This window comes from Anabrus simplex, chromosome 1 (assembly GCF_040414725.1).
Source record: "Anabrus simplex isolate iqAnaSimp1 chromosome 1, ASM4041472v1, whole genome shotgun sequence".
NCBI lineage: Eukaryota > Metazoa > Arthropoda > Insecta > Orthoptera > Tettigoniidae > Anabrus > Anabrus simplex.
Genome location: NC_090265.1, coordinates 1,458,412,089 through 1,458,556,267, shown reverse-complemented (window position 1 = coordinate 1,458,556,267; position 144,179 = coordinate 1,458,412,089). Strand labels below are relative to the sequence as shown.

At 38.7% G+C, this 144,179-nt stretch overlaps 1 protein-coding gene across 1 annotated transcript; it reads right to left on the bottom strand.

The window, feature by feature from the left end:
- Window positions 1-39,874: 39,874 nt before the first annotated feature.
- LOC136858419 (uncharacterized) lies at window positions 39,875-142,830 on the bottom strand. Its single transcript, XM_067137946.2, has 5 exons — window positions 142,680-142,830; window positions 142,418-142,569; window positions 118,521-118,728; window positions 61,680-62,769; window positions 39,875-40,156 (listed from the first exon to the last, which is right to left on the bottom strand). The coding sequence occupies exons 1-5, from the start codon at window positions 142,729-142,731 to the stop codon at window positions 40,048-40,050; spliced, it is 1,611 nt and encodes a 536-aa protein (XP_066994047.1). The 5' UTR covers window positions 142,732-142,830; the 3' UTR covers window positions 39,875-40,047.
- Between the last annotated feature and the right edge of the window lie 1,349 nt (window positions 142,831-144,179).

The window sequence follows — 144,179 nt, the reverse complement described above, 5'->3', positions numbered from 1 at the left end:
CAAAATGTGGAAAGAAAGAATCAACCATCTTTCCAACTGGATAGAGTTGAAGGAATGTCTTCCATGTGGACACCAGGAGAAGTGGACAATCTGGAAAGCCCTTAACGGGCTCCGTACAGAAGTCGGCAGAACAAAAGTAAATTTGCAGAAGTGGGGTTTCTCAAGCAATTCATCACTTTGTAATTGGGGACAGCAGCAGACGATCCAACACCTATGTCAGTGTGTTTTATATCTTTCAATGTGCACTATGAAAGACTTGATTGCAGCCTACCCCAATGCTATTGACGTCGCCCAATACTGGGCAAGACTCATCTAGCTCTTGAATTGTTGCTTTATCTGTCATTGTATAATAGACCTGTTTATTTGTATAGTAGGAATGTAGACATCATGTTTATTTTAAATATCTGTATGTAAAGTTGGTACTTCCGACACGAATAAAGAAAGCTTTGTAATGGCACCAGGCTGCAAGTGAAGTCTTTGCAAAGTAACATGACTGAAGCAACCATCTTCATGAGATGTAGTGTAGAAGAAATAGTTTTCATCCCCCGCATTCCTTTGATTCCCTCCGACTACTACTTCCTCTTCAAACGACTTCAATTTCCCATTAAAGTATGCTTGGCAATGACAAGAAACAAAGCTCAGGGGAAGTCTTTAAAAGTTGCTGGTGCGGTTTTAAGGAATGATTGTTTTTTCCCACGGCCAGATATATGTAGCCTGTTCATGTTTAAACTCTGCTGACAGCCTTGTGATTCTGCAGCCACAGGGGCAAACAAAAAATGTAGTTAACAAGGAAGTTTTATAAAACAACCTGACTTTAACAACAACCTTCAACAACATAATTTGAATGGCAGTACAATTCAACTGAAGGGCTTATTTCCAAAGAGATACAACTCCACTTTTTTCGGATTGCAAACCGAACGTGCAAATGTATTTCCACAATAGTATTTTATCATGTGGAAACATATTTATTTCTAAAGTGGGGTATATCATGGTTAGAATGGCATTCAAGTTCTATTTATTTCCAACGTGATGCAACTCCTGGCTGCTTTTATTTCCAAAGTGCTGCAAATCCACACGATCAATAGTCTGGTGCGCGCACATCACATGACTGCCTACTGGTTGTGGCGGGATCCTGCTCTTTCGCTCATGGTTTTGTCCTTTCTCTGCTGAAATGTGGTACGAAATTGTCATTTCTTGAAGTGCAACAAGCACCACTAAGCAATGTATTGCAAGAACACAAAGTCAAGGATATTAAAATTGCTATACGTGAAGGGCATCTCGCCATGCTTTCTTCTACTTCAAACGCTACATATTGAAAACAAAAAAACAAAAAAAAAGGAAAAACAGTGTCCTTCAACTTAAATGTAATAATTATTTTTATTTTATTTCATTCTGTGAGTTGAACATGTAAAGTGCATGCACCAATAGGTCTTTCCAAACATCCCCCCTCTACACCACTAAAAATATGTGTGTTCAAAAATATGTGATATAACTCAAGACAATCAACTTTAGGTTTGTTTCCTGTCATACATTAGGTTTTGCTCAATTAAATTTATGTTCTTTTGCATTGTAGTCATTTTTATTTTCTAGTAATTTATTATGGATTTTGAAATTCTTAAATTGTGAATAAATTCAGCATTTGTGAAGTAACCTAGCCAATACTATTTTGCATAATTAGCATTAGAACCCCTCTTTATTTCCAAAGTGACATAAATCCAAGATCCTCCCCCATTTTGATAGTATTCTTTGCACTAGGATTTTAGCCACCATGACAAGCAGATTTTCTTTCAAGTAATTTGGCTATATAGGAATTTTTTTTTTCAAGTTTGCTTTACGTCGCACCGACACAGACAGGTCTTATGGCGATGATGGGACAGGAAGGAGGTAGGAGTGGGAAGTGGGAAGGAAGCGGCTGTTGCCTTAATTAGGTACAGCTCCAGAATTTGCCTGGTGTGAAAATGGGAAACCACGGAAAACCATCTTCAGGACTGCGACAGTGGGGTTCGAATCCACTATCTCCCACATACTGGATACTGGCTGCAATTAAGCGACTGCAGCTATCGAGCTCGGTTACATAGGAAAACTGAAGTCTCTAATCCATTTACTGAAAAATGGCATTCCTGAAAAATTTTACTTCTTCGAGATGTGTGTGTCACTTTGGAAATAAGTCCTTCAATTGTGACTGGCTGTAGGTAAGGGAGCTTGCCATTATTATAATGGAAACTTCCCAACTTGATCTTGACTTCAACAACAATCTTGGATAACATATTTTTATTTTTGACAATTTGCTTTAAGCCACACCGACACAGATAGGTTTTATGGTAACAATGCGATAGGAAAGCGCTGGGAGTGGGAAGGAAGTGGCTGTGGCTTTATTTAAGGTAGAGCCTCAGCATTGCCTGGTGTGAAAATGGGAAACCATCTTCATGACTGACGACAGTGGGGTTCGAATCTACTGTCTCCCAAATGCAAGCTGATACCTATGTGATCCAAGCACTGCAGTCACTTGCTCAGTGGATAATATAATCTGAACGGCAGTAGACAAGTGGGTCTACCTTTATAATGACAAATGTCAATTTAATTGCGACTGGCTGTAGGCAATGTACTCTGCCACTATAATGAGAACTACCAAAGTCAAGTGTAACTGGCAGTAAGCAAAGGGGCCATCATTATGATGAAAACACCCCAACTTGATTGTGGCTGGCAGTAGGCAAGGAGGCCTGCCATTATAATAGGAACTACCCAACTCCATTGTGACTGGCAGTAGAAAATAGGGGGCCTGTCATTATAATGAAAACTCAACAACTCGAATGTGACTGGAAGTAGGAAATGGATCTGCCATTATAATGAAAACTCCTCAATTTGGACTTTACATGAAAAACGGCGTATGGCGACCTCCCCGTGGTGTTTCTCGAAAACGCTAAGAGCGATGCAATGTAATAAAATCTTACAATGTGTATAGTATTTTACCTAGAATTCTGTATACAATGCAGAATTCCGCAGCGAAGCATAAGTACATGAGCTAGTTATAATATAAAATTAGTGCCCGGTTTCTGGAACGCGAGATATCGAACCTATAGCGGTATTGAATGGCTAACTTGTGTTTTGGCGTTGCACGAACGTAAGATACATCTATCGGTTCGACAAATCGCTTGCTAACTTAGAGGGCTCTGAGCAGGAGATATCTATTTGTTATCTTGGTGGGCGCGTGCGCAGTACTTCAGTATCAGCAGCTAACATTGTGTTTGTTAAAATTTTCTATGGCTTTCTCATCTTCTTCCACATTCTAGAACGGCCACGATTATATCATCGTCGGCATAATGTTCTAATGAAGTATACAGTAGTGAAAATGAATTCAAAGACAGACTGAGGATAAACAAATATACTGTCGTAGGTTTGGTAGAGGGTACAGGCGACAATTTGTGTCCTGTGACAAATAATTTTCCATTGTCCCCTGTTGATCGATTATTAGTTACGATACCCTTTAAGATTCAGTACTACTGAGTCTTATCATATTTGTATCTGTGACTGCATTCCTGTCCATAAAAGCACTGGTACCAGTAACTGAGTATAACAGATAATTACACATTTATCTTAGTAGGCCTACTGCAGGCCTACTTGCATTGACGGTGAGCATATATTCTTATCGTGGGATTGTTTTTAATTAACGATATTACATTACAAGGAACTAACAGCTTATACAATTATGTAAATTACCCAATATATATCGTTATACTGTGATCAAACAATGTTCATATTTTGTAATAACAGGGAAGAGATACAGTATACTTATAAGGCTCAGTGTAAACTGGATTGCGCGTGTCATGTGCCACTCATGTGCATATTTCATTAGAAATCCTCAAACAATGTCAAATTCTTCTGACAGTCCTTAAACATCATGAAACTGACACCCACGCCTGCAAGAACTAGTCGAATACCCATTTCTTGCTGCATGGCAAAGAGGGGATAATAGGAGCTGCACAGAAAGCTCAAATACGATGCATTACTTGTGCGCATGCGCCTGAGATCTAGGGAACACACCTAATGCACAAAAACAAAGCAGTACGAGGGGTGGCATCTAGTGTGTATTTATGAAACTTGATCAACGAGCCAATAGTTGACAGTTCGATAAGTTAGCTGCTGTTCCGCTGTGCAACGCTGCGAAGATTTATCGAGTCGACAGCTGTAACAAAGCAATAGCTATCGGAAAGGTGTCACACCATTCCAGAAACTGGGCATAAGGCTGTTTGGAGAAATAAAGAAATTCACAAACAGGTAAAAATGCAGAACAGACGTCAATGTATAAACACACATATATATGATGAAGTATCCAATATTATTAACGATATTATGTTGTCCATTAGAGGGAAAGATAGTAAAGATTTTCTTCATGATCTATGCTGGAACATATTATAGCAGTATCAACAGCAGACAGTTAAATCACACTATTGTTAATTTACTGCTGGGGCTACTGAGCGAGTTGGGCATATGGTTAGGGGTGCGCAGCTGTGTGCTTGCATTTGGGAGATAGTGGGTTCGAACTACATTGTCGGCAGCTCTGAAGATGGTTTTCCATGGTTTCCCATTTTCACACCAGACAAATGCTGGGGCTGTACTTTAATTAAGGAAATGGCTGCTTCCTACCAGCTCCTAGCCCTTTCTTAACCCACCATCGCCATAAGACATCTGTGTTGGTGCGACGTAAAACAACTTGTATATATGTGTATATGTATATATATATATATAATTATTATTATTATTATTATTATTATTATTATTATTATTATTATGCGTGAATGGTCCCTTTCGGAACACACAAAGCTTTATTTATGATTTCGTTTGCGGAGGATCCAGGATGCTTTCATCTGTTGACTAAAGATCCTCTTCCTTTCTTCCGTCCACTTGGTACCTGCTCTTTTTGGTACTTCATTCTCTGGAGTAACTTCCCACTTGTCAATTTTCTTTCTATATATTTCGATTAAAAATGTCTTCGGGTTGAATTTGTGCGTTCATATATATATATAAAAGCTTCTGGGGCTAGAAACATCTGGTCATTGCTATCACCTATTAGTGTGTGAAACCTGCTTGATGGTATATATTATTGTGGTGTCTGCAGTGATGATAATGTTATTGGCTTTTTGTCTCTTAAACTACTTTTATAAATTTCAGAGATAATAAGGAGCTGGAAGTTTGACACACAGAAGTTCTTTAACATACCAGAATCCAGCAATCTGCAGATGATGTATTGAAACACAAAGCCACAAAGCTCAGCTGGAATTGATTCTGCTATATTGGGAACAGAAGGGCAAATGTATCACTGAGCTTCAATATCTTGGTCATATTATGAGGAACAGAAGTAGAGATTAGCTACTATACCAGTAAAGAGGGTTGAGAGGAGAAAGATCTCCTGACTAAAAAAAAATATCTAAGAACCATGAAATGGGATCAACATGAAAACACAGCTACGATTGATGACATCATCTGGAAAACTAGAAGAAGAAGAAGACAACGACTTCTTCTCTTGTATATCATCACTAGCGGACAGATATTTTGGCACTAACAGATTAGTTTCCAATCTTCTTGAACAAATTTACAGGACTTTTTTAGACTACACTACTGCTTGAAATTCTTGATAAATGACGAGCACTTTAAATGAAGTTACTCTTGTTATTTGTTGCAAAATTTCAACAGAAATATAGGTGAGAGACACAGAAGCTTCTTCAAGAAAATGGAAATCTACTCTTTCAGCATCTGAAAGCTTAAGATCACACATTAACATAGTACAATAAGTGAGTAACAAAAAATCACTCCAGTATTTACCTAGACATACGATCATGAGGTGAATATACACACCATATTCATCACAAGCATACAGTGAACAATAACATTGTAGTATTATGAAATGATAGAAATAACATTTTAGACAAATACATGAAATTACTACAGAATTCTTCAGAAATTCTAGAGTAATATATCAAACTGAACTGAAAGATTAAAAATGTTAGAATCCTGTATTTTCATTACATACATAACATACCTTGATCAATTTCCTTTTCGCTATGACTGTACATCCCATTCACTTCCTGTATGTTACAAAAAACTGTCACATAAATACGAATTCATGAACACAACATACATGTCATAATATAATACATAGAATTAGAAAAAAAGAGTATGAATATTAAAATACATTCAATTATTTTTACAGTAATACTTCAGACATTTGGCATGTATGTTAAAAGAGAAGAAACATTACACTGTATATAAATTACAATTGGCACATGTCTATTACTGTCAATAACATTAAAATGAATATAAAAAAATAAATTTAACTGGAAGCCATAAATTAAGACAACACACATAGATGAAACACACGAATGTTATGCAAGAAGGTAGATTATAATAGTTGGCAGTGGTTCTGATAATACTTTCCTGAGGTAAATGTGACCCAACAAGAACAAGATCCCTATTACTGGTACATAAAAGTGGTATGTGAATAAAGATGCCAAATGCATCAATATGAGCTACCTTGTACATTCCACTTTCTCATTGTACTTTCTCCCTATGAATCCATAAAATAACTTAATTAAAGAACACAGAATGGCTAATTTACTTTAAGTCAACAAGAAATATTGTGACTTCACGTAAACTGAAAGAAATCACACTTTTAAAAGTGCAGTTTATATCCTCAACCTAAACTGTTTCAATCATTGGTTCAGATTGGCAGTTTAGTTTACAAGGCACCAATGCCATGGCAGAAGATGAAAGGAATCATTTGATCTTTCTAAGGTGAGAACGAAGTGCCTTTAGGTCACATACACATAGCAAAAAAAGCAAGGAGTCTTGCACAGATACGTGGAGGCAATGTCAGGAAACTGAACTTATGACTGTGTAGGGGCGGAATCATGCTTGTATGTACCAATCTGTTTGGATTAAAGACTGCCAAAACACATTTCCCATTGAATTTATATATTATTACTGTATACATGCAGTTTACCTCTCAAGTTATTTTAAATGAATACCTTCAAGTGTGATGCACATAGAAATGGGAGTTCTGATCAAGACAAGAGCAAACATCCTTCCTAAGCTTTCTGTAGGTGATTTAGCCAGGGCAGAAATAATCTCTTTGGGAATGTCACTATGAGGAGGAAAACCAGAGACTTCAACTAAATTTATATTTTGTTATATATTTAGTACAGAACTTAAAAGAAAAGGTTATCAAACAAAATAGTGCCTGCACACACTTAGTAAAGGACCGTGAGTGGGAAGGAATCAGCTGTGGCCTTAATTAAGGTAGAGCCTCAGCACTTGTTTGGTTGAAAATGGGAAACCATGGAAAACCATTTAAACTGATTGGCTCTGTTGAATTTAGAAGTATGGAATACTGACAAGTAAGTAAGTGAACAATACTGGTTTTAATCAACTTGGATTGTTTATGTGGTAATCTCTATATGACTGATCATGGTTGAGGATGAATCATCTCCAGAATGCAGACTGAGAGAACTTCCTTGGTTTGCAGTCTATGAAGTGAAGCAAACCTACCTAGACAACAGGGAGGATAACAATATCAGCAGTTGTAGCAGTTTAAGAGACCTTGTATGACTGGCGTGGGTGATTTCACATTTTTGGTCAACAAGAATATTTAGCGGAATGTGTATAGCCGCAATAGTCAAACATAAGCACATATGCATGGAGACCTGACAAAGGATTGTGCAAACGGACAACAGTGCAGAGGGATCAACATATCGTTTGGATGGCCCTTAAAGACCGCCAAAAATCTTCACTGCATATTTGAACAACCACAGCATCCTATGTTACCCAAGAAAAGGTAATTATTATTGTTGTATGCAGCTAGCCTATGATTGTGTCCCAACAGTATATGATTCACTGAGTTCAGAACACTTCTATGCAAGGCTGCCATAGTGGGTGAAAGTTCCTGTGTGAACCATGTGACCTTGCCGTGGAGGGGAGCCTTTCACGTCCCAATGAGCCAAATCGTAGGTGCAACCATATCGGAGGGGTAACTGTCAAGAGACCAGGCTAATGAACGGTTGATCGAAGTGGGGCAGCAGCCTTTTGGAAACTGCAAGGGGAGGAACAGTCTAGATGATTGACTGACATGGCTTTGTAATAATATTTAACATAGCTTAGCTGGGTTGATACTGCTACATGGCTGAAAGCAATGGGAAACCATAGCTGTAGTTAACTCCCGAGGACATGAAGCTCTCTGCATGACTGAATGATGTATTGATGATGGCTTCCCCCAGAATAAAATATTCCGGAGGTAAAATAGTTCCCCATTCAGATCTCCGGGTGGGGACTACACGGGAGGGAGCAATCATCAAGAAGATGAATGCCGACATGCTGTAAGTCGGATCATGGAATGTTAGAAGTTTGAATTGTTGTGATAAGTTGGAGAATCTGAAGAGAGAAATGGATGGACTAAAATCAGATATTGGTATAAGTGAAGTACGTTGGCATGAAGAACAGGATTTTTGGTCAGGCATCTACAGAATTATCAACACAAAATCAAACACAAGAAATGCAAGAGTTAGTTTAATAATGAAAAAGAGCAGTGGGTAAAGCACTATGACCAGCATTGTGAATGAATTATTGTAAAAATACACCACAAACCAAAGCCCACCACAGTAGTGCAGGTTACTAGTTCTGCTGATGAAGATATCAAAAGAATATATGAAATAGAAAATTTAATAAAATATGTAAAAGGAGACTAGAATCTAATTCTGATGGGAGGCTGGAACGCAGCATAAGGCAAGGAAGAGAAGGTAATGCTGAAGGAGAATTGGAACTTGGACAAAGGAATGAAAGAGGAAGTTGGCTACTTGAATTCATCACTAATCATAATTTAGTCCTTGCTAATACTTGGTTCAAACACCACAAACAATGGCTGTACATGTGAACAAGACCTGGAGACACAGAAAGGTATTAAACAGACTTCATTATAATCAGACAGATATTCAGAAACCAGGTGTTGGATTGCAAGATGTTGATGGTTATGAATTTCATGTTTTTGGTCCGTATTGAACAATATATAAGTAATAATAATAATAACTTAAATGTTTCCACCTTTTCAATACAATATATTCACAAAATTACAAAATTATACGGTACTAGTTTCGACCCATCTAGGGGTCATCATCAGCCGTATTGGAGCAAAGATCATTTGTGGCGAAATCCTAAGACAAAGGATTTCGCCACAAATGATCTTTGCTCCAATACGGCTGATGATGACCCCTAGATGGGTCGAAACTAGTACCGTATAATTTTGTAATTTTGTGAATATATTGTATTGAAAAGGTGGAAACATTTAAGTTATTATTATTATTACTTGCAAGATGTTTCCAAGAGCAGACGTGGATTCTAACCACAACTTGGATATGAAATGTCATCTGTTGAAGAAATTAATGAAAGGAATGCAAGAAGATGGGATCTACATAAGTTGAAAGTAAATAGCATGACGGATTATTTCAAGGAACATGTTGCACAAGGACTAAATGAAAAGGCTGAAGGAAGCTCAATAGATGAAGAGTGGACAGTCATGAAGAATTAGATCAGTAGGGTTGCTGAAAACAAGTTAGGAAGAAAGGTAAGATCAAGGAAGAATCAGTGGATAAGTCGGGAGATACTAGACCTGACTAATGAATGGCGAAAATACAAGAAAGCAAAAAGAAAAAAGAAGAGTGGGAGAAGAATACAGGCGATTAAAGAATGAAGTAGAGAGTAAGTGCAGGTCAGCTAAGGGAGAATGGCTGAAAGAGAAGTGCAATGGTGATGTATGATTCAGGAGAAGTGCCATCCAACTTTACACAGAATGTTGTTATAGCTATTCCCATGAAATCAGGTGCTGACAAGCGTGAAAACTACCACACTATTAGTTTAGTATCTCATGTTTGTTAAATTTTGACACGTATTATTTACAAAGGAATGGAAAGACAAGTTGAAGCTGAGTTTGGAGAAGATCAGTTTGGCTTCAGAAGAAATGTAGGAACATGTCAAGCAATCCTGACTTTATGACTGATCTTAAAGGATCGAATTAAGAAAGACAAGCCTATGTACATGGCACATGTAGATCTAGAAAAGGCATTTGATAATGTTGAATGGGCCAAGTTATTTAAGATTTTGAAGGTGATTGGGATCCGATACCAAGAAAGCCGGACTATCTACAATTTGTACAAAAATCAATCTGCAGTGATAGAAATCGAAGGCTATACAAAAGCAGCAGCAATCTAGAAAGGAGTGAGGCAAGGATGCAATTTGTACCTTCTCCTTTTCAGTGTTTACAAGGAACAGGTAGCAAAGGAAACCAAAGAGGAATCTGGAAAAGGAATCACAATCCAAGAAGAGGAAATTAAATTCTGAGATTTGACAATGATACTGTTACTTTATCCGAGTCTGGAGAAATTGCTGAATGGTACAGATACAGTGTTGGAGAAGGAGTACAAGTTCAAAATAAATAAATCTAAAACAAAAATAATGGAGTGCAGTCAAATGAAATCAGGTGATGCAGGAAATATTAGATTATGAAATGAAGTCTTAAAGGAAGTATATGAATATTGTTACTTGGGTAGTAGAATAACTAATGATGGCAGAAGAGGACATAAAATGCAGACTAGCGCAAGTAAGGAAGGCCTTTCTTAAGAAAAGAAATTTGTTCACTTCGAACACTGATATGGAAATTAGAAAGACGATTTTGAAGACTTTCATCTGGAGCTGGTATTGTATGGAAGTGAAACATGGATGAAAAACTAGCTCAAAAAGAAAGAGAATAGAAGCTTTTAAAATGTGGTGTTACAGAAGAATGCTGAAGGCGAGATGGGTACATCGAATCACGATTGAAGAGATACTGAACTGAATTGGTGAGAGAACGATTTGGCAAAATTTGCCCAGAAAAAGAGTTAAAATGATAGGACACATCTTCAGACACTCAGGACTTGTCAAGTTAGTTTTTGTGGGAAGTGTAAGTGGTAAAAACGGCAGGCAAAAACCAAGGTATGAATATGACAAACAGATTAGATGTAGGATGTAGTAGTCAAGTACAAATGAAAAGATTAGCATATAATAGGGTGGCATGGAGGGCTATATCAAAGTAGTCTATGGACTGATGACCCAAACAACACAACAAAAACAACAATGGTGGAAGAATGGTATAGTGTAATTTGATGAGATAAATTAGGCATTTGTTTAAAACAACTACTGTATCATCACTCATCTCTGATAACATGCCAAGGAGAGGGGTTTAGAAGGTTGAAGGGTACACAGGTCCATCACTATGTATTGTGGTTGGCGAGCTAACTAGCGTAGTAAAGTGCACCATGAAAGTTGAGCACTTTTTCCCACAAAGCATAGTAACATGCTTGGTAGGTTTTTAACATCACATTTTTGTACAATCTATGGACAAACAAAGTTAGTTAATTTTTTACTTCCATGTATACTTCCTAGAAACCACTACTGCTGGTTTACTTCCTGAAGGAGTTATGAAGGCATAACAAAATATGAATTGTAGAAGGCAGTGACATGTGGGAACTTGACATAAAAAAGACATGTCGTCTAACTTGTATAGAAATATTTTGCGTGATAACAAGATTGAATGAATGGCAAATGAAAATTCAGGTTGTGAAACTGTAAGCAGTACATGAAGTTTACTCAATGAAGTGGAAGTGAAAATGACAATGATGACAGAACAAACCATAACGTTATTCCTAACTTTCATACACGTGATGACACTAGTTCCAAGTCTAATTTTCAGCAGACAGATAAACCCTCTTACATAGAGCATGAATCATTATTAGGATTTATTAGTTTTTATTTGATAAAAGTCTGCATTTTTAATCAGCTGGTTGAAATAAATACAATGAATTTTGGGAGAACATCTATTTCATTACAGACAGGAGAGGGTTAATGTAAAATACATAACTGGCAATTGCTGAGGGCACTATGGCTAGAGCCCTGCGCGGATATACAAAATAATATCCCCATCCACACCTGCGAATGGTTATCCACATCCGCGAATTGTTATCTGCGGATATTGTTAAATATTTAACTAGTGTATTACACCCAAAGTATTGAAACTGATAGATATGTTTACATAATACAATAGGCCTGACACCTGGCACCAGAACCCCTACAGTCACAGGTTTATGAGGGATTTTCTCTTGCAACAACTACCGACGTATTGACCTTTGTTCCTTCCTTCCATTAATTGCAGGCAGGAGCCAAGTGGGCTCAGGTCAGGCTTACGGCTTTATGGTCTCAAGGCTATATGTCACCATTCCCCCAATCACCTAATCACCAGGAAAAATAAGAGTATACCTGAGTGAAAATCAATAAACGTCATTATTTAGAAATGATCGGCAAAATTATCTGCACTGCCATACGCTTTTTTTACGCCAAGACACAAAATTTGCGGATATCCGCATCCGTGCAGGGCTCTAACCATGGCCACTCAGCAGTACGTTGATAGACATGATCAATTTAGCAGTTGTTCTGATGGTGAACAATGCAAATAGGATGTCAGCTGCACAATAGCTTTGGTCATTCTGCATGCATCTCTAGTAAAATTCTCCTAGATAACTACAACTCCAAAATGGCCCAGTAGGTTCTCATACCTAGGAGCAATTAAGCATGAGTCGATGTCTGAATAACTCCCCTTGGTAAAGCTATACTGAGGAACAAATGATTCTTATAGTTTAGCAGATACGGGATACAATTCCACAGGAATCAACTCAGGACCTTGGGCTTTATGACTTGAAGAATTCAGCAATGAACTGTATAACTGTTCTTTTGATGGCCATGCTTTGTACTGTCACTGACATTTGTCAAATTAAGGCCCCTTGGGAAATTTGTCACTGTCCAATCCACTTTCTAAAATTTCAATTGCAGTTCTGCATCCCATCTTTCATGGTATTTCCATTTAGTAATGTAATGTATACAAGGTACCTGGAGCATAAGAAAACCAATGTCTTTTAAAGGTAATATGAAGACAGTACAAGTCTATAAGAGAAATCCTCCAAAAAGTACTGAGCGAGATACTAGCTTATAAGTTAAATTCCAGAAGCCTATATTTTAAAGTATCAAGCATTCATAAATGACTTCACAACTTAACTTGATGGGCCACATTGAGATGATAAATTACAAACAGAAGTAAAATATTATATAATAACTGAGAGTTTTTGTAAAGAAGTATACATTACTATTAAGCACATATCTAATAAATAAAGATTCTCTGTCCAGAATGAACCATGCAAGTACACTAAGTGCATTCTGGTGATATTACAAATACACTGCAGCAATATCACATACCTGATTAATGTTACTTAGTTCACAGTGATTCCAGAGAATCTATATTTAGTAGCACAGACCATGCAGTTTTAACATGAAGATAGTTCTAACAAGTTTCAAACAGCTGAAGAAAGCATAATAATAACAGTTGAGCTTGTATGCCATGTCACAAATTTTGTGGTGTGAAATACAGAATTTTACAATTTACTTAACATATACAGTACAAGTTGTATATCTAAATCTAAATGAAGTAACTGAGACAGTCTAAGTTTCAAACAATAAGTCCCATGTAATACAACTTCAAGAGAATATCAAATAAAATACACATAGGCCATTGAAATTCTTAATACTTCACAGAAATGAATCATTACATGATGTTTACTTGTAATGACCCATATAAAGAACAAAATAACAAATGATGAAGAAGATGAGAATATTGAGGAGATATATCAATAATATTTATAAACTGAGAGTAATGGCCACGCAGTTAATGCGCTAAGCTTTGCATTCAGGAAATGCATGGGTTTGAACCCCACTGTTGGCTGTCCTGAGAATGGTTTTCTGTGATTTCTCATTTTCAATTCCAGACAAATGTTGGGACAGTTCCTATTCATAGGCCACAGCAGATTCCTTCCACCTCCTTAACCACTTTCATTCAGCATCATTTATTTTGTCTCCATTAGCTCCTCAACTGAAGTTGGCATCAGGAAGGGCACCTGGCCGTAAAAGAAACGTCATATAAATTCATCTCACGTCATCCCCGACTCTGTATGAAGAAACAGGACTATGGGATTGTTATACTATGTATAAATAATTTATAAATGAAAAATATGCCATTTGATAGCTCTACTCATCACGTGTATTTTAGAAATAAAAATGGAATAGAGTACTGGTATGTGACATTTTTTCATTTACATCAAACACAGCCCAGAACATCAATCACATAACTTAGTTTCAAGTACGTTACACAATACAGTAACAGAAGTTACAAAAGTGTTACTTTCAATTTTAGCAAGAACAGTACCCAGAAATGATACAGCAGGTATACAACCAAGCAAGGTTTAATTTATTCAGTTAGCCTACAGTACAAATAGTCTGGGAGACACTATAACTGACATTAACATTACTATTTACATGAATTCATAAATAGTACTTCACAAGTAAATATTTCAATCGTCTTCATGCTTCCCAGAAATTCTTTCAAGACATCCAGGGATAGAGAAAATGATAACTGTTTCATACTTTATCAAAAGTATACATTCTGGACATATAATGATGAACCACTGATATGAAGTAGGAGCTTCAGTCTATTAAAATATAAGAACTGGACGGTTAACAGCCGGTCTCCACTGATTAACATTTAACAACATCAACATGTTAAATGTTAAATACTGTTTCATTTAACATTGTGTCCACACTTAATTAACATGTTAAACTTGAATTCCTTTGTTTATATACAGGTAGTTCATCTTATCAATTTGTGGTAATACATTTAGGTGGTGTCTAGTATATTCAAACAAGGACAATGGACTCAGATGAAGAGGATTTGACCTTTGTTATTGCCACTGTTTAGAAATGCAGTTTTATTAGGCACATTTCCTCCCGTCATCCTGCTCACTGCTTCAAAAGTAAACCACTTTGAAGTATAAATTTCGTCCGCTCCCGCCCTCGACTTTTCTGATCGTTTTGCAATTCTTGACTGTACTAGGAGCGGAGGGATGCTATTTTTTTTTCGATGGACTCATGGGAACAATTATAGATAATTTTGAGTTTCTGGAAACAGTCGGCTTTCTTCGCTTTATCTCTGTATTCGTTCGATGAGACATCTCACAAAAAAGGCCTTTCAATTATATCATTAATTAAGTCCAGAGTAATCTCCCTGCTCCACTCCATTTCTGACTATAAATTTTAGTATAGTGCAGAGAGAACGATACATGTGCAAGTAGTGTATTTGTAGCTTATAACAAAGAGAATGATTGTTGCGGAGTGTTGTAACTATAATCCTACTTCACAAGAAGCACTTCGTTTGCGTCATTTCTATCTGTTGGCATGGAAAGAGCACGGAAGTTGCCAAAGCTGTGCTGACATCTCCGAACAACGAAATGACTTGACATGTGAAAACATGGAGTGGAAAACATGCCAACATGTTAAAAGTGTTAATCTCAACATTCTGAGTTAACATGCAAAAAATTTAAAGTTAAAAACTTCATAATTGTTCCGTATTGAACTGAGAATCACAATACAACTTAATAACAGTGTATTGAAAAGGTGTAACCTCTATACTTTGTTTTTAGTATTGTGTTAACATGTTAAATTTAACAAGTTGGTGTTAAATGTTAATCAGTGAAGACCAGCCTTAATAGAAACTAAGATATTACAACATATATGATCAGAATGGCTAGAATATGAGGAGCACACTGGCTATACAGAGTTATGAATTCAATACAGAAGGATGACAGGATGTTGGAAAGTCATTTACAGTTCACCACCATTTAAAAATTGGATCTCTAAGAAGTGCTGAAACTAAAGAAAAATAATCTTACTCTGTCATGGGATGGAAATATTGGAAAATATGATTGATAATATATTAACACAAAATAAATAAAACAGAACAGTAATTACAAGAACAGTATGAATACAAAGCACACAAATCTAAATCTGGTATTTGTCATGAGAATGCAGTTAGAAAAACATTGAATAAGAGCAAAATGATAATACCAATATAGCTGGTTCGTTATTGACATTATAAATTTTCCAGCTAATTTATTTCTGCTTGTCAGCATTTCGCCCCGATGTGCTAATCTGGGCTCAACAGTTGGTAAATAGCACGCCTACCAAGACGCATGGTTAGTGCATACCGCGGAGGCCACTGCGTAGGCTCCTCGGAGCCACCGGCAGTGTCAATGCACTATGTGAGACGTCTCATTTTCAAAAATTGATGCCTGCCTGGCCATCAAATGATATAGATGTTGATTATCATAGAGAACCTGAAATATTTAACCCGAATGAGTAAATTAACAATACCAATATAGTTGGCCCATTATTGGACATTATAAATTTTCCAGCTTACTCATTCCTGGATATTTAGGTTCCTTATGGGAATCAACATCTATATCATAAGGGAAAAATGTCTGAGGAGTACCAAGAAAAATGATGATAGTGCTTGTTTTAATCATCAGCATCATATGCAGTTTCCAGCTGTTGGCCAGGTCTGCCTGCTTGTTTTAATATCCTTTCAAATGATTTTTCAATCTAAGCTCAGATGGTAAGCACCTAATAAACTTGATTACTTTATAATAAAACTATATGGGATTGTTCCTCCTCTGCGAACCATGTGACCTTGCCGCGGTGGGGAGGCTTGCGTGTCCCAATGATGCAGATAGCCGAGCCGCAGGTGCAACCATATCGGATGGGTATCTGTTGAGAGACCAGACTAACGAATGGTTCATCGAAAGGGGGGTAGCAGCCTTTCGGTAGTTGCAAGGGCGGCAGTCTAGATGACTGACTGATACGGCCTTGTAATAATACTCAACATGGCTTAGCTGTGTTGATACTGCTACACGGCTGAAAGCAACGGAAAACTACAGCCGTAACTACCTCCTGAGGACATGCAGCTCTCTCTGTATGAATGATGTACTGATGATGGCTTCCTCCCGGGTAAAATATTGCGGAGGTAAACTAGTCTCCCATCCGGATCTCCGGGTGGGGACTACATGAGAGGGGGCGATCATCAGGAAGATGGATACTGACATTCTGCGAGTCGGAGCGTGGAATGTTAGAAGTTTGAATCGTTGTGGTAGGTTAGAGAATCTGAAAAGGGAGATGGATAGGCTAAAGTTAGATGTAGTTGGTATAAGTGAAGTACGTTGGCAGGAAGAACAGGATTTTTGGTCAGGCGACTACCGAATTATCAACACGAAATCAAACAGAGGAAATGCAGGAGTTGGTTTAATAATGAATAAGAAAATAGGGCAGCGGGTAAGCTACTACGACCAGCATAGTGAAAGAATTATTGTCGTCAAGATAGACACCAAACCAATGCCCACCACAATAGTGCAGGTCTATATGTCTACTAGTTCAGCAGATGATGAAGAAATTGAAAGAATATATGAGGAGATAGAAGATTTAAAACAATATGTAAAAGGTGATGAGAATCTAATTGTGATGGGAGACTGGAATGCAGTGGTAGAGGAAGAGAAGGTAGTACAGTAGGAGAATTTGGATTGGGACAAAGGAATGAAAGAGGAAGTCGGCTGGTTGAATTCTGCACTGATCATAATTTAGTCCTTGCCAATACTTGGTTCAAACACCACAAACAATGGCTGTATACGTGGACGAGACCTCGAGACACTGGAAGGTATCAAATAGACTTCATTATGATTAGACAGAGATTCAGAAAGCAGGTGTTGGATTGCAAAACTTTCCCAGGAGCAGACGTGGACTCTGACCACAACTTGTTGGTCATGAAATGCCATCTGAAGTTGAAGAAATTGAAGAAAGGAAAGAATGCAAAAAGATGGGATCTAGACAAGTTGAAAGAAAAGAGTGTGAGGGATTGTTTCAAGGAACATGTTGCACAAGGACTAAATGAAAAGGCTGAAGGAAACACTATAGAGGAAGAGTGGAGAGTCATGAAAAATGAAGTCAGTAGGGCAGCTGAAGAAATGTTAGGAAGGAAGAAAAGATCAACTAAGAATCAGTGGATAACTCAGGAGATACTAGACCTGATTGATGAACGACGAAAATACAAGAATGCTAGAAATGAAGAGGGCAGAAAAGAATACAGGTGATTAAAGAATCAAGTGGATAGAATGTGCAAGGTAGCTAAGGAAGACTGGCTGAAGGAGAAGTGCAAGGATGTCGAAGGCTGTATGGTCCTGGGAAAGGTACATGCTGCATACAGGAAAATCAAGGAAACCTTTGGAGAAAGGAAATCTAGGTGCATGAATATTAAGAGCTCAGATGGAAAGCCACTTCTAGGGAAAGATGGCAGGAGCATATCCAACAGTTGTATCAAGGTAAAGATGTAGAAAATTTGGTTCTGGAACATGAAGAGGCTGTTGATGCTGATGAAATGGGAGACCCAATTTTGAGGTCAGAGTTTGACAGAGCTGTGAGTGACGTAAATAGGAACAAGGCACCTGGAATTGATGATATTCCCTCTGAATTACTGACTGCCTTAGGAGAAACCAGCATGGCAAGGTTATTTCATTTAGTGTACAAGATGTATGAGACAGGAGAAGTCCCATCCGATTTTCAGCAGAATGTTGTTATACCTATTCCCAAGAAAGCCGGTGCTGACAGGTGTGAAAACTACCGCACTATTAGTTTAGTATGTCATGCCTGCAAAATTTTAACCCGTATTATTTACAGAAGAATGGAAAAACAAGTTGAAGCTGAGTTGGGAGAAGATCAATTTGGCTTCAGAAGAAATGTAGGAACACGTGAAGCAATCCTGACTTTACGATCTTAGAGGATCGAATCAAGAAGGACAAGCCCACGTACATGGCATTCGCAGATCTAGAAAAGGCATTCGATAATGTTGATTGGACCAAGCTATTTATGATTCTGAAGATGATAGGGATCAGATACCGAGAACGAAGAATCATCTACAATCTGTATAAAAATCAGTCTGCAGTGAAAAGAATCGAGGGCTTTGAAAAAGAAGCAGCAATCCAGAAAGGAGTGAGGCAAGGCTGCAGTTTGTCCCCTCTCCTTTTCAATGTTTACATAGAACAGGCAGTAAAGGAAATCAAAGAGAAATTTGGAAAGGGAATCACAGTCCAAGGAGAGGAAATCAAAACCTTGAGATTTGCCGAAGATATTGTTATTTTATCTGAGACTTCAGAAGATCTCGAGAAGTTGCTGAATGGTATGGATGAAGTCTTGGGTAAGGAGTACAGGATGAAAATAAATAAGTCCAAAACAAAAGTAATGGAGTGCAGTCGAACGAAAGCAGGTGATGTAGGAAATATTAAATTAGGAAACGAAGTCTTAAAGGAAGTAGATGAATATTGTTACTTGGGTAGTAAAATAACTAACGATGGCAGAAGTAAGGAGGACATAAAATGCAGACTAGCACAAGCAAGGAAGAGCTTTCTTAAGAAAAGAAATTTGTTCACTTCAAACATTGATATCGGAATTAGAAAGATGTTTTTGGAGACTTTCGTGTGGAGCGTGGCATTGTATGGAAGTGAAACATGCACGATAACTAGCTCAGAGAGAAAGAGAATAGAAGCTTTTGAAATGTGGTGTTACAGAAGAATGCTGAAGGTGAGATGGATAGATCGAATCACGAATGAAGAGATACTGAATCGAATTGGTGAGAGGAGATCGATTTGGCAAAATTTGACGAGAAGAAGAGATAGAATGATAGGACACATCTTAAGACACCCAGGACTTGTTCAGTTGGTTTTTGAAGGAAGTGTAGGTGGTAAGAACGGTAGGAGTAGACCAAGGTATGAATATGACAAGCAGATTAGAGCAGATGTAGGATGCAATAGTTACGTAGAAATGAAAAGGTTAGCACAGGATAGGGTGGCATGGAGAGCTGCATCAAACCAGTGTATGGACTGATGACTCAAACAACAACATGGGATTGTTTAAGAAAGACATTCCATCTAGGGCAATAGACAAGGTAATAATGCAGTATCAGTACTGCTGGAGTTGTCTGAAACTGCAAATGGAAATTCTAATTGGTTCCTGTATGGGCATGTAACAGAAGAGTGCTTTTCCTTTTTTCATCACCATCACAATCCTTGTATATTTCTATCCTTACTCCAAGCTCAATTTTATGCATCATTTGTTTCTGCCTTTTTGCTTACTTTTATTAACTGTTAGCCTCATTTCCTCTCTCCAGTCTTATATACTGCTTGAATAAATGTATTCTCTCTCCCCTTTTACTGTGCCTACTTACTCCCCCTGCCCCCTCTTGTCCTATAATTTCCATATTAAGTCCAAAGATCTGATAAACATGGCCCCTCAATAAATGTGGATGACTATCACCAGTGACGAGCGGTGGTTTTGAAAAGTGGGTATGCTGTCCAAAATAGGTCGTAAGAATTACTGGACGTATAAAGTACAATTTAACGTACATCATTATGTAAAAGAATGTAATCAAGCTGCATCCATATAGACTTAACTGTAATCTCATGAAAATTGAAGGACTTCTAACCAGAGCATACGGTATCATGTCAAATCATTGGCTTTTCAAGAAACACAAAACAACTAGTGACATCACATCTGTAGATTTAAAAAATCGATATCAACTTATTGAGATGTATAGAAATAGTTCATTTATTCCCAATGACAGTGCATAATCCACAAAAAATGAAAACAAGCGTGTCATTGTTGCAGTTTTTGTCTGAAAATTGTTATTTTATTCAGTTTCCCACATCAAAGTGCATAGATTAGTAGAAATCACGTCTATTTCATGTATTGCCTGTCACTATTCTGTTAAAAATCTCCTTGATCTCTTACGTATGTATCAGAAATATCTCTGTCCTGTTACACTTTTCACCCTTCAGCCTGGAAGCAGACTTGAAATACCTCTGACACTGATGCAACAGCGTCATTCATATTACATTGTACACAAGGGCTATCTCAAAACTGATAGTAACTTATTTGCTACGTTTTTGTCAGAAGTTCTTCTACTGTCCACTGTATACTCCACTACTAAGAAAACTATGCATTAAGTTCCTCCGCAAGATTTTTGTTACTTTGAGTATACTTGAAGGTGAAATCTAGTCATCTCTCTTGTTTTGAGAATGTTGTGATGACATTATCATAAAATGTGTCTGTGCTTTTCAGTTGATGCAGAACATCCCTTTCTATAGACAGAACTGCCAAGCCTGAAAGTCGATCTTGACTCTGTGCTGACCTCTGATGAGTCTTAATCCTCCTGAGAGCTGAAAACGATCTTTCAACTGACGCTGTTGTGCTTGGAACAGTTATTATAAGTACACCCAACTTGTAAATTTCAGGCAGGGCTGTATCTAATTGTTTGTTTTTCAGGGAACACATTAACTGATGAGGGTGTTGACCATATAATTCGTCAAACAAACATAATGTCCAATAATGGACCATTTATATTGGTATTATAAAACAAATATAGCACGTTAAGTTCATTCTTCAATTGGATAAAATCAAACAAGTCTTTATATGACAGTTTAAGATTTTCAAAAGCAGAATGAGGAAAAGTAGCTTTGTATGCTTCATACTTCACAGGATCCAACAAGGATGTAAACTGTAATTGGTTTAATGACCCAAATCGTTGGTCTAATTTACAATAATGTTGTCAAAAATACAGTGGTAAAGGCATTTCCTTGAAATTATTGGATCTTCTCCCCGACATTTTCGTTCAGTTGTTGGAGATTCTTCCACACCATGATAGACCAGTCTAGGCCCACGTTACGTAGCACTTATTCCTGAGGTTTACTATATCTCTTCTGATTTCCTGAACTTTCTGGGAGCAATATAGGACGTCTAAAATCTTGGACTGAAGGACACTGAAAAGGATATCAGTGAAGGTAAAAATGTTGCTAAAAATCAGTAACAAAAAGGAAGTTTCAATACTAGTTAGAAATTTCATGAGACCTTGAGCCGCTACTACTGTTTACTGCCCCAGTTCGAGCTTTCATCTGAAACACTCCAAAATAATTCAAGGAATGAAGTGCAATGTTCTTTCACTATGTGATCAAGGCGAGATGAAAAATTCCACCATGTTGGAGTATTTCTAGGCATCCTCTTTGCTGTAAATTCTTTCAGTTTATGAGATTGTTTAGAGGACTTGTGAAAAATTTATCCTAATCTGGTTAAGGTCTGAAAAAATATTTTACATTTCTTGACACAGGAAACTGACTGTGACAAAATCAGGTTAAGCTTGTGACTAAAGCAAAGGATAAATATGGCATTCGGGAAGAGTTCTTGTACTTTGGTTCTTAATCCACTTGTGTGGCTGACCATCACAGTCGCTCTGTCAAACATTTGTGCAACCAACCTGTAGTTTAAATCAAACTCAGTAACAATGTTTTTCACATGTTCAAGCAAACCACCGGCTGTTCGATCTGTGCTGACATCAGTGAAAGAAATGAACCTTTCATGAACTTCACCACTTTCAGAATCAACGTATCTCAGAGTGGTTGACAGTTGAGACAGATTCATAATGTCTGAAGTCTCGTGAAACAGAAGGGCAACAAAAATAGCATGTTTTATTTCTGACTTTACTTTTTCCAAAACTACATCACTAACAGCCCTTATTAAGTAATTTTGTATTCTCTAAGTTCTGCGAAACACGGTTGATGTTTCTAGGTGTGTACTTAATGTTGCATCGTAAGTGGCGAGTAAGTTCAATGCACCCAAATAAGCACCCCTGTTCAAAGAATCTTCACCCCCAGAATGTCCTCGGAATGGTCATTCGTGAGTAGCTAAAAAACCACAACATCAATCAATCGTTTAATAATAATAATGTTATTTGCTTTACGTCCCACTAACTACTTTTACGGTCTTCGGAGACGCCGAGGTGCCGGAATTTAGTCCCGCAGGAGTTCTTTTATGTGCCAGTAAATCTACCAACACGAGGCTGTCATATTTGAGCACCTTCAAATACCACTGGACTGAGCCAGGATCGAACCTGCCAAGTTGGGGTTAGAAGGCCAGCGCCTTAACCGTCTGAGCCACTCAGCCTGGCCAATCAATCATTTAAGCACCTCTCTGTTTTTCCAAGTGGTTTCACTATATTGTACAGTGCTTGTATGCAACTGAGCATCAAGCTGATTATCAATTCTAGATTTTAAAAACGTTCTATACTGTAACAGTGCAGAAATGTGTGACTGCGATTTCTCATGCTTTTGAATGGCACTGTGCAAATTACCCAGACTATCATAAACAGTGTCGAACCACACTGTTCTGTCTCTTGCAAAGCGTAAACTTGGCCAGCAAAACAGTTTATTAAATTTGGAACTTCCAGCAATCCATTCTGTTTTACTGTACTGTGAAGTTTGGAAATGACGAACGTACTCTTGATTTTTGTTTTTATGTGTTTTTTAAGGTTGGGTATATCTGGAGAAGGTTTTCTAGATTGAACAATTTCTAGTTTCTCACATAAGCTCCTAAGATGTTCGCGTACCCTCGCTACTGTTTGTCCAACAGTTGTTCAATCACACAAACTGAGTCAGCCATTGCAAATATTATGACATGGTAGTTGAAAGTAAGAAAAAAATTATATTTCACTAAATACATCTACATAAATACACAAGTACGCACTCACGACACAACACTGTCCACAATGCATGTTATTATTATGAAAATGATTAGAACATACGCTCCTACAAACACACCACAAGGTCCTCTACAACGCTGGTACCTATTAGTAGGCAAGTTTTTCTCACACTGTTACATTTAAGAAAAAACTAATTTTCAATTCTAAAAGGCATTGGATACTCGTACTTTTATGCAGTTCTTCACTGCTGTCAGTTGTCACTTGCAGGAACTGTTTCAACAATAAGCCAAATCACAGTAAATAATACACTGCTGCACCATGCGATCAAGCCAGGCAGGATTGAGTTGTCGGCTTACCAAACTCGATTACTGGCACAGTTACTACGTATGCAACACCTCGAACTCAACGTTGGGCGAGCCAAGCGGTAGGTGTGTCGCATACCCTCGCTACTGCAGAATTTCCTTACTACATACTGCAGAAAACCATACTGCAATATTGCAGCAATTGTGTTATTTAAAAAATAGTATCGGCAACTGACAAGGTAAAATTAATTGTTGCACTTACAGTTGCATTAGTGCTTACTTCGCTTCTCAAATCCAACGGGTAAGCCCGGCTTAGCCTGCATACCTATAATGCACGCTATTGATTATCACCTTCATGAAGCTATGAAGCTGAGGAGCAGAAACAAGCTTGTAGAGGACTGAGAAGAAATGATGATGAACCGGGACTGATGAGGACAGGAGTTGATCTAACTAAAGATAGCAGTATATGAAGGTAAGGAGTTTGCCCTTATTCTGTTTTTCCATGCCTGACCTGCGTCTTCTTTTCTGCTTTTCTCTCTTCCCACTCTGACCGGTTATAGCGTTTATTTCTGTTTATGTCCCTATCCTTGTTTTTAATTATATCTATACATTAAAAAAGTTATCTAAAAATGGCTTTGCCCAGTCTGTCCGTCCTTTCTACTGGACTGATTTGCTTTCTATTTTTTAATCTCTCTGGAATTACCTGCTGGTGAACCATCAGACATTGATAGGTCTCTAAGTTCAGTCAACTTTATCCTAAAATCAAATCACTAAATGACCACTCCCATAATACTGCACGTGAAGGCTTGCCCTTGCCCGGAATACATTCTGTTCTTATGTGTTGCTAAGCGATTAACACTTTCATTAATACTCCGATGTATGCATTATTACTCTGATATATGTTATTTTAATCCTTAGTAATGAGAATGCAGGCAGCTATATTTGATTAACTAGTTGTCAAGCCAGAGAGTATACACTTCCCCTGATCATTGTAGAATACTATTCTCTGCTAGATACTCTTTGATTCTCTGACCTTTCCCAGCTTCTAAATATACTCAAAATGGCAAAACGTTCCTAATAACTTACATGCTGCTAAGAGGAAACAGTTGATGTACGCACAGACGGGACGGTATCAAGTCCACTAGCCTTATGTATAACCATTAATAAAGCACAGGGACAAACTCTTGAAAAAGTGGGTGTCTACTAACCTGAACCAGTATTTAGTCACGGCCAATTGTATGCTATACTATTTCAGGCATGATTGTTTGAAAATGATAAGATCCAGGTATGCCTGAATAGTCAAAGTACAGTGAATATTGTATGGAAAGAAGTGTTATAAACTACATTAAAAATGAATCACTTAGTACTGGTATTAAATGTTCATAAAACTATTGAAAAGGGCAAGCAAAACAATATGACTGCGGCAGACATATCAAGGAGAGTTTTCTGACCTAGTTTGATTTAACGGAAACTTAAACTGGTTCAAATACATAGTAAACCCTTTCCTTCCTCCGATGTATGATTCAACTATGAATGACAGACTACGAACAATTACAATATTACTGTATTTTGGAATACTTGCTCACAACCGAGAATTTTTTTGTATGTTTGTATGCTGAAAATGAATTTTTTTTTCCATTTGCTTGAAGTCACACATACTCAGAGATGTCTTATGGCAACAATTGGATAGAACACAGCTGGGACTACGAAGGAAAATGGGGAAACCAGGAAAAACTATCTTCAGGGCTGCCAATGGTAGGTTTCAAAATCACTTATCTCCCAAATGCAAGCTAACAGCCACATAAAAATGAACTTGGGAAGCATGAAAGACAGAGAAGGGACTCTGACACAGAAATCCTGAATTTTACAATAAAGGATTAAACTTCACTTCAAAATAGAAAATCAGACTATGCATGGTCTTCGCACCAATTCTTGAGCAAGAGAGCCATTGCCAGTGGCCACTCACTATGAGCAAATATTAACAACTCATTAAACATTCATATGCCATTGTTTAAAATTTGAAAAGATGAATGAATGGTTTTAATATATTTGTTACAAGAGCAATTTTACAAATAATGATAAGGAGTTAAGGGTGCAATTAATGTTCTAAAATACCAAATGTTTTAGCAGTGGAAATCTACATGTATCAATTACTGATGATCCATAACCAATCTCTCAGTTGCTGAAAGAAGTTTCACTTACTGCAATAGCGCAATATTTCAGTGTAGAAAAATATGAATCGGATTAGTATAGTAAGAAGGAAACAGAGTGTGAAATGCCCACCCAAAACCAGGATAAAGCAATTTTCAATGCCACTAACTTGGGTTTAACATGGCAGATTTTTTTAAGTTGTGCTGTATAAATCAAGTTCACACAACACTTATTGTAGTAATACTTTAATAATATGTAATTGAAAAGCATATACAATTTAATGATGTTTTTACCAGTATTAATATTATTGATATTAACCATCTAAAACAATATTAAACTGAATCCTAAATTTCTTGTACAGCTATGGGATTCTATCGGTCTCAGCTGGACACGACTTCACGACATTGCTATCGCCGCAATACAAGGTTCAGTGACCATACTCCGCAATCATCTATATAACATTTGAAGAACCATATTGCAAATTTATTCCTGAGCCTTGTGGTGATTATTTCTACCTGGCACACTAGCAAACTCAACAGTAATTTAGAAGACAAAATACTGTGTACTGTGTAGTCAACATACTTTGTCCTTGTGGCAGCCTCCGCACGGGGTAAGTTGTTGTTGTAATAATAATAATAATAATAATAATAATAATAATAATAATAATAATAATAATAATAATAATAATAATAATAAGCTAATCACTGTAGAATATCAATTATTAGAACATTTGGTCATATAGTATATGTCAGCAGAGAGACAGGTTGTTAGGATCTTCTATAACAAATACAGGGTCAATAATCATTGAATTAACTTACAGAACATACAGGTGTTCAAGCAATCGATTTAAAATAGTCTGAGACCCTTTAAATAAATTACATTACTTCTGGATATAGAATACCATGTATTTTGAATAAACTCCATAACATATATATTTCATGAATGATCACATGCTCGAAACCTCAGTCTATAGAACAGACACAATAATCAAAGTTTAAATCAAAGTATTTCTAAAGGCCTCTTTTTTCTTCTTCAAAAACAATCTACCATCAAATGTACAAGCTAAATAAAACAATAATTTTAAAAATGCAGAGAATGCACTTAACAACTTTCATCTGTTAAAAATGTTTGATATTAGACATAAAAGGAATGCAATATTATTACTACAGTACTTCAACTTCCCACGAAGTTAACTATGAACATCTTTTTCACAGAGTACTGTACTTCCATTTCTAACCTCACTTACGAGCAATTTAATACACAAATTCATATTAGTAAATTATATTCAAGATAGACACACAACTAACATACAAGTATTGCTCTAGGGAATAAGTCTGATGTGATGATTGAAGTGATCATCATTATGTATTAAAATCTCTTGTCACCTGACAGATACACATTAAGTTCAACATCAGCTATGCTTGACTACAAAGTTGTAGGCCCAACAAATCACACACAAAAGTAGTTCACAAATGAACTAAATGAATTATTTCACTTGGCAATTAACTTGCTGATGCCAAATGAAGAAAGGGTACAGTTAAATTGAAAGTAATTCTCTCACACATTATTCTTCAAAGAACATACCAATCAATATTTAGCCACTAACAAGTAGTGGTAACCTACATTCTTATTTTTGTCACGCTATGTTATTTCCTTAGATTATGGTATACATATTAGAAAGGAGGCAAACCAACACTGGTGCTGCCTCGCCTCCTATCTACATATTAAAGCTAATGAATGAGTGAATTGCAACATATGCCATTTAGAAATGGATTTATGGACAGAAACTAATTAGCTAACATAGGATGCTACTTCTTAAACTCATGCCGGTGAACACTTGTGTACAGAGCTTTCCGATGGACAGATGCAAGGATTATATGAGAGATTATGAAAGTCCATGAAGAATTGGTTTATTTTTAGAATTTATTCAAATAATTAACTATATAACATAGGGGCATTCAATAAAATTATGAGTGATTTAAAAAATGAAACTTTCTGATTAATGGGATGAATTGGGTGATATTTGACTTTCCATCACTGTTAAGAGATGCTGGTGGGAACAACGATTGTTGTTGTTTAAAGGGGCCAAACTTTAAACTTATATATATATATATATATATACTGTTCAAAACTCAAACTTGTCAGGGTTCTGATGACATTGCTTGGCAACAAGGCGATAAATATGTTTACAGAAGCAGATCCATAATAATTATAACAGTTGAATGAATACACATAAAGCAAAATGAGTATGTTTGAACCCTATACTAGTTGAATTGAGAAAGAAGTCTGCTGCCGACATTTTGCCTCTGACAGATCTTTGAACCTTGACTTGTTATAAATATCACAACTGCCAATAAAGGATTTTATCAGATCAAAATTTCAATCTCTGAAACATTATGTCACAAAAAAATACTTCAAATAATAGTACTGGATTATTAGGAAGCATTAGAAAAATATAGGGCAGATATTTCATAATTTGTTAGTAACAGCAACCACTAGGCTTAGAATTTAACGGTATATATTTCTAATTATTATTCAACAAACAGCCACAAAATTTGGCACATATTAAGAGTATTTTAATAATATTAATGTTATTGGTTTTACAGCCCACTAACTAGTCTTACCGTTTTTGGATATGCCAAGGTACTGGAATTTTGTCCCACAGGAGTTCTTTTACGTGCCCATAAATCTACTTACAGGAGGCCGACATATTTGAGCACCTTCAAATACCACCAGACTGAGCTGGAATCGAAACTGCCAATTTAAGCTCAGAAGGCCAGACTATCTGAGCTACTCGGCTTGGCAATATTTTAAGAATTTAAGAGTGAAAAGTTATGGGTTAATAGTATATAAATTGTTGAGTTTGGATGCCTTTCTCACTGCCATGGAAATCAATCACTCAGTCAATGTCTAGACCTGCGTCAGTTGTGAAATGTTATATCAACCAGTTGTCTAATAGCAAGGTGAGGAGTGCTTTTTTTTTCATTACGTCAAAACAACACAGATAGATCTTACGGCAACAATCGGATAGGAATGGGTTAGGAGTGGGAAGGAAGTGACTGGGGACTTAAAGGTACAGCACCAGCATTTGCCCGGTGTGAAAATGGGAAACCACAGAAAACCATCTGCAGGGTTGCCGACAGTGGGGTTCAAACCCACAATCTCCCAAATGCAAGCTGATAGTTATGTAACCCAAACCGTACAGCCACTTGCTTGGTAATATGTGTTCAAGTTTGAAAGAGGCATAAACATGAATGTCCGACAGATGAGATGCTCATTTATGATACAGTACAATGAATATTAAAATATTTTCACAATCCAGTGTTGAGTATTGGGAATATCTCTTAGAAGGCATTTATACCCATTGTGAACAGTCCAGTGACCTGTTTCGGGTACTTAATAATTGTGATTAGTAGCATCTGGTCAGTACTGTTCATGATAACAAAAGTGACAGATGAAACTTCACAAGACAGGAGCAAGTCACAGTAGCATCTCTCAATAAGTAATAAGACACCATGTAAGCTCTGGATAGTTCTGTATTGGTGTGAAGTTATTCATGTGGCACCAGCTGGTGATTACTATACTGCACTGCTCTTCGTATACTTCATAATAGGATACTCCAAGGGAAGAAACTGCTTGTTTAATGTCTCACTAACACATCAAAGGTTTTTGGTGATGGAAGGATGGGAAAGCGCTACAACTGAGAAGGTAATGGCCGTGGCTGTAATGAACGTACAGCCCCTGTATTTGCCTTGTGTGAAAATGGGAAACCAGGGAAAACCACCTTCAGGGCTGCTGACAGCGAGATTCAAACCCACTATCTCCTGAATGCATGCTCATTGCTGCATGATATTCATATGAATTATGTGGCTATGATACTGGCAGACATGAACTCAACTGAGCATTTACAGGACGTAGTGGAGACGTTCTTTCAAACCCAAGATCTTGCATCTACAAATACCATGGGAGCAGTGGGTGGCTAAGTAGATGGCATGGCTCACTTCTTTCCAGTTCCATCCATTTGTGAATCGCAATGTCGAGTTACTACATTTAGCAGCGACCTAACTTTTGATTTTTGGCATTAGGCAGTTAAGCACATCAGAAAAATGTACCACGACCAAGGCAGCAGTGTATCCAGTGTTTTGCGCCAAGGCAACCAAGTCACTAAAACATACTAAGATAATAGGTTTCTACACTAGTAATACACAGGGTTTGGATGAGCAAAGAGGGACTGACTCTCCTGAAAGTGCAGCCTGTGGGCTGCTATTAAGGATGTCATGTTCTTGCTGGATACAGGAATCAGCCTGTAGCAAGTTTACCAATAACAATTTTTCTTCTGTCATTTTTCCTTTAGCCTGGTGAGGTCATGGCTGCAAACTGTGTTGGATAAGGATGTCATGTTCTTGCTGGATACAGGAATCAGCCTGTAGCAAGTTTACCAATAACAATTCTTCTTCTGTCATTTTTCCTTTAGCCTGGTGAGGTCATGGCTGCAAACTGTGTTGGATAAGGATGTCATGTTCTTGCTGGATACAGGAATCAGCCTGTAGCAAGTTTACCAATAACAATTCTTCTTCGGTCATTTTTCCTTTAGCCTGGTGAGGTCATAGCTGCAAACTGTGTTGGATAAGTGGATTGGCCCTGTTTTATAGTTGGATACCCTTCCTGATGCAAACCCTACAGTGAGGGATCTAATCACTGTTGAGTGTTTCTGTGGTGGTTTGTGGTGTGTGTATACAGTATGAAGAGGTATGTACTGTGACGCCTAGTACCCAAGCCAAAGGAATTAACCTGACATGGCTAAAAATTCCTGCCCCTGCCAGGAACTGATCAGGAAACTTCTCAACTGAAGGTCGCGACAATGATCATTCAGTCAAGGAGCTGGACAGTTCAACGTTAAAATATGGAAATATGCATAGGGTATAATTCAAAAGTACTAAATATCTAGTTAACACTAGAAAGATGGAAGGACCATTTTTAACCCTTTTATGAATTTAGGGCTATACTTCTGCTGTAATTTATTGCAGATTTGGGTTATGTATCATTTTGGTTTTATTCACTATACTATCACTGAAATAAGGATGCCTCAGCTCTATCAACTAAGTATGGGCCAGCTCAAGGCAAAATTTTCAGCCAAGCACTTGACGGGTGTCTGTTTGGGTTACCAAACTAGTATCTGGGACGAAGCATGCAGTACCCAACACCTGGCCTTCACTGTCACTGAAATCCACACAGCCAGCCTACCATAACCATCGAAAAATGGTGTTGTGGAGGTCTTTCTGATCAAACCACGAGAGACCTAACTGTCAGGGTACTGGTGAGATCATGAGTGGACGAAGGGCAAGCTGCCCCCATCCATGGAATAGGCAACAAACTGCTTCAAGTATAAAGGGAAAGCCTTGGCGCGGTGTAGTCCCACGCAATAGTACACCTCAACCAAGATTCATACTTGGGGATGAATCATTCCCCCACCTAGGCCAACCAACATGTAGTCACTGGATGTGTCCACGGTGTGGTGTCAATCTCTCGGTGCAGTCTGCCGCAGCACAATCAACATCTTCAGCACTGTGATCAGATCACACCTGATGAGGATAGCAGACACCGCTGTAGCTAGTCCTCTTGTAGCCATGACTACGAAACGTATGCCAGTCTTAGGTAGCATTTGAAGAAGGCACACCCTGGTTTATATAACCAGGAAAATTACAAACTTGCCCAGAAGTGCCAAATAACAGCTCGAGGACAGTCTTAGGGAAGAATTTGAGCAGATAGCAGAACTTGAACTGGAATTCCCAATCAGTACCATTCAGTCCATCAATGAAGCACTTTTGCGCGAAATGGGACGGCCCACCAAGGGGAATAAGAAACAGTGCAAAACAAAGCGGTACCATGACATTATGGACAAGAAAGTGGAAGAGGCAGTAGCAAGAAGAGAAACATCCACAGTCGGCCACGATGCACCACACCCATCATCATCCCTACCTGAAGATTTTCCACAGGTACACATAAGTTGATCTGAGATATGCAAATTCCTTGAGGATCGGTGGCCCAAGTTAACCCCTGCTATGAAGGAAATCATTGATTTCACCTTGGAAAATGGAGATGACAGCTTAACAGAGAGGAAGATGAATGTCTTCATAGCTAGCATTAAGTCAGGATCATCTCAGCCCCAGAGGAGCCAAAGGAAGCAAAAGAAGTGGAAGCAAGGAAAAGAAAAAATCAAGAGAAGACGGAGTCACCAGGAGAAAAGGGCTGCAGAATACAAAAGAAACCAGACCCTCTACTGGAAATCTTCCTGTGCAGTAGCCTCCAAAATACTAGAAGACCAATTGGAGGTTACCGATGACATGGTGTCATCAATCAAGAATCATGATCAGCAGCTTGTCCCCTCGATATGCGCATGAGTCAACAATAAGTTGTAATAGTCAGATAGCCAATCTTCATGCTTGCCAAGCTCTGGGGTAAAAGGAATGTTGGGTTTTCTCATTATTTTCTATGATCTCATCAGATTTGTATCTTCATTCCTGCTGTTCAATTTGCCTAAGACAATTTGGCACTTCTTCATATTACTGTAGATTTCAGAATGTGTGTGTAAAGCTTTTGCTGTCCTTTATGATTATATCATCCATCCTTGAACTGAGAATAAATTACTTAATTTGGAAGGCATGTATTAGGCACCTCAGTGATGTAGCCAACCCATCCAAGTTAATGTATATTAATCATTACTTCTTGGAGTATTAGCCACTTCAATTATGAACACAGTTTCTACACAATATTTCTACAGGTGGCATACAGAGTTTGGAAATCATAATCAGTAAAATACTGCATGTTATAATTCTAGGCCAAACTGTCAGTGTCTGATTATGCTTTATTGTTTATAAAATAATCCCTGTACACTGCACTGTACAGAACAAGCAATTTCATGAATGATGTACTACACCAATAATTAATCTCTTCCACTAAAGACTATATCAGACTACTACTACTTCTCTCCAACCCTGAGGTTGGCGGGAAACATGCATGTCTTCCAAGTATTTCCTTTCTTTGGCCAACAGCTTCAAGTGGCAATAGGTGTGCTTGCCTTTAATGCAGTCTATAAATTGTAGTGTTGATCATCCTTTACTCCTTCTACCTTTCAGTTTCCCTTCAAACAGGGTGGTGCATCAGTCAGAATGGCTAAGCAAGTGGCCAACAAAGCTATTTCAACCAAGGTGCGTGCCTCATTTGCTTTTTTGAGAATGTTCTCATGTATGACTACCAGTTCACGGTATACTTAGGAGTCGATGCTCGCACCAGATCTCAAATGAATCAATTTTTTTAAAGGGTCCATGTTTCTGGCCCATAGCTTATAACACTCCATATAAAACTTTTCACAAACAATTAAAATCAATTATAAGAATTTTACTGGGTGCCATTTGCAGAAATACTGTGTAGAAACTGTGTTGATGATAATTGAAAGAATTAATTTCTCTAACAGTTGTGAATATCATTTGTCTTTGTCAATGTGGCAAACATCATGTTCATTTACAAATAGTACCATTACTAGGCAGAGTGGCTGCGCATGTTAACCGGAAGATACTGGGTACAAATACCACTGTCGGCACCCCTGAAAATGGTTTTCAGTTTCCCATTTTCACACCAGGCAAATGGTGGGGTACCTTAATTAAGGCTAAGCTCCTAGCTCTTTTCTATCCCCTCATTGCTATAAGACCTATCTGTGTTGGTGCGACATAAAGCAAAATTGTAAAAAGAAAAACTGTCCGTCTCCGTAGCATAACAGTTAGCGTTACTTGCTGCCGTCCTTGGGGGACCTGGGCTCAATTGCCAGTAATGCCAGAGATTTAAGAATGGCAGGAGGGCTGTTATATGCAGCTCACCACCTTCATTGGGGGTGTGCATGAAAAAAGTTGCACCACCTCGGGACAAGGAAGCGAGCTTACTATTCCTTATGAGAAAAGTTGATGGGAAATGTTTTTCATTACCTCATAATGCCATTCGCTTCAATGCTGATTCCAGGTAATTATCAAATACCGGAGGAACGTTTTAAGCATACGGCGAAGCAAATGCCACTGTGCATGCAAGTGCAAGTGTAATCAGTAGACTCAACTTCCAGTGTGTCGTGGTGCCTGGCACTATTGCGGCAACGTCGCAGGGTCTTCCCAGCACAAGCCAGCTTCGCATCCATTTAATTCTACCAAATACAAATACAAACTGATATAAAAAATGTGAAATCATTTACACATTTCACAGTCATACAGCATAACTATTGGATACGTAAAGATTACAACGCGACCAAGAACAGGATTTTCCAACCACCCTGAGCCGAGAAAAAGTTACCTGAGAAAATTCATAACTTTTTCCCTTGGAAACGTAAAATTCTGAAATTTATAAATTACCTATATTTAAACCATCCCAATGTATATTGTGTTAAAATTTGGATTCGATCAGATGAGGGATTTTGGAGAAATAATGTCTTAAAGTGACGCTTGGTTGAAACACGCTAAAAAACTGGCACCTTTTGTGTTCCACCTGTGATAAAAATATTAAAATATAAATAAAAAATTTGAAACCTACATGGCCTAACATGAAATGAAGCGAAGAAAAGGTGTTAATGGATTTTCTGTAGGCCTATTGGTTATTGCATAAACAACCTCCAAACTCAAGTGCACATAATATTTTGGTTGACAGTAGTTTGGTGAATCAGTCCCTTAACGAAACATATGGGGACCCCGACGTGATAACACACAAATTAAGAAAAGTTGCGATGGGATACGGTATGTAATATTTCTTTTGTCAGTGAAAAATACCGGCACACAACCACGGAAAGGTTAGTGAAACAACGTAAGCCAATTTGGGCGTTGTTTACAAAGGTGTATAACGAACTAATGCAAAGTTTAACCAGTGAAGGGGTTGATCTGGAATCGTCACAGAAGATGATGAAATTGGAGAGGTTAAGTGCTGACCTTTCCCCACTAGATGAACAAATATTAGAACTAACACTGGAACAAGAGGACGATGTTTATAACTGTGAGTATACAGCAACTGAAGCATACAGAGACAATCTGGAAGAAATTAAGTTAAAGACGATGAATTTATGTACTGAAAATGTTGGCATGGTTAGAGATCACAGATTGGATATTTCATCTACAGCTAGAAAGAATTTAAAACTATCTAAACTGGAACTAGCCAAGATTGAGGGGGGCAGGGGGTAAAGGATTGGCTAGGATTCTAGAGCATGTTAAAAAGAACCATGACGATTGTGATATAGAATATGTAGATAAATTTCAGTACCTGATTCAGTGCACCAAACCTGACTGTCGAGCCAGAGAACTGGTAAATAGTTTCCCTGCCACTGCCGAAAACTATCCAAAGGTTACAGAGTGCATGAAGGAATGGTTTGGACGTGAAGATCTTTTGACTGAGTAGTAGAACTTATTGGGTTAGTCATCCAGAATGTGTCCCATAAGAATGATAAATAAGGGATAGCCACCTTGTATGATAGACTAGACAGCAAGTTAAGAGCTTCAAAATCCATAGGTGTAACCAAGGATACATATGGGTCAATGTTGTTCCCCCTCATAGAATTGTGCTTACCTGAAGATGTTTTAAGGGTATGGCTCAGAAAGCAATCATCAGCGAATGAAGATTTTATCAGTCCACATAAAGATAAACTGGAGGGAGAAGAAAGGATTACCTTTGCGCAGGCAGGTTTTGGTTTAGCCTATGGGATAAAACAAGAGAAGGGGAGAGGGAAAATTTCTGAAGACACATCGCTACCAACTGCGAGTTCATTGTTCTCTGCAAAATTTGACGGCAAGAAGCAAAAGCGTGTGTTTTGCAGCAAACCACATGAGAGTAAGGAATGTCACCTCGCTCAACAAATGAGCTTGGAAGAAAAGCATAACAAGCTAGCCAAAGGAAACTGTTGGTTTGCATGTCTGAAGTTAGGACGCAGAGCCAAAAATTGCAAGGAACACATTTGCTGCCCCTTGTGCACTAATCCTCATGTTGTTATGTGCCATAAACTGAATGTACAAAGGGCTGAACCTAGAACTCGGGAAGGCAGGGAAAACCAGAGCAATATCTCCATGAACATTCAGAATGCCACAAAAGAGGTGTTTCTTCAAACATTGTGCAACAAGCTGACACATAAGAGGAAGCAGAAGGAGGTTCGAGCATTGATAGGCAGTGGATGCCAGAGATCCTACATCTTACAGAAGACAGCTGAGGAAATGGGGTACAAACCTTTGAAAACAGAGATGATGATTCGTAAGTTGCTTGGAGGCACTGAGACCTGTGAAGTATACCACTATTTGTACAATGTAGATGTGAGCAGCTGTGATGGTTCATATAGTACAACGTTGCATTGATTGACCAGAAGGTAATTTGTGGGAAATTTTCCAAAGTCTGGACCCTGGAAGAAAGAGATGAGGGAGAGAAAGATATGGCTCTCAGATGTGGTAACTGACCCGGCTGACATAGAAGTTCTTCTAGGAGCTGATGTTGCTAGAAGTATTTTGATTGATGAAATGTATGAGCTTGAATCAGGATTGGTAGCTGATAGGACAGCGCTTGGCTGGACTGTGACTGGCAGACTGAAGGAAGGGGAGAGTGACACTCTAGCTCTATATACAACCTCACTGTTCATTCAATCTGCCTCGATAGCTGACTTTTGGAACTTGGATACCATAGGCATATTGGATCCAGTGGAAAACAAGTCAAGAGAAGAAATGGAAGAAGCCACACATAACTACTTTCAAATTACAGTAAAAGTTAAAGGAGATGACTGATGTGAAGTTGCGTTACCTTGGTTGGAGAGCAGTCCAACAGTCCAGTGTCGACCATAGTCTGTGAAGGCCCTTTTTTCTCTGCTCAGCACTTGCTCAATATCTCTATCAAGTAATAATCAATATAAAATCAACAGATAAGCATACATTTTTGTAAATACTGATTTTCAAAACTAATTATGGAGTTCATAATGAAGTTAAGTAGGCCCTACAACTTCAAATTTGCAGTTCTGAGAAACCCATTCTACATTCAATTGATAAAATTTTATGCAATGACAATTTAAGTTCGTAAGTTTGAAAACTTGTTAAGAACATTTATGGCTATAACAATTAAGAGTTTATTATGATAGGATAATGCATTTTATTTTTTCTGAGTTTTAAACTTGAGAATTGTTTGCAGAAAGCTGAAAAAAAAAGGATTAATTTTAATTGTGGATTAAAATAGTTAAAGCAATGAACACATAAAAAAGCTGTATATTAAACACAGAAAGAATGCAGTTAAAATTTGGTGTGGTGTGGTCTGGCCAGGTGACCCTGCTATGGTAATGGAATAGACTACACAGCCAGCGACTCAATGTCAAGTGCTGGGTAGCCAAAAATAACCGACACCCTGAGAGGGGCAATGGCTTCGAGCAGAAGAACACTTTTAGAAGGGTGATGATCCCTCGGAGGAGAAAATGCCTCTGAAAACTTAGGTAGCGTCTGTACTCCAGGTTAAGGGCGGCTACAAGGGCATCTGTTCTCCAGGTTAGGAGCAGCCTTTCAGATCCCGTGGAGGGTTGGCATCAGTGAGATCATGCGCTCGTAAAACTTTGCCTCAGAATCGACAAGCCAAAGGCTGAAAACTGTTCATGATGATGACTGCTCGTTTTCTGTCAACGTTTAAACTCAAGTATCCATACTTCTGAATTTGACAGTAACTACATACTACTCAGTTAAAGAGCAGACAGAACAATTTGTAATTGAACAAGTGAAACAGTAATTACAAAGATTTTACAACTACAATGTTCCCAAAAATTCAACTGATTTCATTATTATGGTTTGTTCCAAATTTTATGTTAGTTTCTGTGACAAAATGTCAGGATTGTGTTTTGTGGATGTTATGTTAAGTTGCATTATGATAATTACACTTTACAGAAATGTCATGTTTTAATACTAATAACTAGGCCCATGTGAACATAACATGTGTTTCCTACTGAAAATAAAAAGCTACATACTATTTTAAAATAAAGTTAGCCCAACAAAAGTTAGGTGCATCAAACCCAGGTTTTAGTATGCACTGGTCTGATCTACGTTAAGCATGGAGCATAATGTGGGACCCTTGCTGGCTTCCTTCTTGTGACTAGCTGGGAGAAAGTAAAGAGTGCATGCACTATCAGGCTTTGCCCTCTCCTGAATGCCATCATGCGCAACCTTACTCTACAGATTGCGTTAACAGTCCTTAAGGGGGTCTATCGATGTGATTGTAGTTATGCATGATTGACTTAGATGGAGCATTTTTTGGCTGTCAGTTTTTTTTATTGTAAATAAGCATAGCCGAGTGAGATGAATATTACTGAATACAAAATTCTCAGAGATGACTGGATTATGAACTTACTGAATGTTTTTTTTTTTTAAAGTGGAAGCCATTTTATTTTCAAATTTCAACCTAGTGGCATGTCAAGTCATTCTATTATTATTAATTAAATGTTTTATTTTTCTGGTTTTACCTAGTAATTAGTAATCTTGCATTAGTTTCAACAGACTGGAAAACTTAATGGCTATATATTAAGTTAGAATGCAACAAAGTTTGCAGGCTCCATGATGAGAAAAAACTTTGTCGGATCTGATGACAGTGAAGATGAGAAGGAAGGCAATATCAAAAGTGAAAGCAAGTGTGATCTCTCAATGCTCCCTGCTTCTCTGTACTAACTCTATTGAATGCCTATGTTCTTCTTCAAATGCAAATTCGGCAATGGGATTGTTAATATGCAGATACCTCAACAATACTAAACAACTTGATATAAAATATAAGGTGGAATACATTTTCCACATGATTTAAGACATAATTTTCCCATTCCTATTCTGAAGACAAAGAAAGAGAGCTATATAAAAAGTATTTTTGTGTTCCAATGTTAGCAAAAGCCTTAAGCTGAGGAACAAACCATGTTACATACACATTCAATGTGACAAAGCACGTTGAGTTCATCTCTTCTTTGAGGAATTTCATATTTCATATTCATGATAGCACAGAAAGGATCACATATTCATGTGGAACAATGGTTTCGATCTCCTTCCATTATCTTAAATTGTACCATTGTGATAGCTTTGAAAAGAGATCTAATATACATACACACGCACTCTCCCAAAGTCACTTGAACAAAGTTCCATGAGAAGAATAGAGCAAAATCCCTGGAAAGTATAATTTTCAACTTCATGAAATCAAAACCACATAGGGACAACAGCATTATCAAAAGGCTATCTGGACAAGTATGATGGCTACTTAATAATTGTGGGAAGTTTACAGAAAGTGATACTTAAGAACACCTGACACTGAATTTTGGTATGCTGGAAGGTTTTCTTAGTGTGAAAAAGAAACAAGTTTTTTGTTTGGCAAAACTGTAAACTGAATATAGTTTCAACATTTAAATTTGCAATTCTGGAAAGAAGAGTGAAGTATTATTATTAATCAAACTGTACCATCTATCCTGAGGATTAAGTTTGGTGAGAACCTTCTAAGTCCATAATGGCAGGTTTGAAATTGGCACAGGCCAACAGCATTTTAGGAGTGTTTTACTATGGTAGCCTTGAGACCACATATTTATAAGCATGCAATAGGATCCCACTCATGGGTCAAATCTGCAAGGTCACAAACTGTTACTACACACTGAGTGGATAAGATGGCAAACATGCTTAAGCAAATTCTCACTAAAATTGTCTGACGAGCAGTAGTATGAATAATGCTCAATTGCTGCAGAATTTAGATGTTTACACTGGAAGGAAAATCATAAAGCAATACCAAAGATAGTGAATCACTGGCACTTGACCTTACCACAGAATGACATGATATATTCATGTAACATGGTATACCATCTCCTAAGTTTCTTCCTAGAGTTATTGAGGGGATGTTCATGTTCTCTTGTACATTAATATTTTATTAGTATTATTAAAAAATGACTTTGAACAGATTTTACCAGGTGGGCTTATCAATGCTCTACACCCTCAGAATCCTGTTAAAATTACAACAAAAGAAAAAACATTTAATTAAAAAACAGTAAATCACTGGTTCAAAACTGTCACTTTCAAAATGGTGTTATTCTTCTTCAGACGAAGTAGAAGTGGATGACGCTGGCATACTACTGAACCAATTGTCTCTAGCACCATGGAGAGGGGTTGCCGACTGTCCGTGTAGTGTTGCTGTGCTGCAAAAGAAAATTTAAAAAAAAAAGACTTCATATGATTTATATTCAGACTATATATAGCATCAAAACTCCTAGTAAATTACTCTGGCGCTTATGTGACAACACTGAGAATTGATGACATTAAAACTGTTTCCCAACTCCAGATACCAAACTGGAACATCTATTTGAAAAGTTGCCAAAATATCACAGATTTATTTCAATTGAAAGTTCAAAAGCAGTAAGCAAAAAAGCAAGCAAGCAAGCAAGCAGTTTAACATGAGCGTTGATATCGTGATCAAAGTCACAGGACATCTATCTGAACATGGAATATGAACCACAAGGACAACCCTATGTTGAGACACGCATTCTCTATTGTGTGTTTCCGTGGTGGTTAGTGGTTTGGTGTGTTGTTTGTAAATGAAGAGAAGTATATTAAGATGAAAGCAAATATCCAGTTTTAAACCATACACAGTTAAAATCCTCGGCCCAGCTCGGAATAAAACCCAGTGCCCTCTGAACCAAAATTCAGTATGCGGTGCGGACCATTCAGCTAAGGAGCCAGACAAAGCATACACATCACTAACAGTATTCTGCAGAATTGAATCAATATTACAGATCTGGTATAAATGGTACCATCTCTTGAAGTTATATACTGACTGAAAGCTCTTTCCTCAGTAAATGACAAAGGTTTGAGAGTAAAATACTAGCACATTAGCTGGGCTGAATGACTCAGACGGTTGAGGAGCTGGCCTTCTGACCCCAACTTGGAAGGTTCGATCCTGGCTCAGTCCGGCGGTATTTGATGGTGCTCAAATTCGCCAGCCTCGTGTCGGTAGATTTACTGGCACGTAAAAGAACTGCTGTGGGACTAAATTCCAACACCTCGGCATCTCCGAAAACCGTAAAAGTAGTTACTGTACTGGGATGTATAGCAAATAACATTATTATTATACTAGCACATTACAGTGAAATATTTGGAGAATAGTGTCGTACAGTTCCACAGCTGAATTGTCAGCATGCTGGCCTTCGGTGCACAGGGCACCCGGTTTTGATTCTTGGCTGGGCTGAGTATTTTTACTAGGGTTGAGTATTTTTACTATGAATTGTTATTTAGTCTGGCTTGGGGACTGGATGTTTGGGTTTGTTTTAAAATACTTCTCTTCATCTACATGCAACACACCACACTATCAAACACCACAAAAAAGCACAATAGTAAACATGTATTTCCACACGCAGTTGGAGTCTGAAAATTCTGGTAAAACTGGGCAAAATCCACATCTATTACTGACCCTAATAAATTGGGAAAAAGGACATGAAGTAGTAGTAGTTTGGGGAATAGTGTCGTAAGGTATTGTGTATTAAATCATAACAATGAACAGTGAACACTGTACCATACAATGTGTAATTACGAATAAAAAATACTTTAATTATTTAATGTCAGTGGTATGACTGAAAACAACTCAAGATCTGCTATATGTCCTATGTGATTTTCTGTGGATGAGCTCTGGAGAATACTAGTACTTTTAGTGATGTATAAAATGACAATGTGGAAGAAACCAGACTTTGCTGAGCTGAAAGCTTTTATCCTTCCTGAAATAATGATGTTCCTGAATTTGAAATACTTCCCTTCTGTTCGAATTAAGTGCTCAACGGGTGATGCATTACCCTTGAGCCAATGGAGATGATATAGCCAAGGACAAGTGTATGGTCCTAAAGAGTTGTTACATATTTAATCCGACAGGACATTTATGCTTAGACAGCACTCAATCGACTGACTAGTCTGCTCAATACGGATTTCTCTGTAAGAGCTGGAGATCCTATACAAACAACATTAATTAAGTGAGGTCTCTACAAGATCAGTGAAGCTGTCTTATCCTTTTATGGATACAATAAATCTTGGTAGGTTTATAAGAAAACCATCCTAGTCAGTTAGTTGTTTCCTTGATGCAGGGGAGGTAAGCACTGATAGTGCAACATCATCACGGAAGTGCTGTGTTTACAAGGGTCTTGGCCTAATTCATTCATTCATTCATTCATTCAGTCAGCCCTCAGTTGTATCTCAGTTCTCAGTCTGTACAAATCAAACGATAATCGTCGCAGCATCTTAAGCCTGGCAGTAACACGTCTATAAATATTGCTTTAATTACACCACACGCCTCGAAGACGTGCCACTCAAAGCCTATTATTTAAAGTTATGTTAAAATTACAAGACGGAATGAACAAGGAATAGAGGTGGTGGAGGGGATAACTCTCCCCTCCTTATGAGGACTAGATGGCCTTCATTCGCACGACACGTCAGAAAATCGCATGGTGTAATTGTCAGGGTTAAACTACTGCTACAGCAGCCATCATATTCTTGGAGGACGACTGAGTACACTGTCTGTAAAACTTACCAGATATATATACAACTGTGTGACATCATACATACACTAGCTCTGTGGCCTCATTTCTTCAAATCATTAGAAACTGAGTTTAACCATAGTTGTCTTGGTCTCCCTATGCTTCTCTTACTCTCCACGACCGAGTCCATTGTTCTCCTAGGTTACCTATCCTCCTCCATTTGCCTCACACGTCCCCACTACCTAAACCGGTTTATGCGTACAGCTTCATCAATCGAGTTCACCCATAACTTAGTCTTATTCTCCTCATTCTGAGTACCATCCAGCCATTGTTCCCAATGGTAATATCATTGCTACTTTCATGTCTGTTACTTGTAACTTATGAATAACATATCCTGAGTCCACCCAGCTTTCACTCCCATACAGTAAAGTTGGTCTAAAAACAGACCGGAGTAAAGATAGTTTTGTCCGGGAGACAGCTTCTTTCTTACAGAATACTTTTGATTGCAACTACAAGCTCACTGCATTAGCTTTGCAGTACCTTGATTCCATCTTTCCTACTATACGAGGGCTGGTTTTTTTTTCCTTTTTCTTTTCAAGTTCCGTTTGTTTCTATAAGTAAATTGCGCAGTGGCAGGAAGCGGGTCTGCGCGTTGTACAATTATGCTGCTCTCTCGCTACAACTGCCGCCAGTGCTGGCTCCAATCCCTCAGTCGTCGCCGAGCTACGGGCGAGTAACGATGGCCGCTACGATCGATGCTCCCGCCAATTGTGAGTTGCAAAATGTGATTCCTTTCCTTCAAGCTGAAGGATGCACTGCTGCTAAAATTCATTGCAGGATGAGTGAAGTGTACGGTGAACACTGTATGAGTGACAGCGCTGTGAGAAAATGGTGTAGGAAATTTGCCAAAGGTCGAACAGACGTCCATGACAAAGGTGGTCAAGGATGCAAGTCGGTTGCTACTGCAAGTTTGGTTGACCGAGTTAACCAAGTGACTGCTTTTAATAATCTACCCATTATGCCATAATTCCCCAGAATGGCCAACATCTTTCCCCCCGGCACTCTTCTCTAAATCTATGACAGTCTCTTGTAATAACCAAGTGATCCACGAGACACGGAGGTTTACGATTAGTGAACTTTCCACAAAATTTCCAGATATTTTATGGTCTTCCCTGTACAAAACTGTGACCACCGAGCTAGGATACCAAAAACCGCGTGCCCGCTGGGTCCGAAAAATGTTGAGCAAGAGCCACAAAATGAAGCGAATGGCATCCAAAAGTTCAAGTGGGAAGTCTTTGACCACCCACCTTACAGTCCTGACCTAGCACCCAGTGACTATCACCTCTTTCGAGAAACAAAGGTGTGGACAACGCTTTGCTACCAACGAAGAGCTTCAAGACACTGTAAGGACCTACCTGAGCTCACTGGCGGCAGACTTCTTTGCAGAGGGTATAGGAAAGTTGGTCTCTCGTTATGACAAATGCCTCACCCTTCATGGTGACTATGTAGAAAAATAGGTAAGAATATACAAATCTTTTGGTAATAAAATCATCTTATTATCTCAATACGTCTATTGTTTATGGCCTATTAAAATAAAAAAACAGCCTTCGTATTACCATCCTGGGAGAATACACATCCTAAACATTTGATAATAATACTATTGATTTTACACCCCACTAACTAGTTTTACAGTTAACGGAGACACAGACGTGCCAGAATTTTGTTCTGTAGGAGTTCTTTAACGTCCCAATGAATCTACCGACACGAGGCTGACGTATTTGAGCACCTTCAAATAACACCGGGGTGAGCCCAGATCAAACTTGCCAAGTTGAGCTCAGAAGGCCAGCACTCTACTGCCTGATCTACTCAGCCTGGCTAAACACATGAAATGATCCACCTGTTCCAGTTTTATATTCCCAACCTGACATTCAATTCTCTTAGGTTTCTTCCTTACTGATGCCAATTTATTCTTATAAGAGCTAATTTTCATATCATACTCATTGTATCTAATTTCAAGTTCGAATATATTAGATTGTAGGCATTCAGCACAGTCTGCCACTCAGACCAAGTCATCAGCACAGGTCAAACTACTTACTAAATTTCCATGTGAATCCCTTCCTGCCACTTTATACCTTTCAGCAGATACTCCAAGTAAACTATGAACGACAAATGTGAAGGATTAAGGCCTCATCTAATCCCTGTAAGTACCTTGAACCAAGAACTCATTATACCATCAATTCTTTTTGTAGCCCAGTAGTCAATATCAATGCCTTTGATTGCTTTTAATAATCAAATCAATCAAAATCAATCAATACTGATCTGCATTTAGGGCAGTCGCCCAGGTGGCAGATTCCCTATCTGTTGCTTTCCTAACCTTTTCCGAAATGATTTCAAAGAAATTGGAAATTTATTGAACATCTCCCTTGGTAAGTTATTCCAATCCCTAATTCCCCTTCCTATAAATGAATATTTGCCCCAGTTTGTCCTCTTGAATTCCAACTTTATCTTCATATCGTGATCTTTCCTACTTTTATAAACGCCATTCAAACCTATTCGTCTACTAATGTCATTCCACGCCATCTCTCCGCTGACAGCTCGGAACATACCACTTAGTCGAGCAGCTCCTCTTCTTTCTCTCAATTCTTCCCAACCCAAACATTGCAACATTTTTGTAACGCTACTCTTTTGTCGGAAATCACCCAGAACAAATCGAGCTGCTTTTCTTTGGATTTTTTCCAGTTCTTGAATCAGGTAATCCTGGTGAGGGTCCCATACACTGGAACCATACTCTAGTTGGGGTCTTACCAGAGACTTATATGCACTCTCCTTTACATCCTTACTACAACCCCTAAACACCCTCATAACCATGTGTAGAGATCGGTACCCTTTATTTACAATCCCATTTATGTGATTACCCCAGTGAAGATCTTTCCTTATATTAACACCTAGATACTTACAATGATCCCCAAAAGGAACTTTCACCCCATCAATGCAGTAATTAAAACTGAGAGGACTTTTCCTATTTGTGAAACTCACAACCTGACTTTTTGCCCCGTTTATCAACATACCATTGCCTGCTGTCCATCTCACAACATTTTCGAGGTCACGTTGCAGTTGCTCACAATCTTGTAACTTATTTATCACTCTATAGAGAATAACATCATCCGCAAAAAGCCTTACCTCCGATTCCACTCCTTTACTCATATCATTTATAAATATAAGAAAACATAAAGGTCCGATAACACTGCCCTGAGGAACTCCCCTCTCAACTATTACAGGGTCAGACAAAGCTTCACCTACTCTAACTCTCTGAGATCTATTTTCTAGAAATATAGCAACCCATTCAGTCACTCTTTTGTCTAGTCCAATCTACCCATAATGCCATAATTCCCCAGAATGTCCAACATCTTTACCCCCGGTACTCTTCTCTAAATCTATGAAACATAACTGACAATTCCTCTCAAAGCATTTTTCAGTTACCTGGCACATACTGAAAATAAGATCGTGATAGCCTCTCTGTGGTCCACACTGGTTTTCATCCAACTTACTCTCAACCACCGATCGCACCTTGCCTGGTATACTGATCAATGAAATACCTTGATAGTTGTTGCAATATTTTCTGTTTCCTTGCTTATAGATAGGTGCAATTACTGCTTTTGTCCAATCAGAAGGTACCTTACTAAAATTCCATGCTAATCTTGAATTACTCTATAAGCCATTTCATCCCTGCCTTCCCATTATATTTTACCATTTCAGATCTAATGCCATATATTCCAGCTGCATTTTGACACTGGAGTTTATTTAAATCCTTTCCAGTTCCTCAAGCAAAGTTTCACTGACAATCATTGTCCTCCTCCTCATGGGCTAGATTGTTTGCGACATCAACATAAACATTTCCTTTTACATTCGGAAGATGATTTGCAAGATATTCCTGACACTTGTCCAGTGATTCCCTGGAATCTACTAAGAGTTCAACTGATTTACCCAAAAAAACTATTAATTTCCTTTCTCCCTCTTTCTAAGATTCTTTATTACTGTCACTTGACCTGGCCTTTCCAGGTCATTACCAAAATCCTACGACTTCTTCTTGGATTCAAAAATTGTTTGTCTTGCTCCATTTCTTTTATGTACGTGTGTATGAGTCCTTGTTTGGAGCCATTTCTGATATGCCTTCCTTATCAGTTTAGAAGCTGGCCGCACTCCATCATTATTCCTAGATGTTTATTTTCCCCCATCTTTACACACAGTTGTCCCTAGGCATTTCCTTGGTGTTTCTAATATAGCATCCCTGTATGCCACCCATCCTCTTTCTATATCCTGAACCAGCTTACTGTCTACTGTTTGGAACTTTTCACTAATCAAGCCCATGTACTTGTAATTCCCTCGTCCTGGAGATTTTCTACCCTTATTTGTCTGTAGACATATCACTTTCTCTATCCTAGGCTCAGAGATACTTATTTAAAAATGTTTTAATGTTGAGCTGGTAAAATATTACTATAATGATTGCAAGTGACTAATGTTGAAATAATGATATGTTATGATGATGGAACATGCTTGAAGAAGTAACTTTTGACAGCCTAAAAAGTTCACTAGAGCATTAAAACACTGTTCTTGACGTTTGTACATATTCTCACTCAGTCCATTGTTTTGATGTTATGTGGCGCTGTATTTATGAATTCCGCATTTGTAGGAGATTTATTATGATGTATGTTGATGAGTTTATGTAAAGTCTTCATGAGCTCATCTCAGAGTCAATTTGAAATTCTGTTAACTAATGTGCAAAAGTTCCCTTCTTCATATATACATCCGTGGTATTGTGTCAAAGATTGCTGGCTTAGCCTGTCCTTGTGCACTAGTCAGGAGAACGCCACAGTTACCATGGTTTTTTTATGCCATAGGAGAATGTGTTATGAACAGATGTATAGATCCCAAATCATACTGAAGGTCTATGTGGTTGTCATTCAAAGAGTATTGGAGAGGTTACATACTGTATGAAATTAATAATAATAATGTTATTCATTTTACATCCCATTAACTACTTTTTAAGGTCTTCGGAGACGCCGAGGTGCCGGAATTTAGTCCCGCAGGAGTTCTTTTACGTGCCAGTAAATCTACCGACACGGGGCTGTCGTATTTGAGCACCTTCAAATACCACCGGACTGAGCCAGGATCGAACCTGCCAAATTGGGGTTAGAAGGCCAGCGCCTTAACCGTCTGAGCCACTCAGCCCGGCTGTATGAAATTAAGATGGGTTCTAGGATATAATAATATTAATAGACAGGACAATGGCTGTATAATACAAAGAAGATCCTATGTGAATTATGGGCAAGTGCAGAAGCAATAACGTCGAGGGAAGTTAAATGTTATGAAGAATAAGAGGTATTAAGAAGATATGAAATGTGAAAGGCATTAGTCTATGTAGTGATATAGTTCAATAGAGTAAATGTGGAAATGTAAAAGATATGAAGGTGTATCCGTTGTCGATTTCGAGGAAAGATGTGATATTAGAGGACACGAGAATAGGATCACACTTGGTAGTTATTGTATGGCAGTGTTTTTGTCGAGAAGAGAGCATACTAGTATGATTACAGCGTATTCCAACCGCAAGTAAAACTCGCAATAATGTCCCCTAATCAGCTAATAGCCTCCATATTTGAAATAAATATCATGGTAATCGATTATAATAGGGTTACTCGACGCATTCAGAACTACCCCTTTCCAGATCAAGTCAAGATCGAGGTTATGAAGTGATTCAATATAAATGGCACACGAGAGTATATGTAATGTCCGCTTATATCACCACAGAAGGAAGTACAATACATTTTTGGCACATGTCTGAATTCTAATGCTCATTTATATAGAATGAAAGGTATGTATGATATAGTGAACCTTGCTTATGTGTTACATGAATTTAATATGTAAATGTTAGTTGTAGAAATATTTTGCTGTGAATGATAGGTTAATAACAGCAAATGCTGGCTGCATACAAGAAACTTACTGAGCATTCCAAAACCAAGTAAACAACTGAGATCATAATAACATTTCAGATAATAAAGTTCAATTGAGTCGTCCAGTTGCAAAACCCGTTATGTCCAGTTTTTCTCAAAATGAGTTTTATGCAGCTCATCAAAATACACAATCCAGTAATGTAATACATGAGCAAAGTCCATTTAATCCATACGTTAAAAGGTGACAAATAACTGGAACTGCTGCAGAAGTCGTTATGTCCAGCGTGTGTTATGCAGCAAAGCTCGTTATATCCCAGAACCCTGTAAGAAGATCATACTTACACGAACAAGATCAGGCAACTGTGTGATAAGAGGTGAAGTAAACTATAACACCGATTGTGGTGGAAGCGAAAAGCATATTGAAGCATGGGAAACCCTTTTCTGCTATTGTGCCGGTACCAGTGGAGGAAGGGGTTCCTCTTAAGAAAGAAAAGCTCAACGACCTGAACACATTGCTAACCAAACATTTTGGAAAAGAGTGGATAAGGAACGATGACCACATGTTCTACAAGACACTGTTTGACGAGCGGCAAACTTTAAACAGTGAAATGCCAGACTATGACACTGATTACTTGTAATACGAGATTTTGTTGAGGACAATAACGGATTGTAAATGTAACTGTACAAAATGTTAAAGAATTTATAAAACGTTTTGAATGAATGATGATTTCTTGATGTAATCATAAAATCAAAGCATGGGGATTAGATATCAAAACTTGCTATTTTCACAGTGTAATACTTTCAAACGTAGCTAATAAATCATGTTTACCATAAATCTGTGCACTACATTCCATATACTGCAGAACATACCTTTTATCTCCACAAAACTGCTGCAAAACTCGTTATGTCCAAATGTTTTTTGCAAATTACATGGATTTTATAAGTTATGTTTTGTGGAGATTTTGCGGTATGATGAAGATGAACGCTTACTATTTAATTACAAAATTTCAACCTCCTATCTTTGTTGCATAACAAATGACAGTTTTTTGCCCTTCCTGAAAAAATTGTTCGTCTGCACATAACGGGTTTTGCAACTGGACGACTCAATTAGAAATTTCAAAAAAATAATTCTGATCAAACAGATTCAGATTACAGTAATCAGCCAAAGAATATTATACCTTAGTTAGGATACTGAACTGATAATGCTGAATGGTATAATTTTGGTTAGATACGATGCTAAACTCCAATTTTCAATTAAGAGTATGGACCAAGAAGAAGAATTTTTTAAAATCAGTTTAGAACAATGTCAATCGTCAGATATAGATTGTAACTGATCAATCTCCACTTATAACAAAGCATAAAGGAGAAAAGCCAATCTATTTCAATTAATGACATGAAGAAAGTAGAAACTAAGACACGAAGGTTAATTGCATAATGTAAGGAAACAGCTGTTCAGTGATTGCTTATCTACTGGAAAACAATTTGTATATCATGATATTTTTCTCTTCCTATTCTTTATTACATTATTATGTTTAATAAATAGTTATAAGTAATGGATAACTTGAAGTGTTATTTATGGAAATAATAGTAGGATAAGACGTATTAGAAATAAGGTATTGCATTTTTGGAGTTGGATATCACTGCCGTGATGTGTCAGATGGAGACGTCCATCAGCGAGGTCGAGACTGACAATATGGTAATTGGCACATCGAATAGTCTTTTGAATCCCACGTAAAACTAAACCAAATTTTGATATTCCCTGAGAAGCTGGCTGGGAATCCTTTACGTTGACCGACCTGGATGCAGGAAGGGCCTACAAGTAAACTTATTCAATAATAATAATAATAATAATAATAATAATAATAATAATAATAATAATAATAATGGTATGACCTCAGCTACCGTGTGCAGACATTTCGATTTGACGCCATCTGGCTGTCTGCTCGTCAATTTTGACGTTCCGTTTTACTCTAGGTCCGTTAGATGGCAGACAGAGTAAACCGGATCTCTCTTGGGCGTCTATGGCTAAGATTTAATTAATTTTGTCGGGTAAATACCAAATGTATCACCAGAGATCTTTTACATGCCGACATCGTACGACATGGAGTGTCGAATGGACTTTTTTCCGCCCTTCAAAAATCTGACGACCTCTGCCGGGTTTGAACCCGCTATCTTGGGATCCGGAGGCTGACACACTACCACGGATCCACAGAGGCAACTAACTTATTCACTATTTCAATCTATTGCTAGATTGTACTTTTTTTCTTTTCAGATTATGTAATTGTTTTGTCCTAGATGTAAACCTCACTATATAGTCTAGGACATGCATGTATCTTACCCTCCCTAAGTTGTATTGGTGCTTAAATTGTCTACCTTTTGAATGAATTGAATAACTGGAAGAATGCCTGAGTGCCTATACTTCATTCGCATGCAGTTTAATTGGTTAACTTGAGAAAAAACAATGAATAGCGACCCTACAATACAAAAATTTATCTATTGGTACATTTAATAATATCTTTACACCTACACGTAATTACAGTATGTATCTTCTCCTTTATTTTCTCTCTTTTCATCCTCTTGATTTCTTTTCCCACATTCCTCTTATAATGTTACAAAGTTTTGCTGCTTTTCCTGGTACCTTCCGTTCTTTGTCTATTAATTTAGCAATGCTGTAAAATTCATGTTCATTATCGATTTTTTTCGCTAGTGGCTTTACGTCGCACAGACACAGATAGGTCTTACGGCGACGATGGGATAGGAAAGGCATAGGAGTTGGAAGGAAGAGGCTGTGGCCTTCATTAACGTACAGGCCCAGCATTTGCCTGGTGTGAAAATGGGAAACAATGGAAAACCATCTTCAGGGCTGCCGACAGTGGGGTTCGAACCCACTATCTCCCGGATGCAAGCTCACAGCTGTGCGGTCCTAACCGCATATTTCCCTCTCACCTTTCTTGTTTCTTTAGTCTTTTAGAAAGCAAGCAATTTCCATCCTTCCATGTCGGTGAGGAAAGCAACGGGAAACTACCTCACTCATTTCCCTAGTACGTCTCTTCAGTGATGCCTAGACCATCTATGACAGCTGATGGCAGAGCTGTTGAGGATCCAACCAGCCTTAGGGCTGAAGACTGACCATACATACATACATACTGTCCCCTTCAAAAGTGGTAAAAATCATTTAAGGGAGAATATTTTATTTCTACTGTGAATTGGAACATTATTTCGTGAACCAGGAAGGGAGTTTTAGCACGTTGAGTCGACTAGAACCAGTTACCAGGTGTATGGAAATCCCAGCTAAGAGCGAGCGAGAGGGAACGAGCAGATACCGCTAGCCAGGTGACCTTCAAATCAGCCGTGAACACCACGTGATCAGGCGAAATGTGTGTCTAATGCTCGATCGATACTAGCAAAGTTATATGACGTCTGACTATGGCAGCCAATCAGGTGATAAATTTCGTGTGAAGTTAAACAAGTGACCAATCGTGTATAATGAAAAGACGCACCCCTGTCTTAAGACGGTGAATTATGGATTTTCCTAAGGAAACTTTACTCTGAATTTCTACCTCTGAACGCGACGAGTGGGGATTTATTCTGACTTCAACTACAGACGTGGAAAGACGCACTTTGCTCACTGGAGAACTTCGTCTTATTTAGAGCTTCCAACATGTTACAGATAGCAGATAGCAGTTCAGACATTCACAGATTCTATTTACAATTAACTGAAGATATTATAAGATAAGTTGCTTTTCCATCTCGTCAAACAGCGGTGTGTGTTTTGGACTTGTCTCAGACTTAATTTTCAGTTTCAGCTTTCGCAAGAACTTCTTGGTTCGAGTGCAAGTCAAGATGCCTGTCTTCCTACGATATGAATGGTGTGGTTTCCAGCGCGCCAGCATGTCCTCAATGAACGAGTAGAATGTGAAGCAGCTCAGATGGGCGAGACCACGATCGATGGTGCGTAACGCGGTAATGCACTAGGTCATCAGCCCGAGTTCTACGATCGACAGTCACCACCAAGTAATATTTAAACATTGTTATTCTTTCTTCCTATTTGTAAAATGTAAAGTGTAATGATATAGCCTCTACTTATTTGCTTAGAAGAATTTCTATTAGGCCTGGGAAATGGCAGTATCTGACCGATACATTTATATATATTTTTGCTGTGCTATTATAATTATTTGACTGGTAGATGGATATTATAGAATTTAGCAGATAAGTTGTGCATCCATTATTGAGTCAATTTAAGAAGAAAATATGTTACCTGACATAATTTCTTCGTTGTGAGCGCAGATTAATTGAGAGCCACAATTATGGTGGAAAGGTAAAAATAAATATCGCAGCTTATGAACCGCGTGCGCGTAATGTTAATTCTGACCTGTGTTTAAGCAATTTTGTCGACGATTTTCGGATGATTTTTGCTCGTAAATTTTCCCTGAACGTCGTATGACTGAATTCTTCAATAAAGTGATAATCATTGCTCTACCACATCTCAAGTTGATGAGAGGAAGTCCCCACGATATTGTCATCATGAGAATATTTTCCCTGACTTTGAATAAACATGAAAATAATAATCAAGGGCTAGCATTCGTGTAAATATGTATATAGTATTTCCGTGTATCTTTGTGTGAATGTAGTGTGTATGATTTGTCTGTGTTTTGCTCATTGTAATTTTACAGTCCATATTTGTGATAATGCTCTTCGCTGTTTCGTGGATTTTTGGCCAATTTTATGCCAACTTCAGTGGTTCACTATTTAACAGAATATAAACCTTTAATGAATTTTATTCGTTTTTAAGGAAGAATAGGGTCTTAACTAGCGAATACATATAAATAAGTATAGGCCATGTCAGTGGATTGAATTCACAAAATAGAAGTTGTAAGCGTGACATAACTAATTATTTTCAATCAATGGGTAAATGTAGGTTAACATGATGTCAAATTCCAAGTTATTGTGTGAAGATCAACTACTGAATAATTATGAAAGGGAATTTATTAACTAGTTTAAAGGTTAAGGAAGACGATTCAACCATAATTTCATGGGAGAAATTTTTTTATTTAATTTTTAGAAAGGAGTGAAAATGATCATTTTCAAACTCGATTTAAATGAAGTCCATTGAGGAAGGAAATTTTATTTTCAAATCATTTAATTATTAATGGAAGAGATAATCTCAAATTAATTATTATTAATCATTTAATTAATTTTCAACTAAAATCTAAATATTATATTTACAGACTCAGGCATTTGCTGTTCCATTTATCGATGGAGTGTCCATGTTGGTAACGACATAAAAGAAGATGAGTCATATGAAAGTTCCTAGATTTTGTAAATTATCTGTAGAATTTGAGAAGAGCAGTAGTTGTAATAAATGTGTGAAACCTATTTAGCTTTCTTTCATTTGCCACTAGTTCATCATCTATCCCTGCACTTAAAATTTTCGCACAGCCGATAAGCGAACGATCTACCCCAGGAGATCCTCGCTCACCGGCCGAGCTGAGCCCGGCATGACGGGTGCAAACACACACACACACACACACACACACACACACACACACACACACACACACACACACACTCTCTCTCTCTCTCTCTCTCTCTTCCATGTCCTTATTGCATAAATTCAGAGGTTTTCCTTTTTTTTTGGTCTTTGTTCTTTATTCTTATATACTCCCATCAGCCAACAAATTATCCCTCTCATTTCCCTTTTTTGTTAACATTTCAGTTCTTATTGTCATATTTTAACTTATTTTATAAAATTCAACAAGTGTTCTCTTGCTGTTACAGTCTGACCTTATTGTTTGTCTTTCAGTATCTTTGACTCTTTGAACCACCCTTTTACACAATCCCTTGTCATTTCTTGATAATTTCTTTCCCAATAGTACCCCATTCGTATGTCATCCAGTACCTTCTTCACTCCATCCACCCAGTAACCCTCATTTTGGTGCTGGTATACTATCCTTAGAATATCGCCCCCTCCCCCGTCTTTAGCCTCCACCAATATTTAATTATTCGTTTAACAATATCTGCCCCTATACTCATCCCTTCACACATCTTTCTCACTTCACTATTTTGCAGTGCAGCTTGGCAGTCCCATTATTATTTTGGCAAATTTACCAACAACTACACCTAATGTTACAATTCCATTATCTATTCCCCATATTTCTGCTCCATACAATAACTTTGTTTTAACTACTGAATTAAATAAACTTTTCTGAACTCCATTTTCGATGTTCAGCATCTTTTTGTCCAATATTTTTATGCTAGCCAGAGCACTTATTCCCTTTATTTTAGCTCTTTTTATCTGTTCTGACCATCTTCCATTGCTGTTTATGATCGTCCCTAGGTATTCGATTTTTCTATCAACTAATTTTGTATTACCCATCCACCACCGTTCACTTCTTGAGAGTTTGTCCCCCATTTTACACACCATAACTCTGATTTTCTTTGGATTGATTTTTAGATTAGAATAATAACAGTAAGTTATTTATTGATTTTTAGATTCCACTCCTCAGAAATTTACTATCCCATTAATACTGTTTTGCATTTTGACAGGGGTTAATGTGAGCAGCAGGATATCTATCGTCTGCAAAGATAAGACCTGGAATATCTTGGTTCTCGAGACATGGAAATGCTCCTTTCTCAAAGCCTTCCAAAATAGAAAATGTCATTAATAAATACTAAATTATCTTGGTGATAATCTGCAACCTTGTTTAAGACCCAGTTTTGAAAAAATCTCTCCCACTACTACCCCATCTTTCACTTCGATAGAAAATTTAAATTCCTCATATGCATTTTCAATTGCTCTTATCATCTTTCTTGATATTCCGAGATGGCTCAAATTATAGACGACAGCCCGTCTACTAACCAAATCAAAAGCTTTCTCTAAATCGACTGCCGTGACGTACAACTTGCCTCTTTTCTTCTTCATGTATTTATCCATTAATGTTTTAACAACCATTATGTTGTCACTAGTCCTCATACTCTTCCTAAATGCTGATTGGAGTCCCGACAGGACTGAGCACCCCTCTGCCCAATTCATTAGTCTTTTTGCTAATATTCCTGTATAAATATTACTTAGGGAATCTAGTAACGTTATCCCTCTACAGTTACCTGGATTTGATCTTTCACCCACTTTCTTATATATAGGGCAAATAAATCCCTCCTGCCATCCAACAATCTTTACATACTGCTGACAATACTTCTTTCTGCCTTTTGAAGATCCTCGCATACACACTCCTCTTGTTTACTTGTTCATGATTCCTGGAATGTCCTCCTTTGGAACCTGTTTCTGCCTTAAAGCACCTACACATACCCTTCCATTTTTCACTAAAATTTGTATGACTGCAAATTATGCTTGCCATCATGTTATCCTTAGCTGATTTCTTTGCTGGATTCAATTTGATAGTGAGTTCCTTCAACATCTCCTTAAATCCACAGCCATTTCAAACTCTATTTCCTTCCAATCTGCACCTCCTTCTTGGTCTCTTTACTCCTCTGTTATAATATAGTGTGGGTCTTTACCATTCGTTACCACCTTTAAAGGTACAAAGCTGTTTTCACATTCCTCAACAATTGCTTAAAACCCATCCCAGAGTCTGTTTACAGTTTTACTGACCTTTTTTCACCGATCATAGTTACTTTTTAAAAACTACCTCATGACGGTTTTATCAGCTATATGGTACTGCCTAATAGTCCTACTTTTAAGACCTTCCTTTCTACCACATTTATTTTTAACTACGATAAAAACAGCTTCGTGATCATTAATACCATCTATTACTTCGGTTTTTCTATACAGCTCATCTGGTTTTACCAGCACCACGTCCAGAATATTCTTCCCTCTAGTTGGTTCCATCACTTTCTGAATCAGTTATCCTTCCCATATTAACTTATTTGCTTCTTGTCGTTTGCATCACCTTTCCAATTGATATTTGGTAAACTGAGATCACCCGCTATATCGTTTCCCAAATAAATGATTATCTTATCAAATAATTTTGAATCAGCGTCTGCGCTACCTTTTTCCGGTCTGAACACTCCAAAGACATCAAGTTGCCTATTATCTTTAGAGATGAGTCTTAACACCTAGAATTTCATGTTTGTCATCTTTAACTTTTTCATAGCTAACAGATTCTTCTTTCACCAGAATGAATACTCCCCCTCCTACCATTCCTATCCTATCTCTACGGTACACACTCCAGTTCTGTGAGAAAATTTCTGAATCCATTATATCATTTCTCAGCCATGATTCAACTCCTATTACAATATCTGTTAATTTTATTCCTTTCTTTTCAACACTTCTACAGTTCAACACTAACATTTTTATGTCATCCCTACTTGACTTCCAGATCCCTGTATCCTTATCATCACTCCCTGGACCACCCTGTTTCCTAGAATGAGCCTCCCTATAACCCTTATAAACAAATTTCCTACCTTATACATACCACTGCAGTTTAAGTGAAGGCCATCTTAGCACAGATCGCTATCTCCTACCCACCCATTAGGATCTAGAAATCTCACTCTCAGTTTCCCACATATCCACTCCATAGTCTCATTTAAATCCCAAATCACCTTACAGTCAGTATCCCTCCTACACAGTATTCCACTGATAAAAATCTCCACTTCCTTAAACCGCCCATGCTGCATTTACCAGATTCCACACATCACCAACTATGTTGGTACTTATACCTGCTTGCCTTACGTTGTTGGAACCAACATGAAACACTACGACCTTCACCTTTCCCTCATCCTTCTCTTCTTCTGTCCTCAATATCTGCCTTAATTCCTGGATAACACCCTACCCCGGTTCCCTTTCCTCCACACACTTTTCCCACATGTCTAACAATGGAATCCCCCATGACCAGAGCCTCAAACCTACCCACCTCATCTGATCCCCTACCCTCCTGGTCAGCCCTATCTTTCCTAACAGCTGCAGAAGCTACTTCCTCCTCCCTTTTCTCCCTTCCATGACCCTGTTTCACCTGTCTTTTCCTATTCCTATTTCCTTTTCCTACCTTTTCCTTCCTCCTACTTTCACACTTCTCAGCAACAGTTCTCTGTTCCTTATCTTCCCTCTGTTGTTCTACCTGCAGTGTCTCGTCCGATTTCTCACATCCACCTCTTTGAAGTGAGTATCATGCCTCCTCCCCCTAAGATCAGACAAGCATAAGAAGAAAAGAAGAGGACCAATGGAAAAGATAATAGATTTGATGAATACAGGGTTGTTGTCCTTTGTCTTCCTATGTTCTCCATCAGATCTAAGATGTGGTCAGTCATTCACTTCTGTTTCTTGTTTCTTTTCTCTTGTTGTACGTGTAGCTTCCCTACACATCTAACAGTGACCTTGATTGCATTCCATTTCTCTTCAATGTTGTTCTCACCACTGTAACCCACCTTCCGTAACTCTGAATTCAGTTCCTGACTCACTGTCAGCCAGTTTTAGTAGATGATGCTTCTTTATTTATTCAATCAATCAATACTGATCTGCATTTAGGGCAGTTGCCCAGGTGGCTGATTCCCTATCTGTTGTTTCCTAGCTTTTCTTAAACGATTTCAAAGAAATTGGAAATTTATTGAACATCTTTGCTTCCTTAAACTTCACCCGTGCTGCATGAAACACTACCACCTTCTCCTTCCCCTCCTCCCTCTCTTCTACTTTCCTCAACATCTGCCTAAACCTAATTCCTCGATAACACTCTACCCTGGTTCCCTTTCCTCCACACACTTTCCCCACATGTCTAACGATGGAATCCTCCATGACCAGAGCCTCAACCCTACCCACCTCATTTAATCCCCTCCCCTCCTGGTCTGCCCTATCTTTCCTGATAGCTGCAGAAGCTACTTGCTCCTCCCTTTTCTCCTTCCGATGACCCTGTTCCACCTGTCTTTTCCTATCCTCTACTCTACATTTGCCTTGCCTACCTTTTTCCTTCCTTCTACTTTCACACATCTCAGCAACAGTTCTGTTTCTCATCTTCCCTCTGTTGTTCTACCTGGAGTGGCTCGTACCGATTTCGCACAGACACCTGACGTGAATTCTGATCCTGAATAGAGCCCTTAGCCTGCAATCTCCTTCCCCTTAGAACATTAGACCACCTGTCTTCTACAACTCCCCCTTTCCTTCCTCTCCCTCTTGTACACCTATTGTAATGTGTACATTGTACTCATGGTGTTGCTCACATAATGGTACTAATCACAGGCAATGTAGACCCCGCGGAGTATCACACATTATGCCACCATGCACAGGCAACACATATAATGATGTTTGTTATTGAAGGAGGTCTAACAGCTAGGTCATTGGCCTCTAATGATAAAAGGTGCAACAAAATGAAATGATAATTAAAATTTCAAAATGTATCCACTGACTAGAATCTAAGTAAGACAAATGATGAAAACATGACCATGAATCAAAACAATCAGTGGATCTGATTCACAATGCCTTATTTTCTGGGATGATGCTTGTTGTCCAAAGGGGTCCAAAATCCAGGTCACCAGCCCTTCATAATAGTACTAATCATTGGTAAAGCAGAACCATGTTTGCCCTGTAGTACAGTAGTATTATTCACAGGTAACGAAGAATCATGGTGCTACTAATCACACAGGTAATGTAGACCCAGGGTATGTCACACATTACGGAAGCACTCACAGGCAACATAGACATATGGTGTTCCTCACATAAGGGTACTACTCACAAGCAATGTAGTCCCATAGTGTTTCTCACATAGAGGTAATAATCACGGGCACTGGCTAGACCTGTGGTGTTCCTCATATAGTGGTACTAATCACAGGCCACCTATACTCATGGTGTTGCTCGCATAGTGGTACTCATCACAGCCTACGTATACTCATGGTGTTGCTCACATAGTGGTACTAATCACAGGCAATGTAGACCCCACGGAGTATCACACATTATGCCACCATACACAGGCAACACAGACCCATGGTGTTCTTCATATAATTGTACTACTCCCATAGGAATCCTCCCCCAAAGACCCAAAGATACTAACCACAGACCCAGCAGGAGGCAGTAGCAGTACATGTTCCTCAGGTAATAATGATTATTCCTTTAAGAGGGAGCACAACCAGGCACATGTAGTAGTAGTAGTAGTAGTAGTAGTAGTCATAGTAATTGCAAGTAAAGTCGACCCATGATGGTCATCACGTAATGGTACTAATCACAGATTGTCTCATGGTTCCAAAAGTTTTATTTTTTATTTTTCCAATTGGCTTTATGTCGCACCGACACAGATAGGTCTTATGGTGACGATAGGACAGGAAAGGGCTAGGAGTGGCAAGGAAGCGGCTGTGGCCTTAAGGTATGCCTGATATGAAAATGGGAAACCACGAAAAACCCTCTTCAGGGCTGCCGACAATGGGGTTCGGACCTACTATCTCCTGGATGCAAACTCACAGCTTCACGTCCCTAACTACATGGCCAACTTGCCCGGTGGTTCCAAAAGTATCATCCCTTGGTTGTCCCTTTTATCTGCCTCTTACTACAGGCAGGGGATACCGGGGATGTATTCTTCATCTGTGTCCCCCACCCACAGGGAAAAAAAAAAAAAAAAAAAATCAGACACTTCGAAAAATTAAGTACTGGACAAAGAAAGACAAGAGCCACAATTGGGCGTGAAAATTCCCTAGGCCTCAAATGCTCTAATACTGTTGGCGTCGCAAAAGAACAAGATCTGACCAAGGGAAGTCGGACAGGATACGTGAAAGTGAGGAGCCTGGCACAAGTGGAAGCAATGCCAGGACTCAGCTAAGGGACCCACGGTCACTAACCCACACTCCCAAATTGAAAGCTCCTGGGGCCCCTTTTAGTTGTCTCTTACAACAGGCAGGGAATACTTTGGGTGTATTCTTCATCTGCGCACCCTACCCACAGAGGTTTTCTAGATCAATTTGTGGGTGTCTTATTTTCTGTACAGCCTTCAGTCTCAACCATGCATCAGCCACTAGTGGATTGTGACCAGATCCAGCATCAGCTCCTGGCTATGTGGTTACTTCCGAGCAACATTTTTGAATCTCTTATCAAGATAAAACCAATTTGGTTCCTTACCAATAATTTTCACTGTCAACTGCAGGGGAAGCCCATGTGTATCATCAACGATTTGGAAGTTGGAATCATGTGTTTTGGTGATAATTATATTTCTATCTCCTGGCAAAACTAGAAAAGTCTGTCACCTTGATCAATGACTTGTCCAAGACCCCATTCTCCAACCTCAGTTTATCTTAGCATTAAAATCATCCATAGTTATCGTTATGTTATTACTTATCATTGATTTCAGGATGCTGAATAAATAGTGTTCCACTTCATTATCATATTTCTTATCTGCTGTGGAGGCAAACATCTGCAAAATGTTAATCTGATAACGAATACAATTCAGTTTTAGAAGTATAATTTGGTCTGAAACTGGTACTAAATTGTAGATAAATTGTTTATATTCTCTTGTTACAAAAAGTACAATGCCATTGTGGAGATTACTATAATCTTCAGAACTGCCAGAGCAATAGGGTGTTCTATCCTCTTTCTTACAAATGCGCTTAACAAGCCATCTGAGTTCATTATCACAGAGCATGTGAATCTTCATTCCCTTCATTTCTTTTATGGTGATGTCCATTTTGCCTGCCATGAACAGACTCCTCACATTCCATGTGGAAAATCATAATCTGGACTGAAGATTCAGAGCACGCTGGATATTTTCAAATGATGCACCTGTCACATTACTGGCACAACAAAGGTTTCAACGATCCTCGATTTACGCGATAGCTCTTGCAGCCTTGCCCAAGAAGCATCTTAATTCAATAAGTGAAAGAAATACTGAGGAAACTTTGTTACTTGTGCCAAAAATTATACCATATACTGGTATGATAATCCATCACCAGCTTCCACTATGGTACTAGAGATGATTTCAAAATTTAAAAGTTTTCAGCGCCTGAAGGTGCAATAAAATCAGTGCCTAGCATTTAGGGTTGAAAAAGCAATTATTTCTTATGTCTCACTTCTAAATTTTTTCAACAGTTATTTTTCTTAGCTCATAAAATATTCCTAAATGAAAGCTGTTTCTATATATTGGTGCTTGTTTCCGATTCAAATTTTACAAAGCGATCCACATTTTTTGTGGGCATTTAACATGTATTATACCATTAATAATCAATTTCTAAAACTTAAAAAAGGGCACTGCATTACTAACATCCTTATGTACCAATTTCATATGTGACTTAAGTTAAGGAAATTAATCTAATATAGAGCCGAAATTACTTACCGAGATCTGCGAGTATGGGTTGGAAGCGTCAGTGAAGTTCTATAATAACCTTGTTCCTCAGCATCATAGTCTTGTGGTCTTCGATGCAAAGTCATTGTCTCCTGGGGTGAGGTAATGTTCGGTTCATGATCCAGATAATAACGTGAACCATGTGTGCTTTTACAGTTTTCACATTCACTACGATAATCATCATTATCATCAGGGGGAAGAGGGGGAGGCAGGCACTGATATGAACAACTACATGTACCACTATCTAATGAGCCTTTATTCAGGTCGTTGAGTCGAGAATTGCTAAGTCTAGAGGTTTCACCTGTATCCTTTGAAATGTTTAAAGCTGCATTTTCTGCACGAGGCAAAGGAGACACATCACTGGTTGAAGCATCTGATAGGGGAACAGTTAAAATTGTCAAACTACTCTTTCCTTTAGGGACGGTGGCTGTCACATTGGGGTTAAAACACTCAACTGCAGACAAAGATGAAGGAGGGCCAATCAATACATCCTCATAAAATGCATCAGAGCGAATTGCAGACAATGCACCTTCTTCTTCCTCTTCAAGAGTTTCAGGCAATGGAGCTGGAATCTCCATTAATCTTGAAGATCTCCTTGAATCACAATTGGCTGGAGGATCAGTAAAAGTTTCCGAAGAACGTGAATGCATCTCAGTATCCTGATTTGGAGATGCAAGAGATGGTTCTATTCGAAAGGAACCACTGGTGGCTAAATTGATGGGTATTGTCCGATGACCACTGGTGGGAGCAAGTAAAGTGGCACTTGCACTTGAACCACTAACACTATTGCTGCTATTATTGTTATTAGATGCCACAGCTGCTGCAAGAGCAGCCTCAGCTCTTGCTGCAGCCACAGCCTCTTCATAGGGTGGAGGAGCTTCACCACGAGGGAAATAATTTCCTGGAGGCTTCCACAGTGGGTAGTGGGCAGGAGGTTCTTCATAATGAAATTCCAAATGGTGATCTTGGTTCCCATTGCCCAGGTAGCCCATACTGCCAGGTAAATACGCCAAACTTCCAGCTATGTAGCCAATGCTACCCAAACTACGTTCATCTTCACTTAACTGCCTATTCTGGCGACCTAAAAAAAAACACATAAAATTAATGACAAAACATAACTTAAATAATAACTGTAAATACAAGTCATTTTCCAAAAATTCTACTTTGGCATATTAAGAAAAGTGTTTCAAGTGAACACTGTTTTTCAGATTTCTACGAAAATAAAATTAATAATGATTATTGTAAAACTAGTTCAACATTAAGAATGTTACCTTTCTGTTGAAAATATCTGACATTATGAAAATTAAACATAGTAGGTATTTGGATCTATGCAAAGCAAATGCTGGAAAATATAGAATTTGATGTTCTCCTCAAAACACTAGAAAATTTATTGCAGTTTGAATTTATTTATACTGTATAAACCTAAAATGAGTACTGAGTCTAGTATTCTTAGCTGTAAGTATTGATCAAAATATTACAAATTATCACCAAAGTTTACTTGACAGTTTTACAGCATGCTTAATATACTAGGGTGAATCAAATCACTCACTCACTCACTCACTCACTCACTCACTCACTCACTCAATCAATCAATCAATCAATCAATCAATCAATCAATCAATCAATCAATCAATCAATCAATCAATCAATCAATCAATCAATCAATCAATCAATCAATCAAATCACTCCTGATCTGCGTTTTAGGCAGTCGCCCAGATGGCAGATTCCCTATCTGTTGTTTTCCTAGCCTTTTCTTAAATGACTGCAAAGAAACTGGAAATTTATTGAACATCTCCCTTGGTAAGTTATTCCAATCCCTAACTCTGCTTCGTATAAACAAATATTTGCCCTCAAATTTGTCCTCTTGAATTCCAATTTTATCTTCATATTGTGATCATTCCTACTTTTAAAGACATCACTCAAACTTATTTGTCTACTAATGTCATTCTATGCCATCTCTCCACTGACAGCTCGGAACATACCACTTCTGGGGTATGCGGCGGGTTTCGACGCAGGTCGGCCGCATTATCGTTCATTTAGAAGATGGGAGAAAGCTCCACATTACCTCACCTAATGAACTGAACTTATATATGAGGCGGTTAGGTGGATTATCGGAGTGATATGACCATTGTGATGTGCCCACTAAATATTATTATTATTATTATTATTATTATTAGGTTTACGTGTGTGATTGTGTGTGTCTGTGGTGCCTTAACCAGTCAGCAGTCCATTTCTTCAGGAAATCCAGGTAAGATTTTCTTTTTCTTCTTGTCTCAGTTAAAGTATGCCCTTTAGTCAGGTAGTTACAGTATTTCCTCATGACAATGACCTCTCTAAGAATAGTACACCCTTCACTCCTTCCCAGAACATAGATGCCGGCAACCTTTTGAAACAAGAACTTTCACGATATCCTCATACTCTCCAGTGTTGTCACTTGAACAGCCTAAGTTTGCCCGCACACATTAACGAAATTCAGGCTATATTAAACAAAAATAACATCCATTTGATAGGTATTAGTGAAAGCTGGTTATCGCCATCAATTCCAAACAACATGGTTCGCCTTGATGGCTATAACCTCTACCGCCATGATTGTACAATAAGAGGGGAGGAGGTATTGTTCTCTACTGCAGAGATGACCTGAAGAGCCGTATCATTTGTACCTCATCAACCGGTGAATTGCCAAGGGCGTAGTATATGTTCGTTGAAGTAGTTGTTAGTGGACAGAAAATACTTATTGGAGTGGTTTACCGACCACTGAAAGTATCTTACTTGACCGGGTTTGAAACGCACCTACTTAACTTGCTACAGCCTATCAACATGTCATTATATTAGGGGACTTCATTACAAATCTACTTACGAAGAAATACGTTACTAAGAAACTAGAAGACTTGTTTTCCTCATGTGACTTGACTATCCTTCCCTCTGACCCTACTAACCATGTACATACTGACAACAACATTTCCCACACCTTAACAGATCTCAAAGTGACTTACACCCCTCAGAAAGTGATAACCCACGGACAAATTTCCGTACCGGCTGTGTTCACCCACGATCTTATATTTCTTGCCTACACACTTAGTGTTCCAAAATATAAACCTAGGTATATAACGTGCAGGTATATGAAAGATATTGACATGTATGAATTAAGACAAGATGTCTACAATGTTCCGTGGAATAGCATTTTAAATCTGATAGACATTGATGCAAAAATAAATACATTTAATTCGTTAATGCACAATCTATACAACGAACATCACAGAAAAGACAGATCAGAATATCCCGCAAACCTAATCCATGGCTAACCTCTGCAGTTAAAAATATGTTGTTTCAACGTGATGTTCTTTACCAACATTACAAACGTACTCAGGACCCAAATGACTATGAACAGTATAGAATAATCTATATATATAAAATTAAGAGTTTTGTCTGTACATTGCTCAGAATTTGAAAAGAATGTTATTTCTGTATCGGTCATGTCCACAGTAACAAGGAAATGCACTTTTTACTTTTCCGTAATTTCTGTCTGTATGTATGTACACGCATCGCTAGAAAACGGCTAAAGAGAATTGAATGAAAATCGGTATGCAAAGTTGGAGAATAAGTCGCTACAATCTAGGCTATAAATAATTTTATTCACGCTGAGTGAAATGGTACTTTAGGGGAAGGCCTAAAATTTAATTTGCAAATATTCATATTATTACAGGTCGTATGGATAAATAACCAAAGTTATATAGAATTAAATTTCCGACCATTTATGTCTTATACATTTTGACACAGATATTTATGAATTTGTATTTTTGTTGCTAAGTCAATATCAACGCCGAGCCACGAGAAAATGGGTTAACAGAATTTAATGAAAATCGGTATATAGAGTCGGGGAATAAGAAACTACAGTCTAAGCTATAAACAATTTTATTCACCCATGAAATTGTAGTTTAGAGGAAGGCGCCTAAAATGTCATTTTTAAATACATATGTTATTCGTCCTATTGAAAAATACTACAATAGTTAGAGAGTATACAATTTCCGATCATTTATGTTTTATTCAGTCTTACCGTATTGACTAAGATAAGAATGGTATTTCAGAGTCGGAGGAAAACTAAATGTAAAGGCCTACAATAGGTATCTAAAGCGCATAACACTGATCAACAATAACATTACATTGACCACTGTTTGTTGTGATGTTCTTTGTCTCTTATGCTGCCTCTCAACTCCGATAGATGGGATTATTGCTACGTACTGAGTATAATAGCCTGATTGAATTTTGGCGGGAAATAGCCCGGGAGTTAGAACACTTTGTTCTTTAGCATGCCATTCCTCTGGTTCGCACATTTCCTGATACAGGTGGTACGTAACACAATGGTTCTTCATAGTATTCCAGCTATTCGATTCCTACTCTGACGCGCTGTTTTGAATGAACAGTGGGCATACTTATGGCAGATGCTCAATTAGTAGAGTAGCAGTAGTAGTATGGCATGGTCTAGAATAATAATTTAGGCCTATTCCAAATTATAGCACCACATTTCACCAAACAACTCAAAATTCAACCCTGAAAAGAGCCGTTTCTTAGGAAAAGCTTCGTCCTCTTCACTTTTATTAAATTCTACATTCATTTTATTCCAAATTAGCAGTGAAGAGGGGGTTCATCCTCTGGCTTGGAGGAAAAATTTGCCTCCAAATCAGATAGATTTTTTCTGCCATCAGTGTAGTGAATTGATATTTTCCGACTCATTGGGTACTTCTAGGAAACTAATTAGTAAGAGTGCATAGTTTTCACCCTTGGGAGTTGCAACTATTCGACCCCCTCCCTGCTGAAAAGGGACGAAAAGTGTTCACGGATCACGGCAGTCTGCGGCTTGGTCATTTCAGCTCTGGAACTTTGGACTGTTAGATCGGCAGCTTATTCCTGTTCGTTAAAAGTGAGAAAATTGTGGTTTTTCCTTTGATTGAGCATTTCATATGAAAGCATTGCTTTTGATCGCGCCACTCCTACTGACTTCATCGTAATGTATGTTCATTTCAGTTGGGAAAACCACTAAGACAGTCTTTCTGAGGATGTAGAAAGGCAGATGGAGAGTGAGTGTCTAATATTATAATGAAAGCTCCCCAACCAGATTGTGACTGATGGTATGCACGCGGGTCTACCATTACAGTGAGAATTCCCTAACTCAGTCTTCATTCGAGAAAAGATGCTTGGTGACTTCCCCATCGCGTTTCTAGGGTAACGTTAAGAGCTATGCAATTTCATACAATCTTGCTCACAACGTGTACACTACCTAACCTAGAATTCTGTATACAAGGTAGAATTCTGTACCGAAGCACGGGTACATCAGCTAGTTAGGAATAAACCTAAACAAATTATCCGTAATCTTAAATTTAAATATGTTCACAAATCAGTAAGTAACCTAAATATGGATAGTGCCTGGAGGCATCTTTGAGCCATGGACATAGGAAAAACACATGAACAGCTTCAGGTACCTGACATTCCTCTCGATGATTTAAATGAGTATTTCACGGAAGAGAGAGCTCAGTCTAATCCGCTTAACAGACTATACGTAAATAACGTCCCAGCACCTGTCCCACAAAATTGCCCCTGCTTTGGCTTTCGTATCATCGGCACTAATGAAGTTAAGAAAGTCTTGTATTCTATCAAATCCAAAGCAAGTGGTGTCGATGAAATTCCCATTACTTTCATACATAATATTATTGGCGCTATTCTATCCATTCTCACCCATATTTTTAATTACTGTCTCAAAAACGGCACATTATCGACAATTTGGAAGTACGCCAATGTAATTCCACTTCTTAAAAACCCAGGTTCAAAACTTCTAGCCGATTACAGTCCCATTTCGATTCTCCCTGCTCTCTCCAAAGCGTAAGAACGGTTGGTACATGCGCAAATACTGGAATACCTTCAGGCTCACTCTCTTCTTGACTCACTTCAATCTGGCTTCAAGAAAGGTCATAGCACAGCAACTGCCTTACTCAAAGTGACCGAGGACATCAGACAAGCAATGGACAAAAGACAAGTGACAATACTCACACTCCTTGACTTCAGCAGTGCTTTTGACACGATAAACATCCAGACAGTGCTGATGAAGCTCAAATCGTTTTTCGGTAAAGTTGCTTTAAAATTTTTCACCGCATATCTTACAGATCGTATGCAACGTGTTCCAGTACAAGATACTGCTTCTCAGTGGTGATTCCAGAAGGCAGGAACCCCCCAAGGTTCTGTTCTTGGTCCCCTCTTGTTTGTCTTCTATATTAATGACATCCTTTTCTTTGTCTTCTATATTAATGACATCTCCTCTAAAATAAAGTATAATAGGCATCACCTCTTTGCCTGACGACCTCCAAATTTACTGCCATGTTAATAAAAATGATATATCGAATGCAATAAGAGATATTAACTCCGACCTTCAACAACTCAGTGTGTACGCCAGTGAAAACTCTCTCCTCCTCAACCCCCCAAAAACTCTATCATTATCGGTTCTCAGAAATTATTAAACATCATGTATAAAAATTACACTATTCCTCCAGTGACATTAAATGCCACCGTAATCCCATTCAGTAAGAAAGTAAGGAACCTAGGTTTGACCCTGACTGAAATTCTTGATTGGCCTGAACACGTAAGGAATACATGTAGAAAGATGTGCGCAACGTTACACCCTCTGAAACGGCATAAGGACATTTTGCCACAAGACGTAAAGATAAAACTACTCCAAACTTTGATACTACCAATACTTGACTACTGCAATGTCCTTGTTGATGAGACCCGAGAACAAACTATGAAACTTCAACGAGCATTGAACTCTGGTCTTCGATTTGTTTTTAACTTGAGTTACGATGCTCACATAACCCCTAGCTACACATTTCTTTCCTGGCTGAAACCTGTGAGGCGACGGAAATTACACGTACTATAATAATAATTATAATTTCATGTGGCTATTTCTAGCTGAGTGCAGCCCTTGTAAGGCAGACCCTCCAATGAGGGTGGGCGGCATCTGCCACGTGTAGGTAACTGCGTGTTATTATGGTGGAGGATAGTGTTATGTGTGGTGTGTGAGTTGCAGGGATGTTGGGGACAGTACAAACACCCAGCCCCCGGGCCATTGGAATTAACCAATTAAGGTTAAAATCCCCGACCCGGCCGGGAATCGAAACCGGGACCCTCTGAACCGAAGGCCAGTATGCTGACCATTCAGCCAACGAGTCGGACATTACACATACTTACGTTGATATATCGAACTCGGAAGGAAAATCTACCTAAATACATCTCTTCAAAATTCCATTTTTTATCCTCATTCCATAATTGTAACACAAGATCTGGCACTTCCCTCGCTATTCCTTCCAACCACTCTTCAATATATAACAGATCCTTCGTTGTGGCTGGGCCATGACTTTGGAATTCACTCCCAGCTGCTGTCAGGAACTCAAACTCAATATAAAAATTTAAGACTGCATGTAGAGATTACCTGTTGAATACCGCTGATTGTTTCATATGTATGACGACGTATAATAGGTTGTGTGATTCTTCTTCTTATTATTATCATTATTATTATTATTATTATAGTGTAAATGTACATATTATTATTATTATTATTATTATTATTATTATTATTACAGTGTAATGTACATAATATTTAGCTTCTTACTCATGTATATAGAACACTATTATGGCCGTACATATATTTCCATTTACTTTATTACTTATTGTTTTCTCTTTATGCATTGCTTATTTTTTCAGTTTGTATCTTACTTTTTCATCATGACCTTGTCGCTCTGTTATTATCTTTACGCTCCGAATTTTATTCTATTTCATTTGTTGAACTCTGCTTTCTTTTTTCATTATATGTTGTTCAAATGTGTAATTTTTAGCTTATCTTTGATTTTATAATAGAATAGGCTCCGTGCATATAGCACTGTGCTGCTGCGGGTGGATACTACGAGAACGACTTAGTGGCATCTTCATCAAAAGCTCACCATAAGAAGCTGGAATATGTGTGATGTTTACATGCATTTATTCAATTATTTTACAGTGCTGTCTTTGGATGATTATTTTTAATGTCACAACGTTCCGACAGAATGATGTAATTGTTCTTGGCTGCATTATTAGATACTGTATTATAGAGCTTTCATTCACCAACTCATGAAATGGATTTGAAAGGACGATGGATCTTAGCAGTAAATTGCAGGAATTCAGGATTTGTACATTTATTTAATACACAATGTAAAGGTTAAGAATTACAAACAAATGATTATAGCAACGTTAAATTTCAAAGTAAGCTACAATAGGCCATCTTTTTTAAAGCATACACAGCATGCTTTAACAGATAGGCCTCCATTGTATTCTATTAACATAGTCTTAATAATAATAATAATAATAATAATAATAATAATAATAATAATAATAATAATAATAATAATAATAATAATACTGAAGAAGTTGGATGTCCACACCAACATCTACAAGACCATGCAGAAGACTGTGGTCATTGCCATGACTGGAACTGTACGGAAATTTATGGCTTCAAATTCTACGTAAAACTGTAGTGTAAATTAAGGTTTATTCTGCTTTGATTTCCTAAAGTCTGTACAATTGCTTGAATATCATTACCACGAAAGTGTGCAAAATAAATAATAATAATAATAATAATAATAATAATAATAATAATAATAATAATAATAATAATAATAATAATAATAATAATAATAATAATAATAATAATATTCTGCTCTGTACTACAGACCACAATGTAAAATTTTGTAGCATTCTGTCACAACCTCGCAAAGTGCATTTAAAAAGGCAATAGACAAATATTATTAAAGAAATAGGCCTCCGTTACACAATATCAATTGCTCACAGAAATACCGCATTTTACATACGCAAAGTTCTGTCCTCGCCCCGAGGTGGTACAACTCTTTTCAAGCAACTCCTAATGAACATGAGCTGCATGTACAATCATGTCAATCTTAAATTTCTGTCTGTATCGGGAATCAAGCCCGGGCCCCCGATAAAGGAAACTAGTAGCGCTAACAGTTATATCACAGAGGTTGTCGCGATCATTTTATAAATACAGACACAATAATTTATTGACAACGGTAAGATAATCTGATATTTTCAATTGGTCCAACATCAAACCTGTGCCTTCTTTTTTTTTGGGAAAAAGTCCCTCTACGCTCTTGTCCTTGTTATATTTCTCTTTCTCACTTTTGAGATACGAGGACCAGACCATTCACAGGGTTGATCAGTACGCGACGTGACATGTTATGAGTAAACAGTATAAATAACAGCAGAAATATGCTTACATTTCATGGAAATATTTTTATTCCCTTACCAAGGCCTCCCTCGCAACATTAACCTATGCTAACATGATATTGTATTAGAGATAGGCCAAATATATTTTTCTGAAGACAGCATTGTTGAATGTGTACATGAAAATTAATCTTGTTATCACCACAAATAATACATAAATTACTATGTTGCCTCTATCATGAAATGGTAGTGTCTAGAGAATCAACGTTTTTCTCTTATATTTGCAGTTATTCGCTCTGTTGCCATTTCCTACGAAGAGTTTTTCTTCTAAATTTAATACACAGCCACTTTCTGGAAGTTTGAAATAATTTGGCAGATTGTTGTTGCATAAAACACTCTGAAATCCCACTGTTATTATTTAGTCGGCTATGGCAACAGGCTGTGAAACGACAGAGATATGTGTGCGGTGATCGCATTAACTTCTAATGTTCGCCACTCGCAGCGCAGCGGTGTATTTTTCCCAGCAGCGCACGGAGCCTATAGTACATTTCTTTTATATACGTATTTTCTGTAAATTAATTATGTAGTTAAGTGTAAGACAGGTCACGAGCCCTAACTTCGCCACTGCTAAAGTCAATAAATAAATAATATATAAAAAAATATTTTAAAAAAAATGTTCCACCTATTCAATACAATATGTTATTCCTTATAATTAGGACTTATACATTATTATTAACATCCTAATTGGGACATGTTTTGCCTCATATATTGGGCATCATCAGCCAATAACACACACCTCAAAATCATGAATAATCAGGATCCTGATTATGTTTTAATGACCCACATTATGCCTAAAGTATAATGGAAGTTGATTAAAAGGTTTTAGTGTTCTTATTTGACTAATTAAAGACTGCTTTCTTGATTATAAAAACACATAAGATAAATACTGAACACTGGTGTAAACTATTATTGGAAACACATTAAAAAGTTCTTAAATTAAAATTGTGTGAACTGTATTGTCAGGTTTATATACTTGGTCTTGTTGCCCACTAATTAAAATTTGATTCACATTTGAACACTTATACATGAAATAAAATAAGTTGACAGTATGAACATCTACTAAGTTAAGAATCTGGTTAAAATGTCATAATTTTGTTTATTATCATAATTAAATACAATTGTCGCCTTCTAATATCCACATAACCAAGCTTTTTTGTTACTTGTTGATGTTTGATTGTCAAATATAACAGCTCTATATTTAGGGGTGTGTCCTAATTGTGATTGTTTGAGAAAATAGAAGTCATTATTTTTTGATATTATTATTATTATTACTATTACTACTACTACTACTACTGTAGTATCGAAACCGGCGTCACTCTTGAAATCCATGTATTGGCGTAATGGATGGATGTTGTCCAAGTGATTATTTGCTTGTTATTGTTGAGTTTAGGAATTGCTTGCCACTTATTGCTGACGTTGATCTAATGGGGGACTTTTCAAAATTTAAGTTTGAAGATGGAATCTGTTACTTCCAGTTTGCAGAATGTAGTTATTTAAGTGTCTGTAATGAGAGGAAAAAATACATTTTAGTTTTAAAGTGTGTGAACAGATACTATGGGGAGGCCGCTTTAGAAACTTCTACTTACCCCTTCGTCTCTTGTATGGCTGGCTTGTTTTGTTGACGGTACCGGATCGACTAACTGCTGCTGCGCTTGTGCTACGCGTGTTGTAACTGTGTGAAGGCTGTGGCGGGGGCTGCATAGGGAAAGGATGGGTGGGCGATGCATTATGTTTGTGGACCGTATGTGAGGGAGAGTTGGTGGGGGAAAATTGGGAGAGAATTGTATTGGTTGATTTTTGGAGGAGTTGTTAAGAAAGGAAATTTAAAAATGTTTTTAAGGCTATTTTCTTTTGTTTTCAATATTTCTAATAATTTAGGGATTAATTCGTAAAGAGAATTTTTGGCGTCTATTGTATCGTTTAAATTCCAGATTTTATTAAAATGCTGGTCTAGGGAAATATAGATGTTTTCATATTCATTCATTAGTTTACCTTTATTTCACTTTTTAAAGATTTTTAGGTCTTGTTCTATTGTCGAATAATGGTGTTTGGTTTCTGCATGTGTGTACTCATGGCAGAAAATTTGTTGTGTTTATTGGCGTTGAAGTGTTCTAGGTATCTTGTATAAAAACTACGGCCTGTCTGTCCAATGTATGATACAAGACATTGTAAGCATGTGAGCCTATAAATTCCTGAACCTGAATAATGATCATTGTTGAAGTTGACAACATTATAATTAAAGAATATACTTTGATTGGTGTTTTGTTTTGAAAGCAATTTTTCGTCCTGTTTCTTAAGTGGGTTTGAAACCTGATAGATTAACGGATTATTGTATGTAAAAGTGGCAAAATTAGACTTTTTTAGTTTATCAGGAATGAGATTTGACATAAGTACATATTTATCTTTATTGATTATACGGTTGATCATTTCTATATCAAAACCATTGAATTTAGCTAAATTCTTTATATATTTTATTTCAATTTTACGATTTTCGGGTGTGAGGGGAATTTTAAAGCCTCTGTAAGTTACGCTGTAGTAAGCTGCTTATTTATGAGAATTCGGATGTAAAGAGCTATTTTTGACTGTAATCAGGGAATATATTTGGTATTCAAAACTGTTATTTGTGCATGTTGTAGTAATATCTAAAAAGTTTATGGATTTGTTAATTTCATCTTCTTTCGTGAATTTTATGTTTTGGTCAAGGATATTTAGATAATCTAAGATTTTGTCGCTATTGTTAAGTTCTTTATCTATTATAACAAATGTATCATCTACATAGCATAGCCATGGGCTAAGTCCTTTTATTTTCGTTAATATTTTAGTGTATTCTAGGAAGTCCATATAAACGTCTGCCAGAATACCTGATATGCGATCCCCCACTGATAAGACTTTTCGATGGTATATTCTTCCATGAAATGTGAAGTTGCTTTTTAACATGAAGCTTAGTAAATTGATGAATTCTTCTATTTCAAAACTGCTGAGATGGCTATGCGTGGTAAGATTCCCTTTAATGATATTGACAGTTTCATTCGTTGAAACATTAGAGTACATGTTAGTTATGTCGAATTAACACATAACATGTTTGGGTTGTATTGTAAATTTTTTAAATTTCTCACAGGAATCTATTGAGGTTTTTAATCGGGGATGTGTTTAAATTTATAGTGTCTTTTAAGGAAGCTATGTATGAATCTTGGAGTTTTATAAGTTGGGCTGTTTTTACTATTACAGTGAAACCTCGGAATGCGAGTAACTTAGTCTATGACTGTTTTGCAAGACGAGTAAACATTTTAAATAAATTGTAACTTGATAAGCGAGTGAGGTTCCGCAATACGAGCGCTGCGTGTGCCTACATTTTCCCCTCCCCTGTTCCTTTGCTGAATGGATGAACGAGGTCTTTGGTCCTGTAGTGAAGAAATAACTTTCGGAAAATAATCTGCCACTGAAAGTCTTGCTGGTTATGGACAATGCTCCTGCTCACCCTCCAGGCATTGAGGCCTTTAGGACAACTTACTGGAGAAATTCAAGTTTGTTAAGGTTAAGATACTTCCTTCCAACATTACTCCACTACTCCAGCCTATGGATCAACAAGTTATTTCGAACTTAAAGAAGCTATTACACCAAAGCATTATTTCAGCGATGCTTCGAAGTGACCAAAGGGACAAACCCTACCCTCCAAGAGTATGGGAGAAATCATTTCTCCATCGTGAACTGCCTGAAGATCATCGATAAAGCCTGGGATGGAGTCACCAAGAAAACTCTCGCTTCCGCTTGGGGAAAGCTGTGGCTGGACTGTGTTCTTGGAAGTGACTTTGAGGGGATTGTAGGTGACAATGAGCCGCCGATTGTCGATAAAATTGTGTCCTCAGGGAAGACTATGGGGCTGGAGGTGAATGACGTGGACATTCAAGAGCTGGTGGAACAATATAGCCAGGAACTGAACACCAACGAACTGATGGACCTGCATCGCGAACAACAGGAGGAGGTTATGGAGATCTCGTCCAGGGAAGAGAAGGAGGAAATGTCAACGGAATCTCTCACTTCAACTGAGATTTGGGAGAAGTGCAAAATGTGGGAAACGGTGCAAAATTTTGTAGAATAACACACCTGAATAAGGCTGTAGCAGTGCGAGCGATGAATCAGTTCAATGGCAATGCAATGTCACATTTTTGTGAAATCCTCAAAAAGAGGCAAAAGCAATCGTCATTGGAAAGGTTCCTCGTTAGTGTTGCACGAAAAGAAAACAAATCCAGTGAGCCAATAGAGAGCAGTAATTCCGTTAGTGAAATTCGTGCTACACAGTAACTCTTCTCATGTCATCTCTGATCTCCCTCACACCAACAATGATTCTATTCTAAGGAAAAGTGCACTTTAATTTGTTTTACGTAATATTTTGTTTTAGAAATGGTATGCGAATAAATATTTTTTGTGTTGTGGACGAATCATCCGCGTTTCAATTGATTCTTATGGGAAAGCTTGCTTTGATACACGAGCGCATTGGATTACAAGCATGTTGCCGGAATGAATTATGCTCGCAATCTAAGGTTCCACTGTATAGGAATTTCTTTTTTATGGATTTCAGGTAGCGGTCTAGCCGTGGGTATGTTTGGATTCATATTTATTAGTTTTTGTTTTTCTTCTTCCTTAAACCAAAAAAGTCTAATTCCGCCACTTTTACATACAATAATCCGTTAATCTATCAGGTCTCAAACCCACTTAAGAAATAGGATGTTAAAATTGCTTTCAAAACACAAAACACAAATCAAAGTATATTTCTTAATCATAATGTTGTCACTTCAACTATGATCATTCAGGTTCAGGAATTTATAGGCTCACATGCTCACAATGTCTCATGTCATACATTGGACAGACAGGCCGTAGTTTTTATACAAGATACCTAAAACACTTCAATGCCAATAAACACAACGGATTTTCTGCCATGAATAAACACATGAAAGAAACTGGACACCATTATACGACAATAGAACAAGACCTAAAAATCTTTAAAAAGTGAAATAAAGGTAAACTATTTTTTTTTTTTGCAATTGGCTTAACGTCGCACCGACACAGATAGGTCCTGCAGCGACGATGGGATAGGAAAGACCTAGGAGTTCGAAGGAAGCGGCCATGGCCTTAATTAAGGTACAGCCCCAGCATTTGCCTGGTGTGAAAATGGGAAATCACGGATAACCATCTTCAGGGCTGCCGACAGACGGGCTCGAACCCACTATCTCCCGGATGCAAGCTCACAGGTGCGCGCTCCTAACCGCACGGCCAACTTGTCCCGTAAAGGTAAACTAATGAATGAGTATGAAAACATCTATATTTCACTAGACCAACATTTTAATAAATACCGGAATTTAAACAATACAATATATGCCAAAAATCCCCTTTACGAATTAATCCCTAAATTATTACAAATATTAAAAACAAAAGAAAATAGCCTTAAAAACATTTTAAAATACTTTCTTTAACAACTCCTCCAAAATCAACCAATACAACTCTGTCCCAATCTTCCCCCACCAACTCTCCCTCACATACGGTCCACAAACATAATGCATTGCCCACCCGTCCTTCCCCTACGCACCCCCCCCGCCACAGTCTTCACAGTTACAACATGCGGAGCACAAGTGCAGTGGCAGTTAGTCGATCCGGTACTGCCAACAAAACAAGCCAGCCCTACAAAAGACGAGGGGGTAAGTAGAAGTTTCTAAAGCGGCCTCCCCACACACTTTACAACTAAAATATACTTTTTCCTCTCATTACAGACACTTAAATAACTACATTCTGCAAACTGGAAGCAACAGATTCCATCTTCAAATTAAATTTTGAAAAGTCCCCCATTAGATCAACGTCAGCAACAAGTGGCAAGCTATTCTTAAACATAATAACAAGTAAATAATCACTTGAACAACATCCATCCATTACGCCAATACATGGATTTCAATGAATGATGCCGATTTCGACACTAAAATAATAGAATTGATTATTTTCACCATGTGGTCCATATTGACTTACATTCAAATCTCTATAGAGCACTTTGCCGACTTGTCAATGCTTTACATATTTTGTTATATTTAATTACCGTACATGTTTCGAGAGCCAATTACTCTCTTCTTCAGCGGTGCCAAACATTAATTAATCTTTGGACTTGGTGCATTGGTACAAATAGAACAATTATATATAAATCTTGAAATTGTTACAACATTTCTCTGTGTTTCATCTTTCACTTACTGTGTCATTTGTTACAGACTTTAAACTAGAATTTTCAAATTATAAATAATAAAATCTATTAAATTAATCACTATATGTTAATTTTATGTCCTTATTTACATTTAAAAAGGATAAAATGTTTCTTTGTGTCTAGATTTAATACTTACTTTGTCATTTAGTAGAACCCTTTAAAATAAAATAGTTTCAATTCGTAAAATAATAAATAACATCTATAAAGTTAGTCACTATCTTAAAATCGTAAAATAATAATAAATAACACCTATAAAGTTAGTCACTCTCTTAAAATATTTTCTGTTCTCTTCTTTTTCTGCTATCCTTAAGTCTGCTATAATTCCGAGACCTCACATGAATTAGAATTTCCTCCTCTTAATCCCATCCAATTATTCATTTCATCTAATTTATTCACAAATTAAAGTGATGTAACATTGGTCTGAACCAAACAATATGTCCTCCTTGCTGTCAATGACCTTATGGGGCGAGCTGCTACTATGCTGCCGGTTACGTGATGACCATGCTAGCTACTTTATAACAGTCAAATTCTTCAGTTCGACTGGTTGCCAAATTTGTAAAATCTTGTTCAATTTCTGCCAATCTGTAGTGTTCGTATTTGTGTTTTTCAGACCTGATAGTGTTTTATGTTTGTTTCTGTATTTTGGTGAATTGACAGCAGAGAGTAAGAACATGTTTGTTTATTCAGACTAGTGCAATAATATTTTGTTCATGGTTAAATCTGGCAACCAGTCGAACTGAAGAATTTGACGGTTATAAAGTAGCTAGCATGGTCATCACGTAACCGGCAGCATAGTAGCAGTTCGCCCCGTAAGATCACTGACAGCAAGGAGGACATATTGTTTGGTTCAGACCAATGTTACATCACTTTAATTTGTGGATAAATTAGATGAAATGAAGAATTGGATGGGATTAAGAGGAGGAAATTCTAATTCATGTGAGGATGCAACATGTCATGCCAGCTCATCTGCCTACAATTACCAGTTAAAGTATGACTATTTCAAACTAACAAATCTCATTTATTTATGTACAGAATAATTACAAACAAAATTCCCTTATCCTGTGATTAAATGACATAATATACATCTAATACATATCTAATTATATTACAGTTTAAATCACAAAAATAAAAAATAAAAATATAAAATTTAATGAATCGGGTCAATTAACGATAATAATAATAATAATAATAATAATAATAATAATAATAATAATAATAATAATAATCATAATAATAATAATAATAATAATGATAATAATAATAAGGAAGATCTTGTACAGAACAAATCCTTAATCTCAAAACTATCCTCCAAATGCGCAAAACCAGACAAACAGTCATTACTTTTGTAGATTTCAGAAAAGCATATGACTCTATAGACCGTCAAACACATTTCAGAACTCTAGAAGAATTTCAAGTGGATAAGAAAATGAAAGAATTAATCAAGCAAACATTCTCTGGCACTACTTCAAAAGTCAAATTCCTAGGCGAAATATCTGAGCCTTTTCCTGTTAACACCGGGGTCCGTCAAGGGGATGGTTTATCGCTGTTACTGTTTAACTTGGTACTTGAGAAAGTAATCAGGACCTGGGAAAAGGAAACTAAAGGAATAACCCTTGGAAGACTACGTAAAGACAGAATTCACGTGCAATGTCTAGCCTTTGCTGATGACATAGCAATCCTTTCCAATAATAGGCACGAAGCAATTCATTCCACTGAAAAACTAGATGAAACTGCCATCAAAACGGGACTTCAAATTTCGTGTGAGAAAACTCAGTACATGGAAGGGGCCTCACGATACTTCGATGGACAACCTATGATAACTAAATTCCGCAAAATTGTTCAAGCGAACCAATTTAAATATTTGGGACCAATTATTCAGCCCTCTGGTTTAAACAGCGAAGCAAATAAAGAGAGAATTTCCAAATTGCAGAGAGCATACAGGATCATTTGGAACAGGTATAATAAAAAATCAATATCTCGGAATGCAAAACTTAGACACTATAATACAGTGATCAAACCTAAAGAGTTATATGCCTCAGAAACCTTAATCATTGGTGGCGGATCTTTAACCAAAGACATTGAGAGACAAGATGGGAAAATTTTACGAAAAACTTTTGGCCCAAGGTCAATCTGAAAAAATTTCTCACACTTTTCGGAAAAGACGATTGAAATTTTATGGACACATTATCAGAATGAACACTAACAGGCTAACTAAAAGAATTCTCAATCTGGCCCTTTTGTCTAAAACCAAGAACAGCTGGCTTCGTGAAATTGTAACAGATCTCCAGGAAATCAACATCTCAGAAGACACTGTACAGGACAGATGTAAATTCAGAACCAAAATCGACAATCACCACTTTGAAGACAAACCCAACACCAGAGCTACTATAACTTGGACAGAAGAACGAAGGAAGAAGTTCAGCGAGAGGATGAAGATATTTTGGGAGGATAAGAAGGCCAACACATCAGCTAAGAAAGTTCAACTGTGCTCTGCAGTAGGGCACAACGATGAAAAAAAAACAAACTATTTTTTCAAATAATCTCAATTAGGACACAGCCCTAAACATAGGGCTGTTATATTTAACAATCAAACATCAACAAGTAACAAAAAAGCTTAGTTATATGGATATTACAAGACAAAATAGTATTTAATTATGATAATAAAAAAAAATGAAATTTTAACCAGATTCAGTACATGATCATGCTATGTAACTTATTTTGTTATTTCATGTATACCGGAAAGTGTTCAACAAACATACATACATTCCATCCATACATACATTATCATTATAGACTGTTATACCTTCCAGCGTTCAGTCTGCAAGCCTCCGTGAATTTAATAAACATCGCCACAATCCTCGATTTGCAGCTAGTATTGTGGCCTCAGTTAGTTCTATACCTCCTATCTTTACATCGTTAGAAACTGAGTCTAACCACCGTCGCCTTGGTCTACCTCTACTTCTCTTACCCTCCATAACAGAGTCCATTATTCTCCTAGGTAAAATATCCTCCTCCATTCGCCTCACATGACCCCACCACTGAAGCCGGTTTCTGCGTACACCTCCATCCATCGAGATTGTACCAGCAATCATTCCTGCTACTTTCATGTCTGTTACTTCTAACTTATGAATAAGATATCCTGAGTCCACCCAGCTTTCGCTCCCGTAAAGCAAAGTTGGTCTGAAAACAGACCGATGTAAAGATAGTTTCATCTGGGAGCTAACTTCATTCTTACAGAATACTGTTGATCGCAAATGCGAGCTCACTGCATTAGCTTTACGACAACTTGATTCAATCCCACTCACTATATTACCATCCTGGGAGAACACACAACCTAAATACTTGAAATTATCGACCTGTTCTAGCTTTGTATCACCAATCTGACATTTAATTCTGTTGAATTTCTTACCTACTGACATCAATTTAGTCTTCGAGAGGCTCATTTTCATACCATACTCATTGAACCTATTTTCAAGTTCCAAGATATTACACTGACTTGGCAAATGTCATAGGATAGCGTGTGGGGCCTCCTCTGGCCCTGTGAACTGCAATGAGACGCCGTGGAAGTGAGTTGACAAGTCCCTGGTAGTCCTCTGGACGCAGCTGACACCAAATCGTTTGTGGAGCGGCCGCCAATGCTGGTATGTTCGTGGGTGCAGGATCCATGGCACGGAGCCTGCGCTCCAGGACATCCCGGATATGTTCGATAGGGTTCATATCGGGGCTCCTGGGTGGCCATGGCAGTTGTTGGACCTCCGCTGCATGTTCCTGGAACCATTCCCGGGCGACGTGGGAGTGATGTGGCGGTGCGTTATCATCTTGAAACACCGCAAAACCGTCTGGGCGCTGGAGTGCCAAAAATGGGTGGAGATGGTCTCTGAGCAGCTCAACATAACGCGTACCATTCAAAGTCTCTTCCAAAACAACTAGGGGGCCCATTCCATACCAGGAAAATGCACCCCAGACCATAACACACACACCAGCGCGCTGGACCACACCTTCGACGCGGGCGGGATCCATCGCTTCATGTGGTCTGCGCCATACACGGTGCCTCCCATCGGCATGGTGCAGTTGAAATCGTGATTCATCCGACCATATCACGTTACGCCATTGTTCCAGTGTCCATCCCTGGTGACAAATGCGCGTCGTTGTGCCCAATGAAGTTGGGTTAACAGTGGCACATGTGTGCGGCGCCGGCTCCCATACCCCATAGAACCCATGTTCCTACGGATTGTCCACTGGGAGACGTATCTAGCATGATTTGTTGCACGGTCGCCCGTCTGTCACTATTGACAATCCGTCTCAGATGTCGCCGGTTACGGTCATTCAAGGTGGCTGGACGGCTGGTCGTTCGACAGTTGTGGACGGTGACACCCGCATTCAACTATTCACGATACACCCTGGACACGGTTGATCGTGTGAAGCTGAATTGCCGCACCACTTCCGAAATCGCACTTTCCATCCGTTGGACACTGACCACCATACTCCGTTTGAACGGTGTCAGTTCACGACGACGTTCCATGTTACACCTGTCACATGCACAGCCACTGCTCAGAAGGTCTCCTATACAACTGCCGCTGGCACATGGGGCATGTGGTGCGCAGACAACACACCTGCGCATCAGTGCTCCGCTATCCCATGACATTTGCTCAGTCAGTGTAGACTGCAGGCTATCGGCACAATCTGCCATTAAGACCAAGACGTCAGCAGAGGCCAGACTGCTTACTACATTTCCACTTAACTGAATCCCTCCCTGCCATTTTATACCTTTCAGCAGATGATCCATGTAAACTACGTACAGGTAAGGTGAAAGATTACAGCCTTGTCTAACTCCTGTAAGTACCCTGAACCAAGAACTCATTCTACCATCAATTCTCACTGAAGCCCAATTGTCAACATAAATGCCTTTGATTGATTTTACTAATCTACCTTTAATTCCATAGTCCCCCAGTACAGCGAACATATTTTCCCTCGGTACCCTGTCATATGCTTGCTCTAGATCTACGAAACAAACACAACTGCCTATTCCTCTCGTAGCATTTTTCAATTACCAGGCGCATACTGAAAATCTGATCCTGACAGCCTCTCTGTGGTCTGAAACCACACTGGTTTTCATCCTACTTCCTCTCAACGACTGATCGCACCCTCCCTTCCAAGATGCCTGTGAATACTTTGCCTGGTATACTAATCAATGAGATACCTTGATAGTTGTTGCAATCCTTCCTGTTTCCTTGCTTATAGATAGGTGCAATTACTGCTTTTGTCCAATCTGAAGGTACCTTACCAACACTCCATGCTAATCTTACTACTCTAAGAAGCCATTTCATTCCTGCCTTCCCATTACACTTCACCATTTCAGATCTAATTTCATTTATTCCTGCTGCCTTATGACAATGGAGTTTATTTACCATCCTTTCCACTTCCTCAAGCGTAATTTCACCAACATCCTCCTCCCCATGAGCTCGGTTGTTCGCGACGTCATCAGGAGGATTTTCTTTTCTCTCGAGAAGATTTTGAAAATTTTCCCTCCACCTGTCCAGTGATTCCCTCGGATCTATTATTAGTTCACCCTAATTACCCAAAACACTATTCATTTCCTTTTTCCCTCCCTTCCAAAGATTCTTTATTACCGTCCAGAAAGGTTTCCCTGCTGCTTGACCTAGCCTTTCCAGGTTATTACCAAAATCTTCCCACGACTTCTTTTTGGATTCAACAACTATCTGTTTCACTCTGGTTCTTTTATCTATGTAAATATCTCTGTCTGCCTCAGCCCTTGTTTGGAGCCATTTCTGATAAGCCTTCTTTTTTCGTTTACAAGCTGCTCTCAAATCATGTCAGCGTTTTTCGGGCTTGTAGGCCGTGGTCCAGGAGCGAGTGAATGACAAGTGCCATTCTCTCCCCACAGCAGGTGTCTACAAGATCCCGTGCAGCTGCGGCCAGGTATACGTAGGGACTACCAAACGCAGCATCGCCACACGACTGAAGGTGCATAACAGACATAGCTGGCTGGGACAGACAGATAGATCATCAGTCGCTGAACACTCGCTGCTAGCAGGCCATGACATACAGTACAGCAACACCGAAGTACTGTCAACTACTGTGTCTTATCACGCCCGGCTACAGAGGGAAGCCATCGAAAGCCTAAAGCACACCAACAGCTTCAACCGTAAGGAGGAATCTGAACGGGTAAACAAAGCCTGGTTTCCAGTCTTGAAAGCTCTAACCCTGGAGGACACGATAGCCGCGGCAGACCAGACCGCAATGGGTGATCAGCTGCCTGTCTCCGCCAAGGCAGGTCAGTGTACATCGGGCTACCTAATGCTTCAACCATTGGCCGAAGAACAGACAATCAGCGACCGCCCCCCACCATAGCGGCCAATAGGCGAGCAGCGTACCAGTCTGTTGGTGTTCTTTAGGCTTTCAATGGCTTCCCTCTGTAGCCGGGCGTGATAAGACACAGTAGTTGACAGTACTTCGGTGTTGCTGTACTGTATGTCATGGCCTGCTAGCAGCGAGTGTTCAGCGACTGATGATCTATCTGTCTGTCCCAGCCGGCTATGTCTGTTAAGCACCTTCAGTCGTGTTGCGATGCTGCGTTTGGTAGTCCCTATGTATACCTGGCCGCAGCTGCACGGGATCTTGTAGACACCTGCTGTGGGGAGAGAATGGCGCTTGTCTTTGGCAGACCTAAGCAGTTCCTGGATTTTCTTCGTCGGCCTGTATATGGTTTCAACACCATGGGACTCCAGTAGCCTCCCTATTCTGTCGGTTACTTTCTCGATATAAGGCAGAAAGGCTTTAGCTGCCATCCGCTCCTCTTCTTTTTTCTTGGTTGTTGGACGTCTGGGATGGAGTGCTTGCTGAATATCTTTAGGGCTGTACCCATTAGTGAGTAGGGCCCTGTTGAGGTGGCTGAGTTCTTCGTTTAAGTGCTGAGGTTGACAAATTCTCTTAGCACGGTCGGCTAGCGTCTTAACCACTCCGTATTTTTGTCGTGGGTGGTGGTTGGACGTCTTCTGAAGATAGCGGTCTGTGTGGGTCGGCTTGCGGTATACTGTTTGTCCCAAGTTTGAATCGGCAGTCTTCATTACCAGAACATCGAGGAAAGGGAGCTTTCCCTCGTTTTCTGTCTCCATAGTGAACTGAATACTGGTGTTAATACTATTCAGATGCTGTAGAAACAGCTGTAGTTGTTCCTTTCCGTGGCTCCAGATCACAAAGGTGTCATCAACGAAGCGCAGCCACACCTTAGGTTTCAGTGGTGCGGTCTCGAGTGCTGTTTCTTTGAACCTTTCCATATAGAAATTTGCTATCACTGGACTCGGAGGACTGCCCATGGTGACGCCGTCCACTTGTTTATAGAAATTGCCATTCCACAGAAAATAGCTTGTCGTGCGACAGTGTTGAACAAGTTGGTAATGTCCTCGGGAAAAATCCGAGCGATGTGGTCCATGGCCTCATTCACAGGTACCTTAGTGAAGAGTGAGACCACATCAAAGCTGACAAGCAGGTCTTTGGCTTCTAGCCGGATGTTATTCAGTTATTCCATCAAGATGTTCGCCTTTTTCCATCTTTACACACAGTTGTTCTTAAGCATTTCCTTGCGGTTTCTACTACAGAATTCCTGTATGCCACCCATTCACTTCCTATATCCTGAACCTGCTTACTGTCTACTGTTCGAAAGTTCTCACTAATCATATCCATGTACTTCTGTCTAATTTCCTCGTCCTGGAGATTTTCTACCCTTATTCGTTTGCAGACAGATTACACTTTCTCTACCCTAGGCCCAGAGATATTTAGTTCACTACATGTCAGACAGTGGTCTGTATCATCGCAAAATCCCCGGAAAACTTGTACATTCCTGACAGATTTCCTGAATTCGAAGTCGGTTAAGATATAGTTTATTACGCCTCCCATTCCCATTAGCTTCAATATCATTCCCACATTTTGCAATCACACTTTTGTATCCTTCAGTTCTATTGACAAATCTCGAATTGAAATCGCCCATTGGCACTATTCTATCCTTGCTGTTGACCCTGACTATGATGACACTCAATGCTTCATAAAACTTGTCAACTTCATCCTCATCTGCACCCTTACATGGTAAACACACAGAGACAATTCTAGTCCTAATTCCTCCAACTGACAAATCTACGCACATCATTCGCTCATTTACGTGCCTAACAGAAACTATGTTGCATGCAATGGTATTCCTGATAAAGAGACCTACCCCGGACTCTGCCCTTCACTTTCTAACACCCATCAATTACACTTTATCATCTCCTATCTCTTCCTCGTTATCTCCCCTTACCCGAATATAACTTACTCCTAGCACATCCAGATGCATCCTCTTTGCTGACTCAGCCAGTTCTACTTTCTTTCTTCCATAAGCCCCATTAATATTGATAGCTCCCCATCGAATTCCATTTCGTTCGCCAAGTTGTTTCCAAGGAGTCCCTCGCCTGTCACATGGTAGTGGGACTCCGTTACTCCCATAGGTCCGAGGCTTGCTTAAAAAATTCTGAGCTTGGTAAATTCATGAGCTGCTTTTCTTTGGATTGTTTCCAGTTCTTGAATCAAGTAATCCTGGTGAGGGCCTCATACACTGGAACCATATTCCATTTGCGGTCACACCAGAGACTCATACGCCCTCTCCTTTACATCCTTACTACAACCCCTAAATACCCTCATAACCATGTGCAGATATCTGTACCCTTTATTCACAATCCCATTTATGCGATTACCCCACTAAAGATCTTTCCTTATATTAACACCTAGGTACTTACAATGATCCCCAAAAGGAACCTTCACACTATCAACACAGTAATTAAAACTGAGAGGACTTTTCCTATTTGTGAAACTCACAACCTGACTTTTAACCCTATTCATCATCATGCCATTGCCTACTGTTCATCTCATAACATTATCAAGGTTATTTTGCAATTTTTCGTAATCTAGTAACTTATTTATTACTCTGTACAGAATAACATCATCTGCAAAAAGCAGATTCCACTTCTGTACTCATAATATTTATCAAGAAAACATAAAGGTCCAATAATACTGCCTTGAGGAATTCCCCTCTTAATTATTACAGGGTCAGATGAAGCTTCGCCTACTCTAATTCTCTGAGATAACATACATACATACATACATACATTATCATTATAGACTGTTATGCCTTTCAGCATTCAGTCTGCAAGCCTCTGAGCTCGGTCGATTCATGAAGCAGGATGCTGCCCTACTTGCACATAGTCCAAGTGAGGATCTCTCCTCTAACGGGTTATGGACCACCGGTGGATTGTATAGTCCTAGCCGCCTGAGCACAAGGAGGGCCAAGACTCAGAATATGTCCGAGATGCCCACTCCCATTCCATAGCAACTGGTATCCCGACTCTCAGGACCACTTACTAGGCCACTCAGCCGTTGCCCATGGTTTACGAACTAGGACGTGACTACAGTAACCCACAAACATGAACCATCTCTGAGATAAGTTTTTTAGAAATATAACCACACATGGTACATGGTGGGGGTTACTGTAGTCTCATCCTAGTCCGTGTACCATGGGCAATGTCTGAGTGGCCTAGTAAGTGTTCCTGAGAGTCGGGATACCAGTTGCTATGGAATGGGAGTGGGCATCTCGGACATATTCTGAGTCATGGCCCTTCTTGTACTCAGGTGGCTAGGGCTATACAAGCTACTGGTGGTCCCTAACCCATTACAGGAGAGATTCTCGCTTGGACTATGTGCAAGTAACAGTAGAATCCTGCTTTACAGAATGTCCGAAGCTCAGAACATTTTAGCAAGCAATATAAATGATCCGCTATTGGACATTATAAATTTTCCAGCTAACTCATTCTTGGTTGCCAGTGTTTCGCCTAGCTGGAAAATTTATAATGTCCAATAGCGGGCCATTTATATTGGTATTATAGGTTTACTCATTGAGGACGGATATTTCGGATTCCCTATAGGAATCAACATCTATATCATTTTAGCAAGCCTCGGACCTATCAGAGTAACTGAGTAGCACTTCCATTTGACAGACTAGGGACTCCTCAGAAACAACTTAACGAACAAAATGGAATTCGATGGGGAGACATCACTTATAATGGGGCTTACGGAAGAAAGGAAGTAGTTCTGGCTGAGTCAGCAAAGAGGATGCATCTGGATGTGCAAGGAGTAAATGATATGCGGGTAAGGAGAGAGAACGTGGAGGAGATAGGAGATTATAGTATAAAGAATATTTGATGGGTGTTAAAAAGGAAAGGGCAGAATGTGGGGTAGGGCTGTTCATCAGGAATGCTATAATACGCAACATAGTATCTGTCAGGCATGTACATGAGTGAATGATGTGGGTAGATTTGGCAGTTGGAGGAATTAGGACAAGAATTGTCTCAGTGTATTCACTATGTGAGGGTGCAGAAAAAGCTGAGAAGTTTTATGAAGCATTAAGTGACATCATAGTCAGGATGAACAGCAAAGATAGGATAGTGCTAATAGGCGATTTTAATGTGAGAGTTGGAAATGGAACTGAAGGATATGAAAGGGTGATTGGTAAATGTGGGGAAGATATGGAAACTAATAGAAATGGGAAGTGTTCGCTGGATTTCTGTGGTAGTATGGGTTTAGCAGTTACAAATACATTCTTCAAGTATAAGGATATTAACTGCTACACATGGGAGGGTAGGGGTACCAGATCCATAACAGACTCTATCTTAACCAACTTCGAATTCAAGAAATCTGTTAGAATGTACATGTTATATGGGGATTTTTCAAATACAGACCACTATCTGATCTGTAGTGAACTAAGTATCTATGAGCCTAGTATAAAGTAAAATCTGTCTGCAAACAAATATGGGTAGAAAATCTCCAGGACGAGAATCAGAAAGATGTACAGTACATGGATATGATTACTGAGAAGTTCTGAAACTGTAGACAGTAAGCAAGTTCAGGATATAGAAATAGAATGGGTGGTATACAGGGATGCTGTAGTAGAAATAGAAAGAGAAAGCCTAGAAACAACTAAGTGTAAAAATGGGGAAAAGCAAACTTCTTGAAGAAATGATTAAGTGAGAGCAGTTTGTAAACGTAAAAAGAAGGCTTATCAGAAATGTCTTCAAACAAGGGCTGACACAGACAGGGAATTGTGCGTAAATGAAATGAACAGATCGAAAACAAATAGTTGTTGAATATAAAAAGAAGTCTTGGGAAAATTCTGGTAATAATCTGGAAAGGCTAGGTCAGGCACCAGAGAAACATTTCTGGACAGTAATAAAGAATCTTCAGAAGGGAGGGAAAAAAGGAAATGAATAGTGTTTTGGGTAATTAGGGTGGACTCATAATAGATCTGAGGGAATCACTGGACAGGTGGAGGGAATATTTTCAAAATCTTCTCAAGAGAAAAGGAAATCTTCCTGATGATGTCACGAACAACCGAGCTCATGGGTAGGAGGAAAATGTTAGTCAAATAACGCTTGAGGAAGTGGAAAGGATGGTAAATAAACGCCATTGTCATAAATCAACAGGAATAGATGAAATTAGACCTGAATTGGTGAAGTATAGTGAGAAGGCAGGGATGAAATGGCTTCATAGAGTAATACAATTAGCATGGGGTGTTGGTAAGGTACTTCAGATTGGACAAAAGCAGTAACTGCACCTATCTATAAGCAAGGGAACAGGGAGGATTGCAACAACTATCGAGGTATCTCTTTGATTACTATGCCAGGCACAATATTCACTGGCATCATGGAAGGGAGGAGTGCAATTAGGAGTTGAGAGGTAGTTGGATCAATCAATCAATCAATCAATCAATCAATCAATCAATCAATCAATCAATCAATCAATCAATCAATCAATCAATCAATCACTACTGATCTGCATTTAGGGCAGTCGCCCAAGTGGCAGATTCCCTATCTGTTGTTTTCCTAGCCTTTTCTTAAATGTTTGCAAAGAAATTGGATATTTATTGAACATCTCCCTTGGTAAACAATTCCAATCCCTAACTCCCCTTCCTATAAACAAATATTTGCCCCAATTTGTCCTCTTGAATTCAAACTTTATCTTCATATTGTGATCTTTCCTACTTTTAAAGACATCACTCAAACTTATTTGTCTACTGATGTCCTCCCACACTATCTCACTGACAGCTCGGAGCATACCACTTATGACTTAGAAACCAATGAAGAAATTTATTAATCCACCTATTCAATATATTTTGTCCACTTATATGTGGTTAGAAATACATACTAACACTTAACACTTTCAGGACATGTTTCGCCCTTTTTAGAGCATCTTCTTCACATTATGTGTACCAATATTATAGTAATATGGTAACAAGGGTAATTTTCTAGCTTTTTTTAAATAATACGTGTAAAATTCATAAGATTGTATTACGGCTGAAGATGTCCTAAAAAGGGCGAAACATGTTCCAAGAGTGTTAAGTGGACAAAATGTATTGGATAGGTGGATTAATAAATTCCTTCATTGGTTTTTAAGTAATACCAACTGTCAATATGAATTAATCATGAGGTTGTCCACCTCCGTAGTGTAACGGTTAGTGTTATTAGCTGCCGTCCTCGGGGGCCCGGGTTCGATTCCCGGTACTGCCAAAAATTTAAGAATGGCAGGAGGGCTGGTGTGTGGTTCAAATGGTACACGCAGCTCACCTCCAATGGGGGTGTGCCTGAAAAGAGCTGCTCCACCTCGGGATGAGGACACGGGTTTACTTTACTTCAATCATGAGGTTTATAACATGTAACTAACCACTTAGTCAAGCAGCTCATCTCCTTTCTCCCAAGTCTTCCCAGCCCAAACTTTGCAACATTTTTTTAACACTACTCTTTTGTCGGAAATCACCCAGAACAAATCGAGCTGCTTTTCTTTGGATTTTTTCCAGTTCTCTAATCAAGTAATGCTGGTGAGGGTCCCATATACTGGAACCAGACTCTAGATGGGATCTTACCAGAAACTTATAAGCCCTCTCTTTCACATCCATACTACAACCCATAAATACCCTCATAACCATGTGCAGAGATCTGTACCCTTTATTTACAATCATATTTGTTTGATTACCCCAATGAAGATCTTTCCTTATATTAAGACCTAGGTACTTACAATGATCCCCAAAGAGAACTTTCACCCCATCAACGCAGTAATTAAAACTGAGAGGACTTTTCCTATTTGTGAAACTCACAACGTAACTTTTAACCCCATTTATCATCATACCATTGCCTACTGTCCATCTCACAACATTATCGAGGTCACTTTGCAGTTGGTCACCGAGGCCCTATACCGCTGGCGGCGCAGTAGCGTGTGACTGGGGAAGAGCCGTCTATGCGTGTATCGCCATGTTGCGGGCACACCATCGCTCGCCGAGGAGATCGTAGTATGGAATTCATGCATTAACGCACGAATGAAAACACCTGTCGACAGGTTATTTTTATTCCTGTGATACAGGATAACACGGTAAGAACAGATGTTCATCAGATACATCCAAAATAAAATGTTAAAAAGGCGCCGCATTAGAAAGTAGAAGATCCGAACGGAAATTCCCGTCAGTTTGCAAAACCAAAACAACTGTACTAATTTTAAATCAAAAGCCTCGTAGAAGTTATACAGATCAATAATTCTGAGGTCTGAATAGTACCAGTGGACTGTGAAGTGTGAAAGTCTGTGTGTTCCTTCACATTAATCTCCGGTAAGCGCCTAATTCCGTTGAATTCTAAGCATCAGGCAAACTTAGCCATTCCCAGGTCCTAATTCATTAACCTTTTGACCGCCAGCCTAATACGCGGTGTTCATGTCCTATACCGCCAAGGCCTAATGAGCAACCTTTACTTCGCAGTAAATTATTCGTAATAACTTCTGTTCAATTTATGTAAATTGGATGGACATTTTTTTGTTTCGAAGGTAATGCTTCGGACATTTTATTGATGTACATTAATGCACCTTTATTTTAAAAATTTTTATTTTATGAAGTGATAATTCAAATAAATATTTCCTTTCTTTGAAAAAAATATGTCATGATCAAAAACCGGTAAGAAAAAAATTTTTAGTATCAAAAGCTGCATTATTTTAGAGAGCTGGTGTATCCTATGCTATATATAAAAAGATAGAGCCTTATGTACAATATTACAGTTACAATATTATTATTATTATTATTATTACATCAACGTGAAATTTTCTAATCTTACATTATATGCAAATGCTGCAGTTTCTGGTTCGTTTTGAAGTAAAAAATTACTACTAATGTATATTTCACACATACTTAACGCTCAAAAATTCACTTTTTGTCTTAAAAATATGATACAAGAAATTATTAATATTTACTAATTAAAATTACTAATAACTAATATTTACACATGTTTATGACGTGCTCTAGCAAATGTGCTTAGGGAGGCACAAAGGGTGTACACTCTTCTTACACTGTTTACAAATGTATCTGGTCTTTTTTCCAATTACCACCTTGACTAGTACTACTCTTTCTGAATACGGAACAGTTGCGTTCCTTTTTTTCGGTAAAATAGTAAGGGGTTCACTATCCGCCTGTGGGTGCTGAATCGCCGCTTGGCCACCAAGCCACTCGGCAGCAAGTTCCTCAACTAAACTTGTTGTATATAAACTTATTTAATCCAAAACTAATACCATACATTATTAAAACGAATAACTTGGAAAGTACTTTTTCCGGAACGTCCGATCAATCGGATGTTGGCGTTTTTAGACTGAACCTCGAACGACCAATCAATCGGACGTTGGCGGCTAAAGGGTTAATAATAAATGGCACGGCCTACAACAACTAACGTGAATACACGCAGTAAATATATCGTACAAGAATCAAGATGTTAATAACACAATAATGATACTTATGCATACAAACTGAACACATTTGCATTGTTATTGAGTTAATCTTCACAAAAACACATTTGCATTGTTATTGAGTTAATCTTCACAAATAGGTTGGGTAGCTAGCCTACAAGTAACAGGCATAATAAAACAACATTTAGAAAACTGGATAAGAGGACTTCAAAATACACTACTAATGATAGTAAATATATACCTAGGTAGATAAACAAATGTCTTGAATTTAGAGAATACTCTCCAGAAATAGAAAAACGTTGTATACCCGTATATTAAATTAACAATCTTCAAAAAAGAATATGTAGCTAACATTAGGACTACTGTAATGATCATGTTTGTAACTGGTGCTACTCTACCTCATAATTCTAAATGTCTCTAACAATGAAAAGAATACCTAGCTTAGTTTGAGTTTCTCTGAGTTAAATATATTTTTAGTAGTTGGTTAGGTTTAACAGAGAAAAAATGTATAATTTAGGATGCAAAATTTCCTCTCATACTATTATCATCTTAAATACCAATAGTAGGCCTACTGATTTTATAAACTCGAACTGAAAGGAAATTTTCTGAACACAAATTAAAACTGAAAATGTATTCTAACTTTTCTATTACAGGAGCATTACGATTCATATACGGAAGAAGATAAAGGAGCTTGAATATCAAGCATAGATGAATATAACAGTTTTAAACAGGTAGTTTGATTAGTGTTTTCTAATACAAAGTAGGAGTCTGCCTAGTCAAACTTCTCTGGAACAGCATATTTAACAATTCTTTTATTATAAAGGAGATGTGAAAACACAGATAATGGTATTAATAAATCATTTTTCTGATAATTGGTAATAATTTGAAGCCATATTTTGACCTAAAAATAGATGGCTTTATCAAGCTTTATTAAGCATATTTTCCAGATTCTATGCAGTGTTTATCGAAATTCTGAAAGGGGTACACAGCCTGTAAGAACAAAATGTGCGCTTTTTCAGAATAGATGTTTAGTTCCTAAGAACCTAATGAAATGAAAAAACGCCAAGAAGAAGAAGAAGCAGCCTAAACATCGAGAATGCCACGTCCATACATCCCTGAATCTAACACTCTATAGTCCATTCTCGATTATGGTAATTTTGTAACATTTCAATTTCTACTCACTTGTGAAAAGAAATACCAGATCCTTTCTGATAGCGATTTGTACCATTGAAAGCTGCACTGAAGTCACCATCGTGAATAGTTCTCCACTCCGCACTTAGGCGTACGGCTTAACTTAGGCCTACTCTCCTTTAATATCGCCGATCTATGTAAGCTCGCACTTATCACTAAAATAGTTGCCAGTACCATAAATTACCACATAACACAACCACAGATCCACTAACCGATAGGAATCACCATGAAAAACGCACAAGGAACTGTAAACATCACCACGTGTTAACCATGCATTCGAAATTGAAGTGCCAGCTACATGACGATTCGCGAAGATATTCAATTCTCTGCATAGCAACCAGCGCGCTCCGTGAGTCTAGATAAGTAATATTAAAGTCTTTGTTGCTCACAATCTTTTAACTTATTTATTATTCTGTACAGAATAACATCCCCTCTTAATTATTACAGGGACAGATAAAGCTTTGCCTACTGTAATTTTCTGAGTTCTATTTTCTAGAAACATAGCCACCCATTCAATCACTCTTACCAGTCCAATTGCACTCATTTTTGCCAGTAATCTCCCATGATCCACTCTATCAAATGCCTTAATAGGTCAATCGCGATACAGTCCAATTGACCTCCTAAATCTAGGATATCTGCTATACCTTGCTGGAATCCTACAAGTTGAGCTTCAGTGGAATAACCTTTCCCAAACCCAAACTGCCTTCTATCAAACCAGTTATTAATTTTGCAAACATGTCTTATATAATCAGAAAGATGCTTTCCCGAAGCTTACATACAATAAATGTCAAACTGACTGGCCTGTAATTTTCAGCTTTATGTCTATCACCCTTTCTTTTATACACAGGGGCTACTACTATAGCAACTCTCCATTCGATTGGTATAGCTCCTTCATGCAAACAATAATCAAAAAAGTGCTTCAGATATGGTACTATATCCCAACCAATTGTCTTTAGTATATCCCCCGAAACCTTATCAATTCCAAGTGCTTTTCTAGTTTTCAACTTTTGTATCTTACTGTAAATGTCCTTGTTGTCACAGGTAAATTTTAATACTTCTTTAGTATTAGTCACCACCTCTATCCGGACATTATCCTTGTAACCAACAATCTTTACATACTGCCGACTGAATACTACGGCCTTTTGAAGATTCTCGCATACACATTCCCCTTGTTCGTTAATGATTCCTGGAATATCCGTCTTTGAACCTGTTTCTGCTTTAAAAGTACCTATGTATACTCTTCCATTTTTCACTAAAATTCGTATGACCACCAATTATGCTTACCATCATGTTATCCCTAGCTGACTTCTTTGCTGGATTCAATAAGTTCATTCAACTTCTCCTTACTTCCACAGCCATTTCTAACCCTATTGCTTTCCAACCTGCACCTTCTTCTTAGCCTCTTTACTTTTCTGTTATAATATAGTGGATCTTCACCATTCCTTACCACCTTTAGAGGTACAAACCTATTTTCACATTCCACAACAACTGCTTTAAACCCAACCCTGAGTCTGTTTAAATTTTTACTTGCCCTTTTCTACTGATCATAGTTACTTTTTAAAAACTCCCTCATGCCTGTTTTATCAGCCATATGGTACTGCCTAATAGTCCTGATTTTAATATCTCCGTTTCTTTCACATTTATTTTTAACTAGAACAAAAACAGCTTCGTGATCACTAATACCATCTATTACTTCAGTTTCGCTATAGAGCTCATCTGGTTTTACAAGCATGACAACCAGAATATCCTTCCCTCTAGTTGGTTCCATCACTTTCTGAATCAGATGCCCTTTCCATATTAACCTTTTTGCCATTTGTTGGTCATGCTTCTTGTCATTCGCATTACCTTCCCAATTGACATTTGGTAAATTGAGATCACCTGCTACAATCACGTTCCATTCCTTATCGTTTCCCACATACCTGATTATATTATCAAATAATTCCAAACCAGTGTGGTTTCAGGCCACAAAAGGGCTGTCAGGATTAAATTTTCAGTACGCGTCAGGTAAATGAAAAACGTTATGAGAAGAATATACACTTATGATTCGTAGATCTAGAGAAAGCATATGACAAGGTACCGAGGGAAAAGAAGTCCACCATAGTGGGGGACTATGTGATTAAGGTTCGATTATTAAAATCAATCAAATGTATTTATGTTGACAATTGGGCTGCAGTGAGAATTGATGGTAGAACGAGTTCTTGGTTGAGGGTACTTACAGGGGTTAGACAAGGCTGTAATCTTTCACCTTTGTTGTTTGTAGTTTACATGGGTCATCTGCTGAATAGAGGTATAGAATAAAATGAGGCCACAGCACTAGTTGCAAATAGAGGTTTGTGGCGACGTTTAGTAAACACACAGAGGCTTGCAGGGACGGATTCAGTTACGTGGAAATGCAGTAAGCAACCTGGCCTATGCTGACAACTTGGCGGATTTTGCCGAAAGCCTGCAGTCTAATATCTTGGAACCTGAAAATAGGTGCAATGAATATGGTACGAAAATTAGCCTTTCGAAGACTAAATTGATGCGAGTAGGTAAGAAATACAAGAGAACTGAATTTTTCACACCAGGCAAATGCTGGGGCTGTACCTTAATTAAGGCCACGGCCGCTTCCTTCCAACTCCTAGGCCTTTCCTATCCCATCGTCGCTATAAGACCTATCTGTGTCGGTGCGACGTAAAGCCCCTAGCAAAAAAAAAAACCTTGATGGATGAAGCTGTATGTATAAATCGGCTTCGGTGGTGGGGTCATGTGAGGCGAATGGAGGAGGATAGGTTATCTAGGAGAATAATGGACTCTGTTAAGGAGGGTAAGAGAAGTAGAGGTAGACCAAGACGACGATGGTTAGACTCAGTTTCTAACGATTTAAAGATAAGAGATAGAACTAAAAGAGGCCACAATACTAGTTGTAAATCGAGGATTGTGGCAACGTTTAGTAAATTCACAGAGGCTTGCAGACTGAACACTGAAAGGCATAACAGGCTCTAATGATAATGTATATATGTAACTCACATTACTGAGCAGCTTCCACTCTTTCTGTACGCTGTATAGTCAGAGTCAGACAATGGATATAGTCAGTCCACATATCACTTTTTTTTTACAGGTTGCTTTACGTCGCTCCGACACGGACAGGTTTTATGGCGACGATGGGACAGGAAAGGTCTAGGAATGGGAAGGCTTCAGTAGAATAACTTTTCTTCAACAGGTGATTTCAATGCAAAAGCTGGAAACAGAACTGAAGGATACAAAAAGGTGATGGGTAAATATGGAGAAGACTTGGAAGCTAAAAGGCATGGGAAGCATTTACAAGACTTCTGTGCTACTATGAGGTTAGGAGGTACGAATACATTCTTCAAGCATATGGCTAATTCACTGCTACACATGGGAGGGTAGGGGCACCAGATCCATAATAGAATATATCATAACAGACTTTGAATTCAGGAAATCTGTTAGGAATTTGTGGGTATGCCAGGGATTTTCTCATAACAGACCACTATCTGATTTGTAGTGAACTAAGTTTGTCTAGGCCTAGGATAAAGAGAGTGAAATCTGCTTGCAGACGAATAAGGGTAGAAAATCTCCAGGATGAGGAAATAAGAAAAAAAGACTGGTTAGCATCCAGATGTGGTGTAGTCAAAACAGAAAAGGAATGTCTAGGAAAAAACGTATGTAAAGATTGGAAAAAGCACACATCTTCGTGGAATACCACAAGGTATAAAGCTCATGTTTTCTGTACTGACAGCTAACTTAGCTAATATAATTACAGTAGTGATCCTGGTGGAATGATAAAGTGAGAGCATCTTGTAAACAAAAAAAGGTGTATCAGAAGTGGCTTTAAACAAGGACTGATACAAAAAGCGAACTGTATGTAGATGAAAGAAATAAAGCGAAACAAGGAACCGTTGAATCCAAGAAGAAATTGTGGAAGATTTTAGTCACAAGCTGGAAGGGCTATGTCAAGCAGCAGGGATACATTTCTGGACAATAATAAAGAAAGGAAGGATATACGAAATGAACAGTGTTTTGGATAAATCAGGTGAACAAATAACAGATCCCAAGGAATCACTGGACAGATGGATCTTTCTGGTGACATCGCGAGCAACTGAGCTCATGAGAAGGAGGACGATGTTATTCAAATTACGCCTGAGGAAGTGGAAAGAATGGAAAATAAACTACGCTGTCATTAAGCAGGAGGAACAGATTGAATTAGATCTGAATTGGTGAAATATTGTGGGAAGGCAGGGATGAAATGGCTTCATAGAGTAGTAAGATTAGCAAAGAATATTAGTAAGGTACCTTCTGATTAGATGACAGCACCAACCTATAAGCACAGAAACAGGAAGGAATGCAACAACTACTGAGGTATTTCACTGATAAATGTACCACGGAAGGTGTTCATTGGCATTTGGCAATTGAGGGTGCGCTCACTGGTTGAAAGTAAGTTGGATGAAAACCAGTGTTGTTTCTGGCCATTGAGGGGCTGTCAGGATCAGATTTTCAGTGTGTACCAGGTAACTGAAAAATGCTACAATAGCAATAGACAGTTGTATTTATGTTTTGTAGCTCTGGAGAAGGCAAATGACAGAGTACCGAGGGAAAAGATGATCGCCGTATTGGGGGATTAAGGGCAGATTTTTAAAAGCAATCAAAGACATTTACTGTATGTTGACAACTGGGCTGCAGTGAGAATTGATGGTAGAATGACTTCGTGGTTCAAGGTACTTACAGAAAGTACAACTAGGTAATCATCCTCTCTGAACAAATTCAATGGAAAAAGAATTAAAATAAAACAAAATTATTTATTAAATAAAGGAATTTGGAAATTAATTACAAAATAAAACAGTATTGTTTTAAGCAAAAAGGTCACAAACAAATCAAAAGGGAACGTAAGTTCCCTGAGTAACAGAACACTCGAAATTTACATACCCTTCATTAATCCACACTCACACAAAGCGAATGACCAGATCAGCAGTTGTAATGTCATGGCTACTATGAGTTCAAGTGTCTCCCGTAAGCCGAGATTCAATCTTAGGCCAGAGAGATCGGCGTGCTCTGTGAGGATGTGGGCCATGGTGAAGTCAGCACCACAAGAACAAACTGGCGGGGTGTTCCTTTGTCATCCAGTGCAAACTACAGAGCTTCTAAGATGGTGAAAATTTCTGCAGTATACACACTTTATGCTTACATTATCGGTGACGAAAAAGCAATCCATAGTGCATAGATCTTCCATGACCTAACCTCAGCCTACACAAAACTACGGCCTCTCTCCGTGAAGGCCAGAAAGAGAACCATCACGCAGCAGTTGTCTTCTGAACTGCTCTCAGCTTGTTGGAAGTTCAGATAGCTAGCCACTCCAATTTCCAGGATGCCAAGATGGTTAGACATAGCTGAGGTCTTGGAGGTAAAAGTATTGCTTCCTTTGCAGCTGTATCCACAAGTTCATTTCCAGCAATCCCAATGTGACTTGGAAAGCACACAGAAGTGATTCTGGTGCCAACACCACACAATCTGGCTAGAAAGTCATGAATCTGCTACACCAGCAAGTGTTGCGAGAAACAAGTGTCAACGGACTGCAGAGAACCTAACGAGTCGGTACACATGACAAAGTGGTTTCTTTCGTCATCCAGTGCAAACTACAGAGCTTCTAAGATAGTGAAAATTTCTGCAGTATACACACTTTATGCTTACATTATCTATGACGAAAGAGCAATCCGTATTTTCCTTGATCTTAGAACCACTCGTGAAAACATGTCTCGCAACCGGGTACTGGTGAATGAAGTCCTGGAAATACCTTGGATGAACAAAGGCATCTGTGTTCACTTTGGGCCCACGGAGTGAATCTAGCCATATATCCGGTCATGGAACCAACCACGCAGGTACCTCCCTAGAAGTCCCCTCAAGACAAACACAGATAGCCACATCTAACTCACGGCACAAGCTAACAATTTTAAACCCAACTGGCCGCATGGCATTCGGCCAGTCTTGGTACCTCTGGTGGTATCGAATACTGAAGATACATTGTTAGCTCGGATGTAGTGGCATTAAATGAATTTTGGCAGTGTACGTGAGGAGTAACTGATCCTTTGTTTTTCGTAAAGGTGGAACTCCTGCTTCAGCGAGTAGGCTGGGAATGGGGCAAGTACGGAAAGCTCCCGTTGCCAGCCTAACTCCAATAGGGTGAACGCTGTCTAAAAGGTTCAGAGTAAATCTTAATACTGAACCATACGCCACACTACCATAGTCTATTCGGGACAGGACTGCTGCCGTGTAGAAACATAGCAGCACCACATGGTCAGCCCCCATGAGGTGCTGCTGAGAAACTTAAGCATGTTAAGTCTCTTCATACCGAGCTCGATAGCTGCAGTCGCTTAAGTGCAGCCAATATCCAGTATTCGGGAGGTAGTGGGTTCGAGCCCCACTGTCGGCAGCCCTGAAGACGGTTTTCCGTGGTTTCCCATTTTCACACCAGGCAAATGCTGGAACTGTACCTTAATTAAAGCCATGGCCACTTCCTTCCAATTCCTAGGCCTTTCCTATCCCATCGTCACCATAAGACCTCTCTATGTCGGTGTAACGTAAAGCAAAAGTCTCTTCATGCAGGCAATCTCAAGCTGATGGATGTGGTGCTGCCACGTTAATCTCTTATCAAAATGGAGATTCAGGAATCTGCAGATGTCTACAACTGCAAGCAGAGCTCTGGTTCAGGATGCACAAGCTGATGTTGACAGAAGAGTACAACTGATGTTTTGCTGCTGAAAATCGAAAACCATGTTGCAAGCTTCATCTGTCAACTCACTTAATAGCTTGCTGTTGCTGTCTCTCAGTAAACGCCATCCTTCCGGATCTGTAATATAGAGCTAAAATGTCTACAAACAGCCGTTGATTGCGATGGTACTCCATTTTCTGGAATGTAATGTTAAGAAAATCCATTCCCTACTTGGACTCGAAAGAGCGAGAGGGACATGAAGTTCTGTATAAACGTTGGCAAATTTCCCTGAATTCCCACTGGTGTAGTGTGGAGGTAATTCCATATTACCAGGTAGTATCATAAGCCTTCTCCAGGTCGAAAGACAAGGTGACGAGATGTTCCTTCCAAAGAAAGGCATCCTGACTGGCGCTCTCCAGTCCAACCAGATGATCGGTGGCAGACCAATGAGAGCGAAAACCACAGTGGGTTTTGGTCGAGAGACCTTCCTTTTCCATGGGCTACAGTACTTGCCAGTTCACCATCCTTTCTAATAGCTTACAAAGGCCACTTGTGAGACATATTGGCCTATAACCATCCAGAAGTTCTGGATCTTTACCTGACTTGGGAATTGGTATTGTACCAGGAATGACTATGGCCTGGCACAATATATTTATAATTCATTATTTATTAAGAACTGCTATGCTTTAACATTTGAAACAGCCTTGCGAACAAATGTTCTCGACTCCGCTGCTTGCTGCAGGAGTGAGAGAGACAGCACGATGTCACGGAACGAGGAACCAGCTGAGTGACGTAATCACCACATGTTGTAGACCCACCCCTATGGAATGGTCTAGAAACATTTTAATATCTACCAAACAAACGGCTTTACAGAAGTATGAGCTACACCAGCGTGAAGCCCGCATTTATAAAGGGTAGTAGCCAGAATTTGAAGTCAATCCAATAATTTTGGAGATATTGAGGTGGAAATGAAACCACTTTTTTGTCACTTGGAGCAGCGAGCCAGCCAGCCACGGATATATAAGGTCAACGACTCGCTGTGTATACTTGGTTGAAATCTACAACTCAACCATGCAAGGCGATAATACTGTCGTGTCACGCTCGGCGAAGTCGGAGTGAAAGTCGTGCAGAAATACTTAGAAAGTTCGCTGTACGAGAACGTGATACTTAGAAATTTCAGCCCAGTCGTGGACTTGTGAAATATTTCAAAGTGCATCTAAGTTGAACTCCGTGTGATACGAAATTTAGGAATTTTCTATCGAGTTACGGACTTGTAAATTTTCAAGATACATTTAAGTTGAACTCAATATAGTACAAGACTTATAAATTTCTATCGTGTTGTGGACTTGTCGATTTTTTTTCAATGTGTATACGAACTCTGTCACTCTTAGGCACAACATCATGGACATTGAAAGGACTGTGTGTGATAATTTGAACTTATTATTGTCGACGCATTTATGAATTTAAAGTCGTTTCTACGTGTGTTTTCATATTTGAATATGACTTTGAACTGTTTAATGTGTTGTGAGAATCAGACACTCAGTGACTATGAGGATCAAATGTGGACAATTTTCACGTATTTAACGAAGGTTTGAACAGTGCTATTAGGAAAGTGACTGAACCTTAAGGACATTTTATGTTGGTTCTAGGAAATATGGACTTTAGTAAGGCTAACTTACACTGAAAATCCATTTAAGAAGCGAGTTTGAGATTTTTAGAGACTGTTGAATACGTCGTGTATGAACTGAATCTGTGCTCAATATTTCCATGAACTGTGACCTTGACATTTCATTCTGAATTTATTACCAAGGGTTTTAAATGTCATGAACTGTGTCCAGTGTTATAATCTCGCGTCACATAAACTGTTACAAGATTTCAAATTAACATCTGTTACACTGAATTTTGTTCGCAATAAGTTGTTTTTTGCTCTGCATATTGATGTAAATATTGTATATTTATGCTATTTTGTTTCCGTCTAGGCTCTCTTTTGTTTGTTTTTTCATTTGCGCTTTCATTATGTTTTTTAGCATTTTTTCAACTCATATTATGTAAATTATTCCAAACCCCCTAATTTTTTCACTGAAGATGGCTCAAACGAGCCGAAACATGTCTGAACTTGTTTACTCCGTCTAATGACGGAATATATGATGTATTGAATAGGAGGATACTTTCATTTTTCGCCATTGTAAAGTCACATAAACTGTGCATTTCAAACTCTTGTGATTTAAGAAGTGAGAACATTTTACTGTAAATACTTCAAACAGAGACTGTGCTAAAGCCAGCATTATTTTGAGTATTACGTTAACTACTACATTACGAAGTGCAATTATGAACTGTGCTTTCAAACTCACGTAATTTCAAAGTGCAATACTAGTCACTCTTAACAGACAGTGCTACGTTTTCATGTTACCGTGTCAATTGAACTTTCTCGTGTGTCAATTATATCAGACGACACCGGAAATCTTGACAAAGTATTAAAACCTCGTATTTATTCAAACACCTAATTCAACATGGGACAGAGTACGACATTGGAGGAGATACGTGGTACATCGAGGGATTTGGAATGTGGTATGCTGGTGTTGGTGCTTGGTTCAACTTCATGCTGAACATCGTGGGAGTTCCAGTCACCGAACTGTGGAGCCGCATTTCATCAGTTCCAGTTTGCTGAACTCAGGTGATATGAGTGCACTTTACAATTTTTCTCTGGTGAATAACTTCTAAATATTGCACTAGACAATCACTGACTCATTACAAAGGCACTTTATCAATCATAATACTTGAGTGCTACAATAGTCAAATACGAGTGCCTAATTTGTAGAGATGAGTTATTTATAAGGTCCAACCTATTCAATACTAGTACGTGTTGTATAGATGTTATTCACAACATTTATTTAACATGGGACCGGTTTCGACATTTAAATGTCATCATCAGCCATAAAACAAATCACAAATAAATGAGTAAGGACATATTAATTAAAATTGGTGTAGTTACACATTGAAATATGTACATTAAAAGTCTTCAAACGTCCATTCACACCATGTGTCACACAAAATATCAAAACAAAAGAGCAACGGCATAATAAAGCTGGCAAAGTGACACATTGAAGTATGTACATAGCCTCTCACTATTCCAAGATTAAAAGAAGGTTCCTTGATATGTAGTCAAAGCACAAAAGTCTTAGCACGCCCATTCACATCCCGTGTTAATTAAACAACAATAATCAGAACCGGCGTAGCGACACACTGAGACATTTACATGGTCCTCTCACCAATCCAAGTCAATAGAAGGCAGAAGGTAGATAATTTCAAGTATTTAGGATGTGTATCTGTCCAGGATGGTAGTATAGTAACAAGATTGAATCAAGGTGTAACAAAGCCAATGCAGTTGCAAACAACAGTATTTTGTAAGAAAGAAGTCAGCTCCTGGACAAAATTATCTTTACACCATTCTCTTGTCAGACTAACTTTGCTGTACGGGAGTGAAAGCTGGGTGGACTCTGGATATCTTATTCATAAGTTAGAAGTAACAGACGAGAAAGTAGTGAGAATGTCAGAATGAAGAGATAAGGCTAAGTTAGGAATGAATTCGATGTAACTGTATGCATAAACCAGCTTCGGTGGTGGGGTAATGTGCGACGAATGGAGGAGGATAATTTATCTAGGAGAATAATGGACTCATCATGGAGGGTAAGGAAGCACAGGGAGACCAAGTTGACGGTTCTTAGACACAGTTTCTAATGACTTAAAGACAAGAAGTATAGAACTAGCAAGTACCATATCTGAAGTACTTATTTGATTATTGTTTACATGAAGGAGCTATACCAAATGAATAGAGGTGCTATAGTAGCCCCTGTGTATAAAGGGAAGTTTGATAGACATAAAGCTGAAAATTACAGGCTAGTCAGTTTGACATGCATTGCATGTAAGCTTGGGAAAGTATTCTTTATGATTATATCAGACATTACAAGTAATAAATCTCATTGTAGACTGTATTGGACATCAGATATGAACATTAAAACAAAAATAATAGTTAACACCACCTTTCCAATATTTATCTTTCCTTATATTCAGGAAATAAACATTACAACAGGCGTTGTAAGATGGGACATGTTTCGCTTAACAGTCGTAAGCATCATCAGCCGAAAATAAATCTTAACCTAAAGTTAGGTCAGGGCCCTGAACCTAGTGTCCTTAACATATATGGCACCCTAAGAATCAACATTTATATTTAGAAAATGAAAATAGGCTTAAAACTAGTGTGAAAAAACATAATGTTACAACATGGCTAAGAGGAAAAACACAATCGAGTTGAGACAGAGGATAAGAACAGAAAGTACAATACAGAGCTGGTAGTGAAATAATTAAAATCATTAGGATATCATTGTTACCAGTCAGTCAATCAGAATGTTCAAACATAAAAACAAGAGTGAAAATATATAAGAGTGTTCGTCATGGCTGAGTTAGAAAAAACACGTAATCGTGTTGCCAGAGGTTAAAAACATAAGGTACAACATAGAGCTGGCAGTGTAATAATCAAACTCATGGCTGCCAGTCAGTTAATAAGAATGTTCATATATAACAAAACATGATGGTTATATTCTTTTAAGTGAAGAAATAATTAAATACCACTCTTGTATAGATACAGACATGTTTGCAAAATTAAGAACTGCTTCTATAGAAGGCAGTTTGGGTTTAGGAAAGGTTATTCCACTGAAGCTCAACTTGTAGGAATCCAGCATGATATAGCAGATATCTTGGATTCAGGAGGTCAAACGGACTATATCGTGATTGACCTATTGAAGGCAATTGATAGGGTGGATAGCTAGGAAAACAACAGATAGGGAATCTGCCACCAGGGCAACCGTCCTAAATGCAGATCAGTAGTGAATGACTGATTGAAGTGTTATGGTACTTTTAGAAGAATTCCATCTTTACAATACAAACCAAATTTATTCCCTTCAGAATAACATTCATTTATTGGTATATGTTTAGTCCTCATAGGGACATCTTCAGCCACATTTCAAAAACAAAAATAGAACAAGGATAGGCTTACAAATATCCTTTGAGAAAACTGAGATCATGCCAATGAAACACCTTGACATAAACGAAGTCATCATAAATGATAAAAAAATTAACATAGTCCTACAATTTAAATACTTTGGAGAAATCGTTATGCACAACTTAAGTGAGAAAGCAACATGGATAAATAGAACCAACAAAATGAAAAAAGAATTTCTAAACTGGTCAACTTATAACAAAAAATATTTGTCAATAGACGCTAAGATTCAACACTACAAAACTGTAACTTTGCCCGAAGCCACTTACAGTTGCGAAACCTTGTTCCAAATTCAAAAATGAAAGAAGAACTGATCAGCTCCTCAATACTGAAAGAAGAATTATCAGAACTTGCATAAATAAAAAATAACAGGTTGAAGGAGTCTGGAGAATCCCCCCCAATGAAACTGTCTATCGAGAGATTGACCCAGTTACCAGCACGATGAAGAAGAAAGGAATCTCTTTATTTCTTTTACATCTTACTGAACCCATAATTCTACGATGACATTTTAAAAAAAATTCCAAATATTTATTTCAGCTGCAAACAACTTTTTGAGAGTAGCCATGTTTTTATTTCAAGAGCCTCTCTGTCTCGTGGGAACGAACTCTCCGTGACGAGCGAGCCACGAGCTCGTGAAATGCCGAGATACTTTGGTGGACCTCAAGTAATGAATAATTTGTCAAATTATGGAAACCCTTCATAACGAAAGATTTTGGCGACATGGTAAATCGATGAATAAAGGATCTAAATTATTTATAAACCGTATGTGAAGATAGAATCCCCAGGGTAAATATAACTGCAGTTAAGCCTGGAGAAAAGTTTGCGTCCTGCTCCCGAATTAGCGGCACGTGCCAAAGCCAATGGATTACGAAAATGCCGCGAAACGCCAGGGCAGAAATAATTAATTTCGCCCGTTGCAATTATGGGAAAAATATAAAATTCACCCCATCAAGAATTATAAATCTGTCCGAAGTTATGGAATACATTTCAAGACAATTAGTCCAGGGAATGTGGAATTAGCAGATTGTGCAACCGAGCCTTGTGGAGAGGGTGGCGTCCCTCCCAGAGGGTATAAAAGAAACCTCCCTCCACATATTTTACACACTCTATCTGATTGTCTGAACGGCAAAGCCCACATCATTCGTCTGCAAGAAAGTTCGGGGTTTTTGTCTCAAAATAACTTGTTACATATTCGTGTCAATGGTTCAAGTAGAATATTAAAGTAGAAGGTGATAGAAATTTTCCTGAACTACCACCGATGAAAAATTTGAAGGTTTAGGTATTTGGTTAAAATACGTAGCTGAGTTTCTCTCTGTGTTACAATTATGTGCGTTTAATATTTGTCAAAAGTGAAGTCTGGAGGCTGGCCGCGAGGTCTGATTTTCTTATCTGTTTGGAACACCTGGCTAGCAGTAGTGTAAATGACAGCAGGGTCCTGGGAAAACTGTGGTAGTTGCCATTTGAGAGGCATGCTCGTTGCAGGTTAAACGCCAAGAAAGTGCGGTATTTGCGGTGTTAATTGACACCGAGTGTAAAATCTTTAGCTTAAGTTTTATATATATATATATATATATATATAAGAAGATGATGTCAAATGTAGCCATGGAAGGCTAGGCATGAGAACATCTGGCTAAATGCAGCCAGAAATCCAGGATGACGACTACGTTTGCAGGTCTGTAAATATATTTGTATCAATGTTGTAGTTAGAATTTGTTTGTCCCAATAAATGCTCAGTGTGTGTGTCGAATTTCTATTTAATAATGATCAGGCAAAGGTATTCCATTTCTGGTCGTTGTGTGAAACTCTTCAGGGCTGTAAAATCCACATCGAGAAAGTATAAAATGCGAAGTTTAAATAATGTGTTAATATTCTTTGAGATATTGTTCAAATTGAGTAAAATTAGGAGGGTGATAATGACCATGTAGTCGTGGTGAATGTCTTAATTTTGAATATCGTATGAGTTCAGAAAATTTTTGTCAAAATAATAATAATAATAATAATAATAATAATAATTACCGCGGGTTAAAATGTTTCCATGTTAATGTATTTAACAGTTATGTTCAATAAGGTTTGCGTGTGTCTCGAAAACCAGTGAAGTCTGATAAAATTATGTTTTATTCATACATACATACATTATCATTATAAACTGTTATGCCTTTCAGCGTTCAGTCTGCAAGCCTCTCAGAATTTACTAAACGTCGCCACAATCCTCGATTTGCAGCTAGTGTTGTGGCCTCATTTAGTTCTATACCTCTTATGTTTAAATCGTTACAAACCGAGTCGAACCATCGTTGTCTTGGTCTCCCTCTACTTCTCTTACCCTCCATAACATAGTCCATTATTCTCCTAGGTAACCTAACCTCCTCCATTCGCCTCACATGACCCCACCACCAAAGCCGGTTTATGCGTACAACTTCATCCATCGAGTTCATTCCTAACTTAGCCTTTATCTCCTCATTCCGAGTACCCTCCTGCCATTGTTCCCACCTGTTTATACCGCAATCATTCTTGCTACTTTCATGTCTGTTACTTCTAACTTATGAATAAGATATCCTGAGTCCACCCAGCTTTCACTCCCGTAAAGCAAAGTTGGTCTGAAAACAGACCGATGTAAAGATAGTTTTGTCTGGGAGCTGACTTCCTTCTTACAGAATACTGCTGATCGCAACTGCGAGCTCACTGCATTAGCTTTACTACACCTTGATTCAATCTCACTTACTATATTACCATCCTGGGAGAACACACAACCTAAATACTTGAAATTATCAACCTGTTCTAGCTTTGTATCACCAATCTGACATTCAATTCTGTTGAATTTCTTACCTACTGACATCAATTTATTCTTCAAGAGGCTAATTTTCATACCATACTCATTGCACCTATTTTCAAGTTCCAAGATATTAGACTGCAAGCTTTTGGCACAGCCTGCCATTAAGACCAAGTCGTCAGTATAGTCCAAACTGCTTACTACATTTCCTCCTAACTGAATCCCTCCCTGCCATTTTATACCTTTCAGCAGATGATCCTTGTAAACTACAAACAGCAAAGGTGAAAGATTACAGCCTTGTCTAACCCCTGTAAGTACCCTGAACCAAGAACTCATTCTACCATCAATTCTCACTGAAGCCCAATTGTCAACATAAATGCCTTTGATTGATTTTAATAATCTACCTTTAATTCCACAGTCCCCCACTATGGCAAACAATTTATCCCTCGGTACCCTGTCATATGCTTTCTCTAGATCTACGAACCATAAACACAACTGTCTATTCCTCTCGTAGCATTTTTAATTCATGGGAAGTTAAATTTTGTGACATCGTGTATGTCGGTGATATAGAAAATCACGGTGTGTTGTATTCGTGAGGTCCGAAAGTTGTAGTAAAAATAAATGAAATAGGATTTTTATAAAAGTTGTTTGTTATGAGAGGATTGAGGTTTGAAAAGTCTTGAAACAGAAGAAATGGATTGATGGCGAAGAATTTATATATGTTGAGATAAAGAGTGGTAATGATGTTGAAGGCAGAGGAAGCCTGTATTTCATGTGTAATATCACCGTGAGAGGCGATGAGGATGAATTTTTGTGACAGGCTATATTTCCTGATGGCGAAGAATTTTTGAGACAGGCTGTATATTAAATGTGATATTTCTGATGCAGGCTGTAGTATATTCCACTAACAATCCGGAACAGCTGACCGAGTGAAGGTTGGTTCGAGATGAGTATTGTGTGATGCACAGTAAGATTTCAAGTTAAGATCCCCAGTGAAAAACAATTTCTGTTGAAGATTGTAGCTCTTGACAGTTAAATCCAAGTGACTAGTTTATGTAAAGTCAGCATAATGAATATTATAGTATACGACCTCAAGGGTAGAAGAGCATTCTGAATACACGGTTGGTGTTATTTGACCGTAAAGACAAATTTCCACTCAGAAATTTCATAAATTACGAGATGATAATTTATCATTAAATCGGAAACATTGTGGGCCGAGATATTGAACGTTCTTAAAGCGATAGTTTGGCTGTGTAGATTCAATGAATTTCGCTTCACTGGATAGTTTATGGATATGGATATTTGGAATAGTGAGATGGTAGGCATTTTGAGGGTCTCACCCTAGAATTATAGTGTGAATTTTTGCAGTGGTGATGATTACTGTTTGGTGATATTCACGTAATGTTAAACATGTGTTAAAAATCATTATTATTTTTCAAAACTTCACTGGGCATGTCGAGATCGTATTTGAGTTATGAATTGAATGCCACGCGTTATTTTCAATTTTACGTTTATTAACAAGATAGGGACTTAGTTGCATTTCCCGACTTGCGTTCATTCTGTGGCAAGATTTGTTTCATTGTGTGCTATTGGTTTCGACAAGGTTTACAGTTAAAATATCTAAGAGTGTGTTTGAAGTTATGATTTCGCCTGACATTCTACAGGAAGCGTAGACAACCCAATTTCCGCTCGACAATAGATTTAGGACGTCACATGTTATCCTAGGAGTATACTGATGGGACGTCCTAGTTCACGCGCAACGATAGGTTTAGGAAGGTCTGTGTATGTACATAGAGGTTAGTGTTAGGGTGTGTATCCATTAGGTAGGCCCGATGATAGGTTTAGGATGTCGGCTGTATATACTCAAGTTTTAGATTAGGGGTTTTTGCGAAAGTGACTTGAGTGATGGTAGTGTCTGCAGTAGTGTATGCAATGCGAAGAGTGTTAGCTAAGTAATATTGATGCCATGTTTTGCTCACAGCCCTTACCAGCTGGATAGTGTTTACCTAAGATTATGGAACCACTAGTGGCCTGAACGTGAGGATTGTCCAATACTGGGTACGGAACTAACGGTGACTGAATATTTATTGCAGTTCGCCATGCGTGTTTGAGTTCATTGAACTTCAGTATGTTATTTACGGACTTAATTGTTTTGTCGTTCTGACGCCCGTTTGCTTTGCTAGTGTGCGTGTTGACACTTAGCTTATTTCGGTGAGACTTGAGTTACGAATGCGGGTTCGATTCGTCAGCCGGGAATATATTTTATATTTTCAATTTATTTCGTTCTTTTATTTATATACGTAGTTGATTGTGGTCGATCAATAACTTTGTAGGTAGTTTGATGGAACAGACAATAAGTAGATGGATCTGTAATTGTAGTCGTTATTATAAAGGAAAGAACTCTTGTATTTTTATTTTATTTTACCATGTGGACTTGTAATTTTATTAAGCGTAACGTAACCATTTATAACCTGAAAGTTGGTTTTATAATAAGATTTTTCAAGTGATTTACTACTTTTATTTAACTTCAGTGTTTGGCATTTCTTCTAAATGCGTGATGAATAAGTGTTCCTGCATTTCGCAGTTTTGTTCTTTCAGAACGACGCAACGTAAGATCCTCTCGGATCGTGTTTTTGTTGGTTCCTTCTGAACAGCTGTTTGGGTGATGCATGTTTCAGCATCTGGATTATTTTATAACTTAAGGGTGTCACGAGATGACAATACATGGTGGAATTTTATTTTCAATTGTGAATGCTGCTGTTAACTTGTGGTGGACACCATGCTTTCCAGTAATATTTCGCACCCTATCCAAAGCAACTGATAGTCAATTTGGTTCGATTAAGGGTCCATTCGGCGGGTGTTCCCATATCCGACAGGGTATTTGACTGGTGGATAACCTTAATTAAAAGTAAAATCTGGAACTCTATTTGTTGAAGGTCAGATTTTCCCCGGATCGTGTGGATTAATTCTCAGTTATCGTTTGAATCAATAGGTGTCCGATTTTCAGGTTTTCATTTCACTTTTCAGTTTCGTCGTCCACTAATCTGTTAATATTTCTACTTTTCCCCAAACAAAATTCTTCGATACTGTAATAAAAAAAACTAACGCTATGCAATGTGACTGCGTTTGAAACATTAAATAATTAAATTTTTCTTGATCAAGGATTTTATATAAATGATTTTTGTACTGTCAATTGAGTCAATAGAAGTCAGTAAGCACATATTTGCTCCTCATTTCAAGTAGTTAGGCTCTCTTCTGAACCCCATAGTTTGGTTAAGATCGTGACCAAATTATTCCCGCTACGACCCCAAGTTTTAAGAGTTCGATATTGCTCTATTGCAGCAGCTGTGGCCGACCAACGATGGAATGGTAAGTTAAAGGGTTCATTACGATCACCAGAAAACCGGACTTTACGACAACTAGTGAAAGACGACGACAGGACACTGGATCAAAGAAATTCAAGAGGATCTCAAAACAGTTGGATTCGAAATTACAGATGCAGAGAACAAGAATAAAATTTCCACCCTGCTTAAGAATCACAAATTTTCAACTGAAATGATGCAAAGAAGGCCTGTAGAGATTTCAGACGTATTAAGAACACTGCAATCAGAACAACTGAAGAAGTACTGGGCATATAAGAATAAAACAGTACATCCTTCAAAGAAAAAGTGTTCACGGAAGACTCAAGTGGTCCAATGAGGCCAATAAAGTTAATAATAATAATAATAATAATAATAATAATAAATCTTATGGTTATGTTTTAACGATTCTAAATCTAATTCATGTTTCAAATTTCTTTCTTTTAATTATGTTTATGTTGCTGCTAATGATCAGCGAGGTTACACAAACACATATTTTACTCAATTAGAGATATGTAGGCCTAGATGTATTGTGTCAAAAGATTTTTTCTTCCCAGTTTTCTCTTATACAGTACTAACAAGATATCCGTGCTTTTCTACGGTTTTAAAATGAAAGTTATGTTTCAAAGTTTTAAATTCTAGACAGTCCACAGTCAGCTAGCCTATAAAATATACCCTCAGTTTATACCATATGTAAAATGGTTTTGGAGGAAAGATTATTTATATTCAGATCTAACACTCATTTTGAACCCTATACAATTGGAATGTTTTAAAACCCCACATAATTTAACATCTAGGGCATAGATGTGACTAACCTGTGAAATTTTGACTTTGTACATCAAACAGTAATGGAGGAATGAAAGTTTTGTATTAGGGGTAGAATGTTTTATTTAAAGCCTAGGACATGTAAGGCCAACTTTCATGTAAAATTTATTTTAAGTTTGTGCGTGAAACATTTTCAGAAAAATGAACAGTGTGATTTTCAGAGTCAACCCCCCTCTAAACTCCTTAGGAGAGAAACATTCTGAGCCAGGCTGAGTGGCATGGCACTGGCTTTCTGAGCCCAAGTTGACAGGTTTGATCCTGGCTCAGTCTGGTGGTACTGAAGGTGCTCAAATATGTCAGCCCCATATTGGAAGATTTACAAGCACATACAAAGAACTCCCACGGGACAAAATTCCACCATCTCCAAAACCCATAAAAGTAGTTTCTGGGACTCAAAACCAATAACATTATTACTAAAAACATTTTGAAGTGTATCAAATCAGATACCTAGGACATAAAAGAATAACCTTCTTGTACAATTACAACTTTGTACGTCAAATGGTTTTGGAGGGATGAACAATTTTGTTTCAGGAGCTAACCTCATTTAATCCCTTAGTGGTGGAATGTTTTAAAATATTTCCTATTTCACACCTAAGATATAAAAATATATACCACCATTTGGAACTTTGTCCTTGTACGTTAAACAGTCTCGGAGGAATGAGTATTACCTGGCAAGTATTTTTGTTTTCAGGTCTTAAAACCCCAGGCAGTACCTTAATTAAGGCCAATGTCGCTTCCTTCCCGTTCCTAGCCCTTTCCTACCCCATCATCGCCATAAGACCTATCTGTGGCAGTGCGACGTAAAGAAAATTGAAGAAAAGAAATTCAAACCCGTTATTTAACATCTACATCATTTGAAATCTTTGGTGGCATTAGATTCACTTTTGGGTATAAAATTCATGGCATTACAACCATCATAAATAACAATAGCCCTCGGGGATTGCTCCATGCTTACTATTTACATTCACAACTTGCAGCACTGGGCTACACGGGAAATCAGAGAAGTTCACTAGAATGCTCTGAACCTCGTGACTTGCACGTTCCCCATTAACACTAATAAGAGGAAAAAAAAAAATAATGGAAGAGATTCAATATTTTGAAAAATGAAGGTATCGGCCAAAGAAAAACAAAGGCCACAAAAGGCGTGAAAATGAAAGGCTCCTTACCTTGAATGCTCTAATACTGTCAGGGTCGGAAAAGGTCAAAGTTGACCAAGGAAGGTTGGATAGGATAGATGAAGGTGAAGAGCCTGGCACAAGTAAGTAAAAGCAATGCCAGGACTCAGCTAAGGGCCCCATGGTCGCCAGCCCAAGCTCCCAAGTTAAGAGCTCCTAGGGCGCATCAACAGTAGCCAACACCCTGATGAAAAATTTTTCTGTTGCTTTAGTGTCCTAAGAGAGCTGCACAACAAGCACATCAGGAACTTTGAGTAAGACACTGGTGAAGGATGTTCTGCAGCGAATGACACCTCTCCATATGCATTCGGACGGCGTGGTAGAGCAGGCATAGATATCAAGGATAATTTAATAAAAAACCACCTATTCAATACTTTCCACGTTTAATGTGGTTATTATCTACATGATTTTATGTAGACTTATTTAGGTCCGGTACATGTTTCACCCATTATTTTGGGCATCTTCAGCCTGTATACAACCTTTAGGTCAAGGTTTGGGACCTTTCTAACCAATATAAACATACCAATATATACACTATAAACAATATATACATTATATACAATATATACAATATATACAAACATTAATGAACCCTTAAGTTGGGTAACATAAGTTAATACAGTTAAGTTTTTTGGTCCTAATCTATCTAATATGAAAAATGTCCAAAACTAAAATGGATCTTTTTGGTAAAGAGGATTACATATCGGGGTTTATGTGACCCCTATATCATATCATGTTCTTGACGTACCGTGTCTGTTGACAGGATGTGTCGTCAACAATAAGTGGAGATTTGAACTGATTGTTGATTGTAGGTTGGTCAAGATGGAAAATATAAATTTAAATGAAATGTGTTTTAACTTGGCAGTTCTATTCTGGTTAACTCAAAATGTTCAAAATAAAATCAAATGGATCTTCTTTTTTATCATAAGTCTTGAGAAAGGGTGATATTAAAACTGGGGCTTATTTGACCAACGATTTTCATTTTCGTGTTCTTGACATAACTAATATTTAAATGTGTTGTCATGCACAAGTGGAGATTTAAAAAAACCAATTGTTGTAGGTAGACTGGTCAAGAACGTTGTGAATGAAACTGTTAGCGTCTTGACTTTGGGTCTCATGTAACGTCAAGGAATTGACAAGAGTACAATATTAAGCTGTTTCATAGTTTTAGGCTGCTGCTTAATTGAGAAGGAACGCCCTAGACACTTGATACAGTCTTGTATGAATATTGTTCCCGTTGATGTGTTGCTTGGTCTTTGGGAGGGATCTTAAGAATATCTGTAATGAAGTAGAAAAGTAATATTGAATTAAAAATTTAGAGCACACGTTGTGATAAAATGTATTAAATTAACACCTCTTAACTGTAAAATGATTTACTTGTTCAATTAATACTAGATGGACCTGTCTGTTCCGGCAGCGCCTGACTTATCAACATTTCTACTCCTGGTGTTGTACTGGTGCGGTAATGGAGGGGCGGGGCATGGAGGGAGAGTGGGGGTAGGCTGGTCTATGGGCATGTGTGCTATTGCTGGAGGGGAGTTTCTAGAAGCGATATGGGCGGGTTTAACTTTTGGCATGGTGGATGAAGCATTTGAGTGTGGAGATTTAAATAATTGAGGGATTTTGTTTTGATCTGAATTCACGATATTAATTAATCTAGGTGTTAATTCGTACAAAGGATTTTTAATTTCATTGACGTCGTTGAGATTTTTATTTTTATTGTAGGTTTGGTCTAAAAAGATGTGTAGATTTTCCAGTTCATTCATTAATTTCCCTTTACCTATGCTTCTAATGATGGTAAGATCTTTCTCTATAGATGTAAAGTGATGGCCCGTTTCATATGTTGGCTCATCGCTGAGTACTTATAGTGTTTTTGAGCGTTATAATGTTCCAGATATCTTGTGTTAATGCTCCGGCCAGTTTGTCCGATATAAGAAAAATCACATTGTGTACATGTTAGTTTATATATGCCGGACCTTGAATAATGGTTGCTATTGTGATTGACCTTGTTGTGGTTAAAAAATATGTTTCGAGTGGTGTTAACTGTCCTGAAGGCTATATTAATATTGTGCTTCTTTAAAGTATTTGAGATCTGATGGACGGCTGGGTTGTATATGTAAATGTGGCGAAACTAGTTTTTTTTAGGTTTTTCTGGGACAAGATTAGCGGACAATTTAATTTTGATTTTATTAATCAAACGGCTGACCCTATCTATTTTAAACCCGTTGAGTTGAGCAAGATTCCTTATGTACTTCAGTTCAGTTTTTAAGTTGTTGGGAGAAAGAGGAATTTTAAAAGCTCTATAAATTAAATTATAGAAAGAGGCTTGTTTTTGGGACTTGGGGTGTAGGGATGAATTCATAGTAGTTAAGGGAGAGTGTGTAGGTTTCCTGTATATTCGAAAATCGAAGGTATTATGTCCGCGTGTAATAGTTAAGTCCAAAAAGTTTAATGAGTTCTTAACCTCATCCTCTTTAGTAAACTTAACACTGGGATCAATTTTGTTTAGGTACTCCAAGATCTCGTCACTATTAGTGACATTTTTGTCGAAAATTACGAAAGTATCGTCTACGAATCTGAGCCATAAACATACGCCTTTTATTTTTGTTATAATTTTTGTGTGTTCTATTGTGTCCATATAAATGTCTGCTAAGATGCCAGAAAGAGGGTCGCCCTTCGCTAAGCCTTTTTGTTGGTAAAACTTTCCATTGAAAGAGAAAAAGTTGTTGCTTAAGACAAAATTTAATATCTTCATGAATTCTTCAATTTCCATCTAAGGCCGCTGTGTTTATTGATATTATCATTGATGATTCTTATTCTTTGGTAGGGATGTTCGGGTACATATCTACAACGTCATAGGAGCACATTGAGTGATTGGGTTGCAGCTTAAACTTGGTTAGAATTTCGTAAAAAGTGACTGAATTTTTTAAAGGGTGTTTATTATTGAATACGTAATGTTTTTTTAGGAAGCCGTGAATGAATTTTGATACTTTATAGGTGGGGCTGTTTCTACAGTTTATGATAGGGCGTATTGGAATGTCCTTCTTATGAATCTTCGGTAAGGCTCTGGCTGTCGGAATACTAGGGTTCATGTTAAAAAGTTTATGTTGTTCTTGTTCATTGAAAAGAAAGTTAGAACTTCTTATTAGAGTTTTTAGATTTCGCTGAATTCTCGTGGTTGGATCTTTGTTGACTATTGTGTATATTCATTCATATTAGATAGATTAGGACCAAAAAACATAACTGTATTAACTTATGTTACCCATCTTAAGGGTTCATTAATGTTTGTATATATTGTATATAATGTATATATTGTTTATAGTGTATATATTGGTATGTTTATATTGGTTAAAAAGGTCCTAAACCTTGACCTAAAGGTTGTATACAGGCTGAAGATGCCCAAAATAATGGGTGAAACATGTACCTGACCTAAATAAGTCTACATAAAATCATGTAGATAATAACCACATTAAACGTGGAAAGTATTGAATAGGTGTTTTTTTTTATTAAATTATCCTTGATATCTATGCCTAACGTTATCTTCAATACGGAACAATAATGAGAGTTATTACTTATAATTTGGTAGAGCAGTTCGTGAAAACCATAGAGGAGCATCTCAGGAAGGTAGTGTTTGGGCACCAGAGAGACTGGGATGAGAGGATGCCCTTCTTCCTAATGGCCTATCCTGCATTCACTCATGACCTGCCAACTTTGTCTCTGAAAACATCTTCATCTACCACATGACTTAATATTCAGGATGGCCCCGGAACAAATATAACTGGCATAAGACTACAAGTGGTAACAGACGGACCAACTTAATGAAATCTGTGAGTATAATCAATGACATCTGAAGAAAGTCTGACCGATTGAAGGCCCATTATGATCTGCAAGTTAACTCTTGGCAGGATTCCAGGAAGGTGACAGAGTATGGTTATAATGATCTGTACATATAAAAAGAAAGTCGCTGATTCTCCAGTTGCTGTGGGAAGGTTCTTACATCATTATCACTACAGTTAACAACATAGTCCACAGGATTCAGCCGTACAATAGTGCAGACAAATTGTGGAGGTTTGCAATAAGAAAGCTCCTAGAAGAAGCTGGAACTTGAGTAACAAGCAGAATCTTTTAGAATCTCATACAGGTCTAAATAAAGAGTGGAACAAGCAACAGCTAGTCTGCCAGTCATGAGTGAATGTAAGTAGTTACAAAATTGTCTGAGTCTGTGACGAGTCATTCATTGGGAATGAGTCAGTTGAATGGCTATGTGGAGTTCAGGAAGGCTTGTTAGTTGAGAAGTGAATTGTTCTGGAGCGACACTGCGCTAGGAGAAGCTGCGTGGAGTTCAGGAGTTTGACATACCAAAAGGCCGTGTATTCAAGTGTGCATGTGTGTTGAAAACTCAAACACAGTTAACATGTAAATAACTGTAAGTAGTAATTTAATGAATTTAGTGGATAGTAAAACACACTACCTCTCTGCGTAGTAATTTTAGTTTTAAGTACCCTGATAGCCTACTACAGTAATACAATAGAGAAACCTGCATAGTGGTTTTCTTCACTGCTATTGTAACATACTCCTTGAATATTGTAAAGAGCTAACAAGGGAACCTTTCTAACTGTAAGTCTCCAATCTGATTGAGATTTGGTATGACGACTTCAGTAGGAATGCTTTATTCAGCCATATCAAAATTAGACGCCCAGTTGTATCTAGCTCCTGTTTTGGGGTGTCAAATTTTGCTCATTTAAGCACCACATAGACAGGAGTGAGCAGTGGAAAGCAGGTAGAGGTGGGGAGGTAATGTGCGTGTGAGTGAGAAAGACTAATAGCGTGACACAAATTGGTTGGCCACTCCGCATTCTACTGAAGTCGTCATATCAAATCTTAATCAGATTGGAGACTTACAGAAAGAATGGGTTTCCTTGTAAGATGAATTCCTCATTTAATGCATACTACAGACATAGAACTTGTGACATCTTGGAATGTGTTGAAATTGCGAACAAACAAATTTCAGCATTATTAAAATGGAAATTTTTGAATTTTAAAAAACTGTTTCAGCACCTGCTATTGAGGGTACTGACAAAATGCTGAAAGGAGGACTTTAATAAGTTTAGCATTCGCCTTTACTTTGGTGCTAATTACACAGATAAACTTTCCATAATTGAAATAATAAGCAAAGATTTTCTATCAGACAAACCATTTTAAAATTTAAATTACCGGTGTTACTAACCACCCATTAATATTGACTATTGGCTTTCCACAGCTAATTAGCAAGTAAGAAATTATTTTAAAAATCAAACAAACCATAACACTAAGGAATACATTCAGATAAAAATAAGTGCAATATTTAACTCATACTGAGTCAAGAGCTCACATCATGCAAAATTCTTACCTCGTATCTTCCGCTGCCGCAAGCGATGAATGAGAAAGAAAAGTAATGACAACGAGAGGATGGCAGTAACTGCACTCGCTATAAGACGTAATCCTAAGTCAGTACCAGTGTCCAATACAGTATTATTTGGACGGGGATGTTTTTGCAATGTATCATCCAGGCAAATGAATTCACAACATGAATTCCCTAAGCGAAATGATTTACAGTCCTGAAATTAAATTAAGCAGATGTATTAGCATGTAAATGTTATACAACTTTTTTTTGTTGCTATTTGCTTTACGTTGCACAGACACAGTTAGGTCTTATGGCGACGATGGGATAGGAAAGGCGTAGGAATGGGAAGGAAGCGGCCGTGGCCTTAATTAAGGTACAGCCCTAGCACTTGCCTGGTGTGAAAATGGGAAACCACGGAAAACCATCATCAGGGCTGCTGACAGTGGGATTCAAACCCACTATCTCCAGGATGCAAGCACACAGCTGCACGCTCCTAACCGCACGGCCAACTCGTCTGGTTGTTATACAAAATTCACATAAAGAGAGTTCAATTTTCGAGTAAAAATGCACAGTGACAATGAAGTGAAAGCAATATATATAATATTTCTGCAAGAAGTTTGGAGTGAAGTGTTGTAAAAGTAGAACAATAAAACTTTGATTTCCACCTATTCAATACTTTAAAGTATACTGACTTTCAATACGGAAAAATGAGGATAGTATCCTGCAAAGTGAAGTGTTGTACTGGTAGCTCGGAAGCAAATGCTAAAAATCAGTCACCAAAACAGAGCTGAGATGAAATGTGTGTGTGTGTGTGTGTGGGGGGGGGGGGGGAGACAGAAGAATGAAAAATTAGAGAAGAAAGAAATATAAATATATCTTATCTCACTCTGTGCAACGGAAAAGAAAACTAAATTTCAGTGCACTTTGAGTAATGATGCTTGGCAAATAAGACATATCAGATTGCTTTATATATCTGTTCAGTGCAAAATTTAGTTTAGTTCCAAAGTTCCAGGCAGTTATTCTTTTAATCTCTACAGAAAATCTTTGTTCTTTACCATGGAAAAGAATCATACATGAATATCAAAAAGTAACTTTTCTCATACAGTTTTGATTAAAATCATGCGTGCTCCTGCAACTGTTCATTTTTTTTCACCTTTATCAACCTACAACTTTAAAGCTTTTTGGTCTGTCAAAATACTAATTATAACACAAAAAACCCTAACACACCTGTCCAAAATAACACACTAATAAACAAAGAATGACATGTTTTGTTTTACAAGAACATCCTCAGATTCTATCAAATCCTTTTAACCATGTGTATATATGTACAATGTTGTTTACTTTTTATTTTTTATAACTGTTAGCTGTCAGCTTGCATTCGGGAGATAGAGGGTTTGAACCCCACTGTCAGCAGTCCTGACAATGGTTTTCCATGGTTTCTTATTTTCACACCAGGCGAATGCTGGGGCTGTACCTTAATTAAAGCCAAGGTTGCTTCCTTCCCACTCCTAGCCCTCGTATGCCATCATTCCCGTAAGACCTATCTGTGTCAGTGCAATGTAAAGCAAATAAAAAAATAAAAATCTTCAGTCTGTTGAAACTAATTTATGAATAAATAAAATTTAGAAACTACCTGAAAAAAGGAAACATATGATAACAGAAATATACCTGAAAAAGAAGCAACTTAATAAGTTTTCAGGTGAATTCTGTTATCATATGTATTGTGCTCCTTTTTTACATATAGGTAGTTCCTATATTTTATTTATTCATTAATTTGTTTTGACAGACTGAAGAGCCTAACAATTATAAATTGACTGAATCGACACTGAAAAGAAATGGCTTCAAATGTGACAACAAATATTGTTTACACTGCATAAACTTGTCAATAATTGTGAATTAGTGATATGAACAAGTGAGACAAATTATGAATGCAGTTAAGTCCTTCACCATCACCCTTGTAACTTCAAGTTTTCTGTACTTATCTTAAGCTTCTAACCATCCACTATATCCAGCAGCTACATATGGAAAGAAACCCGCTCCCTTGCAATAACTCTGTAGAGTGGAGAGGGGAAGGGAAGTGCTACTTGGTTTTATTCTATTAGACTTGATGTGTATTAACGAGTAAATGCATCAACATGATTTTTTACCTTGTAAGACATTATTTAACACCAAAAACATTGCGGAGGCATTCCTGTGACACCTTTACTATGTGCCATGAAGCATTATCCTGGTGGAATAGACTGCTTGGAAGTCATACCAATTATTAATTACTTGGAAGAGGGAAGCATATAATAATAATTGTATTGTATATGAAACCTTTTATGACCTAGATAGGACCACTCCAGTCTATTATACATAGAAAATTTAGCTTTCCTGGGCTTACAATATTTCTTCATCCTCTCAGATGCTGGCATCCTTTCTTCAGTTGAGAACACTACCTTTTGCCAGTTTATTAATTTTGATTTGTAGTCTGATATGTGAGTCATTAAGAATCTAAATTTTATCTGTTTTGTTCTTGAGATTATTTAGTTATTTGTAGTTCATTAATATCCTTCTTAATTTCTATATTTCATGCTCCCTATTACTGGCTAATGGATATAATTTTTCTGAATGGTAGCATGTGCTGCAGATGCTCGACTTTAGTTTCTAAAGCGGGAAATTCTATGCTTTCATGGTTAACCAGTCTTGAATATCTGCCACTTATTATTAATATTATTAATAATAACGGTAATGGTGCATGCATGGCCTCTGGCTTGGTGGCGACCTCATGAGGATGAAATGACTGACAAAGGCATCACAATTTTCTCGGGTCCCCAGAGTCAGGGGATTTCAGAGTACGAGGACATTAAGATTCCGAGAATCGAATTGGGATCTTCGGACCAAAGGCAATCATTCTATCCCTTAGCCTCAAAGCCAAACTTCACAATTTGCTAAACCCTAGGTTATCACCTCCACTGATCAGATGTGACTGCAGTGGCCGAGGCCAGGCCAGTTGCTTGTGTAACAGCCTTGAAAACACATCAGGCTATTCATTGGGTGGCTATTGGCTGCTGTCAAAACGCTGAAGGCTTGATGTCCACTATAACTCTTTTATTAAAAGATATCATCACAACAGAAATACAGTATTTAATTTAAATTCTTTTGCACTACTTTAATCATTTCTTGCTAATTTAAATTTTCCCAGGTCATTTAGAAATTCATTTCATTCTTTCCCCTCTCTTATGCCAGATTAATCACCTTCAAGCTGTTGCTTTTAAGCACATTAGCATATATTTAAACTATTCAGAGAACCTTGACTCCATATGGCATGGTTATGAAAAGAAATAATCTTGTTGAGAGATAGCTGACTTCCTGCTGTTTACTGGTGTATATGAATATTGATGATGAGCAAATTAATATGTACTGGAGTAACAGGAAGAATTCCATGAATATGAGACAGCTAGTTCCTTTCTTTTACTTTCCTACATTTTTCTTTCCAACCAGCATGTTTTTCAGAATCATATTTCATGAATAATGCGTTCAAATCCGCCCTTTAGCTTAAACAAACCCACTCAGCACAACAAGAGATAATCAAAGCTTATGGACTAGTATAAAACTCAAGCTGAAATTATTTCCAATTGGGCATGTTAACTTTAAGTTTCTTACCATAGACAAGTGAAACACTTCCAAACTGCCATTGATATTCTTTGCAAAGATATACCAAACACACTTTTCTTGCTTTAAACAATTAAGAACACCTGCTGGAAATCACTCTGATCAGTGGAGATGATAACCTAGGGTTTAGCAAACTGTGAAGTTTGGCTTTGAGGCTAAGGGATAGAATGACTGCCTTTGGTCCGAAGATCCCAATTCGATTCTCGGAATCTTAATGTCCTCGTACTCTGAAATCCCCTGACTCTGGAGACCCGAGAAAATTGTGATGTCTTTGTCAGTCATTTCATCCTCATGAGGTCGCCACCAAGCCAGAGGCCATGCACCATTACCGTTATTATTAATAATATTAATAATAAGTGGCAGATATTCAAGACTGGTTAACCATGAAAACATAGATTTTCCCCCTTTTGAAACTAACACAATCGAAGCCATACATATGGGAGATATGAGAAAATGCTTCAGAACCAAACATGTAGAGCGGCCAGTATCCAGTATTCGGAAGATAGTAGGTTCGAACCCCACTGTCGGCAACCCTGAAAATGGTTTTCCGTGGTTTCCCATTTTCACACCAGGCAAATGCTGGGGCTGTACCTTATTTAAGGCCACGGCCGCTTCCTTCCCACTCCTAGCCCTTTCCTGTCCCATCATCACCGTAAGACCTATCTGTGTCGGTGCGGCGTAAAACAACTAGAAAAAAAAAACCAAAAAAAACATGTAGTGATAAAAGGGGCATCTGATGGTATAGTTTAGGAGCAGTAAACCTCGAAATGAAGGTCACTTAAAAACATGCCCATGCTTATTTGTCATCTATATAAATAAAATCATAATGACCATCCGCATATTCAATTCGGAATTTCTAGGCGGGTAATAATTCCATTGTGGAGATTTATCTCCCTATGCAGTTATCAGACTGTGCCTCATATATAGGCTTCTGATAAGCTCACCTGCATACACCCAGCGTCAGTGGGTAGGGTCTGACACATCCCACTCTGACGAGTCTAGTGTCAGACCTAAGACGAAACGCTGGTTAATAGAGCAAACGCCTGAAAAGCCTTACATCCGATATGTTTTTGGTGTCTGTTTGTCAGTTTGTCTGTGTTCTTACAACTTGAAAACTACTGGCTATATTTCTACCAAACTTGATATTTAGAATCCACCTGTCTTGGGTAGGTTTCAGGACCAATATTATTTCTGAATACCTACATTTATTGGGGGTTTATCCAAAACTGAAACCATTATTTTGCACTCCCACAAAATATGCACATCCAAAATTAATGGAAATCTACCATCCTTAATGGAAAACAATTTCTAAAAAATTTTTCTCATGTGCATCATTTCAATAGGAGGATTAATAAGGGAGATATCATGAATGGTCGGTTTTTCAGGCTAAGTCCGGTGGACATAGCCCAAAACGTGTTGTACATGGAGCAGATTCCTTATCTATGTAAATAAAATTGTAAAGACCGTGTGCCTGTACATTGACTATTTTGGTGAATTTTTCATACAGCTATCCGTTTAAGGGGTAATAATGAGCATGTGCATAATTTTTACCTTTAGTTTCCTGAAAGTCCTAATTTTTACCCACCTCCCCTAAAATCAAGATTACGGCACAATCTGCCAGACGAAGTAGAAAATTGAAATTTGGCAAAATTATACATTTATCTTGTAACCGACGGAAAATTTCCAATATCTTTAAATTTTTCACTTTTTATCCCCGAAGAAATATGGGGGAAATTTAATGAGGGTGCAGACATTCGTTTCGAGGTATTTCATGACTAATCGGTAAGTCCTGTAACGTGCTCCTGTCGTAACCCCTCGATCTACATTTCTAGAAGCTTCTAGAAATATCATCGCATCTACGTCTCCATATACTCTGCAATATCTACGTTTCTACTGGACTACAAACTCTCTATTATTATTATTATTATTATTATTATTATTATTATCTGCTTTTGTCATCTATACCTCTATGTATCATTGGATTAACCTTAGTTTGTGCTCACCCGTCTTTCTGCTCCTGCAACTCTCAACATACTGACTGTCGTCCTGTGTCTGCTTAACACCACCTACGTCATCTGCCACGTCACTTAAACCTACTAGTATAGACTAGTCTTCGCTTCCGGGTGTGTATATATTGGACTGCCTCGTCCGTCTTAGGGAGACTGGCATCTACTTGTGTAAAGTGTGTGTGTGTGTGTGTGTGGAGGGGCCACTAACCTCGCTCGGCTTACCGTGAGATGCGGTTTCCATTCCTGTCCAACTGGAAAACTTTACATCGTTGGACTTGGGTGAGCTACAACACTTCACATGCAAATTGTTGGAAAACTTTAACTTAGCCAATCAGGCGTGTTGGGTGTTAATACATACTTGATTTTTAAAGGCCTTGGCTCGCACCTAAATTCTTACTACTTTCTATTTATCAAAATTACCTTTTAATTACGTTCTGCAAATTAATTGATGTGGACTGAGGGTGGACATCGCCAACAGAATTTTCTCAAGCTTTGAAATTTGGACACTAACCGGCGAATGAGCTTTCTCCAATATCGTGCACTCGGAAATTCCTTTTTTTATCTCTTCCTTTCATGTCCTTGTTGTTGTGATCCTCCTCCTTTCCCTCCCCTAGGACCATTAGGTTTTTGTAAATACGCTCTGGAGGTGTTTGATTTGTAATTGTGGCCAAATATTATAATCATTGTATAAAAAGGACAGTTGCTTTTTCAAAAGTTTTATGTCTATTTCCCTAGGAAGAAAATCATTTGAGACGATTATGTACGAATCCTTTTTTTTTTGTTTGAAAATTGTAACTAAATCCTGTGTAGTAGTTCCCTTGTATAGGTGAAATCTACAGCGAATATTATCCTGAAATAATGATGTATGAAATGTTTTTGTAAAATTGTAAACAATCCTGTGCGGTAGTTTCCTATTACTTTCTTCCTGTTAAGGGAAGCTTGGGTATCGCTTTGCTGATTCATGTCCAGGATCTCTCTCGGACCTATTGTCCTTCTGTGTGTAGTGTGCAAAAACATACTATTCCAATTATTATCATCATAAAAAAAAAGTTGCTGTTTCAAAAGTTTTATAATTATTTCTCTAGAAAGAATATAATCTGAGATGATCGTGTATGGAACATTATTTGAAAACTGTAACAAAGTCCTGTGTAGCAGTTCCTTTTTACCTCTTTCTTATTCGTGAATTGTTAACTTTCATCTTAAGGGAAGTACAAAAGAAACTGCTTTGGTGATTTATGTCCAGGGTTTGTTTCGGACCTATTTTGCTCCTATGTTAATCAGTGTGTATTCTGCCAAAATGTTACTGTTCCAATACAGTCGTTTGTCCGAATGGTAATGTGTTCTTTTTTTTTTTTTTTTTTTTTGGTACCTACCACGGAACCCCCCCCCCCCCCAGTACTGCTTCTTGTCACTCTGCTTGTTCTCTATGTTTGATGCAATTGACTTCTTGGTGCAGTGTTGTCATTACTTTGAAATCGTCTTGATTCTTCTAACAGGAGTAATGGAAAATATACCATGCAGGAACCATGAAATCTATCTTGATTAGGCAACAAACGCCACAGTCCTATCACAAAACGGATGGTTTAATATCAGTTAATTTGGAGTGATCTACAACTTTGATGCTATGACTTTTTGTCGTATCTCTATCCCTTATATGTTATATTTGTCTCTATTTCTCAATTTTTTACATGCATAATTCATACTTTGAATCACTTATAGGAAAGATAGCATCAAATTCTACACGATCATTGGCCCACACAGTAACCATATGTGAGCCAAATGCTATGTTTGTTACTGTTGCATAATTATCCAAAAAGTAATGCACTGTGAGAAAATCTTGCCCAAATTTCACCCTATTTATCATTTCTAACTCAATGTGACCCATGAATAGATACGAGAAAATATCATAGGACCAGCCATTTAGACCGCTAAATACAGCGTCTTATGGTACAATCCGTTTGTTGATATGATGTACCGTTTAGCAACAGTTAATCTGTAAATGAAAGTCTGCAATATTTTAAGCATGCATATACTTTTATATGTCGATCTGTATATATTCATTGATGTCTATTTGTAGCGATCAAGAAAGGGTGTGTCTGCTATTGTAATCAGTACTCCCCGCATCGACTAGGTATGGAGTCTTCTGAAACTCTGGTGTAAGTGGCATTAGTAAGCAGGGCCCACCATTGTAATGAAGCATGCAATTTTGTTCAAAACTCCCCTACCCGATTGTGTTTGGCTGTAGGCAAGAGTGCCCGCCATTATGAACAAATGTACCCATCGAAAATGTGACTGGCATTAGGCATAGGGGCCTGCTATTTTAATGGAAACTCACCAACTCGGTGCGACTGGCAGTAAGCCGGCTAGCACTAGGAAAAGGGGCTTGTCATTATAATGATAACAGTAAAACTCAATTTTGACTGGCAGTAGGGAAGTTGCCTGCCATTATAGTAAAAACTCCTCAACTGTAATCTGTCTGGAAGTAGGAAACTGGGCCTGCAATTGTAACAAAAACTTCCCGAATAGATTGTGACACCGCATTAGGCTATGGGGCCTGCCATTATAATGTAAATTCCCCAACTCAATTGTGAATGGCAGTAGGCAAGTGAGCCTGCCGTTATCATCCCTATTCCGCAGTTCACACTTTACATTGTAAACAACGTATGGGGACCTCCCCATGCTGTTGCTTGGATAACGCTAAGGGACATGCAATTTAAAAAATCTTATTTACTGCATGTACAATAATTTATTTCGATATATGTATACAATGTAGAATACTGCAGCGAAGCATGGGTACATTTGCTAGCAGACAAATAAACTTAGAGTTTTTAAAGGTAGGAAAGATGAGAGTATGAAGATAAAGTTGGAATTCAAGTGGAAAAAATGGGGTAAATATCTGTTTATTGGAAGAGGAAGTAGGGATTGGAATAATTTACCATGAGAGATGTTTGATAAAAGAAAACACTTGGTAAACCATTGATAAGGAATTTGTTACCTGGGTTGAGAGCTCTAAATTTAGTTGATTAGAGATTGATAGTGATGAGGTTCAGGATATGGAAAGAGAATGGGTAGAATACAAGGATGCTATGATAAAAGTGGCCTGAGAATGCCTGGGAACAGCGGTGTATAAAGATGGAGGAAAAGCAAACATGAAGGTAGAATGAAGAAGTGAGGGACGCTTATAAACATTTTAAAAGAGGCATGGCAGGAATGGCTCTGAACAAGAACTTATACAGATTGGAAAATGCACAAAGATGAAATAAATAAAGGAAAACTAATCATTGTAGAGTCCAAGAAGAAGTCTTGGGAAGATTTTGGTAATAACTGGGAAAGGCATGGTCAAGCAGCAGGGGAAGATTTCTGTACTATAATAAGAATCTTAAAATGAGGGGGACCGGACGAGTTGGCTGTGCGGTTAGGACCACGCGGCTGTGAGCTTGCATCCGAGAGATAGTGGGTTCAAATCCCACTGCCAACAGCCCTGAAGATGGTTTTCCATTTTCACACCAGGCAAATGCTGGGGCTGTACCTTCATTAAGGCCATGGCCACTTCCTTCCAACTCCATAGCCTTTCCTATTCCATCGTCGCCATAAGACCTATCTGTGTTGGTGCGACGTAAAGCCAGTAGCAGAAAAAAAAAAAGACGAATGAGAGGGAAAAGAGAAATGAACATTGTTTTGCACAAATCAGGTGAACTCTTAGATCTCTGGGAAGCACTACACAGGTGGAAGGAATATTCTGAAAATCTTCTCATCGTGAAAGGAAATCTTTGTTGATATCCTGAGTAATGGACTTGACGAGGAGAATGACGACAGCTGTGAAATTACACTCAGTAAGTGGAAAGGATATTAAATAAACTATATTGTCATAAAGCAGCAGGAATAGATAGGATTAGGCCTGAAATGGTGAATTGTAGTAGGAAGGTAAGAATAAAATGGATTCATAAGTGTGATAGGATTAGCATGAAATGTGAGTAATGTGTACCTTCTCATTGGACTAAAGCAGTAAATGCACCTATATATGAGACGTTGAGCGCAATAGTGGCCCAACCCACAAAAATGTAGAATATGATGTGACAGTCATTGCATTTGACCTGAATATAACTGTTATATATAACCTAAGTTGTGATGATCCAGTTTCTTCGTACATTTTTCGCCAAACGTTTAATAATTTCAATATCTCCTTTCATCCTCCATTAAAAGACACGTGCGGGAAGCGTGATGAATTTGCAGTTCGTAAGAAGACAGCACATGGTGATGCACTACACAAGATTCAACAAGAAAGTCTCACGTGTGACCACTTGTGTTACAATTTGGCAAGCGACTACTCACAGGTTAAAGAGTGGGTGTTGCCAGGCACAATCATTATTTCTGATTGCTGGAAGGCGTACGACTGCCTGGAACACAAAGGATTTGTTCACCTTCGTGTCAATCACTCCATTCAATTCATCGATAGCAACAGGAGTGCTAAGGAACAGACCGCCAGTACACACACAACATATAGAGAACAGGTGGAGTCATCAAAAGCATGAGTCCTATTTCATTCCCAGCTTTGAAAGAAAGAAAGCAAGCACTACTTGGCGGAATTCCTGTTCAAGACCAACTCTCCCGCTGACAAGAGGGTTCACGAATTTTTTAAGGCTGCAGTCGTGCTCTATCCTACAAAACATTAAAGTTCAATAGAAAATTATTGTTATTCAGTATTGTACATTGTTCCGTTACAGATTGCATTTAGTTGTGTTTTCATTGTGTGTGGGTCGGTAACGGAATGCATTTTATTTGATTGGTGGGAATGACGTCGTATCAGACTGTATCTCAGCCAGTGGAAATGCTAAAGCACGCTTGAGCAAAGAATAATGGCGTGTGATAAATATTATATAAGGTTATGAAAGTAAATTTACTTCTGGGGGCTGGTGGGTAGGCCCTGGCTGTCGCAGTGAACATAACTCTCCTTTACAAGGTATTCTACATAAGATTTGTAACATTTCAAATACCTTACGATGCTATAAAACTTATGCTGCACATACTAAATTTCTACCCAAAATATGAAAACTAGAAAAACAACTGGAATTAATAAGGTTTCTAGGATATACTAAAGACACTGGGTTGGGATACAGTACCACATCTGAAGTACTTATCTCATTACCGTTTGCACAAAAGAGCTACACCAAATGAATGCTTGCTATATGCTTTACGTCACACCGACACAGACAGGTCTTATGGCAACAATGGGATAGGAAATGCCTAGGAATGGGAAGGAAGCGCCTGTGATTTTAATTAAGGTAGGTACAGCCCCAGCGTTTGCCTGGTATGAAAATAGGCCAAATGAATGGAGAGTTGCTATAGTAGCCATAGTGTACAAAAGAAAAGGTGATAAACACAAAACGAGTACTCACAGGCCAGTCCGACTGACGTGTTGAATGGAAAAAATCTGGACAAGCATCTTTCTGATTAGACACATTTGCAAAATTCGTAACTGGTTTCAAAGAAGGCACTTCAAATTTAAGAAAAGTTATTCCAGTGAGGTTCAACCTGTAGGATTCCAGCAAGATACAACAGATATTTTGATTCAAGGGGTCAAATGAACTACCCAATCAATCACTGAGCAAATGGCTGTGCGGTTTGGGTCACACAGCTATCAGCTTGCATTCAGGAGATAGTGGGTTTGAACTCTACTGTCAGCAACTCTGAAGATGGTTCGTTATATGACCTCTCTGTGTCGGTGCGACGTAAAGCAAATTGTAAGAAACAACAACAATCAATCTGCATTTTTGGCTGTCGCCCAGGTGGCAGATTCCCTATTAATTGTTTACCCAGTTTTTTTCCTTAAATTATTTCAAAGAACATCAAAGGCTTTTAATAGGGTAGATCATGGGAGATTACTGGCAAAAAATGAGGGCTAATGGATTACACAAAAGAGTAATTCAATGGATGGCTAAATTGAGGAATGATGAAACAAAAGATCACAAATATATGAAGAAATTTGAGGAGCCATCTCAATCTAGCATGGCCTGATAAGTTTTCTGGTCCACCCCTACATCATTCACACTACTTGGTTAAGTACATCCACCTCTACGGAATGTTATATATGACATATTACAATTTTGCCTTATGTCGCACCGACACAGATAGGTCTTATGGCGATGATAGGATAAGAAAAGGCTAGGACTGGGAAGGAAGCGACCAAGGCATTGATTAAGGTACAGCCCTATCATTTGCCTGGTGTGAAAATGGGAAACTACGGAAAGGGTTGCCGATAGTGGGGTTCAAACCCAGTATCTCCCAAATGCAAGCTTACAGCTTTGTGATCTTAACCACATGACCAACTCGCTTGGTATATGACATACTGAGAGATTACATACTGTACTTGCATAATCACAAAAAATTGTTAATACCGGTCTCCCATCGATGATGATGCTTGTTGTTTTAAGGGGCCTAACATCGCAGGTCATCGGCCCCTAGTGAGACGAGATGGACGTCATGATATACGATAGTTAATTAAAAATTTAAAATGTATCCACTGAGTAGAGTTTTAAAAAAAATGGTGATGAAAAATGAGTACGAGATTAAAACAGTCAGTGAATCTAATTCGCAATGCCTTATTTTCTAATAAAATAAAAGAAAATACAGGGTACAAAGGAATAAGGCATTGCCTTATAGTACATATATATATACACATAACTTACGTTAGACGTTAAAATAACACATTAAAATACGCAACACAAACTAAAATGAAGTCAATGGGATAAAAGCGCAATTGACACAAATACACTAGGACAAAGGACATCATTATACACGACAAAACAGACCACTATCCCTCATAAAGCGGATGACGAGGTCTGCTGACTGATCGTCATCTTGCAAGATAGGGGAGATTGTACTCGAGAGGTTAAGACTACGGCGAAGATTGACCAGGTCCACACACTCCGTAAGGATGTGTACCACGGTAAGATGATTGCAACAGGTACAGACCGGAGGGGGTTCTCCTTTCAAAAGATGCGAGTGAGTCAGAATACCGTGGTCGATCCAAAGAAGACATAATACCACGGCTTCCCTCCGCGAAGCCCGAAGGGAAGTCCTCCATATCTTCGTTGTTCCTTTTATCGCTCTCAGCTTATTTGGAAGTGGAATGGCCTGCCACTCCATCTTCCAATGGGACATAACCAGATGTCTCAGCTGAGTGCGAATATCACTTGCTGGAACCTTGAAAGGCAAAGGGGGCAGTGTTACTTGGGAGCCACATAAAAGTGATTCTGGTGCCGGCATCCGAACACTCGGCCAGCAGGTCCTGGACCCGCTGCGCCAGAGGGTGTCGAGGGAAACAAGTATCAATAGACTGTAGCGAGCTCAAGGAGTCAGTACACAGAAGTAAGTGTCAAGTGTCCATTGGACAGAGCGTACCGCAGAGCTTCACAGATAGCATAGAGCTCTGCTGTGTACACACTACAGGTTTCCAAGAGAGCAAAAAGAAACCTATCATTGTCGACAACGAACGCACAGCCCACCTTCGTTTCTGTCCTTGAACCATCCGTGTAGACGACGGCTGAACCTGGATAGCGGCCAACAACGGACAGGAAGAGCCTCGGATAAATCGAAGGGTCCGCGTTTTCTTTCGGGCCAGTGTGCAGATCCAGGATAATTTCAGGTCGTCGTACTACCCACGGCGGTACCCCGCTGGGTTGTCTGACAAGGCAAGGAACCGAAGGTACGTGAAACAATCTGTAACTGCTATCCAAGTGCATTCCAACCGGCCGCGGTGCTCGAGAACAAGCAGCGTACAGCAAACGGTTGCCATTGTTGAACACGCAAGGATAGCTTGGATGAAGTGGCATCTGTCGCAAATTTGCAGCATACGTAAGTAGGAGCTGCTGGCGCCTCAGGTGTAAAGGTGGCACACCAGACTCAGCGAGCAGGCTGGCAATGGGGTTTGTACGAAAAGCTCCCGTTGCCAACCTAACCCCGCTGTGGTGGATGCTGTTCAGCTTTACAAGCAAGCTTGGCCTTGCTGAGCAATATGCTGCACTGCCATAGTTTAGCCGTGATAAAATATGTGCCCTATAGAATCGTAGGAGCACCGTGCGGTCAGCACCCCAATTAGTGCTGTTAAGAACATGATATTCAGCTTCTCAGTGCATTGCACTTTTAACTGCCGCACATGTGGCTCCCATGATAATATGCTATCGAAAAGGAGCCCAAGAAATCGTTAAGTGTCAACTACAGGAATAGCTACATTTCCTAAATAAAGTTCGGGAGAAGGGTGAAGAGAAAGTTGGCGACAAAAGTGGACAACACAGGTCTTTGTGGTGGAAAACCGAAAGCCATGTTCAAAGGTCCACTGCTGCACTCTCCTAATAGCTTGCTGTAATTGTCACTCTGCGACTGCCATATTACGCAAGCTATAGTGCAGAGCAAAGTCGTCCACATATAGCGACAGTATGACTGCCGTACCAGCAGCAGCAACAATACCATTTATGGCAATCGCAAACAGAGTGACACTAGGGACCGATCCCTGTGGGACTCCATTTTCCTGAACGTGGTATTGCGAATATGTCCTCCCTACTTGGACACGGAATAGACGGACGGACAAAAATTTGCAAAAAATACCGGCAAGTGACCTCGGAATCTCCATTGATGCAGGACTGAAAGGATACCATATCGCCATGTGGTGTCATAAGCCTTTTCAAAGTCAAGGAAAACAGCTACCAAATGCTGTTTGCGGAGAAACGCATCCTGAACAGAGCTCTCCAGGCGTACCAAGTGGTCAGTGGTCGAGCGAGCGTCTCGAAAACCACATTGGTACTCGGACAAGAGTCCTTGTTACCACATGAGCCTGCGATTTACCATCCTCTCAAATAGCTTACACAGGCAGTTTGTAAAACAAATCGGTCTGTAACTTCCTGCATACTTAGGATCTTTGTCAGGCTTGAGGACAGGAATGACTATGCCCTCTCGCCACTGAGATGGAAAATCACCCTCTATCCAGATTCGGTTGAACACATGAAGGAGATATAGTAGACTATCATCACTAAGGTGTTTCAACATCTGGCTATGGATGTTGTCCGGGCCAAGAGACGTGGCCTTGCAAAGCGCTCTGAAGTTCCCACTCCCTAAAGGGCACGTTGTAGTCCTGTGAAGCTTGAGTGGCAAAACTAAGGAGATGACGTTCTGCCTCCCGCTTCAGAGCGAGGAAATCACGATGGTAATTCCCGGAGCCAGATACATCCACGAAATGACTAGCTAGATGGTTAGCAGTCACGAGAGAGTCAGAGGCGACACTGCCTGCAATGGAAACTCCCGGTACAGGAGATGATCCTTGGATACCCGAAATCCGTCGAAGCGTAGTCTGCACTTGAGATGATGGAGTATGTGACGTCATTGACGACACATATCTCTCCCATGAAGCCTTCTTACTTTGGCGAATAAGAACTCGCGCCTTAGCGCGGAGTTTCTTAAAAGTTACCAAGTTGGCCACAGTAGGCTGTCTATGGTAATGTTTGAGAGCGTGGCGGCGTTCTTTGATAGCTGCTGCTATTTCTTCATTCCACCAAGGAACGAGTTTTCGGCGAGGAGTCCCTGAGAAGAACGGAATGGACTCCTCAGCAGCAGCAAGAATAACTTGGGTGATGTAAGTTATTTCCTCGCTGATGGTCCATCTGATATAGTCATTAAAGACAGCTAGTGATGTGTACTTTGGCCAATCAGCATGTTTAAAAATCCATCGAAGGGGAGCCTCGACAGATTTTTGTTTCATCAAAGTAAGAATGATGGGAAAATGGTCAGTCACAATGATCGTCATGTGTATTCCACCGAAACAGCGGAACCAATTTTTGGCTGCATAGACTTATGTCTATACAAGAATATGTGCCGTAACGTACACTAAAGGAGTTGGTTTGCCTGTGTTCAAAATACATAAAGCCAGCTCTGTTACAAATGTTTCCAGCTCTCTTCCCCGGGAGCAAGGCGTCTCAGAGCCCCAGATGGGGTGATGGGCGTTAAAATCACCCAATAAGAGGAAGGGAGGTAGAAGCTGATCTAGAAGATCAGTGACATCATTTATGTTAAGAGGCTGGCCTGGTGGAAAATAAACATTACACACTGTTGCTATGACAGGCAGCGGAACGCAAACAGCTACAGCCTCAAGCGGGGTTCTTAATGGAACCTCTTCGCTGTAGGTATCGGAAAGTACAAAAATGCCAACGCCACCGGAAGCCCGGTGAGCATAATGTCGTCCTTTCCAGTAAAGTCAAAAATTTCTCAAGACAGTATGATGACCTGGTCTGAAATGTGTTTACTGAATACAGACTATACTCACCAAATACTTGCTAATGAGCTGGTGCAGCTCAGCAAGATGCCTATCATAACCATTATAATTCCATTGTAACAGTGCCATATTGTTGGTGTGGACTTCTGAGGTTTAGGTTAGGAGCAGCATAATGCTACCTAACCTAACCTACACTCACATCCCTATCCAAAGATGGAGATTCATGCTCCATGTGCATCTCCTCGTCACTAGACGAGGTAATGCATGCCTTGAATTTCGACGTAGTCCGGGGGGGGGGGGAGTTCTTCCTACGAGGGTTTTCCAGAAAGAAGACCCGCTGGCGCAGAATCAGGCCCTCCAGGTAGAGGGCGTGAGGCCCCATTTGTAGGAGATGTAGAAGAACGTCTGGTAAGGGCACTCTTCTTCCCCGCCGTTGATTCTTGTTTAGACGGGCCGGGAGGTGATTTTCCAGCCCTGGTCGACGATGCCGCCTCCGCCGGCTTAGGTGCAGCTTTCGCTGACCTCGTGCTATGCCGGCGTAGGTTTCTTAGCCAGCACAGGTTTTTTGGTGGTCGAAGGCCGGGATGGACCTGCCTTCAAGCTCGTTTTCTTTGCGGCGTTGCTCACAGGAGCAACTGTCACCTCGGGCGCAGCAATCTTCTGGGAAGGTGTTTGAACAGAAAATGACGAACGTGGGAGAGACTGTGCTATCATGCTGAATTATAGTGTCTTGGCCGGTGCATTCAGAGAATTAAACTTATGGCGCGCTTCCTGGTAGGAAAGACCATCCAGGGTCTTGATCTCCAGGATCTTCTTCTCACTCAGACAGGTCGGACAGTTCCGATCCCGAGGAGAATGAAGACCAGAGCAGTTAGTGCACTTGTACGGAGGTGTGCACTCCTCTGCACCGTGAGCTACTTTCCCACATGTACCACACACAGACTGATTCGAACAACGAGATACCATGTGTCCGAATCTCTGGCATTGATAGCAATGCATAGGAGGTGGGACGTACGGCCTCACATCGCAACGACAGGTTGTTACCTTGACTTTCTCTGGCAACACTGACAATTTGAAGGAGACTATGAACGCACCCGTGGCAACGTCTTCACCGTTGAATTTGCGCGTAATGCGCCGGACGTGTCCGCCACGGTGCTTCATGTCTTCCATCAATTCATCGTCAGTGTTTAGAATAAGATCACTGTGGAAAATAATTCCACGAACCAGATTCAAGGTTTTGTGCTATTCCACTTTGACGGGGATGTCGCCGAAGTGGTCGCACTTAAGCAACTGATCTGCTTGGAGCGCAGTGCTCGTCTTTAGAAGCAAACCACCACTGCGCATTTTCTTAAGGTCCTCAAGTTCACCATATACACCTTCAATGTGTCGCCTGAAGAGAATCGACTTCACCAGCTTGAATCATTTAAGATTAAAAACTTCATGTTAATTCTGTATTGAGCCAAGAATCTAACGGAAAGAAGAAAGGTCCACCTATTCAATACCGCACAATGTTATAAAATAATTTATAACATTTTATTATTCTTAGGATCGGTTGTAACCGTCCAGGCTTCTCCAGCCATACTAATTTATTGTCCAGTCCTATTACGTGATATCACTCTATATTAAGATTACCCGTCTTTGGAAATTATTCATTCACACATATTAATTTAACTTCAATTGTAAATAAGGCTTTTGGAAACATATTGTATATATTAGAACACCAGTTATTATTTAAACTATAAGACAAGAATTCATTATGTACTGTAAATATGGTCAATATGTTGAGTCTGAGTTTGTGTCATTTCACCTCATATTGTGTACACGGAAAAGTTATTCTTGAAGCGGGGAAGTTCTGATGAGTCATTGGGTTTAACTCACGAGTACTGTACTATACAGCGACTCGCTAGCAAGCTAGGAGACTACATCATCGACACGCCTACTGGTTATGGGTGTAGAATGAAGAGAGGGAAGATATGATATGAGAGCAACGAATCAGATGTTTCGTTGTATACAGACTGGGTATGGAGCAGTTACCAAGGGAGGGGAGAGCTCCTGTATATTATCTTGCGCGGAGCAATCCTCAAGACACAACTACTTTATTTTTTTGAGACAGTGAGTTGTCGCTTCAAGACACAGTACGTAGCTGCTGTGATGTTGTTGGATCAGGGTGAGACGAAACAAGCATACGGCTTGTGATATATTCTATAATTATTCTGGACGAAGAACTACGTTAGTTCAAGTCCACGAAACTTGATATAAGTCTGTATTGTATCAGTAGAATAGCTAAGTTGGATTGAGATTTCAGATAACATGGAAAAATTCATAACTCTGAATTTTCTCCTCCCACGATCAATGGTGATCAATTTTCACAAGCATAGGGCCAATGTCTAATTTAAAGACTAGGCAATTAGGGAGTGCTAGTCCAGATAGCCCAAACCATATCGCAGAAGGAAGGATGTCCATGGAGCCAGTCTGCAATGAGAAAAGGGGAACGAGTAACCACGGAATACAGATGACCTCAACGGAAGCTACAAATTGGTGAGCCACAATTAGACAATGAAAGCAAGAGTAAATTACAATAACGTTAAATTCTTAATTCCCTCCAAGCTAAAAGGTACTTTTCCGACTCATCTCATTTTTTTGTTTAATAAATTCTTTTGACCAGATATTGTGTTAATTTTCTTTCTCAAAGCGATACTTAATGGTTAATTATTTAAAATCCTACCCCTGTGATTTAAGTATAAGTCTCTATGCTAGTAAATATAAATTTTGCTGTACAGCTTTTTTTTAAAACTGTAAAGCTGGCACCCAAACATTACATAGAGAAATGGGAAACAATGGAGCGACAATTGATTCTATTTGCTTAGCAATTTGTGGGCAAGCCACATATAGTTTATATTTATATTCATGTGTCCCCAGCTATCAACTTTCGTCTCCCCAAGTGTGAAGCATAGGAGAACAAACAGCTACATGGTTTCGATGCTGGTGTGCATCATCATCAGCCATAAAATAAGAAAAACAAACATGACAAGGTTACAAAAACAATGCATAAAGTGTACACAAATTTTACAAAATCAGGCATAACTTAATTAAAAACATTATCCATAAACATTAACTTACAATCTAAACCTAAAAATATAGCACCAATTGTCTTAAAACTTTGTATATACGTCCTCTTGACAAGAGTCTCTGAATCTAAAAGCATTTAATAATATGTGAGCAGATTAAATTGAGCCTAGGACAAAAATTAATATCTCACTCACTTAAAAGTCCGAGAGCATATTTATTTTGTATGATTATTTGTATAAAATATTTTCATGCTGAACATCCAATGAGTCTTGAAGTAACAGGTGCAATTAATAAGAAAGCATTTTTCTACTGGTTAAAAAAGTCTGTCGTTAAAATAACGTAACCCGTCATAAGACGTAAAAACTTCTAGAACTAAAAAGAACATGAAAGAACTTCAAACACTGTTTTGCGTAATAAAATACATGTCTTCTCTAACTAAAAGAATGTGGCTGGACTTGGTCTGCTGAGTATTAAATAACAAAACTATTATTTTTCAAAAAAATAAGGCGGACGCCAGGTTTCCAGGGTGCTAAATGGTGTTCTCGGTTCAAAATATGGGACCTGAAGCAGAAAAAAGAGAAGAATGTACAGATTATGCTGTCATGACTGCAGCAGTTCTTATCTTGGACAAACAGGACATAACTTTAAAATCAGATACGCGGAACACGTTAATGCCGTTAGATACAATAGGTTTTTGGCATCGGGGCAACATGTGAAAGATTTTCAGCATAATTTTACTAGCATCGATCAGGATCTCACAATTTTACAGATTCTTAATAAAGGTACTTTGCTTGACATCACTGAGAGCTGTTTCATTCACCTGGATGAATACTTTAATGCTGGTTTAATTCCCAATGATATTTCGGAAAAACCAAAAGTATTGTTTGATTTTTTGGTAGCGTTTTTCAGACTCAATAAAGCTTATAGCAATCAGTCTTTCAAAGCATACAGAAAACGTTCTCATGCCACGCCCTCTCACTGCATCGCTCTGCATTATTTCCCTCCCTCCTTCCTCCATTGCCATTAGCTCTAACCCCCTCCTTCTCCTTCCCACTTTCCCTACCTATCCTGCTATCTCCCCTCAGTACCTCCCCTACTTTCCCCTCCCTTCCCTTTCAACACAGGTACATTGGTCACGGTATCTTGCGGTTCTCAGTGTCTTCTCTAACGTTTGTTTATACACATCGTACATGCTACCAAGGGCGAGTCTCATATTCACGTTAATTTTTACGACAGGACCTTACCTTTTATCTCTCTTTTCTCAAAATCCTTTCTTAACATTCTATTTTTTCTGCTTCAGGTCCCACATTTTGAACCGAGAACACCATTTAGTACCCTGGGAACACGGCGTCCGCCTTATTTTCATGAAAAATTAAAGTTTTTTATTTAATACTCAGCAGACCGAATCCAGCCACATTCTTAAAGTTAGAGAAGACGTGTATTTTATTACGCAAAACAGCTTTTGAATTTCTTTCATGTTCTTTTTAGTTCTAGAAGTTTTTACGTCTTATGACCAGTTACGTTATTTTAACGACAGACTTTTTTTAACCAATAGAAAAATGCTTTCTTATTAATTGCACCTGTCACTTCAAGACTCAGTGGATGTTCAGCATGAAAATATTTTACACAAATAATCAAAATAAAGAAATATGCCCTCGGACTTTTAAGTGAGTGAGATGTTAGTTTTTGTACTAGGCTTAATTTAATCTGCTTACATAATATTCAACGCTTTTAGATTCAGAGACTCTTGTCAAGAGGACGTACACTGACTTAGCAAATGTCATGGGATAGTCACCTAATAGCGTGTGGGGCCTCCCCTGGCCCTGCGAACTGCAGTAAGACGCCATGGAAGTAAGTCGACAAGTCCCTGGTAGTCTTCTGGACGCAGCTGACACCAAATCGTTTGCAGAGCGGCCGCCAATGCTGGTCTGTTCGAGGGTGCAGGATCCATGGCACAGAGCCTGCATTCCAGGACATTCCAGATATGCTCGATAGGGTTCATATCGGGGCTCCTGGGTGGCCATGGCAGTCGTTGGACCTCCGCTGTATATTCCTGGAACCATTCCCGGGTGACGTGGGTGCGATGTGGCGCCGCGTTATCATCTTGAAACACCGCAGAACCGTCTGGGCGCTGGAAGGCCAAACATGGGTGGAGATGGTCTCCGAGCAGCTCATCATACCGCGTACCATTCAAAGTCTCTTCCACAACAAGTGGGGGGCCCATTCCATACCAGGAAAATGCACCCCAGACCATAACAGAGACACCGGCACCCTGGACCACACCTTCCAGGCAGGCAGGATCCATCGCTTCATGTGGTCTGCGCCATACACGGTGCCTCCCATCGGCATGGTGCAGTTGAAATCGTGATTCGCCCGACCATATCACGTTATGCCACTGTTTCAGTGCCCATCCCTGGTGACTGGCGACAAATGCGCGTTGTTGTGCCCGATGACGTTGGGTTAACAGTGGCACCCGTGTGCGGCGCCAGCTCCCATACCCCATGTTCCTATGGATTGTCCACTGGGAGACGTGTCTAAGAACGGCCTGTGTTGAAGTGAGCCGTGATTTGTTGCACGGTTGCCCGAATATCACTACTGACAATCCGCCTCAGATGTCGCCGGTCACGGTCATCGAGGGTGGCTGGACGGCCGGTTGTTCGTCTGTTGTGGACAGTGCCACCCGCATTCAACCATTCACGATACACTCTGGACACAGTTGATCGTGTGGAAGCCGAATTCCCGCACCACTTCCGAAATCTCACTTCCCATCCGTCGGGCACCGCACCGACCACCATACCCGTTCGGTGTTAGCTCATGATGACATTCCATGTTACACCTGTCACATGCACATCCACTGCTCACAAGGTCTCCTATACAACTGCCGCTGGCACAGGGGGCATGTGGTGCGTAGACAACACACCTGCGCATCAGTGCTCTGCTATCCCATGACATTTGCTCAGTCAGTGTATATACAAAGTTTTAAGACAATTGGTGCTATATTTTTAGGTTTAGATTATAATATTTATGGATAATGTTTTTAATTAAGTTATGCCTGATTTTGTAAAATTTGTGTACACTTTATGCATTGTTTTTGTAACCTTGTCATGTTTGTTTTTCTTATTTTATGGCTGATGATGATGCACACCAGCATCGAAACCGGTCGTAAGAATAATCAAATTTTATAAATTATTTTATAACATTGTGTGGTATTGAATAGGTGGACCTTTGTTTCCATTAGATTCACCAGCTTGAAATCATGCCCTCGGTTCTGGTAGCAACCAGGAACCTAAGGAAGCTGGAACCCAGACTAATACAGGGGTTGCCCCCTCTTACGGAATCAAAAGTTAAAGACTGTGTAGCGAACTACCCGAGGTGGCAGAGGGAAGTGGTTTCGACACCATGCCCGAAATCATCCTCCCCGAATGCCACCCACTCTGATCAGGGGTCTCTGTAGTCGAACCAAGCAACCAAGGCAGTTCAGTGTAAACTACTCGCTAAATTTAATTTAATTATTTCCGTCCAACAACTGTTGGTAAAGTAAACATGAAAACAAGACTGAAATACTGTATATGTAAAGTAGAATTAGAGTGTACTGAAAACAAACGAATCGTTAAAATAATGGGCGAAACGGCTGATGAATCTGATGCAGGAGGAGAATAACCCTACCATCGGCCGTCTGAGCATCAATATAAAATGAAGAAAGTAATTTGATATCTCACTCCATTGTCATTTTATCAGCTGCCGAAGTACAGGCTTTGTGAGGCGGTGTTGCTAAATCTGCACGTGGCTTAAGACCGATGTGAGAGCACCACTCGAAGAAACAATTTAATAATAATAATAATAATAATAATAATGTTATTTGTTTTACGTCCCACTGACTACTTTTACGGTCTTCGGAGACGCCGAGGTGCCGGAATTTAGTCCCGCAGGAGTTCTTTTACGTGCCAGTAAATCTACCGACACGAGGCTGTCGTATTTGAGCACCTTCAAATACCACCGGACTGAGCCAGGATCGAACCTGCCAAGTTGGGGTTAGAAGGCCAGCGCCTTAACCGTCTGATCTTCATAAAAGGAAAGAACCGTCTGAGCCACTCAGCCCGGCAAAGAAACAATTTCACCAGGGGAAGAATTTGAATACGGACCTTCCAACTGAGATCATGCAACAGCAAGTACACTACGGTGAAATCGGCTGAAACGCATGCTGTGTTTGTTGTTGATTTCTCAACATGGCTCACAAGTCGGTCTTAAGCTATGTGCAGATTTAATAACACTGCCTCACAAAGCCCATTTGAAATTACCCGTGAAGCGATCTGATTGGCTAACTTCAGCAGCGAATAAATGTCCAATACAGTCTACAATGAGATTTATTACTTGTAAAATCACAACGGCGTGAGATACTGAATTTTTGTTTTTCAAATTAACTTATTTACAGCATGATCAACCCTCTAACGCTCATATACCCTGTACACAGTTTCTGACCACCCTGTATTAATTTGCACTCTACAAGGCATGGTGACAACTAAGTAGCCTAAGTAGAATCTTGCGATTCCCAAACGAATAATGGAGTCCCTTGTTTGGACATCTGGTATATTACAACAATCTGGCCATAGGTAATGGTCACATTTAAATACTGATATAGTTCCACAATCTGGACATACCGGTGTCAACCCACTTTTGGAGAATTCTACAAAGATCTTCAATACACCTAGGATGAAAAAGGAAAGTGTAAATAGTGGTTTAGGATATACGAATTTTTGTATATAGTAGAAGACAAGGTGAGGCTGAGTACAATATTATTTCTATGAAAAAAAACCCAACCCTCACAAGATTATGGTTATCAAAACATTAGAACGTCTATCATACGGTACCTTCAATGCTAGTAATTATTAATGATAAAAATGATCACTTACCTGAGGAGGCGAGCACAGTACAGCTTTACACCATTTAGGATGTCCACTGTCACATACACATAGGGTGCATGTATCAGGACCAGGAACATAGTGTAATCCTTGTGAAATTGTCCTTCCATGCAAATCCGTACACTCCCCAGAAGCTACGGCAACTACATGAAATAACAGACGTCAAACATAATAAACTGATTTTAAACAACTAACCTCCATTCTACTTTAATAACATAGCCTAAACTAAAAATATCCGTCAACCACACATTACCTGAGAAACTTAATAAGCAAGTCAGACCAAGGAGAATTGCACTATATTGCATTTTTCTACGTTTTATATCGCTTCATTATTTTAACACCAATTCGTTGTCACTTTAAAGAAACTCAACCAATCTAGACTATGACACTTCTGCCTCGCACTAATTTCCTTATTACCGGATGTCCTACATGATCGATTAGTAAACATGACCAACTTCAGAAATGAGTCCTATAGCATTTAGCAAAGAATAAAGGGAAAGTCACAGGGACTAATAATTTTTGAACGCTGATTTGACAATGCCATGATTTGAGAAACGACCAGCAATAGTATCTCAGCCCACGTGTACTTCTGTAAGGCATATAATCCAGTAAATAGGCAAAATTTGATTCGTAAGCTACAGCTCATAGCAGGGAAATCCAGGCTCACTAGACTGGTTGCCAGCATCATGGCGGAAAACAATCGCCATATTGAGGACAATGCGGAGCGATCAAAACCGATCGGTCAAACGAATGAAGTGCTTCAGTGAGACCCTATGAGCCCCTTCCTCTGCAACGTACTCATGCATGATGTAGTGGATGCAATAAAGAAAGTAGCGGAAATGCACATCTATGTGGACAATATTGTTATCAGTGGCGTGTACTGAGGGCTATCAAGGCTATCAGTGAAGCCTAAACCTCAATTGAGAATGATGGAAGTCTAAAGAACATTATAATGTAAGCATCCGACACTCTGTTCCATTTACAAAACTTGAAAGCAGTGTGAAAAAACGTCGCATGTATTTATGAGAGCGAAGCATCGGAGACTGATATTGCAACCCGGACTCTCGTCCCTCTCCCGAAAGTCGAAGGGATGACCAACCTCTGCCTGTAGATCGTACACTTGCTTTACATCGCGCCGACACAGATAGGTCTTATGGCGACGATGGGATAGGGATGGCGTAGGAGTAGGAAGGATGCGGCCGTGGCATTAATTAAGGTACAACTCCAGCATTTGCATAGTGTGGAAATGGGAAACCACGGAAAACCATCTTCAAGGCTGTCGACAGTGGGATCGAACCCACTATCTCCCGGATGCAAGCTCACAGCTGCGCGCCCTTAACACGGCCAACTCATCCGGTCCTGTAGATCAGGTTCCTTAAATATTTCATTCAATTGTCAATATATAATTTTCATCATAATTAATCTTTTTTATTTGCGTTACAGGCCAATCATTTCCCTCAATTTATTAATGTAATTATCAGGCTATGATTTCCTACCTTTTAGACGGCCGATAGTAGGGTTATTCTCCTCCTGCATCAGATTCATCAGCCGTTTCTCCCATTATTTTAACGATTCGATTGTTTTCAGTACGCTCTAATTCTACTTTACATATACAGTATTTCAGTCTTGTTTTCATGTTTACTTTACCAACAGTTGTTGGACGGAAATAATTAAATTAAATTTAGCGAGTAGTTTACACTGAACTGCATTTATTGCACTTGTTTTTCCTTGGGCTTCTCATCCGGTAACTGTG

What these genes read in the sequence shown, in the direction of transcription:
- LOC136858419 (XM_067137946.2), bottom strand. Translation starts at nt 142,731, where the DNA reads ATGCAATATAGTGCAATTCTCCTTGGTCTGACTTGCTTATTAAGTTTC. An exon ending in TACTGTGCTCGCCTCCTCAG is followed by an intron (nt 118,729 to 142,417) that starts GTAAGTGATCAT and finishes ATTTAATTTCAG; the next exon opens with GACTGTAAATCATTTCGCTT. An exon ending in ACCCATACTCGCAGATCTCG is followed by an intron (nt 40,157 to 61,679) that starts GTAAGTAATTTC and finishes TTTCTTTTGCAG; the next exon opens with CACAGCAACACTACACGGAC.